Source organism: Amphiura filiformis, chromosome 9, assembly GCF_039555335.1.
Source record: "Amphiura filiformis chromosome 9, Afil_fr2py, whole genome shotgun sequence".
Taxonomy (NCBI): Eukaryota; Metazoa; Echinodermata; class Ophiuroidea; order Amphilepidida; family Amphiuridae; genus Amphiura; species Amphiura filiformis.
In genome coordinates this window covers 18,160,506-18,304,684 of record NC_092636.1, presented here as the reverse complement: position 1 = coordinate 18,304,684, position 144,179 = coordinate 18,160,506, and the positions used below count along the sequence as shown (strand labels likewise).

The 144,179-nt window shown below is 35.9% G+C and overlaps 3 protein-coding genes and 1 non-coding gene across 8 annotated transcripts; 1 reads left to right on the top strand and 3 right to left on the bottom strand.

The window, feature by feature from the left end:
* Nucleotides 1-59,162: 59,162 nt before the first annotated feature.
* On the bottom strand, nt 59,163-85,486 carry LOC140160715 (uncharacterized). The gene is made up of 25 exons (XM_072184010.1): nt 85,285-85,486; nt 82,724-82,786; nt 82,492-82,561; nt 82,047-82,164; nt 79,083-79,184; nt 76,204-76,302; nt 75,886-75,987; nt 75,262-75,360; nt 73,942-74,043; nt 73,504-73,602; nt 72,516-72,641; nt 71,802-71,900; nt 71,242-71,316; nt 70,238-70,357; nt 69,014-69,241; nt 68,135-68,246; nt 66,959-67,128; nt 66,207-66,389; nt 65,468-65,727; nt 64,393-64,961; nt 63,636-63,698; nt 62,291-62,405; nt 61,621-61,769; nt 60,110-60,370; nt 59,163-59,333 (listed from the first exon to the last, which is right to left on the bottom strand). The coding sequence occupies exons 2-25, from the start codon at nt 82,764-82,766 to the stop codon at nt 59,281-59,283; spliced, it is 3,417 nt and encodes a 1,138-aa protein (XP_072040111.1). The 5' UTR covers nt 82,767-82,786; nt 85,285-85,486; the 3' UTR covers nt 59,163-59,280.
* On the bottom strand, nt 63,964-64,036 carry Trnat-cgu (transfer RNA threonine (anticodon CGU)). Its single transcript has one exon. It is a non-coding gene; the product is annotated as a tRNA-Thr (tRNA).
* Nucleotides 85,487-85,768: 282 nt separating the features above from the next.
* LOC140160716 (uncharacterized) lies at nt 85,769-123,189 on the top strand. 2 transcript variants are annotated; one of them, XM_072184011.1, is made up of 24 exons: nt 85,770-86,026; nt 88,220-88,325; nt 89,381-89,482; nt 90,295-90,393; nt 91,516-91,617; nt 93,313-93,411; nt 94,063-94,173; nt 94,974-95,072; nt 102,828-102,947; nt 104,323-104,427; nt 105,807-105,881; nt 106,174-106,293; nt 106,430-106,657; nt 109,031-109,145; nt 110,619-110,779; nt 111,591-111,776; nt 112,218-112,462; nt 115,100-115,271; nt 116,003-116,411; nt 117,440-117,499; nt 117,831-117,945; nt 118,650-118,798; nt 118,897-119,139; nt 119,894-123,189. In XM_072184011.1, the coding sequence occupies exons 1-24, from the start codon at nt 86,016-86,018 to the stop codon at nt 119,992-119,994; spliced, it is 3,333 nt and encodes a 1,110-aa protein (XP_072040112.1). In that variant the 5' UTR covers nt 85,770-86,015; the 3' UTR covers nt 119,995-123,189. The 2 variants fall into 2 exon arrangements, with proteins under 2 accessions (XP_072040113.1, XP_072040112.1); XM_072184012.1 differs by lacking the exons at nt 109,031-109,145; nt 110,619-110,779 and having other exon boundaries at nt 85,769-86,026.
* A 5,138-nt stretch (nt 123,190-128,327) lies between these two features.
* Nucleotides 128,328-140,816, bottom strand: LOC140160714 (uncharacterized). Of its 4 annotated transcripts, none has more exons than XM_072184007.1 (5): nt 140,662-140,816; nt 137,558-137,650; nt 134,923-135,149; nt 132,692-132,924; nt 128,328-130,943 (listed from the first exon to the last, which is right to left on the bottom strand). In XM_072184007.1, exons 2-4 carry the CDS (start codon nt 137,623-137,625, stop codon nt 132,695-132,697), a joined length of 525 nt encoding a protein of 174 aa, XP_072040108.1. In that variant the 5' UTR covers nt 137,626-137,650; nt 140,662-140,816; the 3' UTR covers nt 128,328-130,943; nt 132,692-132,694. The 4 variants fall into 4 exon arrangements, with proteins under 4 accessions (XP_072040108.1, XP_072040106.1, XP_072040107.1 ...); XM_072184005.1 differs by having other exon boundaries at nt 132,703-132,924; XM_072184006.1 differs by having other exon boundaries at nt 132,703-132,921.
* Between the last annotated feature and the right edge of the window lie 3,363 nt (nt 140,817-144,179).

Below are 144,179 nucleotides of genomic sequence, written 5' to 3'. Positions count from 1 at the left end.
TTGAGTTATGTTGTGAAGAGAGCTGAAACAATTTGTAAAACGTACATAACGTTTAAGTTATGTACGTTTTACAAATTGTTTGTAAAACAATTTGTAAAACAATTGTTTGTAAAAAATTTTACTTAAAAGTTTTCAAAGTACATGTACACCATAAAAAGAAACTAGTCAGTTATAATAATCATTGCTGTTCAACAACCTGGTTAGGTTTATTCTGGATTAGACATATACATTTTGTTAATTGTACTTTGCTTTCTTATTTGACACCATGTTCGTGAAAATCGAACAAAAATTGACCAAGATATGCGTCTCAAACTGATCGCATCGTTGTTTTGCACACAAGCACCACTCAATCAATAAAGCACACAATGTAACAGGCACAATTTAATCGTTAAAATTGCAACTTTTTTATAGTAACAAAAGCCTAATTTTTTTATATGATGCAATGGAATGATCATGTAAATAGTTTTAAAATGTAAACAAAGTTAAGGGAAGGGGTATGAACGTTTGGACAGTATTTATTGTGGGACATTAGAGCACATCAGACATATCGAATTGCATTCTGAAAACGAAGAATGTCCTTCTGATATCAAATAATTTTGATTTTTTGAAATTCGCAATGTAATACACATTTTATGGCAAATCATTAAAATTGATATTTTGATATTTAACAGTACTCGAAGTAAACTTTATAAATCTGATGATTTATACTTAAAGTGTATATAGGTGGGATGAAAAGCCGACGATCAATTGAAAATTTTGACCTTTCGTATTGAAGATATGGATTTTTTCCCAAAACACCAACAAAAATAGGTCTTTTGGATATAAAAGGTCAAAATTTTCAATTGATCGTCGGCTTTTTCTCCCAGCTATATACACTTGTATAAAGTGTATATAGCTGGGAGGAAAAGCATATATCATTAGATTTATAAAATTTACTTCGATGACTATTATAAATATTATATCAAAAATTTGACAAATATCAAATTTTAATAATTTGTCATAAAATTTGTATTATATCGTGAATTTCAAAAAATGAATATTATTTGACATGCTTCGTATTCAGAATACAATTCGATACGTCTGAGGTGCTCTCATGTCCCACAAAAATACTGTCGAAACGCCATAAACGCTCATTCTAGATCCCTTAAGTGATCAAGTAAAAATTACTCAGGGTACATCATACTTGTTATTTATTACATGTAATATACGGCAGCATTGATCAACAGGTTTCCATAGGGCACATGTTCGACGATAAACCGAATTGAGCATGGCATATTTCATGTTGAAAATCAAAGCCAAGTACTCATACGTTTAACAAAACAATAATTTAAAAAAGGGCTAGAGCCGGATCTTTAATATAGAATGTGCCAGTAAAACTGTTTATCCGATCATAAAATATTGCTGTATGAATTCAATAAATGAATTGGTACCAGTAGTAAGGAAACAGTGGATTTTATATAAACATCTCAAAAAAAGTAACTAACCCCCTTAAATAATGACCATTATTCAAAAACGGTGATTGTATTACAAATCTGTAAAATGCGTAGGAAGCAGAATTTATTTTTGTATATTTTGACACCTCATTTGCAGCAATTGACTAAATATTCACGTCACAGCGTACATTTAAATCAATGTAACCCAAGATTTGAAAGTTGCAGTAAATTGTATTGATTTTGTATTCAGTGTAATGGAAGGAAATCTGTGTAATGATATCTGAGTGTTTTGTATTTTAAAAATTTGTATGTAAGTGCAACTTTCAAATCTGAACCTCACTACATTAAATTGACCGGTGTTTTATTGTTTTCTGGGCTATCGTATCAAATGAGGTGTCAAAATGCGCAGAAATAAATTCTGCTTCCAACGTATTTAACAGATTTCTAATACAATAGCCCCTTGTTGAATAATGGCAATTATTTAAGGGATGAGATGTTTACATCAAGAAATACAGTTGAAGTGTTTTATTGATCTCTATATGGTCTTATATAAGCAAATAGCTCAGTTGCGAGTGTTCGACTATTATTTTGATTTTGATAGAATCATAATATAAAAGATATTTTCTTGCTACATTTGATATATGAAATAACAATACCGAATGTGACCTATTAAAGATAGATGTATACCAATGCAAGTTGAAGCCATTTCATTTGGCAAAAACAGCATTGTTTGATACCTTCTAGCTCTTTGTTGTGCCTGAGGAAATTGATAATAAAAAGGGCTTTAGTGACTTAATTGAAACATCATATCGATGGTGTATTTCTAATATTTTTTTTAACTCTGCGGCAATGTGACACGGGACGGAAAAATTGGTTTTATGGGTTTTCCTCCCGCATGAAAATAATCATATTTACGCCCGACCGACTTGAGCTAATCGTAGATATATCCTTTGCGATACTTTTTGTGATACAATTTTTACCCCAGCACCTCATCCGCACCGACCATCAAAAACGATCATAGAAGAATAAAGAAATTTTCTTTTATTTTGATGATTTCACCAGGAACAGGAACCTGTTAGTAACTTTTACCCGGCATTTTCAAACCTTTTCCTTTTTTCCAAGGGTCTCGTGGTCCGCACAAAATTCGCATGTGTCGATAAAAAAAATACCCATAATTGTTCTTACATTTTGTCAAGAAAAACAAGCAACTATATATATTGGGGAAGTGATAATAAATCATCATTTTTAGATAGGATGTTACTTTAAATTGGAATGTGTTTCAAATTTTTGAGGCGCGATAAACAAATCAACGTCTTACATTTTTTATTATCTTTTACAAGCAAAATAAATAAATCATGTAGGTTCATCGATTAAAAGTTTAATGGGTAGTTTATTTCAATCCTGATTCGACACTCCATTTTGCCCCGTATTTTCCAATCTGCAGTCTTATGTACGATCACAACAGGGTCTCCGGCTACGTTTTCTCAAAAATATGAACAAAGGTCTGTCCTGAGGGTATGGGTATCAACAAGATAAAAGTGTGACATGTCCCATCGTGAACTGCCCGTAAATTCATTCCCATCGCCAATGGGTTACTCCATTTGAAATCCACACTACCACTGTGGAAGATTTTGGGAATATGTTGGGTGTATGAATTTTAACACATTAAGCAGCTGCATTTGAATTTCATACACCCTTTGAGAAAGATTCAACCCAAATCTTCCACAGCGGGAGGGTGAGTGTCAAATGGAGCTGCCTAATGTGCTAATTCAATTTGAAATCCATACTCCCTCTATGGAACATATTTTTTTTAATCTTCCACAGGGGTAGTGTAGATTTTAAATGGAATAGTCCAATACAATCTTCCAGTGTTTGTTTGAAAAGTCAGCGCTACTTAGATTTTGTCTATTTTTCGTTGACAGCGTACCTGTAGAATTGAAAGCCATGCTGTGCCGCTTCGTGCAATCTACCTTCAAGTAGTCACGACTTACAAACTCTTCGGGTGCCTTCGGGTGCATCCTGAGAGACGTGGGTACAATCACAGACCCTGATATAATATATCACGTGAAGATTTCTGTTGACATAAGTATCGATGACCGTACAGATAGGATTAAAGATAGCAGTCACTGTACTTTGATTACGGTCTGATGAGTGGCCTGTCTGTTTCAAGAGATAATTTTTACAACGGGCTAACGGAAGGGCGGGTGGCATTGCTCTATTAGGTTGTTTTCAAGGGTTTTTAACTTTCATCGACATAATTCGAATCAATTTCAATAATTATACACCTGTAGATATCCTCGAACACGTTGAGTACACGCCTAACATTTCTGGTATTTAATGTATAAATAAATATAATATATAATATCGAAGTGTAAACAAAATGCATGAGAATATATTATTGTTTATAAACTGGGCCAGACATATCGACCATGTATATCGTTTATATGATCTAATATAGACAAGATGCTTGTTTATTAATGGTTGTGTTTCTTATAGTACCAACAAAATAAAGGAAACGTGGATATTCTACATAAACATTACCACAAATTTTACAGACATCCAAATAAGCTGAAGCTGCAACTTGTAGTATGTTATAGCTTCGATATCCATTATATAGACTGTAATAACAAAAAAGTTATACAAATGCAATTTTACTTTTCAGTAATAAAAGGGGTCATGGCAACATTGATATGAGAAATGGAATCAGTTACATCTTGGCTAAAATAAAACTTTACTTGTTTTCTTAACTAGTTCCGGCTCAAACGCTATTCGCTAGTTCATGGTTCCGTCCATATATGCGGGGAGAGCTTCGAACAGGCAGCATGGGAATTGAACATATTACAAAACATTCTGTGTTAGATTACGTAATTTTTCCTTTCATCCTTTCCTTTAGACTTGGGCCACCTTTGACATGTTCGCACATAATGCAGCTTGCAGGCGTAAAATTGGCTTTCGTGGTTATGCAATTGCATTTTTGCTTTTCAGGAAAAAAATAAATGTTATATAGACGCATCCAATGAGCCACGTCATGGTCAGGATTTGGTCGGCTATTACTGGGTCCCGCAACACCAAACTGGTGTTGTGACTGCCCAATTGGGTGGATTAAAGCCGCTTAAAAATCGATGTTATATTTTTTTGTGTTGTAAACTCAAGTGTCATCATTCTTTTGTCTACGTGTAACACGGGTGATAGAATGCAGTTTAAAATACCCTCTAAGGCCGCATCATTTCACATTTTAGGTGAGATTGAGCCGACGGGGACCCAGCTATGGCTGCCATTGAGGTGTAGGAATGCGTAAAATTGAATTCGTCTATTGAACGGAATCAGTAATATCTTGACATAAAAACATTTTATTTGAATTCGTGTGGTAGTTTCTCCTGAATATACCAAATGTATTAGTTCCAAAATGCGCAAACGTTTTATTTCCTTCTTGATTTTGAGAAATGCTGGTCGGCACGTTTTTAATAATTTATCTGAATCAGAACATCTGAATCCAGCGATGATGAGGTCTTCATCAGTGCACGGAATCGCTGCATTTAGATGTTTTTTTGCTGACTTCGAACCTTTGCCATGTTTAAAAACTTTTGTCCGACACGGCGATTATTTCATAGGCCTATTGGTCTAATGGCACGCATCCGACACTTAACGGAAAACCTACTTTGCGTGTCTACATAGCAACCTTATCTTCTACACAACCTTCTGATGGCGAAGATCATGTCTGTTGTAAAGAAATTGCACTTCAAGTTTAAGCATCATTTCTTGACCTTCATGTGTTTGTTTCACCCTGTTCATTCAATATTGTCAATTTAAAGCTGGATTTAAGCCAAATGACATACTTCTGAGGCTTTGGTATTAGTAAAATTAATCCGGACAAGATGTCATTGTTAGTTTCCGTAGCTAAATAGAATGGCTGTTTTTTTGACATTTAATCATCAAATTTGAAAAGGGTGCAATAATCCCCTAGGACGAATAAGCTTACAAGTGTCTTTTGAAATGACAAATATATTTTGTCTTACATATTCTACTATACTATTCTGTCGAAAACAAACACTTTAACATCGATCAAACCATTTTGTACCGAATATCTTTCCTTTCATGTCGCTCTACATGTAAATGGGATAGGATTGTGTCCAGGTAAGTCTAAAAGACAGGACACGTTATCGAATAGCAGAGGCGTAAGTGGTTATAAACCGTTTCCAATGAAACAGCGACACAGTTTAAATAGCAATCTAGTAAAATTATATCAAACTGGTGTTGACTTCAGATATTACTCATTTTAATGGCGCTCTCAGTACCGGATGTATGATATGTACACTTGTGTTAAAAATAGCAGTAATTGTTTCAATCAAGGTAACAAATGAATGTTAATGATAGACAATCTATATATGCAAAGGAACAGTGCTATGCAATCTTGCTAAATCGTTTCCCTTGTCTTATTCAAATAAATTTACTTTGATTATGCTCATTTTGTGGGAGGAGGTGATTGTGAGTTGAGTCTTGCTTTCTGGCTCTCAACACTCGAATCATTCTTCTGTATACTGCGTTCAAGTGTGATTCTTAATGTCAGTTCGTTCTTTGTTATAGTCCTTTTGTTGGTAGATGCCTCATTTAAGACATCACGGTATATCGCGATGTCTTAATTGAGGCATCTACCCTTTTTTTGTGTTGTCACCATTATTGTTGCTGTCTAGCAGCATTATACTGACTAGAGAAGTCGTCTGGGCTCCTTATTTGGCGGAGACGAACGTGGGAAACACCTTCCAAAGTGGTATTGGGTATTACCATATTTACTCTCCTCTTTTGGATGCTCCATAAGTTCTCCAAAGGGTTGAGATCTGGACTGAAGTGGTCTCTTTGAAGGCCAATATAGCTTCTCTATGCCCGTTTGATCCAAGAAAGTGCTGTTTATGTCTGTTTTGTTTGGTTTTGCATTAACGTCTATTAGAAATATATTGATAACTTTAATGTATCGTTTTAGTGCTAACATTACGCGCTCCTATCAAGCTTAAAGATATTGCGTGTGCGCTTTACACATTGTGATTTTGTTACCCTCAGCTAGTTATTAATTTGAAGCATTACTTGTTTCAAGTTTCAACTTGTTTAAAATTATACATGGTATGTCCTGAAAAGTACTAATACTCACAGAAATGAAAAGTGATTATCATATAAAATGGGCTTATCAGAACGCTTGCAACTAAACGTTGTACAGTAAGCAAGAGAATTAAGGTAGCAGTTGTGTTCACCCCGGTATATTCTAAATAAAGACAAATGTGTCAAAATTAAAAAAGCAGCCGATGCCTGTACTTTTTAGCTCTGATTTAAGACCTTATTTGTTGAAATTGGTCGAGAATTAAAGAAACGGTAGTCCAAAACCTGATGAAGATACGAAATTAAAAGTTGCACTTTTGTGTTCTAATCAATGAAAGCACGATGCTAGTTTTTCGTGCTAATCAATGAAAACACAGCGCTAGTTATCTTGTTCGCGTACGCTTTGTGTACAAATCAATTGGGGCATGTAATGTGGCAAACTGCAACTTTTATATTTGCATCTTCCTTGGGTTTTTGGATCGTCGTGTCTTTATTTCTTGGACAATGTCAACGGCCGAGGTCTTAAATTCGAGCCGAAAGATGAAGCTATTGGCTGTTGGTTCCAATTATGACATGTTTGCCTTTGTTTAGGATATACAGGGGGTGAACGCAACTGGTACTTTAATTTTTTGGCTTACTGTATTGTATAAACACAATGCTAATGCGCTCCTAGTGACATAGACAAAATATCTTATTAAAACAATTTGCTCATAAAATATGGGGTGCTTTGTCGACCCACTCAGCATTGCCATTATTAATGGTGATAAGCTACTTGAAGATTGTGGCTAAGAACTCAACTACAACGTCTAAGCGCCTTCTTACTATTTTATGGGTATACCAATGCATTATACCTTCTACGCTCCATTTCCAATCTGATTATCTTTGTGTGGTGTTATCTATCTGTTAAATTAGAGACGTCTATAAATAGCAATCGCGATTGGTATCATAACCTATTTATTTGAAACGTTCTAGGCAGTACAAAAACATGATTAGCTAAGGTTTATCAGGGATTTTGGAATAAATGAGTGCCGAAAGATACGGGTCAATAGTAACACATATGAGACATTGCAGTTACACAAAACAATCATGTTCCCTATATTGTCTCTGTTACTCAAAGTTGATCTGTTAAAATTTTACACCCAACATGCCATATTCTTTTCTTATGTGCCCCAAAAATATTCCATAATAGTTATCAAAAGTTATATAGTTTGTTTTACAAAGTGTGTTATCTGATTATCAAGTGGAGCAGATAGCTTGCTGAAGTGATCTCCCAGCTCAAAGAGACGAGCTTACGGTCAACACAGGAGACCATTTGGAAAACTCTAGCATAGCAGCTAGGATAGTGAAAACATAGTCGCAGGACTTGGACTGAGACCGTGGTAAACCAAGGATTTCCGTTGGGTAGACAGGATCTTGGACATTGCCGTATCTTCGATCAAGAACTGAGACCATCAAAAGAATCTCATCAGAACGTCAGTTAATCAAGATCCCCAGTATTCAATAACTGACCATAGCAAAAAGATTTTTTTAAAGTTATTTTAAATTTAATTATTGTATGATCTTATATTGTAATTTGTTTTACAGCCATACTGCACTAATTAATAAATAGCCATAAGTTGTTTGATATCAGTGTGTTTGCGTATTTGGTGTTAGTGAACTCGGTAGTAGGGTCATTTTAGTGACCATAACACTAGGCAATTATCATCAATGCCATTTATTAGCGTTAATAATTACTCCTTGGGGATCTATATTTTGTATTCTGTAATGAAAAACAGAAAAAAATAGATAAAAAAGATAAATATGCTGTATAAAAACCCACATCATCTATTTATATCTGTTTGGCTCGGGCGTTAAAATTCACAGAACTCAAGTTTCCGACAATGCAGTTCCGTCAGTGATACCCTTGTGCTACTTAACGATATTTTGTAACACGGACTCCGAGGGATCTACTACTAACCTCATTTACTGTTATATTGGGCACCCACGTATAGCTATGGGTCTCCTCTACTTATTGATATCAAAATATGTACAAACCTGCCCAAGAAATGTCTCTATGAAATCATAATATGAGCGCGGGAAATAATGGCTTTGTACAAAAGCATAAGCAAAGTTGATTTTAGGTTAAAAATTCCATGGACATAAAATTTTTCTCCGAATTTTCTCCCAGATAAGAATCATGTATTGGACTGTACGAATCTATGGTGGGCCTCGCCAACCTCCCTGGTAATATTTGATGATTGGTCCTATCCCCGGTTAAAGTGATAGGGTAGTCATCTTATAATCAAAATAAGCGCAAAGGATGGGTCTACAATAAGCTTAAGCCTTTTGGCTCAAAACGCGTTTTTTATGCTGAATGAAAACCCTTAGGTAGTCGGTACACCCCTTCACTGGACGAGAGTTAAATAACAGTGTGTTGGAACAGTTGTTAAGACTATAAGTTGCAAGGCCGTTTTAATTGTCTTTTGCTTGGAACTAAAAGTAGCTATTGATATTAAGTGTCGTCAATTAAAAGTATTGTTATAACATAATACAACCATATTATTATTTCATTACATATTACATTACAAAACACTGCTAAATTTATACTATTACTATCGAGTGGCTCTACGCCGGAACTTATTTTACATGGCTTTATACTTCAATTCATGTCTTTGTAATGTCCACAGATAGACTATAAATACCCCTGTATCTACACCACAACAAACACCAAAAATAAGTGGAATGTTTCCTAATGACGCATTTCTTTCACGCAACAATAGACTCTAAAGAAGTTGAGTGAAATGGTAAGCAAAGGGACACTCAGGCGCGTAGTTCAATTTATGGCTACACGTATGTAATGTTACTATAAAGCAAGGTATTGGCTAGCCATATTCTACTTTTTAGCGAATAGACAAAAAATCAAAACACAGGATTCTTGCTCGGTTAAAATATTCAGCTCATTTTTACCGAAAATGACGTTGCAAATAGCATCTCTAAATTAGGATATTTCAATAAGAAAAACAACATCCTTCACTCACCAAGTGCTTCATTGGTACTTGCATAGCTCCTCTTAGCATCGTCAAGTGAAATTGTGCCAAATACTCTTATTCTGTTTCCGGGTGATTTCAACTGACGTATCCATAGTACAAGTGTTGCACGGCGGTTGGCTTTGCATACAGAAGTTTCTTGATTTAAAACCATCTGTAAGTCTCCAAAAAACTCTCCACTAAACCAATACGTAGGATTATCGTAATTCATATCTTTTCAAATATGTCATTTTCACTCGAAAATCGGATTAAGTTATAAAGTAAAAAGTTTGATCAACATATCTCAAAATCATGACGGAAATCAAAGGTTAAGCCTTTTGGGAATACTGAGTTGTAAATTCAGAATCTCCATACGAATTTAAATATAGTTTTGCATCACATAAAAGCTCATAAAGGTGAAAGATCACGACGTCGTCATTCGTTCCTTGCATAATAATATCTATAAAACAATCAAACAAGTTGAATATTTTTAAATTGTCTAAAACACATAACATTGAAATAAATCAGACATTTTTTGCACGTCTTCGTTTGCATGACAATGACTTTTGTTAGACAACAAAATAAATCAAGCTCAAGCACAAGGTTCAATGTCTCCATAAGTTATCATTACTGATAGAAAGCTATTGCCAAAGGAAATAAACGTGAAAGCTCAGATTAACAATAATAAGCAGGAACTCTTAGGTGATTAAATTACAAGAGGTGTTGCTAAGATTTCCGTAACAGTTGATTTTCCTGCTACAAATACGCCCTCGGGTGGTGTTTCTTGTAGTCATTAACCTGGCAATAAGTTGAGGATACAGATGAAATCCGCATTACGTGTAACTTTTGCCTTCGAATGCGATTGGCCTGGATATATCAGGCGTATGGCTAACACGTTTTCATATCAAAACGTGAATGAATTTCGAAATTTACTCTTCTGGCATGTCAGCAATTATTTCATCATCAGTACATCAATTCTTGGCGACCCTTTAAAAAGTCTAGATAAAAAACGTATAGATTTCTACGTTTTAAAAAAAATCTCTTCTTTGACATCAAATAGTCATGTATAAACACACAAGGTTAAAATTTAGAACTTGTTTCTTTAATGATGATAAGGGGACGGTTTCAAATAGCTACGTTCTATATGACATAATTGACAGATCAGTCTTAGCATTACTTCAGCGTATGTACTAGAAAAGAACCGACATCAGACAAATGGGGAATTTCAAAATCGTAATTTCCAATAGCGTTCTTTGTCTATGTTTGCAAACATTGGTGAGCAGCTGTTTATGTGAACTGTGTTACGTAATTCTGATTGAAAAGAAAGAAGGCTGATTCGAATGCTGATTGAAACTTGAATATTGATTATGTTTTCCCCTTAGAAGCGAGACAAAGTTTAAACACGTTTTCTGTGGCTCATATACATATACTATGTAATTTTAAACATAGGTGACTAACACAGTTATAGTCTGTATACCTTCTTGGAGTCAATAATTTAGATATTGTTTTTCATTGTATCTCTAAATATATTGATGAGAAGTATATAAAACTACATTTTCAGAAAGGAAATGATGCAAGGAATCCAACTAGCATAATAGAATCCTGCAAAATCAAAGGTTTTGAGAAAATCTCAACATTTGATTTTAGTTTACTTTACTGACTCGACGAAGGTAAACGGATTATAAGAAAATACAATAGACTTGAACAAAATATAATCTCAGGTAACACATGCGTGTACCAGTGTCCTCAATAGCCTCTATATAAATTACGGATCGTAGGGGTTTTTTTGCAATTGGAAGATACAATAATTATAATGTATCATAGACTAAATGGTCTAAACGGATCTTCCTTGAAAAACACAGTTTAAAATGGCATACAATTGATGCCTGATGAATTGTATTGGTTGCATTAATATTAAATCACTCACGAGGGCGGCATAATATTGGGATTGTTTATAGAGCTTAATAGTGTCAGTGAATAGTTAATGTAACAAGCAGGATACCACTTCACGCTGAAAGTAAATTAAACACTCAATTATTCACATCATGTACTAAACTCAATCTTGGACGGGGATACACATTTAATATGGATGGCGGAAACCTTCAAAATACGCCTAAGAATACGCCTTACCTTAGACGTCTAAGATGCAATCTTAGACGTCTAAGATGCATTCTTAGGCGTCTAAGATGCAATCTTAGGCGTCTAAGAAATTCGCGGTAGACTTAAATCAACGAATCACAGGACCAGAAATCCCAAACAACCAATCATCTTAGGCGTATTCAATTATTGACCAATGAAATCTTAGACGCCTAAGATTTTACACGCCTAAGAATTCTTACACGTCTAAGATTGATATTTTAGTGATGGACGGTATCACCAATGTGATTTTCTCTGAGGACTTGCAGCAAAATTGATTAATTGGTTTGATTTTATTTTCGTTGGTTTGGTGTGCTGTTTTGGTGTGGCTAGTAGTAGTCAGGTAGTAATGTTGATGAGCATGATGACGGCGACGACGACGACGACGACGATGATGATATCATGATGATGATGATGATGATGATGATGATTATGATGATGATGATGATGATGATGAAAATTAATACACAAACAACAAAGAGGAACAAACATGCCTAGCATATATTTATATACCTCCGTGATTCTATTTTTAACATAGAAAATTTGACCTCTTGTCTTCTTGCACTTTGCAGACTGAAATTATGCATATCTGATCTCTTCAATTATAAAAGACGATTTGGCCTTGGCCTGGGGGCCCGAAGTTGGCGAAAATATGTCACACGCTGTTCGAATTATAAAGACATAGTTGGTTGACCTTATAATGTGTGTGCAGTAATAACTTGACCTCTGAACGTATTGGATATAAACGCATCATACCCTACACCGTCAGGTTAACTTTCTTGTTGAATGGAGGTATCGAGGTCTCTTAACTGTGTATTTTGGCTCAGTCATAGCATACGTGTTAAGAAAAAACATACATGAAAAGTGAGCAGGTTGACACCATAGACACGTGCTCTTTGTTTAAACATTACAAGTAACATGAGTGGCAAACATTAATGTTTCATATTGCTTGCAACCCCCTCCCCCCAATCAATGTTGAAGCCAATACTAGTCCGTTCCTATCTCAGTATCAAAACAACATTGACTGGGTGGGTACGGGGGGGAGGTGAAAATTTCATACTAAATTTAATCCCTCATCACTGCCATCATCATCACCACCACGACTCTAATAATCATCTGACATCATTTGTATTATCCATCATCATCATCATCATCATCATCATCATCATCATCATCATCATCATCATCATACAACAACAACAACAACAACACCATCATCATCATCATCATCATCATCATTATCATCATCATTTACACTATAGCCACACAAATAGAAATCTTACATTAACTGCAAGTCATCAGAAAAACAAAATATTTAAAACAAATTAAAGTTTTATCAGTTTGCAACAACAACATCAACTGCTAGATTATGTTCAAATGAAAAAAAGCCTATTATGTAAAAATACATTGTTCCGCCTGAATTGTCAAAAAGTGGCTGAAAAGAACAAAACAATGGGCCATTGTGCCGAAAGGTGGGAGAACATGTACCCTATCCCCCTCCCACCCCATCACCCCTTTCTCTTTGGGATTGACGCGGGTGGCTAAGGAGAGAAAACGTGTTTATTAAAAACACACCACCCAGCCATTGTTCGAAATATTCTCTAACGCACAGCGTCCGTTGTACGTTTTGATCGAATTTGCGATACCGTCCATCACTAGTCACGGTCAAATGGTCAATCTTAGACGTGTAAGAATTCTTAGGCGTGTAAAATCTTAGGCGTCTAGGATTTCATTGGTCAATAATTGAATACGCCTAAGATGATTGGTTGTTTGGGATTTCTAGTCCTGTAATTTGTTGATTTAAGTCTACCGCGAATTTCTTAGACGCCTAAGATTGCATCTTAGACGCCTAAGAATGCATCTTAGACGTCTAAGATTGCATCTTAGACGTCTAAGGTTAGGCGTATTCTTAGGCGTATTCTTAGGCGTATTTTGAAGCTTTCCGCCATCCATAATTTAATTACCTTTACGAGTTAATGTACCGTAGTACTACGATAAACTACGGTGCGGACAAGTTGGAGTAAATTGTGACTGTCTTTTTCATTCATAAAACTGTTGATATTTGAAGAAATAAGAGCCATAAATTTTAAATATTTCCAACTACACTGTAATCACGGGACCTGTCTATTATAGTAATGTAGAAATACGAGCTTGTGTAAATATTACAGCAATGCATGGCGGGAGATAATCCATCGTCAATCATTCGTGTAGCCGTCTTAACCTTGTCCTTAATGGGCATTTTCTTCCATATATAACCTTATGAGACCTTACGATTGAGTAAAATCCACTGGATTTCTGTATTTTGCTCTCTAGTACGTGCGTAATCTGATCATGTTTGCCAAGTTCAAACACGTCAGGCCACCAAACAACAAGTGTCAGATGCCATATCGTGGACAGGAAGTCACATATTGGGGGTGACTGTGACGAATAGTTTTACCATGTGTATTTTTGCAAGTAAGTGTTTTATGTAATCTCTTTAACATGTTTAAAGGAAACAAAACGGATAATGAATGACTCGAATTCTAAGGTTTTTAAATGTCTCTCAACACTTACGAGGCAGTCCTTATTTTGTATGCATTGTATTACAACTGTATTTGCAACACAACAAAAATCCAAAATAAGTTGAATATTCCCTAAGGACGCGACGCATTTCTTTCATGCTTCATTTGCAACAAGAGCAGTTGAGTGAAATGGTAAGCAAAGGGACACTCAGGCGCGTAGTTCAATTTATGGCTACACGTATGTAATGTAACGCCTCAAAAAAGTTTGAAAACTCTCAAAAACGGCTTTATCAGAAAATTTAGACATCTATCATCAAATTGTTTCATATCAGTGAAAACATTGTTCCTTCTTGTCAACAATGACACCTCATTTGTGACGATAAATTAATCCACGGCTGAGTAACTTTCTTTGAAAAACAGAGAGGTCTCAAAGAAAATGTGCCAAATTGACCATTATCTGCGCTCATATCTTGCTTTGAATGAATGAATGAATGAATGAAAGAATGAATGAATGAATGAATGAATGAATGAATGAATGAATGAATGAATGAATGAATGAATGAATGAATGAATGAATGAATGAATGAATGAATGAATGAATGAATGAATGAATGAATGAATGGTTAAATGCATGAATAAAAGAATGAATGAAAAGTTGCTTGCCGTATCATTTTGAATGAAAAGTGCTAGGATGGGATTAACAGTTCCACAGGTAGATCCAAATGGAGCAACGCAAGTCAATCTCTCTTGCTGGTCACTTCTTCGTATCCGGATAAGGCTCGAGCTATACAACAATCCGAGAAGAGTTTACTGTATTTGGCCATCTATTGAAGAAACCAGTGCGGGAGATTTAATTTGTTTAATCAATTCATGATCATGTATTAAAAATCACTCTTGTGTACAATTCTGTATCGCACACTAACTAAGTAATTGATGGAACCTCCGAACTTGGGGCACCGCTGTTTTGAGTCGGGGACACCCCAGTAATGGCCAAGTCGGATTGGTGCATAGTTTAGCTTGAGGCTGGCATACATCAGAATAAGTTGCGGCAACTGTTGGATTATTTTCCCGCAGTATCATGATCTCCAAGCTAAAAGCCAAGTTTCGTCAGACCGAAGGTGTCAAAGCCATACCCAGAAGTGGCCGCCCAAGAAAAACAACGGCTGCTTCAGGTTGGCAGCACTTAGAAACCGTATACTAAGTGCCAAAACTTTGCAAGTGTGATATTCCGATCCATACTCATGTTTACTGATGCAAATGGCGCAGACAATGGCAGATTTTGCACATTTTGTTTGAGACCTCTTTGTCTTTCAAAGACAGTTACTCAACCAAGTTATGGTCACAAATTTGGTGTCAATTTTGACAGGAAAGAACAGTGTTGTTATTGATATAAAACAATATGGAAATAGATTTCAAATATTTCTGATATATAACCGTTTTGGAAAGTTTCCACATTTTTTGAGGAGTTTATAAAGCCAAGGTATTGGCTAGCCATTCTACTTTTTAGGAAACAGACAAATTCAAAACACGCGATTAATGTTCGGTTAAAAATATTCAGCTCATTTTTACCGAAAATGACGTTGCAAATAGCATCTCTGAATTGGGATATTTCAATAAGAAAACAACATCCTTCACTCACCAACTTCCTGCTTCATTGGTACTTGCATAGCCTCTCTTAGCTTCGTTAAGTGAAATTGTGCCAAGTACTCTCATTCTGTTTCCGGGTGATTTCAATTGACGTATCCATAGTATAAGTGTTGCACGGCGGTTGGCTTTGCATACAGAAGTTTCTTGATTTAAAACCATCTGTATGTCTCCAAGAACCGCTTCAAAATTATAGTACTTAATCGTAATCCATATCTTTTCAAATATGTATTTTTCACTCGAAAATGGGATTTTTCTTAAAGTTATAAAACAAAACGTGCAATCAACATATCTGAAAATCAAGACGGATATCAAAGGTGAAGCCTTTTGGGAATACTTGTAAATTCAGCAGAATCACCATCCGAATTAAAAACATAGGGGTTTGTATCAAATAAAGGTGAAAGATCACGACGTCGTCATTCGTTCTTGTCATAATAATATTCGTTCATAACCAATAATATTCGTCATTCTCTCTTTTCACAGTAAAATTTAAAAAACAATCAAAAAGATTAAATATTTCTAAATTGTCTAAAACACATAACATTGAAATAAATCTGACATTTTTTACACGTCTTCGTTTGCATAACAATGCATTTTTGTCACACGACAAAACAAGTCAAGCTCAAATACAAATACAAGGTTCAATGTCTCCAAAAGTTATCATTACTGATAGAAAGCTATTGCCAAAGGAAATAAACTTGAAAGCTCAGATTAGCAATAATAAGCAGGAACTTTTAGGTGATTAAATTACAAGAGGTGTTGCTAAGATTTCCGTAACAGTTGATTTTCCTGCTACAAAGACGCCCTCGGGTGGTGTTTCTTCTGGTCATTAACCTGGCAATAAGTTGAGGATACAGATGAAATCCGCATTGCGTGTAACTTTTGCCTTCGGATGCGATTGGCCTGGATATATCAGGCGTATGGCTAACACGTTTTCATATCAAAACGTGAATGAATTTCGAAATTTACTCTTCTGGCATGTCAGCAATTATTTCATCATCAGTACATCAATTATAGACGACCCTAAAAAAATCCATAATCATCAATATAAAATACAAACGAATAGATATCTACCTTTTAAAACTTTTACGCTTTTAATACTTTCGCTAAAAATCTCTCCTTTGGCAACAAATAGTCATTTGATACACTTTGTTAAAATTGATAACCTGTTTCTTTAATGATGATAAGGGCACGGTTTGAAATAGTTACGTTCTCCATATCATACTTGGCAGCTCAGTCTAAGCATTACTTCAACATTTGTACAAGAAACAACACCGACATCAGACATCTGAGACAAATCTTACTTGGGGGATTTCTTTTTACAAACTCAAAATAAAATTGTAATTTGCAACATTATATAAATCGTCCTTTGTCTATGTTTGCAAACATTGGTGAGCAGCTGTTTATCTGAACTATAATTACGTAAGTCTGATTGAAAAGTAGAAGGTTTGATTCGAATGCTGATTGAAACTGGAATATTGATTATGTTTTCCCCATAGAAGCCAGACACGTTTTCTGTGGCACATTATATACTACGTAATTTAAAACATAGGTGACTAACAGAGTTATAAGAAAATACAGGAGACATAAACAAAATAAAATCTCATGAAGCACCTGCGTGTACATGTCACCAATAGCCTCTATAATTATGATAGTTGTTTGCTTTTGCTTTAGAATCTACAATATAATGCACAGTGTCATCGCCCCGATATCTTCATTGCAGAAATCGCCATGGTAGGTTGAATCCACCGCCACGCATGGCCATTTTGTATCGACCTGTCTAATAGTTTTGAGTCGCATAATGGGCCGAAGGACATCTGACTAAGGCTACTGACAATAGCCCCGATTAGGTCGGTGACTGACCTCGCTGTGTGTGAGTCGAGCATGGTACGCCATAGGTCATATGCTTTTAGACTACCTCCACGATTGGCCTATACACTGCGCTATATAATTCGGCACATATAAATCAGAATTATTGTCAGTTTTTGACTCAAGACGCAAGCTTCTTTCTCAAGACGCAAGCTAACGACTATCATATCTGTTCAAAATACATATTCAAGTGCAAGGAACCATATCTGGTTTCTTTATACGAAATCATTTACGGGAGATATTCATCATTTTCTACCCCGGTATCCAAAGATTTTCGTCTCATATCAAACTCGTGCATAGTACATTCATGTGTATCGATCCCGGGTATTGATTTTAGTATCTCTGCTGACAAAGTAATTATTAGCCAGGCGATGTCGGTGTGTAATGTATCATAAGGTCTAAACGGATCTTCCTTGAAATACAAAGTTTAAAATGGCATACCTGGTGAATGGTATTGGTTGTATTAATATTAAATCCCTCACGAGGGCGGCATAATATTGGGATAGTTTATAGAACTTAATAGTGTTAGTGAATAGTTAATGTAACAAGCAGGATACCACTTCACGCCGAAAGTAAATTAAACACTCAATTAAATCATGTACTAAACTCAATCTTGGACGGGGATACACATTTAATTACCTTTACGAGTTAATGTACAAGTATGTACTACGATAAATTACGATGTGGGCAAGTTGTAATAAATTTTAAATCTTTATTGAAAAATAATAATATTCATATTTCTACAGACAATTTTAAATATCACGAATAGCCCTGGTCGTTTTTTTTTTCATTTCCAGAAATTTTTTTCATATACAGAAGGTCGATATGTTGTGTTACAGGTGGTGAGCGCCGTGCATTCTCTAAATTCAGTACATTTCCGTTGTCAATCGTGTAATTGAATGGGATTATTTTGAAATTTTAAAACTAACCGAGTATATGGAAAATGCCTTACGGCTGAGCGGTTTTGCCGGCTCTCTCCGACCATCATGCCACTCACCGCCTGTTGTGTAACATAATTTTTGAGGAGCCACCATAATCCGTTGCGACATGAATCTAAATAAATATACCATTTTTTCTCTTCGGTTGAAATAGCTAAATTCATATCATATGATATCGCCAAGTTGCAGGCAAGTGTGTTGTCTCTTTTTCATTCACAAAACTTTTAATATTTTGAAGAAATATAAAGAACCATAAATGTAGCTATTTCCAACTACTCGAATGTAAGTTCATACGTGCTTGTGATAAAAAAAAATCTAAATTTCCCCCATACAACGCCCTCATTCGACCGAAATCGCCAATGGTCAATAAAAGGGCATCCTAGGACTTCTTCTGATAATGATGAAGAAAGTCAGTTTAAACGTTTCGAAATGATCACGGGTGTAATATCACGGGACGAGCTAAATATTACAGCAATACATGGCGGGAGATAAACCATAGAGTCGTGGTCGTCAATCATTCGTGTAGCCGTCTTAACCTTGTCCTTAATGGGCATTTGCTTCCATATATAACCTTAAGAGACCTTACGAGTTAGTAAAAGCCATTTGATTTCTGTATTTTGTTCTCTAGTAAGTGCGTAATCTGATCATGTTTCCCAAGTTCAAATAAGTCAGGCCACTAAACAACAAGTGTCAGATGCCATATCGTGGACAGGAAGACACATAATGTGATTGTGACGAATAGTTTAACCATATTATGTGTGTATTTTTTGCAAGTACGTGTTTTATGTCTGTGAACTCTTACAAGTACTCTTTCTTCATTCGCACGATACCAATTTGGAACTGCCTGACTGTGGAAGCCTAGCCAGTCAGCAGCACTCCCTGCTGTTAGAGCTTTACAGCCCTCTGCAGTTTACCAGGTTCTCTAAGCATTTACAGTTTATTTTTATCCGCACATCATGTACGTATCACACACTGTTGGCACATCTGCACCTGTGTTTGAGCAACACATCTCTCCTTGGATAAGCATTGCTTTATTTAGGAGCATAACGACTGAAGACTGAAGACTATATACTCTCTTGCAAGGAAACAAAAAGGATAAAGAATGACCCGAATTATAAGATTTTTTAAATCTCTCTTGACCCTTCTTACGAGTCAGTCCTAGTTTATTTATAGTCAGCCGTGATAATTATGAATGTATGGAATCTGTGTTGCCCCCCCCCCCCCAGATTTTTAATTTGACATATTAAAACGCTTTCATTTACACTCAAACGGCTTAAGCTAGCTAGTCGTAGATCAATAATTTGGGCTCATTTTGGTGTAACAAACGTTAATCCACCACCTTCTACAGGGGTAATGCCTACCATGAAAGTTGACTAAGGGGGAAACCCACCATAGGTTTCTCCCGGAGGCCTCTACAATAAACTACACAATTTTTAGTATGCTCTGTTGAAATTAAGGGATAATTTATAGAAAGATGTACGTGTAAACTTAGATCGCGAAAACAGCCGGTTATGCTATCTTTGACCCATATATATGAACATGAAATGAACATGCCAGAGACATTTACTGATCCTAATGTATGTGAGCAAGTGGCATCATCGTACTTTCTTATTTGTGAGAGAAGGTAGAAACTAGATCAATTTGAACTACCGTTTGCCCGTGTCTCTCGGCACTCATTTATTCTAGAATCTTTGCTGAAATCGAGACGCTCTAGCTAACCGTGTTTGTGACTGCCCTAGAAAGTTTACGATAAATAGGTTATGATACAAATCGCGATGGCTCTAATTCAACAGAGAGAAAACGTCACACATAAACTGATAAGAAATGCATCATCATCGGCTTCGCAGTACAAGATCAATGTGAGGTCGGATCCTTCCATACAGAATTTGAAAATAAAGTCAATCATGCTATCCCATCCTCCCTGAAGTGCTTCAGCAATTATAGCACAGTCCAATGCTGCTGCCTTGTTGGTCTTCAATGAGGACTTATCTGTAAATGGAAGCTATCGATCTCACTAACACTATCTTGCTACCATAATCAAAGGCCTTCTTGTTATCAATATTAATGAAGGCATGTTGTAATTCGTTCTGATGATCCCTGTACTTTTCTAGAGTACGAAGGTTGAAGATTTGCTACACTGTGGATCTACCCATTCTGAATCCTACCTGTTCTTTGGCTAGCATTTATAGCATACTTTTCCGAAGCACTTTGCTCGGGTGACTTAGCAGGCTTATGGTGTGATAGTTGTTGCACTACTTGATGTTTTCTTTCTATGGAGATGATCACCATTGATCTTATCCATAAGCTTGGCCGTTTACCACTCTTCAGGATGTTGTTGCAGATCAAATGCAGTACATCAACTGTGCTGTCAACTCCGTCGATCAGTAAGTCGGCTGGAAGGTTGTCAATAATTGCTGCTTTTCATCTCTTAAGACTCTTTATAGCATCTTACATGAGGATTGGTAGATGAGGATGGCCACCCTTTCTGCTTGGCTCTGTCTCTACATTATTATTGGAGAGATGGTTGATAATTGAAAAGCGCTTCGTAATACTCACTCTATCGATCAGCTACTGCTTCCTGTTGTGTCAACAGTTTCCCAGACTTGTCTTCTATGATACAAGATTTCGGTTGTTGTTTCCTCGTCAGTTTATTGTTTGCCCCAAATGCTTGCTTGATTTTATTTGCATAGTGGTTGCTCTCAATTACAGTGCACTGTGCACTATCCAAGTTCCCTTATCCTCCTTGAACAGTATTGTTGGTTTTCATATGCTCCTTTTCTCCTTCTCTACGTCTGTCACAAAGGGTTGTGTCCCATGGTTGCTTCGCTTTCCCCAGCTTTCCTAGGACTTAAGTTGCAGTTGCTGCCATCTGTTGCCATCTGTATAATTATCAACGTCATCTAACAGTAGTAGTGTAGCAAATTTGCTATGTTCACATATCGAAATCTGATTTGGATACTCTTCGGTCTTAGCTGGCTCTTCAGTTTCAACTTCATGGTCATCATAAACAAGTCATGATCGCTGCCGACATCAGCTCCTGGGAAGGAACATGGTTTATAACAGACCTCATTAAGTTGGTCTGGGCCATCATGTCCGGTAACCCAAGTATTGTATATTTGCGCTAAAGGCAAGATGATATTGTGCTACGCGCGGAAATAAAACCCGTTTGGGGGCAACCTCATTCAATGATTAAGCTGACCTTATTATGTTTATGGATTCATAAGCAAACTATCTTCCACATAAAATCTCCGGATCTCCATATAAATGCACTTATTGTGTAAGGATTTATTCATAGCAAATGAAGACTAAAAGACATATACCAAACTGGTGTTGACATAAAATATTATGCTGGTTTTATATTTTCTGCCGCTTGCCGCTAAGCGGCGTGACGCTTTTTCATTGTCGCTTGTACTTTTCTTCAAGCGGCAGCGGCATGACTATGAAAGCCAATGTTGTCTCCCAGCAGTCCATGGGTGCAAATTGTGATTTCTTCCTCAGGAGCAAGGTTTTTAGGCTTAAGATTTCCTCAATCATACCATGCAAAAAATGCTTTATTCTGCACTTCAAAAGATGAGAATGTTAACATAGCGTGGATTTTTAGAGCGAATGTATGTTAGCCGCGCGCAAAAAATTGGTATTTTACACTAGTTTGGGGTCAATTTTGGTCGGACAGAGGCTCCTTTCCCCTTTTATTTTCCTAATATCCCCTTTCATTTTTTTTGTCAGAGAAGCACAACTTGTTTAGTGCTTTATGGTTCTTCTTTTTAAATTTCCTGAATATTTTCCAGTCAGTTTTGTCCTCTTCTCAGTGGCATTACTTAATTGATACTTACACTGAATTCCTTCATGACTTTTGTTCCCATAAAATCTTCATTGCTGCCTCTCTATAAATTTCCTCAGATATGATTGCCGCCTCTCTAAATTTTCTCAGATATGAGCCCTGTTTCCACCTGTCTTCATCCAAGTTCTTTTTTTCCTGTTAAATTACATTGAATACCTCTTATGGTGATGAATTGTAAATTTTCTCATATCCCATTTCCATATTCTAACACCAACACCTTCCTCTTTTTTGCTCTTATTTCTTGAACAATAATGTGAATTCCTCCATATGACAACCAGTGTCTTTAAAGATTTCCTCTCTTCCATTCAGTAGCTTCATCCCCTATTATCTTGTACCTCACTCTTCATCTCTTTCTTTCCTCTTTTCCCTCTTCCTCTTCTCTTTTCTTTTCTTCTCTCTCCCTCCTTTTTCCTGTGCTCTTTCTTTTTTCTTCCCATGGCATTATTTCCTCAATTTTGACTCTCATTTCCTAGGAGCGGTGCTCCCCGCTCCCGCACAATTTGCATCCCTGCCCAGCCCCGCCAATTCTCATACGCCAGAGCGGCACCACTCCTGAGTTGACTTGAATTCAACTCCTGCCGTTGGTCACTGCTAGTGTTTCTGGTGCGACTGCACAGTGAAGCAAAATTGTCGTCATAGCGGCAATGGCCGGAAAGTATGAAACCAACATTTATTTGATATCGCTCCCACTCAACTTTAGCACACGATCATTCTATGTTAAAAATAGTCGTAATTGTTTTAACCATGGTAACATATCGATGTTAATGATTGAAATTCTACTTATCGAAATTGACGGTGCTATGCAACCGTACTAAATTGTTTCCTTATCCTAATTCACATTCTTTGATGTATGTGTCCGTTAGTGAATATTAAAATATCAGGAAACAATAGTACTGACGTGTATAGTATCAAGGCGACAGGTGACATGGTTCATGTTATGTGTTATTTAATTTTCCAATAATTCTACTTAATTATTTGTCGTTAATTTGGATATACGAGTGTGATGTGATCAAGCAAAATCAGAAGTCGGAAATATTGATTTTCAGATACAGTCAAACAAAGGAAATAATGTCAACTGTTCATATCTTTAGAACTAAATGTTCAATAATGAGGTTTTCTACATAATGTAGCTTTGCAAATGTTGAAAACCGAGAATTGAATATCCCCGACTTCAGACTATATTGCACACCACATATGATCTTCACCACCAGGAGAGAGGTCGTGTTCGTGATTTTAAATATGAATGTCCATCCCTTCAATATTTTGTCCCAGCCATACCGGACAAAATTTAGACAAGATCCAGAGTAATGATATCTAAGTTATATAAACTACAAGTTGTATCTTCAGCTTATATGACTATCTATTAAAATAACACTACTAAAAGCCATTAATGCGAGAGCCTTAATGCGCTTTACATAGATTCTTAAAAACTATACTTGAGCTACAAAATAGATGCAGAAAAGGTCATACAAACAACACAAAGTAAGTAATGGTGTCTCCAATGGACGAAGTACAAAACCCACCAAGGATCAATGACGGATACACGAGGATACCTAGAATATATAAAAAACAGTAAGATTCGAGCCATGTATACCAACCTGATGTGGGGAACATGGTTGTAATTTTGTTTACTTTTGCCTACCATCCCTCTGGTTTTGTATTTTAATAGTGCAGTGTCACCTCCATGGTTTACATTCTGCATTAGTTTTAATCTAATTTTGTCTTTGTCTTGTTCCTCCCAGAGGTGTATAAATAGGTACCGGCATTCTTAAATGCTGGGAAGGTAAAAGACTCGCTGTGGATGAGGTGTGGCGATCCCCCACAGCAACATTTCACGATGGAGTCTAGCCTAATCATTAATCGAGTAGTTTGTTAGTTGTGACTACTTGAAGGTAGATTGCAAATTTATAAAAAATAGAGAAATCAAAGTAACATTGAGTGCATCGGCAATTAAAATGAATCCATGATGTAGTTCGTAGTGTAACATGTCACAAAGGTACCATATGTACATACCTACCCTAGGGACATCGTTTTGCACACTTTTCATAGAAATATAGTTTGAAGACCATGTTTTTGATCGTATATAGTACCTTTTATATCCAGATTGTAAAGTTGGAGACAAAGACTGAACTAAATATAATCCAAGTCTCATTCATCTATCATGGGTTTTTTTAATGTTTTTTTATTATTATAATTTGTTTTGTTTTGTTTGTTTTTTACTATTTACAGAAAAAATAATACAAAGGTTGAATCGTCTATTTTGATCATCGTTCCATAAAAGAATGATATTTACTTGTTTATCACATGTCAACAGGTGTCGTTGACATGGTCTGAATTAAATATAAATAATAAGATTTAAAGGAGTATTTCGTGATCCTAGCATCCTCTATTTATGTCATTTTTCATTAGATATCCACGAAAAAACCTATTCCCAAAATTTCAGTTGATTCCGATTTTGCGTTCGCGAGTTATGCATGATTATGTGTCTCACACTGCTCCATAGACAATGTGTTGTAATTTCGTTCTGGTGCACCAGAACGAAATTCAAATTTCACGATATCTTTGCTAAACAAATTAATCTGCAAGAAATATTTTCGGTGAAGTGGAGGATGAGGCTTTCAATAGGGTCACACACCTTTAAAGCAAACAAGTAGATATTAGAAATATTAGTTCAAAGACTGTCACGCTTACTTGTGTCTTCAACCTTTCGGTTGCCACAATTTAACTTAGTAAACTAATAACATTTACTGAGCGTGTTTGAGCTTGGAAATTATTTTAAAATTATATATTCTGTTATGACCAACGTATACACCAACCTTACTGATGGCCTAGGGACAGAATACCCTTTACTACCAGGTTCACACAAAGTAAACACAGTACACTGTAGTTACTATTTCAAAACAATAAAACACTAGTAACATTTATTTTGGGGTTAATTACATCATCAGGTGGGGCTTTAACCATGTTAACCTGCTTCACAAGTTATAATACACATACACAATCATATAATGTATAGCATACTAGCATAGAGTAAGAATATTAATATGTTATCATTGGCAGTGCCATCACTGTGGCATGAGATGATCTAGAGTCATTTGTTATCCATATCATGTCTTGATCTGTAGTTGGGAGTTTCCATGAAGACTAGTCTGTACGCTGTAGCCAGTTAATGCATGCTCGCAGTTCGCGTTTTCGTGTACACTACTCAAAGTCATGTCATGACAGAATCAAATAACACAGCACAGCTAGCTTAAGCTTAACAGTTCCTTGGAATGGTTTCATACCAACGTATAACTTTACCTCCACTAGGTTCTTGAATAACTGCTAAGTCTTTCTGGTGAATCCCTTGCATTTACATTGCAAATGTTAGATATAAAAATCTGCAACTATCTCAGCCCATGTGCCATCCGTGTTGCTCAGGTAGGCAGCCATTTTGATCTCCCTGTATTTTCAATCTGTAGGCAATTAAGCCTGTCTCCCAATTACTAGTAGCTGGCAGGGGGTGTCTGATGCTGGATGCTCAATGCCTCAATCAATCCTATGATATACCAGTGGACATCACACCTCCCCTTAAAAGAGAAGTTTACATGTAATGAAAACTTCACACTTTCTTTAGTGTTTTACTTCATAACTGATTACTTAGTATATTATCCTGTAGTTGTTATACCTGAACTTTTTGTCAACAAACACCTTGACTGTATAACACTACACAAACTATAAAATGTTGACATTGGTTCATGACCATGTCACTGCTTTTCTTTTAAAAGCAATTTTTGTTTGATAACAAAACTCAAAGTTTTATACAGCACAATTAATAGAAAAATTTGAATGCCATGAAAACTTAACTTTGAACATGTTCCATACATGTGATCTACTTGAAAAGTACACTGCTTTCCTTTTTAAAAGGAATTCTTGTTTCACACACTGTTTATGGCATTTGGCAATGTTAATTTAATTGTGTGCTCTTGATAGGGCATCTGCCACCACATTGTCCTTTCCTTTGATGTGCTTAATATCCAAACTCTATCCTTGTAAAGTCAGACTCCACCTCACAAGTCTCTGATTCTTATTTTTCATCCTGTGGATGAAGGTGAGGGGGTTATGATCAGTGAATATCAATACTGGATACACTGTTGTACACAAGTACACCTCAAAATGTTGTAAGGCAAGGAGGAGGGCAAGACATTCCTTTTCTATGGTGGAATAGTTCTTCTGATGTTTATTGAACTTCTTAGAGAAGTAACATAAAGGATGGTCTATGCCCTTTTCATCTTCTTGCATGAGCACTGCCCCACAACCAATATCGCTTGCATCCACCGTCAACTTAAACTGCTTGAGAAAATCTGGAGCTGACAAAATTGGCGCATTTATCAAGATGGCTTTGATTTTGGAAAACGCGCTTTGACACTGATCAGTCCAAATAAACTTCTCATCCTTTCTGAGCAAATTGGTCAAAGGGTATGCTATTTCTGAGAAGTTGGCGCAGAACTTCCGGTAATATCCGGCCATGCCAAGAAATCTCATCAATTCTTTCTTGGACATTGGTGTGGGGAACTGCTCAATAACTTCTATCTTGGCTTTAATTGGTTTAACCTGTCCCTGTCCCACTACATGACCTAAGTAAGTCACTGTGGTATGACAAAATTCACTTTTCATTAGGTTCACAGTGAGATTTGCTTTGGACAGTCTCTCAAATAGCTGGTGGAGTTGCTGTATGTGTTCTTCCCAAGTTTGACTGTATACTATGATGTCATCAATATATGCTTCACAGCCATGTAGGTCCGAAACTAGACTGTTGACTAATCTTTGGAATGAGGCTGGGGCATTCTTTAACCCAAAGGGCATTTTCTTGTATTGGTACAGCCCCTCTGGAGTACAAAAGGCTGTGATCTCTTTTGCTCTTTCCGTGAGCGGAACTTGCCAATAGCCCTTTAATAAGTCAAACTTGCTTACAAATTTGGCATTTCCAATCTTATCAATACAGTCATCAATCCTTGGGATTGGATAAGAATCGGTCTTGGAAAAATGATTGACTTTCCGAAAATCTGTCACGAATCGATAAGAACCATCAGGTTTGGGGACCAAAATACAGGGCGAACTCCACTCGCTATTGCTAGGCTCTATAATGTCATTATCTAGCATATACTGTATCTCTTTGTTTAGATACTCTTGTTTGATGGGATTGACTCTATATGGGTGTTGTTTTATAGGCTCAGTGTCACCCACATCTATATCATGGTATGTCAAGTCAGTAGTGTTTGGCACATCCGGAAAAATAGTTTCCCATTCATGGACTAAATCTTTCAATTCACTTTGCTGATTTGGAGGAAGATGTGTCCACTTTGTGTCCAAGTTAGAGAGCACATCAGAATTTTTAAGACTGCATTCAGTGTGTTTATCAGAAAGGCTGTCACTGGGGTCACTCATACATGTATCTTCAGTATGCTTAATTGTGACTTTCTCCTTTTCATCACCATGTGGCATAGGTGCAGTGGCAGTAGCACACACTGGTTGAGAATTTTGCTCTGATCTTTCAAAGTACTCTTTTAGCATGTTGATGTGACACAATTGTTTTGCTTTGCGTCGCCCTGGGGTTTTCACTATATAATTAACTTCCCCAACTTTGGAGTCAATTTCATAGGGTCCAGTATATCTGGCTTGCAAGGGCTGTCCTTGTATGGGAAACAGTGCCAGGACCTTGTCACCTGGTTCAAATACCCTGTTTCTACTACCCTTGTCATACCATGTTTTCATTTTCTCTTGACTTTGTTTGAGATTATCATGGGCAATTTCTGTAGCTCTGAATAACCTTTGTTTGAAGTTTACAACATAGTCCAACAGATTCAAGTCTGTGTGTTCACTCAACCATCTTTCTTTCAGAAGCTTCAAAGGACCGCGCACCGAATGACCAAACACAAGTTCAAAGGGGCTAAACCCAAGGGAGGTTTGCACCGCTTCCCTGGCAGCAAATAACAGGAGATGTACCCCTTCATCCCAGTCCCTTTCAAACTCATAGCAGTAGGTTTTGATCATATTCTTTAGCGTTTGGTGAAAGCGTTCAAGCGCTCCTTGAGATTCGGGGTGGTATGCGCTGGACTTGAATTGCTTGATTCCTAATTGCTGCATCACCTGCTGGAATACACGAGACATAAAGTTAGATCCCTGGTCAGATTGTATTTCTTTGGGTAATCCAACCAAAGTAAAGAACTTGGTAAGGGCTTTCACTATTTGGGGTGCTTTTATATTCCTCAGCGGTATCGCCTCAGGAACCTAGTGGAAGCACACATTATGGTAAGTAAGTATTGGTTCCCAGATTTGGTTTTAGGAAGTGGTCCTACGCAATCAATCAGTACCCTATTAAAAGGTTCTTCAAATGCTGGAATGGGTTTGAGTGGTGCAGAGGGTATTTTCTGGTTTGGCTTGCCCACCATCTGACAAGGGTGACAAGTTTTACAATACTCTGCTACATCTTTCTTCAGTGAAGGCCACCAGAAATGTTGTAAAATTCTGTCGTAAGTTTTCTTGACCCCTAAATGACCTGCCATTGGGGTATCATGAGCAATGCTTATTACATCATTACGATATACTTTGGGAATCACTATTTGATGGACTACCCTCCACTCTTCATCCATTTGAGCATCTGAGGCCTCCATTTCCTCATAAGCACTTCATTTTGCTTATAAAACACACAGGAGATTGCTCTGCTTCCTGCGGGGTCAATGCCCTTTGACCAAGTATGCTAATTTCAGGATCATTTTCCTGTTCAAAAATCAGCTTATTATGACTCAAGGGATCTTGTTTACTGTCCCTAATTTGCACAGGATCTGGGGTCTTTTGTTCCCCTTCAGACTTTGTTAGAAATGTATCTTCCAAATCATAACTCTGGTCATTTACTCTACTTTCCTCTTTTGCTTCTAGAGACGCTTGTTTACTCATTGCTCTGGTAACAGCGCAAGCAGGGTATATATCATTTTCCTGAGTACCCTCATCCTGTAAACAGGGCTTATCGGTCATGATTGGATCGGGAAACACTTTCTCCCCTGCCAAATTATTTCCTAACAGCATGGAAATGCCTTCTACTGGCAATTCCTGTCTTACTCCTATGGTTATAGGACCAGACACCAAGGTTGAGGTTAAATTAATCCTGTGGAGGGGTACACTAAGCACCTCCATCCCAACACCCCTGATCAATGCATGGCCCATTTGACTATCCTCACTAAAGGGTAACGTCCCCTCCAATATCATAGACCGTGCACAGCACGTATCCCGCACAATCTTGATGGCTTGGGGACTATCCTTATCATCCAGTGACACTAGTCCCTCTAACATGAAAGGTTCAAACATTTTACTAACTTCTATTGTGTCCGATTCCTTTTGTATGACCTTTTGATCTTCACTGGGGAGACTCTCATTAATACGCACAGGGCTGCGCACGCTACAGGAGTTGAACTTGGTTTCCCATGCAGTTTCCAACATTGGGACATCAGGTGCCCTTTCTTCTTGCAATGATAGCATGAAGGCCCTGATTTAGGCTTACTTTCATTGTTAGCCCGAACTTGTTTCTTAAAGTCACTGGGAACTTCTGTACTTTTTGTATCACGAACCTCAGTTGACGAAACTTTTTCTCCTTGTGTGCTTCTACCTGATCCCCTGTAAAAATTAGAGTTTGAGTGGGGCTTTCCCAGTCTTGCTTTGTGGGTGAGGGCATATTCATCAGCCATTGTGGCTGCCTCATTCAGAGTTTTCAACTTATTCTCATCTAAATAGGTTTTGATGTCCGAGTGTACACACCTCTTGAATTCTTCAATGAGCAATAACTGTCTTAAATTCTCATAATCTTTGGCAACTTCCTTAGAAAGTAACCATCTGTCAAGCAGAACTTCCTTACTTCTAGCAAATTCTAAGTGTGTTTCTAACTCAGTCTTGCGTGTATTTCTAAATTTCTGCCGATAGGCTTCCGGTACGAGCTCATAAGCATTCAGGATGCTCTGCTTGACTGTGGGGTACTTAGCGTCCGCCGGTAAAGAGGAAAATACTTCCATAGCTTTACCCACCAAAACACTCTGTAGTAATAAACACCATTGATCTGTTGGCCAGGACAAACTATTGGCGATTTTCTCGAAATGCAGGAAATATTTGTCAACTTCGCATTCATTGAATTTTGGTACCAACTTGATATATTTTGTGACATCAAATTTTTGTGGTCTTCTCCCAGCTTTTTCTCTTTGAAAGCTAATTCTTGTTTCAATTTCTCATGCTCAAGTGACATTTTCATTTCTAATTCTTTCACTCTGAATTCTTCTTCCATCTTTAACTTTTCTTCTTCCATCTTTAACTTTGCCATGCTTTCTTGCTCTGCGATTTTCAATTTCTGCATTTCTATTTCCTGTTGCATTTCCAGTTGTTTAAGTTTTACTACATCCACCCCAACCTGAATTTGGACCTCCATTTTCTTATCCAAATATTTTTCATCAAGAAGATCGTCACCAACCAATACATCTATGAGAGCATTTTTAATTACTTGTTTTCTCATTGCCTGTTTAATATCTAACTCAAGATATTTGCCTAATGACACCAACTCAGGTCTACGTAACTTGTCAAACGTTTCCCATGTTACATCCTCAATGAATTCTTCTGGTTTAAACGACATGATGATGATACTGATTAAACCCAAATTTTACAGTGTATTTCTTTCTTTACGTACAGTGTACTGTAATTTTTAATTCAATATCTCAGAACACGAGCCCCTGTTTCTGGTAGGGCTCCAAATTACTTAATTCATTCCCGGACGTGAGCCCCCAATTCTGTTATGACCAACGTATACACCAACCTTACTGATGGCCTAGGGACAGAATACCCTTTACTACCAGGTTCACACAAAGTAAACACAGTACACTGTAGTTACTATTTCAAAACAATAAAACACTAGTAACATTTATTTTGGGGTTAATTACATCATCAGGTGGGGCTTTAACCATGTTAACCTGCTTCACAAGTTATAATACACATACACAATCATATAATGTATAGCATACTAGCATAGAGTAAGAATATTAATATGTTATCATTGGCAGTGCCATCACTGTGGCATGAGATGATCTAGAGTCATTTGTTATCCATATCATGTCTTGATCTGTAGTTGGGAGTTTCCATGAAGACTAGTCTGTACTCTGTAGCCAGTTAATGCATGCTCGCAGTTCGCGTTTTCGTGTACACTACTCAAAGTCATGTCATGACAGAATCAAATAACACAGCACAGCTAGCTTAAGCTTAACAGTTCCTTGGAATGGTTTCATACCAACGTATAACTTTACCTCCACTAGGTTCTTGAATAACTGCTAAGTCTTTCTGGTGAATCCCTTGCATTTACATTGCAAATGTTAGATATAAAAATCTGCAACTATCTCAGCCCATGTGCCATCCGTGTTGCTCAGGTAGGCAGCCATTTTGATCTCCCTGTATTTTCAGTCTGTAGGCAATTAAGCCTGTCTCCCAATTACTAGTAGCTGGCAGGGGGTGTCTGATGCTGGATGCTCAATGCCTCAATCAATCCTATGATATACCAGTGGACATCACAACTATTAGAATCACGAATAGTATATGATTGAACTGAAAATCCTTCAAGGCCCTATGACGTTTAAATAACATTGTGGTGAGACATTTATAAAGGCTTTGGTTTGCTGCATGGTAACAATCGGTTGTTTCAAGTTATGAGTATTAAGGATTGGTTTTTGTTTTGCTCACGTGGTTTCCTATTATCTTGCCTTAGCTCTTGCCTGACGCTATTACCGATACTGCTGTCTGTACCCTTTGTTAGAAACTTAAAACTTGTAGAAAGCAGTTTCGGTTTTCATTTAAGTTTGTTATATAATCGTTTGACCACAGAATATGTTTGTTTGAAGACTGATTTACTTGATCACACCACAAATAGTATTTAGTATTTAATTTTTTGAAAGATAATACCACAAACACCTGTACAGAAAGTAAAGGTGAAAGGTTACGACGTCTTCATTTTTTGCACGTCTTCGTTTCCATGACAATACATTTTTGTTACACAACAAAATGTGTCAAGTTCTTTACAGAAGAAAGGAATACAACACATGGTTCAATGTCCCCATACGTTATCATTGCTTATAAAAGCTATTGCCAATATACAAAGGAAATAGACTTGAAAAGCTCAGATTAGCAATAATAAGCAGAAACTCTAAGGTGATTAAATTACAAGAGGTGTTGCTAAGATTTCCGTAACAGTTGATTTTTTTTCTGCTACACAATACGCCCTCGGGTGGTGTTTCTTCTAAATACTATAGCCTGGCAACTTAAGAATAGATTAAGGATATAAATGAAATCCGCATTACGTGTAACTTTTGCCTTCGGATGCGATTGGCCTGGATATATCAGACGAATGGTTACTTTTGTAGTTGCTGTGATAATTACAGGTCTTTTTAACGGGGCGACTATAATAAGCGATGTACTAGTAATTAAATAATTTCTGATATGCAAGTAGAGTCAATTTCGATATTCAATCATTTTAAACAGAACAAGTTTTAATATAGATGGATAGTTAATTTATCTAGATTTTGTTAGCAATTTTTACTGCATTTTGATGTATTTCTTAAATGTCGTCTTTGACATCAATTAGTCATAACATTTAGAAGCTTTTTTCCAATGATGATCAGTGCACGGCTTGAGAATAGCTACATTCTACACTGCCATGATTGCGAGTTCATTTTTCCCAGTACTCAGCGTTTGTTGGAGTTATTTTAACCAGTATATACTTTTGCTAATTGAAATCGTAATTTGTCAAGAAATTATTGCCATTTTGTCTACGTTTTCAGACATTGGCGAGCATACGATTATGTGAATTATTGATACCCTATAGCCCTTTAAAATGTCTAATTATAAACAAAACATTTATATTATGATGTTTTGGAGGGTATCTCTGAAATGCACACCAGTGCAAAAAATGTGTTGCAATTAATGGTGGGTCACCCTGCCAATAACTTTGTTTAGATTTGCTAGATTTAGATTGGATAACGAAAAGGCAAATATTATTAACCATTTCACCTGTCGCCTTAATGCTAGACATATCGGAAATATTTCCTGATATTTTTAAGGAAACAATTTAGTAAGGTTGCATAGCACTGTTACATAGGAAATACAGATTTTCAATCATTCAGGGATCTGGAATGAGCGTTTTTAGCGTTTCGACAGTATTTTTTGTGGGACATAAGAGCACATCAGACATATCGAATTGCATTCGGAATACGAAGAATGTCTTTCTGATATCAAATAACTTTCATTTTTGAAATTCACGATATAATACAAATTTTATGACGAATAATTAAAATTTGATATTTTTCACATTTTGATATATAACAGTCCTCGAAGTAAATTTTATAAATCTAATGACATATTCTTAAAGTGTATGTAGCTGGGAGGAAAATCCGACGATCAATTGAAAATTTTGACCTTTCATATTGAAGACCTAATTTTTTGGTGTTTTGGGAAAAAAATCCATATCTTCAATACGAAAGGTGAAAATTTTCAATTGATCGTCGGCTTTTCATCCAACCTACATACACTTTAAGTATAAATCATCAGATTTATAAAGTTTACTTCGAGTACTGTTAAATATCAAAATATCAATTTTAATCATTTGTCATTAATGTGTATTACAGTGCGAATTTCAAAAAATCAAAATTATTTGATATCAGAAGGACATTCTTCATATTAAGAATGCAATTCGATATGTCTGATGTGCTCAAATGTCCCACAATAGATACTGTCGAGACGTTAATACCCCACCCCTTAACATCAATACGTTACCATGATTGAAACAATTTGCTGCTGTGTTTTAACACAGCAATACAGCTCATACTCGCATGTTACATTTGACTGAGAGCAGGATAAAATAGAGTAATTTTACTAAGTTGTCAATTATGTCGCTGTTTCATTGTATAACTGCTTATAGCGACTACGATCATGCGCAGAGTTTCGTCAAGCCTTGCCTGAGAACCAATCCTTACAAATATAAAAGGAAGTGCTCAGATAATTCTGTACAAAATAGTTTGCCAATAACTGCTCCATAAATGAGTAAACTTAAAAAGCTTAACCCATGATAATCGTTATGAAACTGATCAAATACGTAAATCCACTGAGTAAACTTAAAAAAGTCAAAAGAAAAACGATTGGCCGGCCATATACATAGACCCTCATGATAATCAAATATGAATCTGATCAAATAATCCGTAGATCTAGCATTACGTTGTCCAAAGCCAGGTATGATCTAAAGGCCTGGTCACACAGTGACGAATAGGGGTGAACGGCAAGCGACGTTAAGCTGCGAATTGCAATTTTGAATTTACCGCCACTCATCGTGGGTTGCCGTTAGTTGTCGCTGACGAATCCGTCAGCGACCGCAGACGGCCGCAATTATTCGTCAGAAAATTTTCAACATGTTGAGAATTTTGTGACGACAAAAAAGTAGTTGTGATTCCGTTCAAATTTCGTTGGAGACCGCAACCCTCATTTCTTTGACGTTTCCATACCGTGGGAGGCCGTCTCTAGTCGTTTTGAAGTCGTCACAATTTCGTTGGTAGTCGTTGTCAACGTCCATTGACGAATAACCAACGGCAGGCGACGTCACATCTCGAACCCTGACGACACGTTGCGGCAAGCAACGAAATTGTAACGATCTTGGTGCGACAGTGACTTGCGAATTTTGTCCGGAGAGTGACGGATATTGTTTGCGAGTATCGTTTGCGAGTACCTGCGGCATTGAAACGGTAGTCTGCGATGGGTTACGATTTTTAAACGATGGTCAACGATTTTAAACTTTTGTGCGATTCATGATATAGATATATGCATTTGTAGGATTGTAAAAATTAATCAAGTCTTTTTTTATGGTCGTTGACAACGACTACCAACGAAATTGTGACGACCTCAAAACGACTAGAGACGGCTTCCCACAGTATGGAAACGTCAAAGAAATGAGGGTTGCGGTCTCCAACGAAATTTGAACGGAATCACAACTACTTTTTTGTCGTCACAAAATTATCAACATGTTGAAAATTTCCCGACGAATAATTTCGGCCGTCTGCGGTCGCTGACGGATTCTCAGCGACAACTAACGGCAACTCACGATGAGTGACGGTAAATTCTAATCAAGTCTTTTTTTGCGATATTTGACGTTTTATTGACGTCAGTTCGATTTCAATAGACTACCCGGCACGATGCAATTTTAAAGTTCATATAAAAAGAAAATAATATCAATAATAATCAAAATATTAATATTTCTGATTATTATTGATATTGATGATAGTATTTTTATCATTATTGATATATTGATATTGATATAATAGTTTGGATTATTATTAATATTGATTTTCATATTTTGGTTCCTATTGATATTTGTATTAATTTTTTTGATTATTTTTGATATGTGTAAATATTTTTTATTATTATTGATATTGATATTAATATCTTTGATTATAATATGCCTAATTGATATTGATATTAATATCTTTGATTATAATAATTGATATTGATGTTAATATATTATTGATATAGATATTAAAAGTTTAGATTATTATTTATATTGATTTTACTATTTTTTATTATTATTATTGATATTTATATTGGTTTTTTTATATTATTATTGATATGTGTAATATTTTTGATTATTATTGATATTGATGGTAATATTTTTGATTATTATTGATAAAGATATTAATAGTTTTGATTATTATTGATATCCCAGCAAACACAAAACGTTTTCGACATCATTCGTAAAAGGTTATAAAAGGTTGTCAGAAAACGTTTAAATGTCGGGTTATATAAAGGGTATGTTAAGAGTATAAAACGTTTTCATAACCTTAAAAACATTTTTGATAATCTACTGCTCAGCAAACAAAAATGTTTTACAGAAAACGTTTAAATGTCGGGTTATATAAAGGGTATAAAACGTTTTAATAACATTCCAAAAACATTCTTGAACACTTGGTACAAAACATTCTAAACAGAATTTTATTTATTAAGTATTGACAAAATATTTGGCAAAAATGTTTGCAAAAATAGTTTACAATAACATTTTTTGAAAACATTAAAAAAATATTGTTGTAGTGTGTTTTAATACAAAACGTTTTAAAACGTTATCATGACCTTTATATAACCCGACATTTTAATGTTATTAAAACGTTTTTACCTAAACCAAAAGCCAAAATATAACTTATTTAAAACGTTTTTAAAACGTTTTTGTGTTTGCTGGGATGTGTAATATTTTTTAATAATATTGATATGTGTAATATTTTTGATTATTATTGATATTGATGTTAATAATCCTGATTATTATTGATATAGATAATAATTTGGATTATTATTGATATTGATTTTACTATTTTTGATTATTGTTGATATTGATGTTAATATATTTGATTATTATTGATATTGATATTTTTTGAGTGGATGATCAGAACGTTGTGAAGAGTGGGAACGCCAAAGGGGACTATACGACCCGCACACACACAGGCTTTGATGTCGGCTGCTGAGTCACGTCATCATCACCGCAATCCACCGTCAGCTGCCGTTCCTTGCCGCAAGCAAATCCGCTGCCAGCCGTCTGACCTCGTTGCTTGTTGTCGGGCTCCGTCGAGACTTCGTCACTCATCGCCCAGACAACGTCCGGATTTGGTCGCTAGTCTCCGTTTCCTGCCGCATCCTCTCGTCCCTTGCCGTCGTGTTGTCGCTAAAGGTCGTTCCCACTCGTCACCGAATCTTGTTTTTGCTCTTTTTGTCGTCGCTTTGCCGTCAACATTTTGTGATTTTCACGTTCGTCACCTTTCGTTGCTTATCGTCCGTCACTGTGTGACCAGGCCTTAAAGTTGTTGTTTTTATTTTTGCACGTACTCGACAACAACACCATGCCTTTAAGGCCTGGTCACACAGTGACGAATAGGGGTGAACGGCAAGCGACGATAAGCTGCGAATTGCAATTTTGAATTTATCGTCACTCATCGTGGGTTGCCGTTAGTTGTCGCTGACGAATCCGTCAGCGACCGCAGACGGCCGCAATTATTCGTCGGGAAATTTTCAACATGTTGAAAATTTTGTGACGAAAAAAAAGTAGTTGTGATTCCGTTCAAATTTCGTTGGAGACCGCAACCCTCATTTCTTTGACGTTTCCATACCGTGGGAAGCCGTCTCTAGTCGTTTTGAGGTCGTCACAATTTCGTTGGTAGTCGTTGTCAACGTCCATTGACGAATAACCAACGGCAGGCGACGTCACATCTCGAACCCTGACGACACGTTGCGGCAAGCAACGAAATTGTAACGATCTTGGTGCGACAGTGACTTGCGAATTTTGTCCGGAGAGTGACGGATATTGTTTGCGAGTATCGTTTGCGAGTACCTGCGGTATTGACACGGTGGTCTGCGATGGGTTACGATTTTTAAACGATGGTCAACGATTTTAGACTTTTTGTGCGATTCATGAGATAGATATATGCATTTGTAGGATTGTAAAAATTAATCAAGTCTTTTTTTATGGTCGTTGACAACGACTACCAACGAAATTGTGACGACCTCAAAACGACTAGAGACGGCTTCCCACGGTATGGAAACGTCAAAGAAATGAGGGTTGCGGTCTCCAACGAAATTTGAACGGAATCACAACTATTTTTTGTCGTCACAAAATTTTCAACATGTTGAAAATTTCCCGACGAATAATTTCGGTTGTCTGCGGTCGCTGACGGATTCTCAGCGACAACTAACGGCAACTCACGATGAGTGACGGTAAATTCTAATCAAGTCTTTTTGTGCGATGTTTGACGTTTTATTGACGTCAGTTCGATTTCAATAGACTACCCGGCACGATACAATTTTAAAGTTCATTATAAAAAGAAAATAATATCAATAATAATCAAAAATATTAATATTTCTTATTATTATTGATATTGATGATAGTATTTTTTATCATTATTGATATATTGATATTGATATAATAGTTTGGATTATTATTAATATTGATTTTCATATTTTGATTCCTATTGATATTTATATTAATTTTTTGATTATTTTGATATGTGTAAATATTTTTATTATTATTGATATTAATATCTTTGATTATAATATGCCTAATTGATATTGATATTAATATCTTTGATTATAATAATTGATATTGATGTTAATATATTATTGATATAGATATTAAAAGTTTAGATTATTATTTATATTGATTTTACTATTTTTTATTATTATTATTGATATTTATATTGTTTTTTTTATATTATTATTGATATGTGTAATATTTTTGATTATTATTGATATTGATGGTAATATTTTTGATTATTATTGATAAAGATATTAATAGTTTTGATTATTATTGATATTGATATTTTTTTGAGTGGATGATCAGAACGTTGTGAAGAGTGGGAACGCCAAAGGGGACTATACGACCCGCACACACACAGGCTTTGATGTCGGCTGCTGAGTCACGTCATCATCACCGCAATCCACCGTCAGTTGCCGTTCCTTGCCGCAAGCAAATCCGCTGCCAGCCGTCTGACCTCGTTGCTTGTTGTCGGGCTCCGTCGAGACTTCGTCACTCATCGCCCAGACAACGTCCGGATTTGGTCGCTAGTCTCCGTTTCCTGCCGCATCCTCTCGTCCCTTGCCGTCGTGTTGTCGCTAAAGGTCGTTCCCACTCGTCACCGAATCTTGTTTTTGCTCTTTTTGTCGTCGCTTTGCCGTCAACATTTTGTGATTTTCACGTTCGTCACCTTTCGTTGCTTATCGTCCGTCACAGTGTGACCGGGCCTTTAGCGCACATATACAAGATAACAATAACGTTTCGTTTCCAATACTAGAAATACCAGACTTGATAGCTTGCACCAACCTGTTGAGGTTTATTATGCACAAGTAGTATGCTTTTTCTTATTTACAATATGCATAATATGCGCAAAACAAAAATTAAATTAAAATTCCACACTATGCATGTCTAGTAAACATTCTGCTGTTTGCTGGTGGCCTCAAGTAGAGTGATTGGCCAAAAAGCATGTGCTTTATTAACTACCTTTCCATAACAGCTTGTCTGGGGATAATAACATGCTTATGTGGTGTGCGCTAGCAGTAAATTTGCAATAAGCTACGTATGGTTTGGTCATAATTCTATTCTAATCGCTGTCAAGAAATATCTCTCTTCAACAGAACAATATAACAAAGTTTCATAGTTGCGTTAAAAAATGTAACAAAGGACACTTGGGCTTTACCCTGGGGTTTATTGCACTCTTATCAAACCTGACCCTAAAATATCAAGAAAACAACCATTTCATCCATCAACATTGTGCATTTGTCTTGGGAGTTAGTGATTACTACACGAACTATATATCAATATCATCCAAATAATTGACCAAAATAACATAACGTAACAACAAGGAACCTGAATCACTAACCTAGGGTATTCAGTTCTTATGTTTTCTACTATCCGAATATATATCATGTGAAATATCAACATCATTCGTGTGTGAAGAAAAATATTCCCCAATCACAGGTGTTAAAGATCCGAAGACCGCAATATATTTCCATAGAGGCTAAAATGCTCAACTAATTAGCAAGTTAATGACCAGACAGAATGACCACTATACAAATGTCTTATGACAATGAGTTATGAAAGTGATATCAAATTTGCTTGTGAGTGAGAGGTTTTTTTCTATAAAAGAAAGATACACGTGTGCATAGAAAAGGATTTTGATTGAAAACTTTTTCCGCATTTAATCCCATGACATTTACTTCGTGTTGGCTTGGACAGTGGCAGATTGAATTTTATCACATGCGGCTATTGATTTAAAGCATCATTCAACATCCGTGAGAAAGTGCTACGATGTAGCACAAAACGTCATTGTTATATGTTTAACATCATTTTCTAAAATAATCAATGGATTTTTTTACATGAAATTTTACAAATGGCATCATTCAACAGTTTCAACATATAGTAATAACATATCAATTGAAAATAATGGGATAATAATAGTAACTGAGAGGAAAGGCAATATACGATATAAACCGGGCCTTTCAGTTCACTTCCAACGCAACGTTATAATAATATAATCAGGAAGGTATTTAGCTGTAAGTGACATTATTAACATAGACACAGAGAGTAATAAAAACGCAATTTGTTCTCAATGCAATGGTGCTATGTCGACTCAACATTGAAAATAAAAGAGTGCTAAGCCATTTGCCAATCAACTTTTACACTATTTGGATGGTTATATCAAAGCATTATAACCCTCTACTATCCGTTTCTTATCTGTTTACCTATGTGTGGCGTTATCTCTCTGTTGAATTGGAGTCATCTAAACATAGCCATCGTGATTTGGTATGTTAACCTATTTATCTTACACTTTCTGGGGCAGTACAAAAACATGGTTAGCTAGAGGATTTCAATTTCAGCAAATTCTCTAGAATAAACGAGTGCCGAAAGACACGGGTAAATAGTAGCACACATTGATCCAATTTCTCTTGTGTGTACATTAATTGCAGTCGCGCAAAACAATTACGGCTGAGGACATTCAAAAACAATTATTCTCTTCGTCTAATGTGTTATCCAATCTGATGTGATAGGTATACACGCTGTTTGAGTTTCACACGTTCCATAAGGGACTTTACAATAACTATGAGCCCTGGGGAGGGTAAAATTGGGGGTAATACAATTTTGGCCAGCCAAAAGGGGAGGAGACAAGCAAAATTTAGCAAGAAGAAAGGGGGCAAGCGATTTTTGGGACACATTTATGGGGCACATTTTAAATAAAACGCTCTAAAAGGCTTAGGAAAACACTAAGGAAACACTTAAATATGCAAATTGTCCTGCTCGCTACGCTCGCAATATATATCTGAACCATTTAAGATTTGCACGTTTTAATCACAAAAGATTTTTGGCAGGCCAAGAGCGGGGAGCAAGCGATCTTGAAAATTTTTACCCCCGGGCACATAGTTATTGCACAACCCCCAACTTCTCATTAAAAAAAGGTATCTTACTTATAAATCATCAAAATTATTTCTGTGAATTTCAAGCATAGAAATTTCTGTCCTGATTAGTAATAACGCAAGGGCTGTATCGTATCTCAAAATGAAAAAACAAACATACAAATAAACAACAGATGACAGCATTGTTAAAAATGTATCTTTTTAACATCGTGAGCTTCACTATTGCAGCCCATTTACTCATTGTTGAGAGGCCACAAAATAAGTTATAATACCCAACCCCTCGTTTGTATGCCTTCATGTGGTCTGTCCGACCTGACTAATGGACTATTTAGCCCATTTAATCTTGCGATGAGATATTTTTCTAAACATGTTTACAATAGATTTCCAGCCATCAGATGATAAAAGACTACTGATTGGTCAGCAAGGTCAGTTTAGTTATGATAAGACTGAGTATATGGGAAAATATACAGGATATAATACAGGCAGTCGATTTACTCAACTTGCGGCAACATATTGGAAATAACTGATTATAACTACATATTAACAAAACCTAGGTCCTCTTTTTGAATAGGTAGGTCAACAACTGGAACCTGATTTGTAGAGCAACTTGGCAACTTGGGAATGTTTCGACTGTAATCCATGCTATTCTTCCGTCCAACGACCCGCCAATTTTTCATATCGCAGACGTCCAGACATTCCTTGGAGTTCTAGCTGTAACATTGAAACGCGTTGTAGCGTAGTCTCTCTTCTCCCTGGTGAGTTCCTTGTCTCCTTGTATTGCACCTTGGTTGAAAACAATGACGTCTTAACTAAACATGCTAAAACCCAAAGCTATATTGAAATATGTGTGTCCTTGATTCTGTGTGTTACATGATGTTAACGCTTGCTGTCAAATACTTTTCAACCAACAAAGTCCTTTGGCAATATCTCGCCAACACCATTTAATACCACATCAGATGAATTCGAATTTACCCATAAACATGATAAATGTATAGTGTTCTATTGGCCATTGTGACGCAATTTTTTGTTTTAAAAATCCAAACCCCTAAAGCAATTTGGCCTCAGTTAGAGTGATTGGCCAAATATCCATTGCCTTTATCAGTTACCTTTACATAACAGCTTGCCTGAGGGCAATAACATGCATTATGCTCTACTAGTGTGCAATAACATTCATTTTGCATTAATCTTAAGATCAACATTCTCCGTATAGTTTTGTCAATTATCCTTTAGAATAATTCCTTTTCAAGGTATGCGATAATTATTTTTAAGGGAGGCGATGTGTCCTTGGTACTAAAACATATTACAAGGATTTGATTGGCATAATACTTGTTTGGGTTTATTTTGTCCCTATTATCCAGGGTTACTTATTCAGTGGATAAAACAAGTAATCCTCTGTTATTCTGTCCATACCTCCAGTATTTTCTGATAATGTAGTCACTCATGTCTTGAATAACAGATTAGGTAACAGTGCCACCCAATTGGCCTATTTCAGGTCCTTGATATTTAATCAATCTGTGACAAGCAACTGCATTCTATTTGTTTTACACTTCTCAACTTGGGCTAAAGACAACTTTTTACTTTGGTCTAACTTCTGAGGGGAAACATAATCATGGCAATCGGCCAAAACGTGTTCCTTAAGACTATTGCTATAAGTCTATGAGCTGTGTTCAATCACCATACGAATCAAAGACCATATCTTTTCAATCAGACATAGGGCCGAAGGCTACCTATGTAACATTATTCACATAACCGTCTGCTAGACAAAGGTCTCTATAAATGCAGACAAAGATGAAAATGAATTACGCATTACGAATTTGCAAATTGACACAATGTGATATTGCGCAAATAAGATTGTTCCGGTGTTGGTAAAAACACTAAATTGCTGTAGGAAATGTAGGACGGAAACAAATAGCAATTACTTTTTGAAATAATCTGAACCCGAAAGGATAGATCATCAACTTAGTTTAAACAATAAAGTGAATGTGGTTGTTGGCTTTTCAAGTTTTAAAAATGAAACATGCGTTTTGATTTCTTCACTCTCAAATGTATTGGTTAGGGGTTCAGGTCTAAATTGACGAGTAGATGTCAAGGGAAACATTGACGAATAGATACGTCAATATAATAGTGAAGATTTCTGAGACATCTAGAAAGATCACAATGCACCTCTTACATTTTTGAAAGCATAAACAAATGTCAAAATTTACTCCTCTAGGATATCAGCAATTTATTTCATCATCAGAACATCACTTCTGGACAATCTATCAAAAGCTTTAATTGTCAAAATAAAATACAAACATATACCAGGTCCAAGACTTCAACTCAAAATCGCGAGGTAGTTCGAGATCGGCATCAATGTGTTGTGCGCATAGGCAAGGCTATTGCGCCCATATTGCCGCTCCCCACCCATGTGGTCGAATCGTTTCGAAAAATTACAAAAATTTTCACTTTTTGTGGCAATTTTTTCACCCCACCCCCTGAAATTCAATTTCACCTCCTTGCCCTTCCTCACGTCATATCTTACACATACGCCTGCTATATGCAGGTCAATCGCATCCGAAGGCAAAACTTAACGTGGATTTTATCTACATCCTTATACATAATCTTTGCATATAAATAATACATGATTCGCATTTAAAGTCAGGTTAGTGACTAGGAAAAAGACCACCCGAGGACGTCTTTTGTAGCAAGAAAATCAACTGTTTTGGAAATCTTGGCAACAATTCTTGTAGTTTTAATCACACAAGATCCTGATTATAAACTCTTCAAAAAAGTTTTTTCAAGCATATCTCGGATTATTTGTGACAAGTTCATATCGTGTTGCATATCAATGGGCAACTAATTTATTCCCCTTTGCAATGACTCCATATTGAAATAACCACCTTTTCACAGCTGAGTACACGTCTTGTGAATGCAATGGGCTCTCAAACAGAATGTGCCAAAATGACCATTATTCTGTGCAGCAAGCTGCAATCCCTTGTCTTCGCATTCTGTGACCTAATACAACCCTCCAAGATGACAACGCTTGTCCACAGAGAGAGGGTAATCAACGACTACCTACAGAATATGGGAGTATAGAGAATGAAATAGCCTGCGGGAATGGTGGGCTGCCATCAGCCAAGACCTCAACCCGATTGAACACTTGTTGGGTCAGCTTGGTCGTGCTGTGCGTGACAGAGTAGACAATGCAACCACATTGAACGATCTGTTGAAAGACTGTTGCCAGGCTTCTGTGGCTGCGTATGGTTTTTCCACCCTCTATTGCGGTAACTATGTTGTATGAGTACAGAATAATGGTCAATTTCACACATTCTGTTTGCGACCCCACCACATTCACAAGACATGTATTCAACCGTGAAACAGGTGATTGTTTCAAGTGGTTCCATTGTAAAGGGGAATAAATTAGCTGTTCATTGATAAGCGATAAAATATGAACATGTCACCTTAATTCAAGGTGACCCTTACATAATAAGTATAACTGCGCGCCTGAGTGTCCTGATTCTGTTTGCTTATCGTTTCAATCAACCTCTTAGTCTTTTTTATTGCAGATGAAGTGGGAGGAAAAGCGTCCCATGGGAACATTACACTTTTTTGGTTGATGTGGTTTGTGTACATACAGATCCATTCTTAATACTCTTTCTAGCTAAAAAATGTGGATATTAAGGGGCATTAAGAGGGCGGAACGTAATTTGGATTCCAGAGGGAGGGTTTCTGTAAGAGACACAGCCATAAAAAAAATCGCGCGCCAATTATAAATTTATTAGCAGTCACAATAATTGCATTATTCGAACCCGGGTTATGAAACACGTGGTAAAACCACAAAACCAACTAACTCTCAACTGTGAGAAATGCGATAATCCTTAATATTGAAAGAAAGAGTAAATCAATACTGTCGATGTATCGAATGTACGATGCTTTTCAAATAGAAATCTCATAGAAACTTACATAATTATATCAATCGATCAATCTATATTTTTGTCAGAACACATTTTTCAGAATGCATTTAGTATATTAGTTACAAAGCTTTCTGCTATCCATAAAAGGAGCTGCACTTTTAATGTCCGAACCTAACTAATTCTGTCGGTCGAACATCCGGGCTATCTCTAGTCTCGGGCCCAAACTGCATGTGGCCCACGGTTTGTTATGAACAACAGAAACCGACTGTGAAGGATGTTGTTGGAGTGACGTTCAATTTCGGAAAAAACGACACTCGACCATGGAATTTAATTTTAAGTTTGTCAGTATATAAACGGTAAATCAAGTAAGTTTCTTCCACTCTGAAGATTTAGAAACGGTTGTTTGATTCCACTGACTATTTGTAATCGAAATTTACATAACACCAATGACAGAAATCATCAACAAAAATCGAATCAGGGACTTGTTTTCACTCGAACATCATCAACCGGAAGTGACGTGACACGGACCGACAGAATATAATGGGTCTTTCACTCCATTGTAGGATTATGTAGTGATCAGGTCCTAAACTGAGAGGCTTAGCAGATAATAGTTCTCAATCAAGTCTATTAATAAGGTCCAGTCAGCCACTTGTTGAATGGCTGGGCATTATCAGCTATCAAAGATATACCTCATGCAAGTGTCATATATCACAGCACATGTTTGATAACATAATTGGTAATGATCAACCTATGTATTCACGTACAAAGAAGTTTAGTATATGCGTATACACAAGCTTTAATGGGGAAAAATATAACATAGTCGCTAGTCGTGAGCTTTTTTGAGATATTGCTTCGGCACCAAAGACTTCAGCTTTTTAAACCCAACACACCTGTATTCAGAGGTAAATTTTGATATTGTTACACTCACTTCAATATCTTCAAAATATCATCCGAGAGGAATACGGCATTTATAACGATCCAATGGGCATTATATATATATGTTGTTTTCAGTAACCGATCGACCAGCAGACATAAATTCAAAAATTAGCATGTTCAGATATCAGTGTTAAAACGCATTGAAAACGCCAAAATGCAGTCACTAATACAGACTGAAACACGATTACTTTTCACATATCATAAACAAAGCAGCCAATAGCTGCATCTGTTAGCTCGGAATAAAGACCTCATTCATTCTAGAAAATTCAAAAACCCAAGGAAGATGCAAATTCAAATGTTGCAGTTACCTCCATTGTATGCCTTCCCAGCAAACACAAAACGTTTTCGACATCATTCGCAAAAGGTTATAAAAGGTTGTCAGAAAACGTTTAAATGTCGGGTTATATAAAGGGTATATGAAGGTTATAAAACGTTTTCATAACATTAAAAATCATTTTTTTATAATCTACTGCTCAGCAAACAAAATTGTTTTACAGAAAACGTTTAAATGTCGGGTTATATAAAGGGTATAAAAACGTTTTAATAACATTCTAAAAACATTTTTGAAAACTTGGTACAAAACATTCTGAACAGAATGTTATTTTGGGGTTGAACAAATATTTTGCTAAAAATGTTTGCCCAAAATATTTGCAATAACGTTTTAAAAACGTTTTCATGACCTTTATATAACCCGACATTTAAATGTTATTGAAAGGTTTTGAAAAAAATATTTTAAGAACATTTCTGTGTTTGCTGTGTGCAAATATTTTAACATAATGTTATTTAAGTGTTGACAAAATATTTGGCAAAAAATGTTTGCAAAAATAGTTTACAATAACATTTTTGAAAACATTTTAAAAATATTGTTGCAGTGTGTTTTCATACAAAACGTTTTAAAACGTTTTCATGACCTTTATATAACCCGACATTTTAATGTTATCAAAACGTTTTTATGTAAACCAAAAGCCAAAATATAACTTATTAAAAACGTTTTTAAAACGTTTTTGTGTTTGCTGGGTTATTGATTTGTCGAACAAGAGAACTAGCGCCGTGCTTGCATTGATTAGCACATACAAACTAGCGCCGTGCTTTCCATTGATAAGGCCATTAAACTTTTGATTTCGTTTATTCCTTGGGTTTTAGATCACCGATCGCAAACAATTTCCACAAAGTGAGGTCTTAAATCAGAATGCACTAGTGTATCAAGATCCGAACTATAAGCAAGGAAGAATCACCTAAAAAAGACATGACAAAATTAATCAAGAAATTCAACAAAATGAGGTCTTAAATCAGAATGCACCAGTGTATCAAGATTCGATCTACAAGCAAGGAAGAATCACCTAAAAGAGACACATGACAAAATTAATCAAGAAATCCTGGAACAAAAGATCAGGCAGGTAGAGAAAGCAGATCAAAATTGCCAGCACAAAGCTGCATGGGATCTGATAAATGAGATCAGTGGAAGGTGAACTGCCAAAAAAGAGTGAGAGACTGTATTCTTGGTTATCCCATTTCCAGCAGCTACTTGGGAATCCACCAGTCATCACCAATGAGGATGAGCCAATAGAGCAGGTGTATCGGGAATTTGACATGCGAACAGATGCTTTTGATCAGGAAGGCAGCAAAGAAGGTCATCAAGGAAAAAGTGCAGGCGATGATGAAATCACACCAGAAGTTTTAAAGAGATGCAATCTTGATGACACCATACTCTATTTCTGTAATGAGGCATTTCTGCATGGTAGGAAACCCGAGCAGTGGTCAATTCTCAATCTCATCCCAATTCCAAAAAGCGGTGATCTCAGAGAGGGAAGCAATTACAGAGGCATCTGTTTATCACCCATAGTGGCAAATACCTACAACAGACTACTACTCAACATAATTCGTCCCTTCCTGGATCCTGTACTACGAATGAACCAAAATGGCTTCCGCCCTGGAAGGTCGACAGTGTCACAAATACTGGCCTTGAGAAGAATTATTGAAGAGATAAACAACAACAATCTGCAAGCAGCACTGGTCTTCATCGATTTTAAAAAGGCATTTGACACCATCCATCGAAGGAAAATTCTAGACATTCTAAGAGCATATGGAGTACCAGAGAAACTCGTTGCGACTATTGGAAACACCTATGAGAACACTGTTGCCCATGTTACCACACCAGATGAAATGACCGACGACTTCATAATTCAGGCTGCAGTACTGTAGTGGGACACACTTGCACTATTTCTGTTTGTAACAGTCCTCGACTATGCTCTCAGGAAAGCACTACATGGGAATGAAGATCGTCTAGGGCTCACACTAAAAACAAGGAAAAGTCGGAGGATAGGCTCGCAAACAACTACAGACCTCGACTTCGCTGACGACATAGCAATATTGGCCAACAGTTTCAGTGATGCCGAAGAGCTACTACATCTTGTTGAGACTGCAGCACTAACAGTCGGTCTCAGCATGAACGCCAAGAAAACCAAGGCAATGGTTTGCAATATGGCTGCATCCCCAATCCGAACACTTGATGGAAGCGAGCTTGAAGTAGTGGACGATTTCAAATACGTTGGGGCTTGGATTGGCAGCAGTGAAAAGGATCTTAACATCAGGAAAGCCCAGGCATGGAGGCCGAGGGCCTGCAACAGCATGAACAAGATATGGAAGAGCAGCCTGCCTAGAAATTTTAAAACCAAGCTTTTCACCAACACAGTCGAATCAGTTCTGATATATGGTGCAGAAACCTGGACAATTACATCAAAGTTTAGGAAGGCGCTTGATGGTTGTTAAACAAGACTACTGAGAAAAGCACTTAATGTTACATGGCAGTCGCACACCACCAATACGGAGCTGTACAGCAATCTCTCCCCAATCTCCGAAAGGCTGAAAACAAAAAGGCTGAGATTTGCTGGACACTGTGCCAGAAGTGAAACAGAGGCAGAGTTTTGCTGTTGCAGCCTACGCATGGTAAAAGATCACGAGGACAACCACAGAAGGACTACATTAAGCAAATCGAGGATACTGGACTAGAGTGACAAGACATTAGGATATGCATGCAGAATAGAGTTGTGTGGAGAGCCATCAGCGGAGTCCGCCCGGGGGAGTCCGACTAGACAAGTCGACATAAGCAAGTAAGCAAGCAAGCAAATCAGAGCTAAAGGGTGCAGGTACTGGCTGCTTATTTTAATTTTGATATATTTGTCTTTGTTTTAGATATAGGAGTGAACATAACTGATACCTTAACGAATGGTAACGTCGGTATGCGGAAAGAATGTGCCCAAAGACTTGTCTTTGGCACGCCGTTCAGTAATTTTACCCCCAGGGCTGATAATAATACTGCACAGCTTCATATCCCAGGTGCAAGGAAGATGCTTTCCCTACTAAGAATGTCCCATCACATAATATTTAAATTATACTCGGTGGTACAGAATCTTATCGGAATATTAGAATAGCAAGACACAGACAAGATAAATATCAGTTCAATCATATTTTATATACCAACGTGATCCTGAAATTAAAATAATGTTCAACCTGCACACACGTTCAGTAAACGTTGAAAGTTTACCGAGTTAAAACGTGGCTTCTAAGATGTTGAATACACAAGTAAGCGTGACGGTCTTTGAACCCACTAAGCATCTCTGAAAAGGATATCAACTTGTTTGCTTTTGAATCAAACACGAATTGGAATAAATTAAGGGGGAAGCTGCACCACTGAGAAAAACCCTCGTGAATTGGTCAGATAGTAATCTCAATTAGGCACAGTACCAATATGTCTGGTCCGAGTACAGAATTGCTAATAAATAATACCTATATATTGATACCAATATTATGAGGGAAGATGTAGCCTTATTCCGACTTGATTTTACCCCTAAGATGTCACCTTCGTTAAAGCGGACGTTTTATAATACAAAAGACAAAGTCTGTAATTTAAAGACACGGTCTGATTAGTTTGACATACCGTTGTTTGAAAATAAATTTATAATGAGCACATGTTATGGAAAAAGCTCTTTTTAATTCGTTGTAAGAAATTGGTTATTGAGGGCGCTAAAACATCAGCTTTCATTCTCTTTTCAGCTTCTCGACCGTCTCCTAATCTCGTTGTTTTTTGTAGTTTTCGGATTGTGATGCTACTGAGAGTTGAATGATTGGTTGACTTAAAACCCCAACCACACAAACACACCCCGCCAACATCCCCACTTGCATACCCACCCCACACTCTTACACATAATGTTAAAAAAGGGCATGGACATAGTTTTGATCCTTTGAAATTTGAGTACTCACATGAAAAATAGGTTTCCAAACTAGCCATAGACTACTTCATGTTGTTTTGTTGACTTACATTTGTGATACGCTACTTACTATATCAAATACAGGGTATTATCTGTGCCAGTTTTCATTCACGTGCTTCTATTTTTATCGGGTTTTCCACTTAAAGTCCATCGTAGTACATCTTGCGGATCGGCTTCCTTAATATAGTTGAAACAGTGAATTATAAACACACTATATACTCGCTAGTGAAGTGCGATAGAATCTGCCAATGAGGCTAATCGTAGATCATGATGCTAGACAATATCGACGCAGATTGGTAATCACGTATTCATCGCGCGATGCGACCATGAAGACGCGACTCATGTATATATTTTTTCAGGCCAGAGCAAAGTGGCGTCAAGAAAAATAACCATAATTGCTTCTCCATCGTGTAAAGAAAAACAAACAAGTAAATTGGGGAAGTGACGGGTAATGGATCATTTCTCAGATATGACGTATTTTACATGGTATCGCTTATCTGCTTATAAAGCACCGTATGCTTACAATTAATTTCAAAACATTTCGGATACATGAGAAGACCAGTACCACTTTCTCTAGTGTGATGCTCACACATGATTTTCAATTTATCACTTATTTGCACCTGCCAGCTAAAGCCGTTAGTATGCTGTTAATTGTGTCAGTTATTTCATTTACGAAACTATAGTACCACATTTATTAGTAGCCTGTCGGCAAACCAATTCGGCAGAAAAGAACAACGAGTTACATAATATATTCTTCTCCATTTTTATATAACCTCCTTGATTTAAAAGGTCTGTGCTACTTTAAATCCTTCCTATTTTTCCTTGACTGTGTATCTACAGAATCGAAAGTCATGCTGTGCCGCTTCGTGCAATCTATATACTTTCAACTAGTCACGACTAACAAACTCTGGCATTCGGATCTAGCAAAATACGTGCCAGTTTATATTAAATGATTATCACTGCTAGTCAGTAAGAGGTCTATAGTTGTAGCAATGTCTCCAAAGTTGCGATCGGAATCTGTTTTGTGTCTACATTATCAAAACACGGTTGACCAAAGATATCAAACGGTAAGTAATACCTATATTTTGAAAGTATTATGAGGGAAAATGTAGTCTGGACAATATTCCGTCTTGATTTACCCCTAAGATGTCACCTTCGTTACAAAAAAAAAAAACCCTGATATTTTATAATACTGTACAAAGGACAAATTCTATAATTTATAGACATGGTCTGATTAGTTTGACATACCGTTATGTTTGAAAAAATAATGAGCACAGTTATGGAAAAGGCTCATTTTAATTCGTTGCAATAAAAACGTGTTTACATCTGGGTTTACAAGTAGATAAACGGAAAAATTGGTTATTGAAGGTTTTAAACCCTCAGCTTGCATTCTCCTTTAAGCTTCTCGATCATATCCCAAATATCATTGTTTTTATAGTTTTCGGATTTTGATGATACTGAAATTAAAGTTTACAACCCGAAACACACAAACATACCCCGCCAACATCTCCACTTGCACACCCACCCTACACTCTTACACATAATGTTTTAAAAAAAAGGCATGGGCATAGTTTTAACCCTTTGAATTTTGAGTTCTCACATGAAAAATAGGTTTCCAAACTAGCCATAGACTACTTCGTGTTGTTTTGTTGATTTACATTTGTGATACGCTACTTCAAATACAGGGTATTATCTGTGCCAGTTTTCATTCTCGTGCTTCTATTTTTATCAGCTTTTCCACTTGAGGTCCATCGTAGTACATCTTGCGGATCGGCTTATTTAGTTGAAACAGTGAATTATAAACATACTATGTACTCGCTAGCGATGTGCGATCAATTCTGCCAATGAGGCTAATCGTATGATGATGCTAGACGATATCGACACAGGTTGGTAATCAAATGTTCGTCGCGCACTATAGCGACCATGAAGACGCAACTCATGTATATATTTTTTCAGGCCAGAGCAAAGTGGCGTCAAGAAAAATAACCATAATTGCTCCTCCATCTTGTAAAGAAAAACAAACAAGTAAATTGGGGAAGTGACGGGTAATGGATCATTTCTCAGATATGACGTATTTTACATGGTATAACGCTTATAAAGCACCGTATGCTTACAATTAATTTCAAAACCTTAGGGTTACATGAGAACACCAGTACCACTTTCTCTAGTGTGATGCTCACACATGATTTTCAATTTATCACTTATTTGCACCTGCCAGCTAAAGCCACTACTATGCTGTTAATTGTGTCAGTTATTTCATTTACGGCAGAAAAGAACAACGAGTTACATAATATATTCTTCTTTATTTTTTATATATAACCTCCTTGATTAAAAATGTCTGTGCTACTTTAAATCCTTCCTATTTTTCCTTGACTGTGTATCTACAGAATCGAAAGTCATGCTGTGCCGCTTCGTGCAATCTATATACTTTCAACTAGTCACGACTAACAAACTCTGGCATTCGGATCTAGCAAAATACGTGTGCACACTGTTTTACGTGACAATATCTGTTGATAGAAGTATCAATGACTACATTGATTCCAAAAAGAGGTTATTTCTTTCAGATAGGGATTAAAGATAGCAGTCATTGTACTTTGATTACAGTGTGATAGAATGTATTTGCCTGTTCCAAGAGATTACCTGACACTATTATTTTACTGTTAATCTATAGGATTGCACACTATTTACCGTCCTGTACCTGTACGACGGGCTCCCAGGGTGGAATAAGGGATGAAAACAGAAAAAACTATGCTCTCAGGTATTTGCTGTGATATTACTGCGGCATATTATTTAGACCAGAATACGAAGCTAACACCTTGCTGAAACTCTTACCTATCACAGATATAATTTGAATAAATTTCAAAGTACTGCCTATATACGACTTAACGTCAAAAGACTATAAGGAATCTTATAAAGGAGAAACCAAACAATCTCTTAGATCCAGGATTAGCTAACTTCGCAGGCTTAGCTCTAACAAAGCTAGCCTCGGCTGTTTTCACTCTTAACCAAGCCATGGGACACACTTTAAGAGAAGACGTCATCAGCATTGACAAGGAGATTTAAAAGAGGGTGCGCGAAGCTAACTTGCATGAGAGAGAGAGAGTCGAATGTCCGTCGCTAAGCAGGATTACGCTTTCCACAGTGGGACTTAACGTTGAAAGGAATTCATCGCCGTCTCTCACGTGACCAATTTAGGGACCGTTCACAAAAACTTGTTAGGGGGGCCTGATGCAAAAAAAATTCATCGCGAAACTTTTCGCCCCCCCCCCCCCCCTTTTTTTGGCATGAAAATTATGGGTCAACCCCATAGAAAAGTATATAAACTCAATTTTCCTAGGAAAATCTGTGGTCATTTTTTCAGGACACCCCTTAGGAGGTCAACATTTTTAAGGGCCCCCTTTTGCATCAGCCCCCCCCTAACAAGTGTTTGTGAACGGTCCCTTGCCTAAATTGGTCACCTGATGGCCAATGGTATTGAACGCAACGTCGTGTTAATGAAAATTGTGCGTTCTATTATTTGATTTAATAACCATTTGATTGGGATATCCTTGCAACGCAAAGCTAACATATTAAAGTTATTGACATCTAATAGGACATTATTGTACATATTTCATAAGTATAGACCTACAGAATAAAGGTCATTTAAATGGGTACTGTATATAAATATATCAAAATGAACCAAAACTACACACAGGATTATTTCAATACTCTACTCTAATGACATGTCAGTATTCAAACGGTTACCTTACTGACACAACTGAAAAATGCACTGGCAAGGAACCGCTTGCTGTATCACATGTCACAGCCTGGACATTAAGACACGCGAATAAGTCGGAATAACACGCGAATAACACGCGGACACGCAAATGAAGGTATTCGTGAGAGAGTATTGGGGTGCACGGTGGCGTACGTCGTATGTGTCCGTGTTCGGGGTGTGTTTATGTTCATTAGGTACGAGTGTTATTTTGGGCAATCCTGAAGTCCATAATTGCTGTTGCAATCGTATTACACACACACACGTCAAATGGGCTGTGACGTGTGGTATTGAAAGCTGTTACAGTGCATTTTACTGTTGTACCAGTTGGGTAACAGCTTGGTTACTGACATGTGTTAAAAGTAGAGTATTGAAGTAATACTGTGTGCAATTTTGGTTCATGGACAGGATTATAAGATATGACCTTGTGATTATCACTTCTATTCAGTAAGAGATCTATAGTTATAGCAATGCTATTCTATGTTATTCTGCTCTACACTATCAAAACACGGTCGACCAAGGATATCGTTTATATGATATCTTTCATACTTTTGTTATAATGCTCTACCTATTATGGTAATGAGCACTTGTTGTAGACAATAGACAAGATTGGTTTTTATGCATATATTTTAATGTCAACAGAATAAATCAAGTCGTTAACACTCTACATGAGTATTTCATTGATATACTTTTAATTGAATAATGACAAGGCAAAAAACATTGCTTATTTCACCTGACATGCCATGAAATAGCTTACATATCAGCAATATTCCCTGATATTTAAATATTTACCATTATCAATGTGTTTTGAAGGTTGACCATTTACCCCAATGTAAGGATTACTTTAAGGGGTACTACACCCTGTCCAATTTTGTGCCTATTTTGCATTTTTCTCAAAATTATAGCACATTGGTGACAAGTAAGATATGTATATTATAGGGGCAAGGACTACAACTACTGTACTGAAAATTCAGCAACTCAAAGCAAGTAGTTATTGATTTATTGATCAAATATTGGTTTTCCCTCATTTTTGACTGTAACTCTACAACTGTTGTCTGTGCTGAAATAAAATTTCCAGTGCAGTAGTTGTAGTACTTGCCCCAATAATATACATATCTTACTTGTCCCCAATGTGCTATAATTTTTGAAAAAAATGCAAAAATGGGCACAAAATTGGGCAGGGGTGTAGTACCCCCTTTATCAAAATAATTCACACATCGGGAGTAAAACGTCAAGTTTCAAAACAAACTGATCATCTGTCCTACTACTAACTGTACACATCTCAAAATAATTGAATTAGAAAAAGGAAACAATTGAAGGTTGTATAGCAGAGTTACTTCGGATGTAGATTTGCAATCATTAACATCGATATTTTACCATAATTAGAACAAAGTCCTATTTTAAACACAAGAGTACTTCTCGTAAAACAGTATACTTCTCGTACTCGCTTGTCAAAGGTTGACCGAGAGCTGGACTAAAATAGTGCCATTATAAAGTCAACACTAGTTTGATAAAACTGTTGCTGCTTTATTTGTATAAGGTTTACAGCCACTTTTGATAAAGAGAACAGATCTTAGCATTTGAAATATCCCATATATAGTAAGTGTTTCAATTGACATGTATTGCACTTAACCCTAAATTCTAAATTGTACCTTTACCTAGCCAAAACCTGCAGATCCTAAGATTTAATTTACAACGAAATCCACTCAGAACAAACGTTAGAAAAATGTCAGGGGTGCATTAATTGTATAATACAAAATTAATTGGGTGTATTAAGGGTAGATGCGGTATTGTTGGTCGAAGCAGCCAAACAAATCGATTTATATTGGCTAAATCAATATATTATTGAAAAATAACACTTTCATGTTTTGCAAAAGTTCATTCTACAAATCATATACTTTGAAAACTTGCTTAATTTATTGTTGTTAATGAGTTATGTACATTTTACAAAAGTGTTGTTGTTTTAGCCCTCTTTACAACATAACTCAAGAACCACAGGACCTATAAAAGCATTTCTGCGATATTTGAATTCTTCTACACGCTCGCAAGGAAATGAGCGATGCAATTTTTGCCGAAGCTCACTACCATTCGCAAGATGCTGTGAACTACCTAATCGCAACACTTTAAAATAGTGTATTACCTTAACAAAAGCTAATGACTCGAAGTCGTCTTTTGTACCAAGACTGTCCATAAGTTGAACTATCATCTCTTTTCATCTTAGGTTTACTCAGACTGACAACGAAATGCAATTTCTTGTATATCTAATATACACATCACATATTATGACACAGAACTTTTTCGCCAAGCTCCTTTTAGTTTTGGAAAGAATAGTACGTCTTTTTTAGAAACACCTCGTACACACTTCCAAAATGTTTCATCAACAACAATTGAAATAAACACACATACAGAAAGATTCAATCAGTATTACAATCACATGCATTTTCATAGAATTCCCTTTCAATCACCTATGCGCAAAAGGAGAGAAAATCACAATGGCAGATATTGGTATTCATATCATTGTAGTTCATAAGATGGCGCTCTAACCCATTTTCAAACATGGATGAAGATAAATGGAAATGCTTGCCCTTCACAGATATTTGTGACCCATCACATCGAAACAGACCACTTCGCGGCTAGCTTCATTGGCAGATAACAATGAAAGGAGATGGGAAAATATAAAGAAAATAAAAAGAATTCTGAGCTTGTTTTGCCTCATAAAACATTTTTACTGTATCTGATTTCATCAAGTAAGGTGTCATTTTCAAGCTAAAAAGCAGCAGTTTATCCTAGTGTTTTTAAATGGAGGTTTGAAAATGGAGGTTTAAAAACCTCCATTTTCATTTCTGCCGCGAGGTGGTCTGTTTCGATGTGACAAATATTATACACAAATGGGTATATGTGGCATTTTTACAGAAACATCACCATAAGCAAATTATGTTTAGAGGTTAGTTTGGGGGTTATGGTCAGGGTTAGGGTTAGGGGTTTGGTTTAGATGTCGTTTGTCCTAAATGCCACATTTACACACAAATGTTTGAATGTTGTATTTTTGTTTTATGTATGTGCTGTGATCAAGTAAAAACAGCCGGAAGTCGGAAATGTTTATTTTGAGATATAGCCAAAGAAAGGAAGTATTTCCTTTTGTTTCCTATTATTTTGGAAACTCTTTAACTGCTCACATCATTTGAACTGGTTGTCCAAATTCAATGTGGTTGTCCGCAAAATTTTATAGAAACTGAAAATTGAATATGCCCCACTTCAGACTGATTTTGCTTGATCACACCACATCTAGGTTGTACAAGTGCAACAAACTTTCCGAACGAGTACAATTAGTTACCTTTTTCATATTAGAAGATAGACAAGCAAACAAGAAAATAATTATTTTAATTCGTTATAAACGTGTATATACACTTTTCACAAAAACGTTTTAATAATATTGTAACATTTTTAATTATTAAAACATTTATATAAAAAACTACAACCACGTATTTACAACTGTGGTCCAAACGTTATACACTTGCAAAATATTTTTTCAACACTTAAGCCCAATAACAATACATGTATAAAAAGTTTTGAAAATGTTTTGGATTGCTATTAAAAGGTTTTATACCATTTATATTTAAAAACCTGTGAATATAAGAACATTTTATCTATCCTCCCATGGTTCTCTTTTCTCAAAATCATTTTTCTTTGGGCCAAAATAATCACATTTTCCAAAAATGATGCTTTCAGAAAAAGTTGCACTTTTCAAAATTCTTTACATAAAATATAGTATAACGTTCTTGACCGATCGTGATCGATTTAATTGTTTGTTTGTTTGTTTTCTTTAATTTTATGTATCCGATAACCCAGTAACCCATGTAATCATCTTTCAGTATAAAACAATGATTCATTGATATGAATTTGAACATAAATGGGGTTTTCCTTGACGTTTTTATTATGCAGTTGTTTCAAAAATGGTAAAATCACTATAGGATGAAAAATAAAGTTTGCAGTGTGATGCTTAGTTCTTTCATTGACAAGAAGAGATGAAATTTACTTGTAAATGGTACAATGAAACATTTACAACCATCTAGAGCGACGGTTCTAAAAGCGTTCAGGAAGAAATGGCCATCGCAGATTGGGTGAATTAAGAAGTTGGATTGTCACAAAGCAGCCAGTCTCTTAACTGCAACCAAACTCTTGTGGCTACATAATGATTATTACACCTTTATCCAAGAAAGCCATCACTTTAGATCAAGATGCAAGACGCCTAACCTTTTGGTAAAATGTATGCGTGCAGAACTCATTTCTCCTCCCTAGTGATTTTATAATTTTGAAACAACTGCTGATTAAAAACTAAACCTCATTCATGTCAAACTTCTATTCAACGAATCGTTGTTTTGTACTGAATGGTGGTTGCATGGGTGACTGAAGGATCACGGTCAGAAAACAAAGGGAAAAACAATTTAATCGATCATAACATTGATATCGATATTAACGTTTGTACATTACATGTATGGGATGCTGCAAAGTGTAACTTTTTCTGAAAGCAGCTTTTTTTAGAAATTTGTTTGTGGAAATGAGACAACTTTGGGAGGGTAGCAAAACGATTAATTCCTCTATTCACAGATTTTGAATTTGTCAAATCAACAAAGTGTATGTAAAGTTATGCAAAGAAATGTTTTGTAATTTTAGGATGGGTGGGTGTTTTTTTAAACCCTGAACAAAGGGGCGAAAACATCATTTAATTTTGTCAAAACATTAAATTAAAATATCATCTAGGCTCTGAAAGTGCAACAGAACACATGCAAATTTATATATTTTCCTCTCTCTCTCTCTATATATATATATCTCTCTCTCTCTCTCTCTCTCTCTATCTCTCTTTCCATTCCCCCACACACACATTGGATTCCCTCCCTCTCTTTCCCTCCCCCTTTCTCTCCTCCTCCTCTCTCTAAAATCATAAGTTGGTATCTCAAATGATGCACAAATATATATTTATAAGTTTCAACTTCTATGTTTCGCAGCCATGTGTACTCGTTTCAGACTCCTGTCGAATTCGGCATTCTGAAAAAAAAAGATATTTAAAAGATTTACTTAAAGCATTTAAATCTTTCTTTAAAAAAACAATTGATAGATTTAATTGTTAAATCGTTTGTTTTTTGTTAACATCTTGAATCTTGAATAATTTATATAAAATTTGTTCGAAACAATGCTATAACCTTTAAACCTGACCACCCCCAAGATTTGATCTGTTTCCTATAACTCAAGAAAGGTATGTCGCAGGTAGGTCAAACTATACTTTTATGAATCCTTAAAATGAGAGGACTAAATTAATTTGACCACTGTGTTGACGTTTGACCTTGAATATGGCCGGAGTGCCAATAATTATTTTGTTAACATCTTGATTGTTTTATAGGACCATAAAAGGAAGCTAAAAAAGTTGGTTTGGTAGAGTCCTGTGGGATGCACATTAAACCCCGGTATATACTGGACTATAGATTTGTTGTTCTTAACAAATCCTTTTCAAAAATAAACCCTGATATGATGACGATTACTTATTTTTGTATATTAAACATGTTTTCTAAATTGGACTAGTGCAACCCCACTTGCGAGAGACTTACTTTTATTTTTTTAAATTAATTTCTTTCACTTTAGTTAGCTGGGAGGTTTATTATTATAGTGAGCAAAAAATTTGCCGAATTTAAGGTCGTTATATGCAGTCAAATTCCTTAATGGCATTAGTATCTTCGTGCATGGTCATTCACCCAGCCAGTCTGGGCATTGTGGAATAACAGCCGGATATCCATGATATGAGGATAAAAAATAAGTTCACAACTTACTCTCAATTTGCTCGGCCAGATCATATCGCTCGCAAACCTTGAGGCCAGCAGCCATGTATTTAATCACATCGATATTCCTTGATTGGCGTCTTCGCCATTTCACCAAGAGGTTAACCATCGCCGTTTCCTGTGTTTGGCCTTCTCTGATGTCAATCTCTTCGATGGTACATCCCAACATAATTGCCAAGCCTTCCCACTGTTTCCTATCCAGTTTGTCAACAAGACCTTTCAGAATGAGATCACTTAAAGCTTTTGCTGATTCTGCAATTTCAAATATGTTAAAAAGATCTGAACTTTTCAACAAGCGTGGCGCACTTATACAGTTATGGAAAAAGTTGTGAGTGCTTTTAATGATTATGCTGCTTAAAAATTTGGATTACACTCCATTATTTTGACAGTGACGTGAGTGTTCAACGAGTAAGCACTATTTTAAAGGGCTATTATTGAAAACTAAAGAGGTCTTAATGTACGTAGCATGGCGTAAAAGAGAATCCTGCATTGATATGTGCAAAGAGGTGATCCCTTTTGGTGCCATAATGTAATAAAACAAGACGTCTTTGTCAGACAAGCATGACAAGCGGGTACTATGTCCCTGAATCGAACCAAGACGAGGTCTTGGATGCCTTTTTCTGTAAAAATATGGTGGTTTTCATTGGAAAAAGTAAGCACGACAAAAAACAACAAGATGTTTTATATATCATGGGTACTTTCTTGCATTTATAGAGCTCCTCATCAAAAACCATAGCAAGCAAACACCAGTCTTTCTCCATGTTGTTTTTTTAAATCTTTTTGAGAGTTATTATTGAGTAATATTAAAAAAGGTCATGGCAAAAATATTCCAAAGTGTTGCCCATTACTGAACCTCAATATTTTTCTACAGTAGCTACCACATACCAAAATGACCAGCATAACCACATAATGAAACCAACTTTTGTGTTCCCAGTGCCGTAAATTTCGGGGATGGAGGACCTATAAGGCGGTCCCATAATGATATTACACCTCTTTCGATATACCAACAAATACAGTACCCCCACCAACATAACACTAGTCTGAATAATATCCTTGAAGGTTGATGTGTATAACCCTTGTTCATGTTGTTCTACGAAAGAGGGGTTTAGCCAGTTTCTATTGTTCTAAACAATGGAACGCGGTTTAACCGATGGTCGAGTTTTGATTTCCATCCCTTAGTCAAGGGAATTAGAACACATTAGGAAACGAATTTGGAGAAAACCTTCTGTTAATAAAATACTATGCAGAGCCACCAGCCTGGGTGGCTCACGCTCCAGTAATTTTAGATGATTGAGCTCAGTAATACATCAAAGAATGTCTTCCAATTCATGAAAACAAATAGATAATCAGCTTATCGGATTAAAAGCTTAGAGGGAAGGTCTTGCTGCTCAGCGAGTGTTTGTAATTATCAGAAGGTTTTCTCCAAATTCATTCTCTAATGAGTATTGTAAGGAACTTGGTGGAGACATGTAACAAATGATCTTGAATTCAATTGTGTATACCTGATTCTCCGTACGCTAAATCCTGCCGTCCTATGTTCACTAGAGCCTTTCTCAGAGTCTTCTGTTTACCAGCATCATTACCTTGCATTTGTCGCCAAGTGAGAAGCAATTGATATCTATACTGATCGGGCGTGTAATCCATCTTGATCCTATGTGCAAATATAAAAGTAAGCGATGAAGTAAGATCTCACCGTCGTTTTATCTTTTCAGTTTCTGTTTCCGTATCCGTATCCGTTTTTGTAAATAAGCGGACCTTTTGTGATTTAAGGGCTTATTTTCAACGTTTTTACAGAAAAAAGTGGACCTTTTTATTCGGATTGGCATTTTGTCATAATAATGTGAAGACGAGAGGGCGCTAGACCATTAAAAACACCGGTGTTAACACCTCCAGCCTTTATTGACACAGGCATCCACTTCTATTGGAATACGCTAATTGGTACTTCAAAGTTAACAATGAAGTCAGATTACAGTAAACTTACTTAATCCCTTGCGTTTTCGTATCTGAACAATAGACTTACGGAAACTGAAAAGATAAAACGACCCTCAGAGTATTTGGAGCAATCTTCAAAAGCAGTGACGAATTAAGTAATTTTTCTCTGTATGATTTTAGAAGTATTAATATTAGATGAAGCCTATATATAATCGGCTTTATCATTAGGTTTTAAGGTACCTATGGATGTTAGCATCTTTGACTTGTAGATAATGTCCTAGAGCTTCCCAGTCACCAATTTGTTCTGCAAGTCTCTGTAAAGAGGCGTCGTCCATTGGAATTTGATAGCCTGGGTCTGAAAGAAGGAGAAAAATATAACTATAACAAAGGGATCACGAAATGTGCAATGGTCAGATTAAGGCAAAGATCACACAAAAATTAATATAAACTGTAGCAACCAAGTTATGGTTTTAAAGATGCAATGAATAAATCACATGTCAATTTAATTGATAAAGGTGTTTTGTTTTTAATTAGGGACCGACATTATATAAATAATTAAAAAATGCTAGAGCAATTTACAGTGTTTGGATGAAAGACATCAACATACTTATTTTTTTACTCGGTTGAAAACATTAAGAGATCTAAAATGAGCGTTTATTGCGTTTCGACAGTATTTTTTTGTGGGACATGAGAGCACCTCAGACCTATCGAATTGCATTCTGAATACGAAGCATGTCTTTCTGATATCAAATAATTTTCATTTTTGAAAATCACAATATAATACAAATTTTATGACGAAATTATTTATATTTTTCAAATTTTTGATATATAACAGTCCTCGAAGTAAATTACATAAATCTAATGACATATTCTTAAAGTGTATGTAGCAGGGAGGAAAAGCCGACGGTCAATTGAAAATTTTGACCTTTCATATTGAACATATGGATTTTTTTCCCAAAAAGACCTAATTTTTTTGGTGTTTTGGGGAAAAAATCCATATCTTCAATACGAAAGGTCAAAATTTTCAATTGATCGTCGGCTTTTCATCCCACCTACATACACTTTAAGTATAAATCATCAGATTTATAAAGTTTACTTCAAGTACTGTTAAATATCAAAAATATCAATTTTAATGATTTGCCATAAAATGTGTATTAAATTGCGAATTTCAAAAATCAAAATTATTTGATATCAGAATGACATTCTTCGTATTCAGAATGCAATTGATATGTCTGATGTGCTCTAATGTCCCAAAATAAATACTGTCCAAACGTTCATACCCCAGCCCTTAAGATATGTGCCCTCTTTAGAGGCAGGCAATGGAAATTCTTAAACATTATCTTAAGCTTAATGTATATTAAACAATAAAAAAATGTTGGTATGAAGTCGAAGAGTAACTTAATTAGAGACTCATGACAACAATTTGACAGACTTTCGAAACGGAATTTTCACATTGAACCTGTTAGACCATTTTGATATTGAGATGACAAAGTTTGAAGTATTCTTAAATAAATTTGAACTAGATAACGCATCAATTTCAATCAGCTCGTAAAGAATTTATTATATTTACCAACAAAACACATACCTATCTCACTTTCCTCGATTTGAAAATTCTTGGTATCAAGGGATTCTACTGTACTAAGTATATCTGTAAGCAAAATTAAAAAGAAAATATTGTTGATAAACTAATTATAATAAATTATGTTAATATGCATATATCATAGAGATATATATCAGAGTTAAAACATTGGAAATTTGGCCTCTGAAACATTATATATTACTATTACTTGTAAAACAAATTCTCTCCTGATGGTAAAGATCAAAATGGATTATTTCACAGGGCATCCATTGGTGAAGAAATATTTTAACAACATGCATAGACAGATAAACAGAGGAAAAACTCCGAACATACCTGCCTGAGTGGGGAATTGAACCCCAGACCTCTCGTTTACGAGGCGAGCGCTCTAACCACTGAGCTACACAGACTGTCCCTGATAAACAAGACTCAAATCTGGTACTTATGAATATTGTCAGTCAGGGTAAACACTACAAACAACACATAATTGTTGTTGTTGTGCGGGGAATTGAACCCAGACCTCTCGCTTACGAGGCGAGCGCTCTAACCACTGAGCTACACATACTTTCCCTGCTAAACAGGACTCAAGTCGTTACTTATGGATATGAGCAGTCAGTGTATAAGCAGTACAAACAACACATGACACACCAGTGTATGAGATAAATTAATGATGCTTACCCGTCAGACTATAATCATACAAACAAAATAAGAGGCTTACGCATCATACTAGCGGTAATGAATCTTGATTAGTTGCGCTTAGACTTGCCTTTATGTCTCATAGCCGTGACATCTTGGATGGACTCTGTAAACATCTGCACAGGATTGGTCAAATCTTTGTGGGCCTTTTGAGCTTGCTGGACCTTTTCCTCACTATAGAAGTAGACGTTATCGACCAAGTCATGATTGCCTTTCAAATTCTGTGGACTTAAATAACACAAATTTACTCGGGTTCCAATGGAGCGCTCTCGAAGCTCAAAATACACCATGTCCTTCATTTCGTTCAGTTGCTTTCTTGCTTTTTCCCGTTGGCCTTCTTTGACACGGACCGCTATATGGATTGCTCGCTTGTCATCAGTGAGTTGGATCATGCCTTCAACATCATCAACTACTTTGACACCATAGTGAGATAAGGTAGGTTCGATATCTTCTTGTTTGTACTGACTCATCGCTCGTACTTGAAGACACGGGAATGTGTCTACTGAGAATATATCAGTTGGATCTCGACATTCGATACGAAGGCCGTGGTAGTTGGTGTAGCAGGGGTCATCTTTCCAGTCGATTTTGTTTACTCTTTCCGGTAATTTCACAGGAATGATGAATGATTTGTCATTTCTCCTATTATAGAATAAATATAGATGTTTTCCGTTTAAGTATCATTTATTGCTTTACAGAAAAAAAGCTTGTACTTTTTTTCTATTAGAAAAAAGAAGCGTAATTAAAAGTATAAGAATAATTATGATGAAATGGTATCATTTTCTCTGTCAACTTGATTGATGCGAGAGGATTTACCAACAGTTAAGATCTCGGTCTTGTCAGTGTTTAACATAAGTTTGCTAGTATTCAAGACGGAACTAATACAGTTTTGAATAGAAGATATGGTAAGCTCAAAGTTCATGAAAGAGTCAGATTGCGAGACTTCCGTGTCGCAACAAGACAAATAATTTGAAATCATTTTCATCAAAATCAGAGCAAATTTAATTTGGTGGCAAAATTTGACTTATGTCTCCCAATTCATTTTTAAAATAAAGTTTGATTAAGTATGTTCTTTATATGGCTTGAGTAGATTTCCTCATGGTACTTTTCCTTGAAAAGATATATTATGTTTTTGTAATTTGACTTACTCGTACGCCAGCTCGAAATACTGAAGAAGATCAAGAACCAGCTGGCATTTCTTTTCTTTTGGTGACACGTGAAAATGTCTTTGCAGGTCTTCCAATACATACACCTGTTTCTTCGTCAATCCCTTGTAATCATTTCTGAATTTTTCTTCAGCAAATATTGGTCCAAATATCGTGGTTGTGAGCCAGTTGGGATTCAAGATGATGCGCTCATCTACGGGGCCATCGCTGTCACCAGTCATTCTTACTTTTGCACAGTGGAGCTTTAAGAAAAGTGACCGAAGAAAGCAATAAATACTGTATCACCAGTTGTCATTAAGATCTAAACATAATCCTCGATTTCATAACATTTATCCCTCCAATTGTATTCAAAGTGGCCATTAAAGTTAGTAACTATTTTGAACTGTTGCGATTCGGTTGTTCACAACATCTTGCGAATGGTAGAGAACTTTGGCAAAAACTGCATTGCTCATTTCATAGCGAGCGTGTAAAAGAATTCAAATATGACAGATATACTTTTGTAGGTCCTGTGATCATGAGTTATGTTGTAAAGAGGGCTGATACAACAACACTTTTGTAAAACGTACATATCTCATTAACAACAATTATCAAAGTTTTCAAAGTATATGATTTTTAGAATGAACTTTTGCAAAACATATATTGATCTAGGTAATGAAAATTGATTTTTTTGGTTGCTTTGACCAACAATACATCGTCTACCCTTAATAGCATCGATCCTTACCTCTCCTGCTCTGTGCAGATAACTAACAGCCAGTCTCACCAGTCGTTCATTGGCACGCACATCAACTTCTTTGTTCACCTTCTCTAGAAATTGCTTGATGTTCATGACGGGTATCTTGGAATTTTGAGCCCATTTGGACATTCGTGTTGCAATCTTGGCGCAAATATTCGGCGTCAACTCTTCCTGTAGACATTAGTATAGTTAAGCCTATGTTATTCACAATTGTGCTCTTATTTAAAATAAATAACCCCACCCCAATTGCAAAACAGTTCGTTGCATATCTTGACATACATTCGTTGATTTGAAAAATTTAAAGACCTGTGAATAAAAGAATCTTTTTGCTACGATACCAAAGTCATTCCTACTCAAAATCTTTTTGTTTCTGTCAAAAATAATCACATTTTCCAAAAAATGATGCTTTCAAACAAAGTTGCACTTTTCAACATCCCATACATGTAATGTACAAAACATTCTCGATATCAATGTTTGGATTTATATAACTGTTTTGTCGTCCTTCACCTTCCTGTCTTTGATCCCTTAGTTACCCATGCAACCATCATTCATTGCAAAATAATGATTTGTTGAAACTGATTTTGACATAAATAAAATGTTTTTATTCGTATTTTATGGTCAATATGAATTTATTTCAAATAAAACATGTGATTCATGCTTGATGACTATTTTTCTAACATTATGTCGTTCAAATGTCACACGTTATTATTGAAATAAAAGACAGTGAAAGGAATGCTTACTCTCATTGGATCGGCTAATTCTTTGATGATAGATTTCAAGTAGGCCAATTCACGTGACCTCGAGAAGCGACCATCTACCAGCACCAGCTCATTTCGGATAACAAGGAATTGTTCGAACTGCTTGATGAATCTTCTCAATAAGTCCTCTGCCGATTCCTTCACTGATTCAGCTAGAAATAGTATTTTTAAATTTTTGCTTTGATTGAAAACTTTTAACTAAAATACATGCTCTGTCCTATTTACCTATACAGTCAGTACTAAACATGGGTTCGAAAATATTCTCAAAAGTCTTGTTTTGTAATTACCGGGGTAATTACATTTTTTTTGGAAGTGTTTGATTTAGGGATTAATCATGTTTCACCGTTGTTCATCACCGATTAACAACGATGCGTCCGCGTCGTCTGAGTGGTTTACTTCGCGAGGGCAGCTTTCCCTTTCAACAACGAAACAAGCTAAAGATGTCTAATTCACATGATTCTTTCATTCAAAATGTCCGTTTGTCATTGCCACTCAACCTTGCAAGAAGATCGCGGTATTTCTCTGTTGATATCAGCAATAAAACTAAAGAATAAAGCAGTAACATTTAGCTGCTACCGCTAACATATGATAGTTCGTGTTTACGCATATGTTCCAGGCATGACGAATTTTACGCGCTCATGCGTAACGCGTACGCGTAACTTTGCGTTCGCGTATACGTTACTGAACTGTGGATTCATCACGGATTAACAACGGTTGGCTCCTGTACAAAGGTATAGGAAGAGTTGTTGAATGTATGTTATATTTTTATGTAAAATGCTTTTAGCAGGTTTGATAAGCGCTAAGACTATATCAAGCAATGTTTTTACTATCGGTACGGGCTCAGATTCATAATTGGAAGGCTGCGGGCTCAAATCCCGGCGGTGTGCCCAAGACAATACTCTTAACCTATATTATCTCTCTCCATCCAGGTGTAAAAATGGGTACTATGATAACATAGTCCTAGGAAGTTAGAGCGGGAGGAGCGGCGAACTTCCCGACAACAAATTAATTCAGGGGAGTCCGGTCCAAATGCTAAGGAAAAAGAAGTGGGTGTTTCGGCACGTGAGCCTCCGGCATGACTTACGTTTAATCTTAGGGTATACAAACAATTTCACGCAGAAATGTTACTGTTTACTATAATATAATTATGCTACGTACCTTCATCCTTGTCTTTAAAGTGATCAATATGTGTTCCAACTATCACGATTGTCGGTTTTTGCTTATGACTAGGGTCATGTCCTGCTTTGATGAAGCACAGCCAGTACATAAGCTATAAAGAACGAAAAATAATAGGTTAAGTTTTACAATATCGAGCTTCGTTATATTCGGTGAGCATATACCGTACCAAATTATAAAGTTGCTGCAATAATAATGTTGTTTCGATCATTACCGTATACGAGCATCATAATTTATCAAGAATGCAGCAGAACATTGCAGCAGCAGAACATTGCTGTTGTTGTTATTGCTGTTAGTGGTGGTGTGTTTTTTTTCTTGGAAATATATTGCAAAATATTATTTAGACTAAGTGAGCAAACGAAGCAATGGGTCTGAAAGTTACTTTGTAACATTACTGCAAATACTCTTTGAATAAGTTCATCAGGACTGGTATAATTAAATTAAATATCAGATTATGTTGTTCAAGTCCAAAGATTTACTCACGTTTTAGACGTTTTAGACTGATGAAATCTTCCGCACGGAAGATGAAACGTCTAACACGTGAGTAAATCTTTGGACTTGAACAACATAATCTGATATTTAATTACTGCAAATAGTTTATGTACGAGTAAATGAATATTATAGCTCGACTGCGTGAATACCTACTACAACATTATTAAAATATCAATCGATGCAGTAATCGCACCTTTTTCTATACAAAAAAAGAGCTTTATTTGTTTTTTGGTCGGGGTTTTAGTGGTTTGAACAATCATTTGATAGATTTTAGTCAAATCAAAATCACACACGGCACCTTTTTTACGAGCCACACTATATTTTATAAGTTATAAGTTCTAGATCAAGCGTTTCAATTCGATGACTTACACGTTTTTGAATTTCTTCAAATGTCTTGCTGATATCAAATACGACGATGAATACTCCACTACTAGATCCCAGCAGCATAGCATGGGTGACGTGGTATTCTATCTGGCCGGCCATATCCCAGACTACAAAGAGTCCTACATCGCGTATTAGTTGAAGCCCAACATTCACGCCTGGTGTAGCTATGTGCGGAGTATGTTGCGGAAGGTTTAACCAAGATGCCACGCGACCCTGATATAATATGTGATAGATAAGGATTAGAACCAGTTTCTTTAATTCTTTGTTTCTGATTCATAAAGTAATTTCATCTTTTCAATATTTTCAATTTAAAACCGTGTCATATTTTCATTGGCAAGTCCTTTTTGCCGTTCAGTTCCTGTCTAAAGGTTATTGATTTCGACATGTAATAATATTTTTGCTTTCAAGTTTCAAATAATGTCACGGGCAGGAATATTTTTGTGTGTTCCGATTAAATAAATAACATTACGGGTCTACGTTCCCAGCAAACACAAAAACGTTTTTAAAAATAAGTTATATTTTGGGTTTGTATAAAAACACACTACAACAATATTTTTAAAATGATTTCGAAATATCATTGTAAACTATTTTTGCAAACATTTTTGGCCAACTATTTTGTCAACACTTAAATAACATTATGTTAAAATATTTGCACCCAGCAAACACAGAAATGTTCTTAAAATGTTTTTTACAAAAGGTTTGAATAACATTTAAATGTCGGGTTATATAAAGGTCGTGAAAACATTTTAAAAATGTTATTGTACATATTTTGGGCAAACATTTTTTGCAAAATATTTTTTCAATCCCAAAATAACATTCTGTTTAGAATGATTTGTACAAAGTTTAAAAAATGTTTTTGGAATGTTATTAAAACGTTTTTATACCCTTTATATAACCCGACATTTAAATGTTTTCTGTAAAACATTTGTGTTTGCTGTGCAGTAAATTACCAACAAATGTTATTTAATGTTATGAAAACGTTTTATACCATTAATGTACCCTTTATATAACCCGACATTTAAACGTTTTCTGACAACCTTTTATAACCTTTTGCGAATGATGTCGAAAACGTTTTGTGTTTGCTGGGTTAGAAGGTTTTGCAGCATGTTTTATCAAATGTTTATGAATGTTATTAAACCGTTATTTATAATCCGACATTTACAAGTGCAGTTTCTCTGTTACACATGTTGTGTTTGCTTGGTTACTTACGTTTGTAAGCGATCTTTTTAACGTAGTTTTTCCAGCGGCAGGGTCACCACATAGAAATAGCTTTACCGCCCTCACTTTACATGTGCCTGTTTCTTCACTCAACTTGTTATAGCGGGCTTTCTGTTGATAGATAAGCGAAACAGGAAATAAAAAATATATTAATTTTATGGGTTTAGTTTCCTTTATAATTATTATTCTGAAATGTATCCATGTTGTGATAGGATGAGATAACAACATTTATTTTCTGAAATATTCCTACAAGAAATATTTTCAATTCAGTTTTTAGTGGATTATTATTTTTAATACATTTATGTCCTTCCTCTTCGAATATTAGATTACGGAAAGAAACTATTAAAATGTGCAAGGGTAAGGAAACGGATATCAATGTTTGCACAGTAGGGGGCCTACTTTTTGTAGTACCTGAGAATTTTCGCACGTTTTTGGACTTTTTTACGTCGTGAATACCACTTTCGTGCACATTTTGCACTGTAACTCAAAATCAATATTGCCAACGTTGCCAACTTAAGGTTATACGATGTATTGTTGGTCGAAGCAGCAGAAAAAAAAGGAGTTCACAGCATCTTGCGAATGGTAGTGAGCTTTAGCAAAAATTGCATTGCTCAATTCATAGCGAGCGTGTAGAAGAATTCAAATATCACAGATATACTTTTGTAGGTCCAGTGGTTCTTGAGTTATGTTGTAAAGAGGGCTGAAACAACAACACTTTTGTAAAACGTACATAACTCATTAACAACAATAAATTAAGCAAGTTTTCAAAGTATATGATTTGTAGAATGAACTTTTGCAAAACACCAAAGTGTTATTTTTCAATAATATATTGATTCAGATAATAAAAATCGATTTTTATTTTGGCTGCTCCGACCTCGTATACCCTTAACAAAAAGGTTTGTTGTGGCAATACTCTTCAGATAAAAGGACAAAGGAAGACAATGACATTTAGGAAAGAATGCTATGAGATCTATTTACTGGAAATGTAAGCTTACGTCGGTAGCTGCTTGCAATTCGTCCATTTTAAATTGCTGCCCTCTTGGTATCAGTTCAAATGGCACCATACCTTGCTGAAAATAGAAATTTGACATTACAAATGAATTAGGGATAAAATCATAATTCGACCGGTGGTTGACAGCCGGTTCTGTTCGGTTCCGTCAGGTTTCTATTGTTCTAAACAATGGAAACCGGTCTTAGGAAACTCTTAGGAATAAAAGTATCAGCCGTACATATATGTAAATTACTGTTTTTATGGCTGGTACCTTTTGGGGAAGCGGACAAATTTCTATAAAATATCCGTGCAGTCAATTCTTATCAAAATATAGTTAGTTGGTCGATGTAAAAATGAATGTGTACTGGTGTTCTTTTCCTATTTCCTCTGCATTTTGATTGTGCCTAAAATAGCATTTCTTGACAGATCAAGACATAATTTTCAAAATTTTCATAATTTTCAAAATTATTGGCATTTATTAGTCTACGGGACATTTATTGGAAAATACATTTGTGTCGTGGAACTATTTTACAGTATACCGTAATATTTAATATTTTTATTTACCTTGTTTTCCCTGAGACAGTCAACGCCTCTTTTCACTAATTTATCACATACTGCAACACGAATTTTACGGGCAGCGATGTGTAGCACCGTGTCTTCATTCTGCGAACACACATATTATATCAATCAACATCGTGAATTCTAGTATTTCTAGTGTCATAAAAATAATATCTTTAACCAAACAATATTAAGACCATGCATGCAATATACATATTAATATTCAATAAAGTAATAAACAAACATAATAACATCAACAGCAATCACACACAGGGTAAATGCTAAATAGTTTAGTTATACCCATTTACCGTAGATTCAATTAATATTACAAGTAACACCAAGAGCCACTATAATTTAACATAGGCAAAAGTAAGGCAAAAACGAAACAAAAAATGTTGTGTTGGAGTAACTCGGCCTACCCTAAAATTGGGCCCGACCCTAGACTTTTCAAAAATAAAATAAAAACCAGCTATGCGGTGTTCGTCTTCAAAAAGGAATACAACTAACACGGAAAATTGTTATCGCAGAACACAGAGGTACAAAATAAAGCACTTTTAAGAGTTGGCAAAAGTCGTATTGTCATTTTGTGATTTATTTGACTGCGAGATTAAGTATAGCATATATTTTCAACATAGTACACGAAGTGGAAAAGAAAAGAAAAACATCAGCATAACACAAAATTAAAAACCACTACAAACAAGGAAATAAAAAAAATCTTACGTGGTTTACTTGCGCCCAGTCGGCTCCTTTATCAAGAAGCATGAAGCATATTTCATCTGATTTTTTGATATCCACATTGTCGACTTCTGTGTGGTGAGCTGCTACGTGTAACGGAGTGTTGCCTTTCTAAATTGCGCAATAAATAAGATGATACCGAATGTATACATAATTATTGTATATAAATATTGCAATTATAATTTAATTTGACAACGGCGCACCATCCTTCAAGAGCATATAGTGCATGAGTATCTTATTTCATGTGTCTGATGCTTTACTGTACCCCTTCACTCTTGTCGTTACTAAGCTGATGTGAACCACTGATTTGCCCATGTGCCTAGGTGCCTATATAAGTTCTTGGCCTGTGTCACTCCTCATGGGCTATTGTTCATTCTTGCATTTTATACAAAAAAATTAACTCGATAAGCTAAATCAAAAAAGGTTTGGAATACTGATATGGACATTAAAGCAATTTAATACTTAAATTATATTGCCGTGAAGATTACGGATTTTACGTGACAGAACACTCGGGATCACAATCACATACGCTATTATTATGAATTATTAAGGGATTCAGGAAGTATATAGAATCAGTTTATTAGCATATCACTTAAAAGGGCATTTCGTGATCCACAGCCTCACCCCCCACTTTTCTTTTAAAAATTTGAGATATTTATACCACTGGATACCGCTGGCTACATAATGTTTATGTACCAAATATTTCTTTCAGATTAATTCGTTTAGCAAAAATATCACCAAATTTGAATTTCGTTCTGGTATACCAGAATGAAATTACAACAGTGGCCTATGTAGCAGTGTAATACACATAATCATGCATAACTCGCAAACACAAAATCGGAATCAACTCAAATTTTGGGAATAAGCTTTTTTCGTGGATACCTACTGAAAAATGTCATAAAAAGAGCATGCTAGGATCACGAAATACTCCTTTAAGATATCAATATCTGAACGGTGTAAAATCTCTACTAACCAGATTTGCGTTTTTGTAATCACATCCTGCATCGAGTAGCAAGCGACAAATCTTGGGGTTGGTTCGGTGTGCGACAATGTGCAATGCAGTCTCGCCTTTCTGATAAAGATCGTTAGAAAATACAAAATGGACTTACAATATGTAGGCCTATATTACTTAAGACTTAAGAGATGGCCCCTAAAGCTCAATAACATAAACTTAAAAACAATCTATATAGTCTAAAAGTAGTATTTAGAAGATACTATATATAAGCAGTCATTCTTGATGTTCCCACACATTGATATGCACCTTTATTCAGCGTGGAAGATCTCTTTCTAATGTTTTATATAGCATATTGTTTTCAGAACTAGATATGGATTTATTTCTTCCAATTGCGTCTGCGAATAGATTGCTTTCCAAATAACATTGAAATCACTACATGATAAAATGAATAGTTACCTTATTGGTCTCCGAGAGAAATGCTTGCCCCTTATCCACTAATGCCCGACATAACTCGAAGCAGGCACGAGTAGCGGCTATATGAAACGCAGTCTCACCGTACTGGTGAAGAATTGGGAAATTAAAAATTGAAAAACCACTATGACAAAAGTTTAACATGTTCAGAAATAGGCTTTGATAGACTGTACTTTAAAGTTACTGCATGCCTTTATGAGAAAGATTGCAATAGCTTTTCTGTCTCCATGTTGTATTTTCCGTCAGCTTAAATGAATTCGTATTGCCTTATTTCAATACTTTATAACTATACCCCTTTATTTTTATATACCAAATTAGACTGATAAGTAGTCTCTTTCTAGAGGTCGTACATTCTCTAAGTATTTCAATAATTTGAAACGTATTGACACAAGTGCGAATGCATCAAACGTTCTACAACAAACCGGGAAACATTATACCACTCCAAATTTTCAAAACTAGAAACAAAACCCCGTGAAATGAAGGGGTGTGTAAATTATTTATAGTGTTGAAACCACACATAATGTATGTTGCTGGTTTGATACCAGTTACATTTAAAGTTCAATGGTAAGATTTATGTAGTTGTTTTACTTCTTTGGGAAAAGTGAGCACAAGAACTATTATAGAAAATGTTAAATTTTAAATCCCAAAACAGTCACTTGTAAATATTGGGTTAGCACACTCTTGTCCACAATCTTTCTAGAGATCATCTAGAAACACTGTTGCTGGATATTTACAGCTCATAACCCAGGTTGCTTATATACAGCATTTAGCGAGTCTAAAGAGTTCTAAAAAGTTGACTTGCGACGTGTCATTGCCTGGCACAATTCCTATTGTTTCTTGACTGACAGTATGCGCGAGCATCATTTTTTTAGGACCTGTGCTTTTAAAACTTGCTTGTGAGGGCATGGTGGCTCAGTGGTTACGGCCTTGGACTCATAATCTGAGAGCTTGCTCGACGTGCGTGGGTTCGATTCCCCCATCACACTACCGTGTTTCGCCCTTGGGCAAGGCGCTTTGCCTCGCTTGCCTCACCTCACCCAGGTGCAATGGGAAGCTGTTAGTGGTAGTCACAGTCGCTGTATTGATGTACCCTGCGCCACTTGTAGGCTGCAAACGTGGTTCCGACATATTCTAATAATGGCGGAATAAATGTAAAGCGCTCTGAGGCTGTTTACGGCATAAAGCGCTATATAAATATCTATATACATCCACAGCGCAATGAGGCTAGTGAACAGTGTAGTGGTTGTACCATATTTATACCAGTCCCTTCTCTTTGTGCAAAAACAAAACAATTCTGTTACTCACGTCATCTTTTACATAATGATCTGCTCCTTTTTGCACCAATAGACGAAACACATCGACACTGTCATTCCTTGCAGCTACCAGTAACGGCGTGTCACCAAGCTATGTAGATAAAAAACAAAGGGTTGAACATATTGTTTTACTTTTTGCCTTTGTGGGTATTTCAATTTCTGACTTCTGGATCTTATTCGCATCAAAATCAACAGTTGTCAAGCCAACTGGATCACACGAACTGTGTCCTGAGCATGAAGCTACTAGCTTCATGTTCTGAACCACTATCAAAATGATCACAATGCAATTTCAATTGTTTGGTGAATTCAGAGACAGAAATCGTTGTTGTCACGTGACGGGAACCAATATGGCTATCCCGGATGGCTATGTCCGCAACTACATGCCTCTCCATATTTTCTATGCATGTAAAGTGGGTGTAAAATATGTTATACCCAATTAGTCAATCAATAGCTATTGCATCCATTTTGGCCGACGTTTTTTACAACTAATGTATAAAGGTGACCAATATGCAAACAATCTAATTAAGTAGCCTATAAATTATAATAACAAAAAAAATTCAAGAGGTCTAGGTTTCGGTCACGGAAAGAAATGAGGAAAGAGACAAACTTCACGTACCTTATTTCTCATACTGAGACACTCTATTGCTTTATCAATAAGCATTTCACACATATCTGGATTCTTACGCTTGCATGCTTGGTGAAGTGCTGAATTGCCACCCTACAGAGACAAAACAGAAGACGTTTCACTTTTTAGTGATGATATAATAATTAGTGCAATAATTCAACAATCGCCTATTTGGCTTCCCCTGCCTATTTTCCTCACATTTTAACTTCCAGATTATTTCATTGTTTCCTGTCCTCTGGCTTGTTTTATTCGTGAAATTGAAATCAATTAAACAAATATGATTATGATAATATGGTATTTATTACATACCTCATTAAAAATCATTACATCAGCCCCGGCATTGAAAAGTGTTCGAGCTACTTCCGTGTGGTTTCTTGTTGCTGCGAAGAGAAGTGCTGTATCATTGTCCTAAAAACACAAAAAAATATACTCAATATAATTATATTAAAAGATTAATTGTTGCTAATGTTATGCTGAGAAAGTTATACAACCAGACGGTAGTTTGGGGATGAATCATGGCCTCGAGAAAAAAAGGCGCAGAGGGCACATACGGTACGATTTGAATAAAATAAAATTCGAGCGTAGCTTATAATACGAATATCTGAATCACAAATACTAAGAAACAATATGAAACACCCTCCTAATATTACAAAAACATTTCTTCGCATAACTTGACATACATTTTGTTGATTTGAAAAATCTAAAACCGGTGAATACAGGCCACATTTTTCTTCCCTCCAAAAGTTTTCCCTTTTCAAAATTGGTAAAAAGTAATCACATTTTCCAAAAATGATGCTTTCAAAAAAGTGGCACTTTTCAACATCCTATACACGTACTGTACAAAAACTTTCTCGACCAATGTTTTGATTGATTTAATTGTTTGTTTGTTTGTTTTCTTTAATTATAAGTGTCCCATAACTCAGTGACCCATCCAATCAGCTTTCAGTATAAAACAATGATTCATTGAATTTGGACACGAATGGGGTTTTCTTTAAAGAATTTATTCAGCAGAAAAGAATCCACCTCAGAACAGCACAAATCAGCCATTACAGACCACATAGCACAAGAAAACCATATCATAGAATGGGACGGGGCGTCTATACTCGACAAGGACTCTAATGCCTTCAGCAGGAGAATTAGGGAAGCAATCTACATTCGCAAAAAGGGGGCCAAAGCAATCAACCGCGACGAAGGTCTCGTATCTCTCGATCACGTGTACGATCCACTGCTCAAAACAAAAATATCTTCACTTCCGGGAAATGTCAACAAGCCGTTTCGCGGGAAAAGCAGTGGACCAATTCACTTGTGATCAAGCCATCAGCCCTGATGGCGAAAGCTAAAGTCGTGAGTACTTATTTAATGGATTTGTCAAGCTAAAAAGTTTGAATTATTCATCAGATGTTTCAAAAATGGGAAAATCACTATAGAGGGAGACATGTTAAGCTCGTAGTGCTTAGTTCCTTTTTGGCAATAAAAGAAATGGAATTTACTTGTCAATGGTACTCTGAAACAGTTTCAACGATATATAGAGCGACGGCTCTCTTGGATGAAGGCGTATAAACAAGTCAAAGAAATAAGAGCCATCAGAGATTGCTTGAATTAAGAGGTAAGCATCCCAGCGTCATTGTGTTTACTGCCAGACCTTATACATACTGCAGTTACTGTCCGTTTTCCTATACACAATACACAGTGCTCTTTCCCATTGACGTGTGACCTCTACAAATAGCCCTACGTTAAAAGTATGGGGATATGACTAGTTAACGTCGCTGTGTGAAAAATAACCGGCCAATATTAAAAGTACTCTTTTAAAGTTCTAGAAAATATAGTTTTTAACATGTCCTAAATTTTAGCTAATTTAGATGTTTGGAAATATTCGTACTTTGGTGTTTTAGTTAATGTTATAGGTAATAGTACATTGCCTAGTTAACGTCGCTGTGTGAAAAATAACCGGCCAATATTAAAAGTACTCTTCTAAAATTCTAGACAATATAGTTTTGTAACATGTCCTAAATTTTTAGCTAATTTAGGTGTTTGGAGAGGGTCGTACTTTTGTGTTTTAGGAAGGACATGTAAACGACAGATAACACCAAAAATATGAAGAAATTATTTCCAAACCGTGTTAAGTCAACAATCATTTTGTTGCTCATTTTCAAGAATGCTGGTTTACAAAAAGCACGCCATTGTCTGATTTCGTGAACAAAGCCACACATACCATTGTTTCCTTTCGTTTCCTTTATAATCGGTTACCCAACTGAAGCTATGAATACCAGCTTTATTGCGATATCGCACATGAAAACAGACACTTGTAGGCTACTTGTGCACAACCAGAGAAGATCCGATTTAATCAGTTGAGCTGTTTCAATGAGTGTTATCTTGGTTTAATAGCTTTTAATGGGGTTAAGTCCTGCAAAGGTCGAGATGAATTCTACTGTAGACATGACTGCATCATGATTAAAATGGCATTTCGTGATCCACAGCCTCATCCCCCCACTTTTCTCAAAAAAAGTTGAGATTTTTATATCACTGGAATACTCTGGCTACATAAAGTTTATGTACAAAATATTTCTTGCAGATTAATTCGTTTAGCAAAGATATCGCGAAATTTGAATTTCGTTCTGGTGCACCAGAACGAAATTACAACGTATTGTCTGTGGAGCAGTGTAATACACATAATCATGCATAAGTCGCAAACGCAAAATCGGAATCAACTGAAATTTTGGGAATAGGCTTTTTTCGTGGATATGTACTGAAAATGTCATAAAAAGAGGATGCTAGGATCACGAAATACTCCTTAAAGTGTGCCTGGACCAGGAGCTAAAATGAGCTCCTGGTCCCAAAGATGGCGCCTGGTCCTATAGTTTGTAGTGTAAAATATTGGATACACCAGGAGCCAAAACTGGGCAACCATGGGGTAAAAAATCACTTTAGATCAAGATGCAAGATGCTTCAGCCTACCCATTACAGGTAAATATTCACAGTTTTCGTCAAATGTATGCACAGAGACCTCAGTTTCCCTTCCTAGTGAATGATGGTTGCATGGGTAACTGAAGGAAAACCAATGAAATCAATCATTGATGTCGAGAACGTTTTGTACAATTTCTGCTCCGACTTGCCGGAAGTCAAATGAAACCTGTGAGGAAATTTGACAATCTTCTTGAAATTTCAAGACATTGATTTATACTACTTACCCGATCCACTTCATCAATTCGTTCTTGGAAACCATTCTTCAGAAGAAATTTGACGACCTCGTTATGACCTTCCCATGAAGCTGCATGAAGAAAGTTCCATTCCTGGTCATAAAATGGACCATGGTTATTTTAGGCAGAAGTAACACACATTCTAAACTAATATACCGTATATGATAGTCAGAGAAGATGCTTTTCTCATCCTCTCTGGATAAGTCTTATAGTATATAGAAATGAAAAATCGATCATTCAGTAAGGTGTTTTGTGGTTTATACAGGGTGAGTCAAAAAAAGTGCAATAGAGAAAAGAATCCATTTTTATTTAAGAACCTTGTTGAACCTTTTAGGTTTTAAAACATTTTATGAATGATATATCCATTAGTGATCTTGTGTGAAAAAACCAAGGAATTAGCATTTACCGTTTTATTTTTATGACACCTTTGATAGCTATACCCAATTTTAATGTTTGTCCAAGAAGCATCTAAAATTTGAATGTCAGCCCACTCTGTGTATGGTAGATTTGGAACAACTGCTATTTTCTTAACCTCATTGGCATTGAAATAAAATGGAGCACCCAAATTGTTATTGTCCTTGGTCTTGTTTAAGGAAAAGAAACATTCTTTGTTGTTATTTTCATTTTACCTTTACTTTACAAATGTTTATTCTCTATCAAAAACATACACATTTGTAAGCGGATTTTTTCAAATGTCGAAATGAAATGCGCGCAAATTGAAGTGGAGTGAATTATAAAATATCCAGTAAGTTGGACTTATTGGGATTAAAAAAACTGGAATTGGAGTCGAGTGAGGTATGAAGGACTTAAAGTAATGTTAGAGAGTTTGTTTGAACAGAAAAAAGAAATTCAAATAACGCAAAAATCAACCTTATTTAAGTTTAAGTCAGTTTCAGAGCTGGTGCCTTTATCGTGCATTGTGTGCTCTCATTCAAAATACATGGTACCTCGTGGACAAATAATGAAATTGGGTATCGTTGCAAAAGGACTCATAAAAAATAAACGGTAGATGTGATTGACTTCATTTTTTCACAACAGGTGACTATTGAGTGTGTCATTTATAGAAACTTTCAATAATTGGAAAGGTCAACGTGGTTCTTACATAAATATCGATTCTTTGCTCTATTGCACTTTTTTTGATTCACCCTGTAATATGCTTCAGGTAATAGCGTATAGGGAAAGCTCTCCGACATGAATGCTAATCGACTGATATGTGCAACCATTGGCCTATACATGTATCTTTCAACTCTATTATGACTCTTATCTTTGCTTTCCTGTCATTCAAATACCCTCTCTTTCTGACGAAAATGCTAAATATCTGTGACATTATACAACAAAAAAGGTGATTTTAACATGTATCGCTATAAATGTGTTCCATAATGTAAAAGGTCGTCCACCAACCAGATGGAAGTACCAAATTCAGAGGGATTTGGGAATGATCCCGCATGAAGCAAAGACACAAGCAACAGACAGAACTGAATGGAGGAGGCTTACTCGGCAGGGGGCAAAGGGACACAAAGTCCTGTGCAGTCAAAAGTTCAATAACGTAATTTTGCACTATAAATGACTTGAAGCTTTCCAAATGTCTGTCATTTTTATGTGTTAAATCTCCATGCAAATAAGCACAAGTTTCAAATTTATGGGCTCTAGCCTCTAGCACACGGTATTTGTCCAGGTACATTTATGAAAATGAAAGTGTCCAATAACAGCAGTCAAGATAAAGGGTTAAAAAATACCCCCACCCCAAAAAAAAAATTACAACACATTTTTTCGCATAACATAACATACATTTTATTGATTTGAAACATTTAAAAACCTGTGAGCAGAGGACACATTTTTGTACCCTCCCAAAGTTTTCCCTTCTCAAAATCATTTTTCATTTGTCAAAAATAGTCACATTTTTCAAAAAATAGTTGAACTTTCAAACGTCATATACATGTAAATGTACAAAAACTTTCTCGATCAATATTTTGATTAATTTAATTGTTTGTTTGCTTTCTTTAATTTTAAGTGTCCTATAAATCAGTCACCCATGCAATCATCTTTCAGTATAAAACAATGATTCAATGACATGAATTTGGATATGAATGAGGTTTTCTTTGAAGTTTTTATTCAGCAAGTGCTTCAAAGATGGTAAAACCACTAAAGGAGGAGAAATAAAGTTTCTTAGCTTGGTAGGCCTACTCTGAAACAGTTGCAACGATCTAGAGTGACGGCTCTCTTGGATAAAGGCGTACAAGTCAAAGAAGAAAAAGCCATCATTGATTGCCTGATGTAAGCATCCCAACAACTTTGGCCACATTGTTTGTTACGCCTTTATCCAAGAAAGCCATCACTTTAAATCAAGATGCAAGATGCTTCAGCCTACCCATTTACAGATAAATGTTCACCCTTTTGGTCAAATTTATGCGTGCAGAACTCATTATCCACCCTGGTGAATTTATTCATTTTGAAACAACTGCTGATTAAAAGCCTCAAGAAAACCTCATTTATGTCAAAATTTATTTCATCTAATCACTGTTTTGTACAAAATGATGGTTGCATGGATAAAACCAATAACTCAATCATAATATTGATAACGAGAAAGTTTTGTACAATAAATGTATTGGATTTTGAAAATTACAACTTTTTCTGAAAGCATTATTTTTTGAAAATGTTATAATTTGGACCACAGAAATTGCTTTTGGAAATGGGACAACTTTGGGAGGGTAGCAAAACGATTCTTCTATTCTATTCACAGCTTTTTGAGTTTGTCAAATCAACCAAATTTATGTCAAGTTATGCAAAGTTATGTTTTACAATTTTAGAGGGGGTATTTCTTTTGAACCATGTATTCCTACTTGACAGTCGTAACAATAACGAAGAACAATAACGGTATTAAACCGAAATTTGATTTTTAAAGAAAAATTTATGAATTGCTTGTTGTTTTTTGACGTTATTAAGAATTCAAATTACCCTTTCAGCGTATCTGGTGTCATAATGTATAGTGTTTGATTCATCAGCAAATATATCCTGAATTTTCTTCAAGTTTCCATCCAAGCAGGAATCAAAAATGTCTTTACATGTGTCACATCTAAACAATGCAAAAATAAATATGAATATAACATTGTTGCTGAAGAAGTTCAGGTATCGGTAAATATTATTTTATGTCAACTTTCATCATGTTTCTGTCCATTGAATATAATTAAAGGAAATGAACTAAGGCAGGAACAACGCCATTCCTTTATTGAAATAAAACTAACTGCATCAAAATTTTTTGACTTTCTGTGAAAATTATGGGAAATCTATATACTTCTAATTCATTGTTATAAACCATTTAGGTTAGATTATAATAACTTAAAATATGGATATAAATTATGCCAAATGCATCATATTATTTGTGAAGACCTGTTTTACTTACTTATGCTCATTTTCACCGCCTTCTTCTTCGACTTCGATAATAGGCTTTCCTTTGTGACTTTTCTTTTTCTCTGTAATTTAATAAGTTACATAAAATAAGAAGTAGATAAACATGTTATAATTCTGCTGGTTTCAGATCACCAGGTCGAGCTCTTCTGCCTCATGATCCTATATTATAGGCAATAATTTCGGTATAGATACACACTGAATTACACAAAATAACACATACTCACTGAGTTTGACTGAAGCTCGTTCTCCTCTGCTTTTCTGAGACATTCCGGTTCCTGTGGAACGTACTGTTTACATAATGACAAAAGTAAAGTGTACTTTTGATAATACGGCCCATACACGATCAATTTTATTGATCGATATTGGTGATCCTAGAGGAAGGAGTGGATACAAAATTTACCATTGTGCACTGTTAATGTTCGTGTGTACAGTGCACACCGTCATCATCCCTATATCTTCGTGTTAAAAATTGCCGTGATAGTACGATGAATCCTCACGTTTTTCAACAACTACGCATGGTGATTTTATTCGAGATAGGCCGTGCAACTCAGGCTAAGCATACAATTTGAGATTTTGATCCCATATGATATTTCTATTGCAAGAAAATTTTATTTGTTGTCAGGTTTTATCTTAAATACACTAACTGGAAATTAAATACACTAATTAGTGAGGACCGGTATTTTGCTGTGGATATGTTTAACTGCAATTTGCGGGTAAAAAATTTGAAATCCTGAGTAAAAATTTTGATCATATTCAACTCTTTGAGAAAAAATTTATATAAAAGAATGCATGTAAAATCCAGCTGCAATACAATGTACATTATTGACACACTATCACTCTCTTTATACACGGCAATAATAGAATATCGATTTCAATCGAATTGAATACGATGCTCAGTTTTGAGTTTGTAGTTGACTACTAAGCGACCTAAGCGATCGATTGCTAGCCAATCAGATAGAACTCCTTTTCTTGCGTTCGGTGAAATACCAGTCGCCCGTCGCTCACCAACGGAGTATTACATTTATATTTATCGAATAGGAAGTCGACACTGTGCAGTGCATAATGGGAGATTTTGTACCCACTGTTGTATCTAGGGTCTATAATATTGATCAATCAAATTGAACGTGTATAGGCCGTAATTATATTTACAAGTCTCAAGGTCAAACATATTGCAGCAATATGAATGTATAAGAGATATCATAACAAGGTGGTCTCTAAAAGAGATCTTAATACTGCAGATGGCGAACAAAAGATATCCTTCTGCATACAAAGGGGTTAAAAATCAACTTGGGAGATTTCTACAGTCATCATTCATGTGGACTGTGCAATCTGTTGGGACATCTTGCTTATGTGCATGTAAAGATGGGCAGGAACAGAATGAGCTGGTACAAAACGAAGTATCTTTTTGTCTTTTAGCTTCTATTGGGTAATTGTGTACTACTGAACCATGCATTTTCCCACCAAAAGTTATTCTGCACCTTTCATGCGGCTGCACTGTCAAAGGCATAGATAATGTCCGTAAGCAGAAGCGTTGTAAACAGCCTGTATCGCTACTCCGGGATCAGATCAAAATAGTTTTTAAAAAAGAAGAAAAAAAGATGACCAACCTGTAAGTGTAGATATCAACAAATATTCGAGTCAAAATGTACCTGACAATAATTATCCCTATTAATCTTTGACGTCTAAAGATATAAACGAAACCACCTTGGAAAAAAAGTAATTTTGTTTGGTTACTAAATCATTTTTGCTCGGCATTTTTGTGGACAATGAAAAGGTGCTAGCACCCACCACGCTAGTACTACACGTCACATATAGTAGTTATATTTAGATAATGGAAATTCCCCCAATATATTTTGTATACAAATTTACTTACTCCAATTTCTAGATCTGCGCACCGTGTGTAAAAAACCCTCCAAAATTGAAGGGTCTGAGGTCTAAAACTAATATTATATATAATAGTATTTAAACCTCCGAAATTGGAGTTTCTTAAGTTATCGTACGCAAAAACTCAATATTCGGTGGTTTTGCGAAGGGTGCAAAAAACCCCAAACTATTATCATTACACCGAACTTAACAAGACTTTTCTACGTGTAATAAAGTTGACGTTGAGATTGCAAATGGCATAAATAACAAGCAATGAATCAATAGATCCACTTCAGTGACTTCATTGAAATTGACATGTGTGAATAATTACAAATTTTTTAGGGAATCCCCGTTTGAAAAACAGTTGTACTTATTTTTAGCAGGGTTTTACCAATGACGTCACCGATTTGTATAGTATTATGTTGATTGTCTCAAGTTTAAATTAGGCCCCTAAATGTGCCTATGTATACATTGTTAGTTCTTAGGAAAGCTGCCTTAAGACTCGTAAATTATCGAGAAATAACTAAGAAATAACAGAAAATGTGCTCCTAATTCTGAATATCATTCCAATTTGTGCCAATCTTGGTGGAAATTACAAGCATACATGTGTCAAAACGTGTTCAGAAAATAAGTATTATAACTTAGTTTTACACTTGTTATGAACGTTATCATTACTGCCCTATCTACCACAACGACTGTCACATTGATTTAATTGTTTCGAGACAACGGAAATAGTGTGCTTAGATTGCATACACTTGTACATGCAAGCCAATTATACCAAACTTACATGAGCTAGATTCAGGCTTCGATCTTGTCATATATATAAATGGACATTTCAAATATTCTACAAGTAAGCCTAAATAACATTTTAAAGGGTGGAATAAAATAATGATAAACAGAAAATGTAATCTATAGTACTTACTTAGTTATTCACTTCAGAAGATCCGCAGGGTAAGACAAAAACTGTTGCGACTGGCGTCAGAATTTTAGACTATCGTGATGCATGACACAAACTTTTGATAGATTTATCTTTAGAAATCCGTATTGAATCGCTGAATAGTTGTCAAACCCTAATAGTCAAAAGGCACATGCAACACGAAATGAAATACCACAAAATTGTCCCGTGTCAAATATAGACATTTATTTCCTTCTAAAATGCCTTTTGTATTGCGTCAAATACCCTGCTCAATGAACCTGCAATTGACGTGGTACCTGTATAGAAGTTTTGCAAACAACAGATTGTTTTGTATTGTATACACCAACCTGGGGATTTTATCAAAATTAACAATACGGTCGAAACTAACTTTAAACAAATATTACCAACAAAATGATTATTTTTTTTATTTTTGTGAGAATCTTGAATGACAATATTTCCGTCATACTTCCGTAATTGTATTATACACAATTGCATTGCTTTAGTAAAGAGATAGGAACACAGTTGACATCGGAACACATTACATTAAAATAACAGGCCATTTTAATAATAATAAAGTGTTCACACAGAAAACTATCGTTGATCAATGACCTGTAAAATTACAAGGAACTATTAAGTACCAACTGCAATAGTAAGAATATACTACAACCTGTGGAATGGATATTAATACCAGTCAAGAAGTTTCTTCCAATGCCTGACAATGCCCTGCCGATTTCAAGATGAGTAACGAGTAAGTCACTTCTTTAAAGTTCTTTATAATCAATAGCCATTGTTATTAACTCTTAATTTCAATGCTGAATAAAGACATTCACTTCTTCATTTATGAATTGTTTTAAGCTTACCATTGTAATGTTTTCGGTTTACTTTTATTTATTATTTCCGTATTTCAAACAATTGTATTTTTAAATGAATTTCATAATATGTACTCTGGTTTGTCATTTACCTCTAATACATGTACACTTTTTGTATCCATGTATTCACTTTATTAAATTATGCGTCATGGTTTTTTTATCTTTGATGTAAAATAAAAACATTCACTTATGGTTCAGAATCAAATAGTTTTAAGCTTACCATTGTAATGTTTTCGGTTTACTTTTAATTATTATTTCCGTATTTCAAACATTTGTATTAATGCATTTCATATTATGTACTTTGCTTTGTGATTTACTCTCTAATACATGGACACTTTTTGTATCAATTTATTACTTTATGAAATTATGCGTTTTTGTATATTTACCTTTGACATAAAATTACGTGTCATGTTATGGACTCCTGTTGACTTGTATTGACACACAACATAGTGAATGACATCTAAATGTTTTTTAAAACAAATCTAATAAGATGAACTTTGTATGTAAAATCTCTCTTTCTGACTTTTTTGGTGTCAAGGTCAAAATCAATTAAATTGTTACTGTACATGAACATACCACATGGATTTAAGCATGGATATCAGATTCTTTACTCGTGATCTGAACCCTGACCTGGTTATCATCATCCAATACATCGGACCAAAAACATAACATATGGCAAGACCCTCCGATTACGGGTGTTACTGAATTTACTCAGAGGGTCCAGGCAATATTCAAATGTGCTTGCTGATAAACCACTTATTCTGCGTTTTTCTTCTTCTTGATATGCATTTGATTTGATTTGTTTGGGTTTTGCCAACCCTGGATAACCCAAGAAAGCCTCTATAGAAGATTTATTTGGTATGAGATCCATTTGAACACTGGGACGGTTTGGAAACAATGGGTTAACACCCTACTCTTTTCGAGACTGGCTGCGAGATACATGTACAGGTATGGCTCTATGTACACGGGACCGACGGCTTAACGTCCATTCCGAAGGACGAGTACTTTCATGATTCGTTTACCCAATTCTAAATAAACCATGTGGCGAGCAGATGTCTGAACTTAATCTACAGACAATTACTTTCAAATATTTTTAAGTCAATAGCCAAGAAAATCTCCACCGCCGTGAATTGAACCCGGAACTTCATGCACTCAAGGGAAGTACCCTAATCATTTGGCCACGCGCTCCCCTTGATGTATATGCTGCGAATTGGTGTGCAGCAAGTTTTCAGCAATTCTTTTTGGCAGCTTCAGTATCCACAATAATTATTTCCTTGTATTTGAAATGATCATTTTACCAGTTTGACCAACAACCTTGGGAAATTATGATCAGGATGAGGAGCCTGATACATCAAGTGACCTTGTCCTGTAAAGTTTCCAGACAATGACCTTTTCCGCTACAAGTTGATTGATTATTATTTATAATGGAATCTGTAACTTATTTGTGCTGCCAACAATGACGGGCCGACACCTGGTTAACAAACAGGAATTTATAGTGCAAGGACATGCAAGACAATGCAGAGAGCCACAAAAGATGTTGCATGCATCGTACATGTACATGTATAACCTTACGTGACAAAATCACGAAATAAGACTTTGACATGTTTGAGGCAAAATAGAGGTGATTGGGATGGCATTGGCATGAAGAGGGAATAAGGGACGCACCGTATTTGACTTCCAAGGGGGCTGGAAGTTGAAATCGGTGCAAGTTATTATTATTTTTTTTGGTGATACTTGGCAAAGCTTTATTTTTATCTAAGTTTGTAATTTTGCTCATGTCTTTGTTTTCTTTAAAAACTTCCAGCATGCCCCCACCCCGGAAATCAAATTGTGCGTCGCTAACAATGAATCAGCCATAAGAAAAACAACACAAAAGTAATCATTATGGTGAAATCTCACCAAGTTTTTAGGTATTGGGAAGTGTGGGGAAAGGGGTAGATGACAACAGCAAAGTAAAAGTTGAAGGCATTGAAAAACAGTCCAAACGTTGTCGGTTGTATGTGGAGCGCTTCTGGATTGCTGTTGTTAGGTCATCCTACCAAGAAAATTACTTTTAAACAATTACCTTTCAGAGATCCGCTTTACAAAGCTTGCGTTCAAGGAAGTCTTGAAAAGGTGAAAGAATTATCCGAAGATGGCTTTACCCAGACAGACATTGATGCAAGATATGAAGACAGTGTAAGTGTGACACTATGGTTTTAACTCCATCCAAAATCTTACATTGATACAACTGATCTTCAGGCTAATATATTTACCTGTCCAACACGTCATTTTTCAGAATTGCCAACCGGGTTTAACAGAATAGAGGAGACTCTAATGATTAATTTAAACCCGGCTAGCACCAAAACTGATGCACGGGACCCTATGTAGCCACAAAGTAACATCTCTACTATCATAAGATTTTCGTCCAGCCTGTTTGCTCAATAATTTTAAACTTATCAATCCAAAATACGTACACGCATTTTAACAATTGGAAGTTGTCGTTTTCGATGATACCATTGAAAATGACGATATTATATGATATCTCTTATTGGCATTTAAGGCCAGTGTAATGGGAGAGAACATTGACCTTTTCGAGCATCATTATTTCTGAATTGTATGTCAAAAGTATATAAAACTATACATTTTTGGAAAGGAAATGAGTCAAGGAATCCCATTGTGACGTCAGATTTGTTCAAAAATCTCGAGTTTTTGAAAAAATCACAAAAATTTACTTTTTTACCCCAATTTTTTTGTGACAACTTAGAAAAAAATCCGTTCGGAGTAAAAAAAATTCAGGTAGCTTTTCATGAAGAAGAGACATGAACTTCGGGAAGGTTTTTTTATTTTTTTGAAATTCGTCTCTTTTTTTGAAATATTGAAAAAAACATGTGAAAAAAGCAATTTTGTCACTCTATTAAGCTAAAAATTGAGCATAATGGTGTATATTTTTGTTTAAAACAAATATTTTGAAAAAATGAGAAAACCTTCCCTAGACTTTGATGTACTCTAAACGATAGTGCAAAAAAATGTCAGCCATAATCAATCTTTTTCATCCAAGTAAACGTTTGTTTTTAATACTTCCATGCAACTAAAAAATCCCTTAAACGTAAAATCCGGGTCGGTCAGGCACGTATGTTTTTTTTTATTATTATTTTTTATGTCGCCTTAAAAATATTTTAGCTTCCGACTTCTTCCTTGAAAGCTTTATGATATTAAACTACAATAGAAACAGGGTTTTTTCCTTCCCACAGAGATCAACCTTACTTCATGTAGCAGCATCGGGGCGTCACTCCGAACTGATTGCTTTCCTCCTGGAACATGGATTTAAAAGTATCATCAACGAAAGCGACAGGGTAAGATTATGAAAAACAATACAAAAAATAATAACAAAACAAAGACCAAACTTGGTCAAAAGTTTTTTCACATGACCATCACGGGATCAAAATGCGTGATTTCTATTTCAAATGCCTCTTCTCCTACAAATTACTTCGGACAGTGACGGTAAATATGCATTTTACATTAGCCAGTGTCTTTGAGGTGTTTGTAGTTTTGAGGTCAAAGGTCCCTAAGGGATCATTTCCGGTCTGAGACATTCAAAATGCTTCATCTCCCACTAATAATATAGGACGATGATGCCACTTGGACACGTTCACAATGCATTAGCAATGGTCAGTGTCCATGGGGTGCTCAATTCTAGTCTCGGTCCTAGCCGATTTGTGCTCCTTCGTAACTAAACAAACCGGTTTATTTAGTGACGGAGGAACACAAACCGGCTGGGACCGAGACAAGTTCATTTCATGTTCATATGGGTCAAAGATTGCATAACAAGGTTGTAGTGGTTTGTGATCACAGCATGCATAGTTTTGTTTTATTTCGGGTTTGAGATACCGTAGCGGGCACACTGAATACCCGGGGCATTTAACTTTAAAAGTGACGGGTATGTTCCTACAGGCTTCGGGAAGTAGGGGCCTAGCGCCTTTAAATGTTGTTTTTAAAAATAAGGGTCATTGGGTAGAAAAAACATTAAAGTAGCCTTTTCAGATGGCCTACATTCAAATAGTTCCTCGTCGTATTTTAATGCATTTGGTGGTATACGAGTATAACCTCTAATCACAAAATAAAGAGAGATCTTTTTTCATTTTTCATACTTTGCATTTATGGTCAGAGTGAATACACAGCTCTGCATGTGGCTGCCATCAAAGGAGACAAGAAAGTTTGTGAAATATTATTTGACGCTGGAGCCGATGTGTCTATAGTAAATCAGGTAAGTGTAATATTATATATGTACTTTAAAAGGGGTTAACTGTACGCGATTCGCCAGAACATCCTAAAATTCAGCAACATTCATTCGTTTGCATTTTTGGAACAAGCACATAATTGTGTTACTGACGTGGACAAATGGAAAACATAAAAGCAATCTGAAAAAGTAATCAACGTCATCGTCTTTCAAAATGTGACATGAAAACGAAGATTGAATTCATCACATGAGGCTCGCGGACATTTTAAAAATGAATTTAGAAGAGCAGCAACGACATCACTTGCATTACATTCCAGATGTTTAAAATCTACATCATATGCAAAATTTGAGGAAATTCGCACGAGTCCGTTTTATTTTAGGGCCATTTGTCTATAACTGGTCTTTACATGTAGCCCTATGGAGAGAGTGCCCGTTGAGGGCGCTATAACCCCCATTTTAGAAACAAACTAAAATTTTCTAAAATTTTCAGAGTATGTAGTATGAACATGTAGAAATATAATCAAGTAGTTGCCCTACCTGCTCTTCTCCGAACAAATAAAAAGTCCTATACCTCAATGATAATGAAACCTAGGAGGGGCCGGCTGTGCAATTCGGAAACCACGGGTAACTTACGCATTTGACGCTGAGGTTAGTTGCAATTTACACTTACTGCTTACAAATCGAGTACTTTACTATTTATATGAAACAAACCATATTTTATGAAATAGACCATAGACATGATATAATCATGAAATTATGATCAAATCTGCCTAAGCTATAGGCCTATTATAACTATTTATCATAATTACACACAATAAGAGTGTATTTACCCAAAATTTATCCAGAATGTTGAGAGATAGGCTATCAGAGTTATTGGAGAAAATCAAACAAGACAATACAAAATTACTTGTTTTTGATATCATTTCAACTGAATCCATTTTCTCAGAAAAGTGCTAAGTTGTCCCGATTTTGAACATCCTTATATAACATTAATTTGTAAGCTATGTACAGTATGTGCAGCTGAATGTTATATCTTACTGTCATATCTCGACCATGCATATTGTCCTCTCCTAATCATATTGCAAATTTGTATGAGGATGAATACATATTTTAGTTATGTTTTTCTTTTGGATTTTTGATTGACATCAGCAAGGGAATACAGCATTTCACGAAGCATGCAAGCAACGTAGCTCAGAGGTATGTAACTTGCTGCTAGAAGCCTGTAAAGAAAGCCTGGATTTGCCAAATAAGGTTTGTTGACCAATTTGTTGTTTGTTTTTAAATACTTTTTTAACATCTCGGGATTTCATTATGTAACTATTCATGCTATTGATTAATATGAACCAGTAGCAGCAGTCAGAGCAAATTGAACTGTATATAGTTATTACACTGAAGCCCGGTCTTAAAGGGAATATCTATTGCCGAACAAGTTTAACTCCATGGAAAAAAATATTACATTATACGTTGACACAAAATTATTGCATTTTTTTTTTATTCCTATATTTCATAAAAAAAAAGACCAATTGTGGTGATAAAATTCAGGCTCGTACGACCCTTATCAGTGTTCGAAGCGAAATGTTGACTTTCAATGCAACAAACTGATGACGTCATTGTATGAACGGAAGTGGTTGTATCGCTGCCCATTTTAAGCATGTTGCTATGAATACACATACGCGAAGCAGAGAAAACTAAAATATTGAGACTCATCATAAGTAAAAAAAATGAGCAATTTGAGCATGAAATGCTATACAGAGGAAGTGCATTAGATGACTTTAATGACGATGAGGAGGAAAATGACGAAGAATATGGATATTACGGGGCCCCAAAAGTGACATGGAATGAAAATAAAATCTCGGGACCCCGATTTACATTCTCGGGCCCGAGTTAATATATGGGGCCACAAATTATTAAGTCGGGCCCCGGGTTACCACATTATCTTAGGCCCCGAATTTCTATATCGGGGCCCCAAGTTACTAAGTCTTGGTACAGAGTTCTCATTTCGGGGTCTCTCTGTCAAAGACCCCACTACATTCACAAGACGTGTACTCAGCCGTGAAAAAGGTGATTCTTTAAAATGTGGTGTCATTGTAAAGGGGAATAAGTAGCTTTCCATTGATATGCAACACGATATGAACATGCCACAAATAATTTGAGATATAGATGCTTGATAAAACTTTCCAAACTTTTGTTGAGGATTTTACTTATAAAAAGGAAGATACTCGACCAAAGATTCTTGTTGCTGATGAGCTTCTCTAAAGTATTATTCAAACGTTGGTGCCATGAAGAGCACTGTAGGATGGCGTAATCATTTGCGTACAAATTCCTTGCACAGACATCAGCAAGTGGACAGAAGAGTATATTCCCTTTTGGGGAAGAATGTGCACTTTGACGTTGTAAACCAAATCCTTTTTCGCTATTGCTGGATCAATATATAGCACATTATTGGCTATGCAAAATAAATGACTGGTTTCTTTGAAGGCACATGGACTTTAATCACATTAAACAGCCCAACACAAAACTTAGATAAAATCTGCCCCGAAATCACGTTTACATTAAGTAAAACAGTAAACAAACATATCTATTAATAGGCCATTTGTTTTCCATTTGATGCACCTTGTGCTTTCTGGGAAAGAAAATAAAAGATTTGACTGATTTTGTTATTGTGATTACATGAAAGGGAATTCCCATTAAATCAGAGCTTCGATGCTTTATACAAGTCACAAGTTTTGATTAGCGGGGTTCAGCAGACTTCACACACACGTGGTACATTTGTCTCAGTTCTTGATTAGAGTCCATATCCAGTTGGGGGGGCTGTCATTTTCTTCGGAAGGGGGTGGGTCATTAATATCCAGTTGGCACGTAAAACAATCTTACCTGTTTGCTAATCTTTCTATTGCAAATTGCAATGCATGTTGTGATTTTTTGTCACATTTCGATTCATTCTAGATTGGCGACACACCATTATTGATAGCAGCCAGACATGACAGTCTTGAAGTGTTTCGTCTCCTTCTCGAGGAAGATGTCGACCGTTACGTCAAAGATGGGGTATTTATATCAATATATCCATGATACTAGTAATAGAAAGCAAGCATTAAAGGAAGTCTCGGGCAATCACTGCATGCCTTATATGTTAAGAATATTACTATCAAGCACGAATCACATGGCTTTATTTTAAACAAACTCAAAATGACCATAAAAATGAATAAAAACAGCCATGTCTCAACACAAGATATTCGAAATTCCCGGGCGACAAAATTGTCTTGCGCAATGGTGGTCCAGTAATACAATGAAATGCTTTATGTGATATTTTTGATTTTTTAACATACCGTAAAACCCCGTCTACAAGCATATATAGTGTTTTTTATGAAAGCTAAATTAATTCGAAGCAAGCGTAAATATACCAATACAATAGATTGGTCTTAAAATAATACTTGTTTGCATATGCTTGGATCCGTAATTTATTTGTTCGATGTCCATAATGGTGCCTGGATTAATGTAGCTTTCATCAGAATCACTCTATATGCTTGTAGACGGGGTTTTACGGTATGTCATGCATTTTTGTTGTTTTTACTGATTGTAAATTTCACATCAATTCAGCTTTCAGATGCTACCGCGTCTTTTAATAATCATAAATAAATAGAGGGAGTACAAGAGGGCACTTTTATCAGATATAATATCGTGCAATAATCTTTTCAGACTGGAGAGAGTGTATTGCATGTTGCATCGCAACGTAGTTGTCCTGAGTTGTGTCAGACACTAATAGCCAAAGATCACGGCAAAGACTTGCTCTCACAGCCCGATATCAAGGTGAGTGAACAGAAATAAGTTTTATTAAAGAAAAATACAAATATACAATATTTTTACGTGCAAGTCATCCAACATGTGAATCCTCACGCGTAATGCATATTTATAAGGTACATGAGATATACGTACTGCATGCATCATTTCTAAACTGGGTCAAAAATGTCTTCCTCAACCTCTTCTTCTGCAAATAGTAGCCCTTTCATATTTTCTATGAGTGTAACTTTTGGTCTCATCTAGCTCTTTTTCCATGCCTTGGAGGCCGACCGGAGAAGTCTGTTCCTATAATTATTACACTTCCATAATGGTGCTTATTTCATTTTTAAGATTTGTTACTGTTTCTGGTGTATCAAATCTTATTTTAGTTCTGAGGTTAACTACACAAAACTGGAAAAGGTATCAACATGCATCTGTAGTATATTTTATAGGTGACATTCCAATGTATGTCCTGCTCAACCCAGTCGCCAACTAAAATGATCATATGAATCTTTACAACTGGTCTTAATATGATCATATCAATAATTTTAATGCAGTGATAGCGCCATCTGTTGTTATAAAGTTTTTATGCCGTATGTAAAACGTTTTGAAGCTATATTTAACACCGCATCAATTACAATGTTTTTTATACCATGGTCTCAAATATAGCTTCAAAACGTTTTATATACGACATAAACTTAATAACAACTGCACTAAAATGATTGATATGATAATTTTAAGACCAGAGACTGGGTCGGTCATGATACAGAAAGCTGATACAGAATATCACAGCTAAATCACAATGTTCCCCAACTTGCTTTCTTTTACAGGATGGAAATACACCATTGCACAAGGCTACTGAACGAAACCACCCGGAAATATGTGCCCTGCTATTGGACAATGACTGCGAAGTCGACGTAAAAAATAAGGTACAACTTATATTACAGACTTGACATTTAGTATGGTATATTTTTTCGCACAATTCCAAGACTGTTCTGGAATGGGTCTGCATAAACCAGAAGGGATAAATATCAATTGGGGTGTATCGGGAGATGGTGTGAAGTAATTGAATATATGAATACAAAACCCACCCAAGTCCATACTTTGGCCAAATTGAGTTAAACATGGGAGATTGTTGCTATACATAGGCCTGGCATATGTATGAAAGAACAACTCAAATTCATCCTCTGTGTCTATTGAGCATGTGAAAAATAGCACGTATGAAAGAATCACCCAAGTCCAGGATTTGAGTCTTGTAACACATTGATTGAAATCCAGTATGTATAAAAGTCCACTTGTAACACATTCATTGCTGGAGAGTCACTTTTGAAACAAAAATGGGTTTATTCAAGGAAAGTGTGTGGTTTATATTACATGGCAGTATGCTTATCAACATTATACATACCTGTGTGCTTTATTTTGTATTATCTTACTAGTGGTAATCTCATTCCAACATTGTTGTCTTTGTATATGATTCAAAAAACCACCTAAGTCCAGCATTTAAAATGAACCCCCACGAAGTCCCTGAAATGCTAATCGCCATACCTAATACAGTTTAACATAGGGCCTGCACTTTGGCTCGTTTTTGCAGGTTTACATGGTCCAATAATCACAAGATGACTGACATGTGGTAACAAAGGAAGCAGTCACTGCAATTTGATTATGTCCCATATGATTGGCCATTCAAGACACCCCTGTGAATATACTATGGCGGCCTTTTCAAAATATAATACCTGTTTGCTTGACTGTATTGACAATACCCGGGAACAATACACACAGTATATGCATTGGACAAACTTTTTACAATAAGCATGATAAGTGATGATGTGACCTCCAGATTTATACATCGTTCGTCTCGCACACTGACAACATTTGATTGAATGGACTGTAGGCTATACTGCGCCGTGATTACGGTGAAGGACACCGGTTCAAATCCTTTGTTTGGAGCCAATCGATAAAAGCATGCAGGGCCTCTATACCCATGTACAGTTTATCCCTACATAACCTATGTCTTGAATACGCTGGCAAAGTTATGTAATAATCGGATTAATACTATATAGCAGTAGGTAAAAACAAGTTTTGAATAATCCGCGCTATAAAGTCCCATTCAGTGATCCCAGCGAAAGTGAAAAAAAACTCAAATTGTTACGTTTATAAATTTTGTTAATGAAAAACAAATGGCAAAAAAACAAAACAGGAAAACGACAGTATTGACGAAGTTGAAGCCCCGTTCAAATACATGTAGCTAATTTATATACTGTCAGTACCGGTATATAAATTACAGACTCACGTAAATGCATTATTTTTTGTCTTAGACACACGGCGCGGCTTTCGGCTGAACCACTGCACTAGCAAGCTATGTTAGCACATCTATGACAATGACGAAAGGTACAAAATCAGCCATAGGCCTTTAGATAGCAGAAGACACAAAAGTGGTGTTTTATGACCTTTGACATTCTTTTGTGGCGAGTGACATGGTCTTTCAATTCACGCCGAGTGTCCTTGACAGGTTTGACTATGCTTCAGTGGTCATGAAAGAATTCAAAAGATAACCTCTGCCCCAATAATCCCAAGCAATTGCCTGAAACTGCTCCTCGGATCATAAGAACTCAGTCCTCAAATGATAGTCATAATAATGTCCAAAATATAAAAATTACTGACTACCATTGAAGACTGAGTTCCGCAGTCTAGTATCCAATTAAATCTGAATTTTGATGATTTTTACGATCGTCGAGATGAAAAAAATCAAGAAATCACTGAATGGGCCTTAAGTTCCCTCCTCTCCTTACCCTGGCAATATAAATCAAAGAAAAATAAAGAAAAAAATAAAGAAAACAAGAAAAGAAAATTAACCAAATTAAGGGATCTGTTTTGAGCGTTTCGATAGTATTTTTTGTGGGACATGAGAGCACATCAGACATATCGAATTGCATTCTGAATACGAAGAATGTCTTTCTGATATCAAATAAATTTCATTGTTTGAAATTCACGATATAATACAAATGTTATGACAAATTATTAGAATTTGATATTTTTCACATTTTTGATAAATAACAGTCCTCGAAGTAAATATCATAAATCTAATGTTATATTCTTAAACAGTCCCTGGCATACAGATACCATACATGTATAGGCCTATGTATAGTAAATTTGTCTGCTTTATCTGTTTTGTGCTGTTTAAGCAAATAGTTAAACATAATTTCCATAAAATGTAAGCTTTTACTGTCAGATATGTCCCTTTTAATTTTGAGCAGAACAAGTGAGGTAAAGCAAAGAAAATTGAAATTTACTACTACTAGCGCCAATGAATGTTATACGATTGTAAAACGGTATACGATCCTCTGGGTGTGTGGGGGTGTGTGCGTATGTGTGTCCTGCACGCGTATTTTTTTTCTGCAACTATAACGGGACGCAATACGATACCGGTATGTTATAAGAATCAAACTTACAAGAAAGATGGCTCTTGTCAAATCCTACAATTCTGTCAGAGAAAATATGCATATTTGCATTAAATTTTTAATTAATTGACATAATTGATTAATTAATAAATATTTTATTTAATGATTTACCATAATTCCAAATATGTCAAACAATATGTCAAATTAAAGCTAATGAAATGCTTTATAAATTGGTCAGAGCGCATTTTGCAGAATGCATTTAATACTTTAGTTACATGATTCCAAACATTCTATTCCAATTTTTTGCTATACACGCATATAGGAGCTGTACTTTTAAAATCCGCGCCTAATCAATAATAATAGTCTTTCACTCCATTGTCAAAGTACTGTGCTCCCTGTAGCATTATGGAGTGACCAGGTCCTAGAGCACACCACTCCACGCCATACATAAATTCTCCCAGTCACATTTCCCCAATATGAAATTTAAAAAAAGTTAAATTTTAATTTTACTTCTTTTAAAGTTTGGCAGAGGCGGGGTTCGAACTCACGGCGCACCACGCCGCTTTGGAGATGCTCTATGAGCCTAGCGCCTTAGACCACTGGGCCACTTGTCTTGATGGAATCTTTTATGAAACGTATTTGAAGATATAATCGCAACTTCAATATAGGCCTATACCACGTGACAAGCAAAAGCAGAAAACGTACCATATTTTGGAATTTTATTTGCCTAAAAACATTAATGTGTATTAATAGCGCTCAATTGTTGTTAATCCGACAATAAATATGATAAATGCGCGTCTATATGGACAATACATTATATCGATTTTGACATGTGCTCGCACGGTGTCAGTACATTTCCATGGTCAGTAAAATACTATAGAGGAACCTACCATTTTTCTTGTATACACGTTCGATGTTTTTATCAATTACATAAAAAATCCATTTTAGACCCCAAATGTTTCTTCAGGAAATAAAAGATTAGATTACCATAAAAACGAAACAGTAATCTTTTGCCGGGTCTAATGTTATTTATACATAGAATTTTCAACGTTTTTTCTATCCTTATTCTTGCTCAATTAAAAAATATTTTGGCGTATATAAAATTGAAATAAAATTCTCTGCCTCATAAACGACCTCAAATGTGCCACAATTGGGTATCACGAATCGTTATATATGATGTGCAGTTAATATTCATATTTTCTTTTATACAGAGGATGCTTCAGTTTTGACAGGAAAAATATTTTCTTGAAAACCCTCTCACTCGGTTATTTCAAAACGGTAACCATGCACGCTTCCCTAGAATGTGCAATAATTTGGCATTAAAATTTTTCTTATTCTAACAGCAAGCGTTTCTAGAATGCAGTATGGCGAAATGTGGTGTAGTCCTAGAGTGTGATGGTTTTGTAGCAGATGACAGTGCTCATTCAAGCCTGTCAAGGTCAGTTAGTAGCCACTTGCTGAATGGATAGCCATGATCAGCTATCAAAGAGATGCCTTGTGCAGCTGCCAATCACAGAAGAGGTTTGATCACATTTTGTTAAAAACCCAAATGTGATATAAGGACAAAGCTGTGCATGTTGGTACTTAATTGTTTGGATTCTTACGTTGAAATTCCCTTGTATTAGTATTTTTATGTGTAGTGTATAGTGGTCATAAATTATATAGCTTTTAAATTTTGGGCATTTTTGCTCTGTTGCACTGTACCATTATAGAATTTGAGCAAATCAATGACCGACACAAGCAGGTATACAGTGTATTATTTTATTTTTATTTCGTATCTCAGGAGCACAGCTCACTTGGTAAGGCATCAGAATTTGGTACACTAGCGCTTCGAGCTTTAAATCGGAAGGTGGTGAGTTCGAGCCTCATCACGGTCACATTAATTTTATAAACCAAATATTGTTCGAACTTTTCATATTTGTTTTTCTTTTATTGTTTCTTTTCTTTGTCTTTTTTTTTTTCTTGTTTTCTTTATTTTTTTCTTTATTTTTCTTTGATCCATATTGCCAGTGTAAGGAGAGGAGGGAACTAACGGCCCATTCAGTGATTTGTTTTCATCCGGACGATCGTAAAAATCATCAAAATTCAGATTTTGTACAAGACTGCGGAACTCAGTCTTCAATGATATAGTCAGTAATAATCTTTTGGTTATTATAATATGACTATCATCATTTGACGACTGAGTTCTTATGATACATCATCCGAAGAGCAGTTTCAGACAATTGCTTGGGATTGTTGGGGCAGAGGTTATCTTTTGAATTCTTTCATGACCACCGAAGCAGAGTTAAACCTGTCAAGGACACTCGGCGTGAATTGAACTGACCATGTCACTCGCCACAAAAGAATGTCAAAGGTCATAAAACATCAACTTGGTGTCTTCTGCTAGTGGTTCAGCCCTAAGCCGTGTAGGCCTATTTAAGACAAAAATAATGCATTTACGTGAATCTGTAATTTATATACTGACAGTATATATAAATTAGCTACATGTATTTGAATGGGGCTTCAACTTCGTCAATACTGCCGTTTTCTTGGGTTTTGTGCCAATTTTTTTCATTAAATTTTTATAAAAGTAACAATTTGATTTTTTTTCACTTTCGCTGGGATCACTGAATGGGGCTTTGCAACGCGATATATTCAAAACTTGTATTCACCTACTGTTATAGCATTAATCCGATTATTACACAACCTCGCCAGCGTATTCAAGACATCCAATGCAAATAATCACCTAGATTATGACGTATCATACCGTAAATATGGCGGAGTACTCAAATTCATTCAACAGAAGCATGATTACAAGCTATTGCAATCTACCGCGACAGCTCGTCTCACACACATAACAAATGCACAAATACGATCAAATAGGTTGACGACAACGTTTGATTGAATGCGCTGCATTGTGCCATGATTACGGTGAAGGACACCGGTTCAATTCCTTTGTATGGAGCCAATCAATAATTTCACGCACATCCTCTATTATTGCCCAATTATTGCCCGGGATGATTGCACACTGTAAAAGAGCTATTGTTATAATGTTTGATGAAATCGTGTTTAACTACCGTATTTGCTTAAGAACGGCACAATACAGATAAAGCAGACAGATTGACTACATGTGGTACATGTATATACATATAGGGAATGTGTGTGAGTCGAGTATTACCTAATTATAATAGGGGCGTATCCAAAAATGAATTCACGCCCCTTTCAAATGTCGAGCCAAAGTGCAGGCCCTATGCCCACTCATTTGCACGTAAAACTTACCATATGGATCAGGTAAATCTAACTGAAGGAATTAAAATGATACACTGTTTTTTTTTCTCAAAATCACTTCCCATGGACTTGGATGGGTTTTGAATTCATGTATTCAATTGTATGACAGAAAATGTGCTTTCCAATAGTTTACACTATGGTGCTAATAATGTAGTGAATTAGCCTAAAATGGCGGATTTAGGGAGACTGAATTTGATTTTTGCGGGGGTTAAAATTTCTGAAATTGAACAACATTATTCTGACACTATCAAATTTATTGAGGCTTGAGGTGGCATTTACTGAACTTCACATGATGCAGTCATGTCTACAGTAGAATTCACCACGACCTTTGCAGGACTTAAACCCCCATTAAAAGCTATTAAACAAAGATAACACTCATTGAAAACAGCTCAAATCTTCATCAGATCTTCTCTGGTTACAATCCACACACACACATGTTTCTGCTTTACCTGTGCAATAAGCTGGTATTATAGTTTCAGTTGGGTGAACGATTATAAAGCAACCGCAAGGTAACAATTACTGTGTGGCCTTTGTTCACGAAATGAGACAATACTGTGGATATTGTTAACCACATTCTTGAAAATGAGAAACATAATGGCTGTGGGCCGTAACACGGTTTGGAAATAATTTCTTCATATTTTTGGTGTTATCTGTCGTTTACATATCCTTCCTAAAACACCAAAGTGCGAATATTTCCAAACACCTAAATTAGCTAAAAATTTAGGACATGTTACAAAACTATATTTTCTAGAATTTCAGAAGAGTACTTTAAATATTGGCCGGTTATTTTTCACACAGTGACGTTAACTAGGCAATGTACTATTACCTATAACATACATTAAAACACCAAAGTGCGAATATTTCCAAACATCTAAATTAGCTAAAAATTTAGGACATGTTACAAAACTATATTTTCTAGAATTTTAGAAGAGTACTTTTAATATTGGCCGGTTATTTTCACACAGCGACGTTAACTAGGCAATTACCCATAGGCCTACTTCTAACATACACTATTTGTAGAGGTTACGCGTCAATGGTAAGAGCACTGTGTATTGTGTATAGGAAACGGATAGTAACTGCAGTATTAATGCCAATAAGTTTTCGTTATAACTGAAATGCACTTGTAATATACCAGTTTTGAAAGTGAGAGGAGCTTTAAAAAATATGGCTCTGAAAAGTAGTCCGCGTTCTGAAAGTTGAATGGCCCCCTGGGGCGAAATGTTATAAACTCACTGTACACAAAGAAACAGCGTGAGTTCATTAGACAATCAAGAATCCGCGCAGCTGTTTTGTACCTTATATTATATTTTTAAGCCACAATAAACAGATAAAGTCCGATATACTCTCAACGGTTCTTTAACGAACCAACAGGATCTATAAAGGTAAAAATGGCTCTGTTAAAGAACTTTTTTTTCTTGTGGGTAAAAAAAAACGTATGGCATAAGGCATATCGTACGAAACGCCACTATGTGATACATTATTTCTACATTCTTTACCATTTCTTACTATTCGCCAATTTCATTATTTAATTACTAATTAATTACTTAATTTTCAGCTTTGGGACTTGGCATAATTGGAGAAGACGATATTTAAAACCTATATACCCAAAGTTGCAAAATGACTAAAAATCACGATACGTCACTATGCCGATAGACCAAAATGGTCGCTTTCCGAGAGTATACCACTCCTATGGAAGCCATAACCTATTCTCTCACAGTTCATGTGTGCAAGATTAACATGATTAAGGTTATTTTGTTCTCCACTGAAAACATTAAAATGCCAGAATGTGGAAGATACATTCAGGGGTATTAATTTTTGTTTGTATTTTCGTGATAATTTCGGTAACATTTGCCATATACATAACGTAAAATAGGTTGCAAACGCATACATTGGTCAAGTGCAGGGACATTAAATAGCAAAAATGGGACGATAACGGGAACACACATTTTTTAAACATCGAAGTATAGTGCAAGGTATATTTAACGCAAATTAAACGTTTTATTGCAATTATTTTTCTAGCACGGAAACACTGCCCTTCACTTAGCAGCGATTACAATAGATGGTGAAAACCCAGACAACGGACCTGAAATATTCAAAAAGCTTCTAGATAAAAACGCCGATTGGAAACTAACGAACAGCGTAAGGAACACTCAATCTATGTCTGCTAAATCTAATTATGATGAAGCTAGATAGCGGTTTGCTCACCCGTTGTAAAATGAAAATGTCATTCACAGTGGTGTAGCGACGGGGACAGAGGGGAGCACGTGCCCTGGGCGCCACCTTGGGGAGGGGCACCGAATTGTCTAATTCAGCATCGATTCTGCGCTCCTCCCTCCAAGCGATGAAAGTCAAAATTTCAGCAGAAATACTCTGAACATTCATAATAAATAAAAATCATTTAGGTAGTATTTGTCAACGGTGGGTACTTGTGTCAAGAATGGGGCGCCATTATGAATCCTTGGCCCCGGATGCCACAACCCTAGTTACGTCACTGGTCATTCCGGTTCAGTAATTATGCAATGGTGAAAACTATTATAGCATGATGTCAAATTTTGACTTTTTGAGTAGGAGAACTTATATAGTGCATGGCGCTAAAGGATGCTTTTTGAGTTAGCATCTATAGTTTTCCTACTAGTGGATTAGTGGAACCAATATAATATAGACCTATATATAAAGCCGCCCTTCCGGGCCTGGTTTTACTAGACTTGCTCAAGTCCTTTCGGACCTGAGGTCTGTGATATGATATCTTGTTCTTTTGTTTCGTTTATATGGCCCTGGTCACTCCATCGCCAAGCCACAGTTCTTAAACATGTTTAAAATAGGCCTACTAGAGTAGGCCTATATATACCAAATTAGTCCAAAGACCCTGATCATGCTGGTTATACTATAATATTTGTCGTGTGCCAATAATCTTTAGCTATCTTTGCTAATTGCCCTAATCTCTTTTTAAGTGCTGAAGATTATTAGGTGTGATATGTTCTCCCTCCCCTCCAGCTGTTTTATATAGTGACAGGCCTTCAAGGAGTTCTTGCTTGCTGAAGGAGAGAGTGACAGTTGACATATTTGGACATATGGTCCTAGTCATAGTGGTTGACCATAGATGACTTGTGGCTATATTATTTTTAATATCATAAAAACCATGAAAACACTAGTATTCCGGATTAACTGTGGCTTTTGTTTATCAGCATAATGACAAAATATCTCAGAGTAGTATCTGTGTAGAAACCACTATCTTAGAAGCACTTACGCCTTGAAATCAAGGCTAGGTTTTACTTTTAAAATTCCCAGCCCGTTGCATCCTGCAGCTTTGTACCCACTGGCTACACCAACGAAGGATATGAAGGAGGCTCGGAAGGAAGATTAGGATAAGATAAGGTTGGTAGAGGTAGAGTTGTGAGTTGCGTTTATACCACAGAAATGGTTTTTAATGTCACGGTGTGATGTCATAAATCCATTCACCGTTTGTAGTTTAAAGATGAAATAGGCCTAATGCGGTAACTTTTTCACTCCACAGAATCTAGATACAAGTTTACACATAGCTGCAAGAAGAGTGAACGTTAAAATATGCGACATGCTGCTAGAAAAGGGGGCTAATAGCTTAGTATTACAGGAAAATAATGTAAGTTTTAGGTGCAAGTGCACAAAGCACATTGCGATTATCTATTATGACACACGTACAGGAAACTCCTTTTAAATCATCGTAAGATCGATCATAAGTTGATTTCCAAAGGGGCAAGGTTTACAAACAAAATACGTTGGAAATTTATATTGCACCATTCATTATTCCTGCAATATAGACCAGTCAATTTCGTGTTTGGGCTAGACAAAATTGATACACCAATGTTTTTGCTTGCTAGCGATTCTAAACAACATATCCAAAAAGGACAAAAAAGGACATAGGGGAAAATGCTAATTCGCATATTTCCAGAATGGACCCTAATGCAGGGCTCAAATTTCAAAATTGACCGAATATGGATACAAAACCACATCTATTTGTATTCCTCTCATTATTAGGATTCAGAAAAAGTATAGTTTGACCAATCTCCGATGTAGAGTTCTTGAATTATAGGCATAAAGGTCAAATGTCAAATTTTGGTCTCCGGAATTGTCCACAGGGGAAAAAATGACCCGCTTTTGATCAAAGTCGTATCAATTTTTCCCACTTGGAACTACATTTAAAACAAAGAATATAGTTTAGTATATCTCATGTGTTTTGCTACCTGGGTAACATCACATAATATGTCAAGGTTAACATGACTTTGTCTTTTTGGACCTGGTAATGAAAAACCTGAGTTATGGCAAACTATTCTTTGGGTAAAATGTTTTTCCAAGCAGAACAATTAGAGACAACTTTGATCATTATTATGTTTTGATGGATCCAAGTTGTGATAATATTGGATCCAAAACATAATAATGATAAAATTGATGCTTTACGCCCAATATTTATTGTCTCGCTATGAGTTGTAAAATATTGACTCGACTACGTCTCGTCCAATATTTTAAAACTCATAGCTCAACCAATACATATAGGAGCAACCGATCAAATTTTATATCAAAATCAGGAGTATTTTTTTTTTTTTTACCCCTGTGGACAATTATGGAGACCAAAATTTACCATTTGACCTCTATGCCCATAACTCAAAAACTGTACATCGGTGATAGGACAAACTATACTGTTTCTGAATTCTAATAATAAAAAGGAATACTATTATCTATACTATTTTATCTATTTTCACCCAATTTAGAAATTTGAGCCATGCATTGGAGGCCATTTTGGAAATATGCAAATAACCATTTTTCCCTGTATTTTTTTTTTTTTTTTTGTTGTCTTTTTGGATAAGTTGTTCAGGAGGGTGTTTAGAGTCACGAGCAAGCAAAATCATTGGTGTTCCAATTTTGTCTAGGTGTGCCCATTATTTTACTTAAATTGACTCGTCTCGTAATATCAAAAGTCATATACTATTGTCAATTAACACATTTCTTGTATTGGCATAATAGGCTATGCATTGTCCTTGGGATCTTGTTCCAACAGCCAGACAGTACAAACTAAACGAGTTAAAGGCAGAAACAGATGTAAGTTATTGTTATTATTATTATTATTATTAGTATTATTATTATTATTATTATCATTATCATTATCATTATCATTATCATTATCATTATCATTATCATTATCATATTATTATTATTATTATTATTCATTATCATTATCATTATTATTATTATTATTATTATTAGTGTTATGCAACTACTTTTTCGGACAAGAGTGTAAAGACTCAATTGAGGAATTAAGCAGCTTACGGAATAAAACTTTATAATCATTCACTAGAAATAAAGCTGTATAATCATTTTTCTCTCACAACAGAGAGCTCGTTTCAATAAACTTGAAAAGGAGTCGGGGACCACTCCTATTAAGCATGTCAAACTATTCCTTTGTGGTGACCAGGCCGTGGGCAAAACCACACTGAAGAGGTCCCTTGTAAAAGTAAGTATGTATGCCTATTCCGCAATAGGCGGAAAAGTTCCACGTGTCATAAAATAATTAAGTATATTTCTAAAATAGCTACGTTATCACTTGAAGTCAATTCAAAGTTGTTCCTTCTTCATGGTATTTAATCCAGGGCCGAATAGCATCTTGGCTCCCGAGACGTCGTATTGCCCGACACATTCCCACTCCTGGTGTTAACGTAACACCTAAACATATACGGGATGTTGGAGACTTCGTCATATGGGACATGGCAGGCCAGATTGAGTACCACGTCACGCACGCCATGTTGCTTGGATCAAGCTGTGGCGTCTTTGTTGTTGTCTTCAACATGAAATGGAATATGGAAACGAAGAGGAAAAAAGTAAGTGGGTACAGATTTGAGAAGTTTGATATTTCTAACAATCTTATTGACATCGAGTTTCAAAAATCATTTTTGAAAGAAGTGGTTGTACTGATCATAAAACAATTGCCCACGAAATTTTAAGTCATGCTAAATCTAATTCTATGTTCACACTATACCTGATTTGACTTAGAAGACGCCTTCGGTAGTGTTCAACGTGGGCTTATCCATCACACTCTGAAGAGATTAAACTTTCCTCCATGTACAGGGGCGGATTTAGGGGAGGGGCGCGCGCCCCCTCTATTTTTTGACTAGCAAAAGGCGCCGGCCTAACTTAAAAATACAAAAAATTAAAGAAATTTAAAAAAAAGGAACAAATTCGGCCATAAACAGCAAACAATGGGCCAAAACCGTTGAGTTTGGGGTAACCGCCTTAACACCATTTTTTCGTCATCGACCAAAAGGCGCCCCCTCTATCAAAAATTCCTGGATCCGCCCCTGACGTAGGGCCTATTCAACTGTACATGTACATTAACAACTTGATCATCTGACTGGAAGAGTTTCCATAAAGAACTGGACTTCGAATTTCAGTTTAAAAAGGGTATTTTCCAGAACGACCTCTCTCCCCGTTGATTTTTATCGCGTGCTTTGATCCGATTGTTCAAGACCTTATCGCCAATTCCAATTTTGGTTACGATCTCAATGGCACCAAATTCATCACCACTGCATTTGCTGATGATTTTTGCCTGATCGCGAGACATAAGAAAACCAACCAACATTTTATTACCCGCATCACCGACCATTGTTCCTCAATTGATCTCACGTTAAAGCCTTTCAAATGCAGATCGTTATCTCTTTCTGCAGGCTCACCCACTTTCGTTTTATTCGACATTGCAGGCATTAAGGTTGGTCTGAACCCTGGAATTATGAAAACTTTCGGGCCTCATAACTGCTAAATTATTAGTCTAAAGAATATATAAGTATACATTTTTAGAATGGAAATGACTTGATGAATTCATCTGTGAGGTCCAATTTGGGCCAAAATGCTCATTTTTGGAGAAAATTCCAAAAAACGGGTTTTTTGGCCCAAATTTTTCGTGCAACGTAACAAAAAAATTGTTTGGCCAAAAAATGTTTTTATTAATTTTTAAAATTAGATAATAAATATAAGTCATCATAATTTAAACAAGAAATGGGATTTTGATATAATGGTTCATTATATCCAGTATGTTTCATTAATATTCGAGACCAATTTTGCAACCCATTTATATGTACACAGGCGGATCTTGGGGTGTTTTTTTGTTTTGTTTTTTGTTTTTGTGTTTCGTTTCTTTTTAAATAACAAATTCTGGTTTTCCAGTGCAAGGGGCCGCCAGGATGATACTAATTTTTAAAATGCTTTTAAAAGGTATTTCTAGTATAATTGCTCTCCATACACCCGGGCCATACACAAATGAACAAACACAATGGAGGGGTCATTTTGCCATGCTTCGGGAGGAATGTCACCGGCCTGGTCAGACGTTGATCTGATCATAACTTGCATGAAATAAAGACTGTTGGTTCAACTTACTGCAGTGGCGTAACTTTGGGCCAGGGTGCCCGGGGGCGAAAGTAGATCGGGTGCCCCTGACCAAGGATGTTCATAGTCCGACGTGTAGGACAGTGGCGTAGCTAGGGGTTGTGGAGCCCAGGGTTAAGGATACATAATGGCACCCCTCCCCAGTTCTGGGAGCGGAGCGCGCGAAAATTTGCACAAATAGGACCAATCACGCATTAATTTTGTTCATAATGAAGTTGAATATCGGTCTTAAGGGTATACGAGGTATTGTTGGTCGAAGCAGCCAAAAAAAATCGATTTTCATTATCTGAATCAATATATTATTGAAAAATAACAATTTGGCGTTTTGAAAAAGTTCATTCTAAAAATCATATACTTTGAAAACTTCTCCAATGTCTTTACTTTTGAAGATTCGTCACTAGCTGTAGTAACGTAGCTAGGGGTTGTGGCGCCCAGAGGGAAGAATACACAATACCAGTGGCGCGGGCGCGCAAAAATGTGCACACAAATTTGGTATAGCCCAATCAAGTTGAATTCTGGTTTTTCAAATGCCTATTTATGTGCAATGCGCGCGAAGCGCGCGAAAATTTTATGTTGAAGGGAGCACCTAAATGAAGAGTATAATTCTATGCATGGTGGGTAAAGGTGTCCACTTCTTTCCTATAACAAAGTATTATCGTGTCGAAAGTCTATCGGGTCTGCTGATGGGTGCATCATTAGCCCGGGGGCGCGGCCCCCAGAGCCCATAGGAGTTACGCCACTGACTTACTGGATTAAACAATTATAGCAGAATTAACTTACTAATAGCATTTCATTTATTTTCGGCATCCATTCAGCTGATGTACTGGCTAAGCTTCATTAAAGCAGGTCACAAAGTGAAAGAGGATCGTTTGAAACCTCCAATTGTGGTTGTCGGTACTCATGCGGACCAACTTGAAGATAGAAAAGAAGGTAATGACATCACCTATTACTTCATTATATCCGTGTACAGTGTGTCCCAATAAAATTTGTCGGATGCTTTTATATCGCCAAAGGCGCATACATGTATCACACACAGTGGCGTAACTAGGGTTGGTAGCGCCCGGGGCAAGAAACAAAATTGGCCCCCCCCCGAGAATATCTTAGACGCGGGCAGTGGCGTAGCTAGGGGCTAAGGATACGTCTACATAATGCCTCCCCCCCCCCCCCCCCCCATCCTTGAAATAATTGCGTGCGGAGCGCGCGAATTTTTGGACAAATTAGGCCTATACACCAATTAAATTTGGTTACTAGAAGTTGAATATCAGTCTAATGTTCTTTCAATTGAAGCGCGCGAAAATTTTGACTTTTATCGCTTGGAGGGGCGCAGAATCGATGCTGAATTGGTCAATTTGGCACCCCTTCCCCCCGTAAGGGTGGCGCCCGGGGGATGTTGCCCCCCTCTGCCCCCCCCCCCCCTAGATACGCCACTGATCACACAGTTTGGAAAGCGATATGTAGCGCAATCTGTGTCCTACATACAAGTACAAATTGTGGACCATTATATTCACACTCAGAAGCTACTGACCACTCTATTGTTATGCACAGTCGTACTGGAAGTCGATACATGTTGAAATCAACACAATTCTAAGGGATGAGATACACCTTTTTGCTTGGAAATTGATGTTCTTGGTCAAATAAAAAAATCCTGGTGTTAAAATTAGGCAGGAACTTGTGTCTTTTAGTGTAAGAATTTTGATTTGTACTGACCTGTACTTGTCCCGTGAGCTTTTTTTGTGGTTGGGGTGGGGTGGGTGCTTGGGGTACCCTTTAGCGTTTCAAACTAATATCGTTCGCTAAAGAAAGATTTTCCTAACTAACTATGGAACTATATTATAGTTTCGTTAGAATTATCGCTTTGATTTCACCATTTTTCACTTGCGACTGCCACAATGTCCAACTCAGTACTTTCTTTCGAATACAACCAGTAATTCAACCAGGGAATTCTGACAAAACTAAGATATATTGGCCCGTATGATGTGCTTTAGAAAGTTAGGAAAACTGTTTCATTAGCGAACTATATTTGTGCCTAAAATCCCAGTTATGTCAAAGGAGCCCGTATGCGCCATTAGGCGAATCTTTACGATATAAATAATACGTCTGGACAAAGTTGGAACAGTTTTGAATTTTGACCCATGTATAAACGTTGATCTTGGATATCTCGAATTTCCCAGTGGTGACAATTTTACACCCTTCAGAATCTCATTTTGTACCACACGCACATAGGAATGCACTTCAATTGGCAAAACCGAACTACCTTGCTCTGACCCTAGGACTACTAGCCATTGTATGCTACCAACAACAACAAAAGTGTAAACATAGGGAATGTATGGCATTGGTTTTTTTCACTGACAATATTGTTTTGAATCAATGTGTTTGCTTTTTGTGTCTATATTTTGACCTTAGAACATGACAAGGCTCAAGACCTGCTGGGCGAAATCATCGAATTGTTCGCAGAGTTCCTAAATATTCATCCGGACATTATGATGATTAATGGACGCGCCCCAAGATCAGCAAGTATTAGGTCATTGAAGGGCGTTATCAAACAACTGGCTAAACCGCTTAGAGTAAGTGGTAGCACAGAGTTTGGAACCGGGGTCTTGGGGGTTTGAACCCCACTCCCCCCGCCACCAGTAATATGAAAGGGGCTCGAATACCCTTCCTGGGGCCTGCAATAGATCAAAACTTTTGCATTTGCATCTTCCTTGGGGTTTTGGATCACCGTGTCTTTATTTCTCAAACGATTTGAACGAATAAGGTCTTAATTCCGAAGTTGCAGCTATTGGCTGCTGGTTCCATGACATATCTGTCCTTGTTTAGGATATACAGGGGTGAATATAACTGGTACCTTAATTCTTTTGCGCACTTTATATAATATACACCTGTAATTAAGGCCAATTTTGTTTGTTAAACTCAACATACAAATCAGACATTTCAGGACTTCCACAAACACCCCCCTTCCCCACTCGGCGCTTCGTGCCTCGATGAGACCTTCTTGTACACGGGACTAAATGTTGATCATATTTATACAATTAATACATACACATGTATTGCATATGCACACATTATGGGCATTTGTGACCCTCCTCTAAATTACGAACGAAATGCATTCTTAAAGACAAATCATCAACACTCTTCGCCCTCCAATACCCTCGAACTTTTCAGCAATTCATCTTGACAGTTTTAAAAAAAAAAACTCAAATTCCTACCAGTTTTAGTTTATCATTATGGCAATATACAGAGTTCCCAAGAAGTAAGTCCCCCTAAAATATTTTGGTATAATATTAAACCAATCGATCATTTCTCTTGTTTTAAAATTCCCAACACAGACTAATTAGTTATGCATCAAGTGAACATTTTGTTGTTTATCAATATTAGGACAAGACTACACCAAATATCTGTTCAGAGGTGTCTAAGAAAATGGTGAGATGGGCCAAAAAGAAATCCAAACTACCGATTATGAACTTTGACGAATTCCTAGCAAAGGTTAACCAAGATGTAGAGCCTTTAGCAGATGAGAGTCTTGTGAGGCTAGTTCTGGGATATTTAAACGAAACAGGAGAGGTAATAGTATGATTATACTAACTGTTCGTGAGGTTTTGATAGCCTCGGTTTTTAATAACTCTAGCTTTGAGTAATTCTCAGCCATCGAGGTTCTTGGTTATATAGTTTATAATGTTATTTTATAGTGTTACTAAGAAGAATACCTGTCCATTATAATACCTACCTACGCTAGCATCATCATATTATCCTCAATATAAATAGTGCTGCTGTGCCAAGTACCCGTGGTATAGTGTTAGCATGCTAGAACGTTAATCTAGTGGACCGGGTTCGATTCCCGACAGCTACTGTTTTGAGGATTTTTCTTCTATGTAAGCTTTATGGTCATTTTAGAGTTTATACCAGTGATTGTAAAGGATAACCATATTGTAATATTATAAGACAGTAAAGACTTACATAAATGTCACCAAAAAGGTACAAACAGACAACCTATTGTCTTTACAGCTTCATCAAGCGAAAGTGCGACAAGCCGGTGAAAATGCCCATAATGACCTGATCATTCTCAACCCAAACTGGCTCACAACAACCATATTTGGACCAATATTTGCCAAGCCGAAGTTCTATAAACATTATTGTGGTATGCAAGAGAAACAAGTGTACACACTCGATGACTTAAAAGCAAATTTTCGCAAGATTGAAAACCCTCGCATTTTGGTTGAGCTCCTGGAATATTTTGAACTGGCTTTCAAGTAAGTTTAAGGTATAATAAAATTAAATAACATAGCATATGAATGGTAAGTTTAACACTTAAACCTTGTCTTTATATTTAGGCACCAGAAACAAATTTTTCGAACTTTGGATGGACCGTCGATACTGCTTCGATGCTTGTTATTAATGAACTATCAACTAATTAATCAGAGTTAAAGCTAAATTTATATTGGTCAATATCACTACAGGCGCAAATTACTATTTTATCAAAATTAACAATGGTAAATTAATTGATTTCATTAATAATAAGGATCGACCAAGCATCGATGGTCGATGGGAAGATCGAACTAATTTGTTTCTATTGCCTTAGGGGTGTATCAGTCCACTAATATTCGAGGGCTTAGAGCCAGAACATGTCCATTTGTTTTCTCAATAACATGTTACTCATTTCGGCAACAAATGGACGGTTAATTATGCCCTCCATTATAAATGTAAGTGACTTTGGGGAATATGCATGGTCACTTAAACAGTTAGTTACAGATGCAGGTGACCATGCATATACCCCAAAGTCACTTACAATTTTTTATGGAGGGCAGAATCAACCGTCCATTTGTTACCGAAATGAGTAACATGTAATTGAGAACACAAATGGAAATAGGTGGTTCTGGCTCTAAGCCCTCAATATTTTCCCAGTGTATGAAAAACATTCAAATAACTAGCTAATATGAAATCAATCACTTGAACTCATATCAGCGAAAAATAATTTGACCTACCACCTTACCCGTCAATGAGAATTATTTAAAAAACCGATGAGAATTGGACAAAACTATGAGAATTGACGTTGCCATATTTGTAGGTTACCGTTTTGAAATGATCTGGTCATATATGCTGTCCAATTTGTATGCCCCTCGTCTTTGTTCATAGTGTTTTTGCCCCTGCTCCTGATCCAACGCGTGGTTTTGTCTGCCTCTTGACCTGTGGATGTTGCCTCGTCCCAGTTGATTACATGATTGCTGGCTGTGACGCACAGTGTCATCGCCCCGATATCTTCATGGCAGAAATCGCCATGGTAGGTTGAATCCACCACCACGCATGGCCATTTTGTATCGACCTGTTTAATAGTTTTGAATCGCATAATGGGCCGAAGGACATCTGACTAAGGCTACTGACAATAGCCCCGATTAGGCCGGTGACTGACCTCGCTGTGTGTGAGTCGAGCATGGTACGCCATAGGTCATATGCTTTTAGACTACCTCCACGATTGGCCTATACACTGCGCTATATAAATTCGGCACATATAAATCAGAATTATTGTCAGTTTTTGACTCAAGACGCAAGCTTCTTTCTCAAGACGCAAGCAAACGACTATCATATCTGTTCAATATATATATTCAAGTGCAAGGAACCATTATCTGGTTTCTTTATACGAAATCATTTACGGGAGATATTCATCATTTTCTATCCCGGTATCCAAAGATTTTCGTCTCATATCAAACTCGTGCATAGCACATTCACGTGTATCGATCCCGGGTATTGATTTTAGTATCTCTGCTGACAAAGTAATTATTAGCCAGGCGATGTCGGTGATCTGGTGAAATATTTGGAACTTATTTTTGTCGGCTTCAGTTTTGTATTCAGACAGTATAGTTTTGAATAGACAGCCTGTTTCTCCAATATGGGTCTTGGTACAGTTCTTACAAGGTATTTCATAAATTTAACCAGCTGTTTGGAGGGGTCACGTTTGTCTTTAGGGTGCACGAGCATATTGTGTAGGGTGCAGTGCGGCTTCATGGCTGTCGAGAAATCGTGTTGTTTAAAAATTCTCGACATTTTCTCGGAAAGGCCCTCGACATAGAGAACGACGACAGAACCCTTTGTTTTGTCTTTGACGTCTTTTGTCTCCCTATTTCGGATTTTCGGATGTTGTTTATTCTGCTCCTTTACCTTGTCGATGGCCCAACTCGGGTATCCACATTGCGTCAGCGCTTCATTGATCTTAATTTCTTCCTCATCTTTGCCGCCTCAATGACAACAACCCTGGACAATAGCATCTTTTCTGTCTAAATGGGTTCTTACAATTAACTCCCAACTTCTGGTGTAAGGGGCGGTGGGACTGGAATTGCAAATATTGATATGGTGTGCGTGGGTTTTCTGTAGAAGGATGCCGACATCACCTCCTTATACGTGAACTTGATACTGCCAGTAGGATCTATTTGGTTGAGGTGATCTGTCAAGATCTTTGCATACAAATTGAACAGAATCTATGACCAGATCATATCAAACCGGCAACCTACAAATGTGGCAATGTCATCACAGTCACCTAGGACTGCCGACATCTAGAAACACAACAATAATTGCAGAGTGAATAAGGTTCCTGATAGGAACTGAAATCTATCTAGTGAGTACTTTCATTTCTATTGGGTCTGTACCAGAACTTGTTTATTTAAAACACTACTACATATTAAAAATCAAGGAACGCACACAAAACATACCTTAAATGTCTCGAATCGGGGATTTCTGGCCAAAAAGCTAAGTAATTCCGGCATTTTGGGCACAAATTTTTCACCAATAGGGCCAAAGTAGGCTAATTTTGTTTTTTGAAAGTCAAACTCTCGTAAATGTTAGAAAACTGTTCTTCTTGTAAATTTCCTAACTGACACTTGTTTATCCAATTTCAGGAGAGATGATGGCAAAGATGACACTTCCTTCATCCTACCCGTGAAGCTACCACCAGACGTAAAGGAGATTGATTGGACAGGACACGATCAGTACTCCAATATATATGGTATCCGAATAGAATGCAAGGATGAAACTGATATGTTCACATCAGATACATTCCCTTGCTTACAGGTACATTAATATCCATATATACGTGATCAACCTGCTAATTCATCGTAAACTAAATCGCCGGACTTGTTTTGTAGCTAATTAATTCTAAATTTGAATACATATCTACGCTGATGAAAGCAAACAGTAATTTTATTACCATTATTGATATGTACCACTTTTTGCGCTCATTATTTTACTCGGTTACCCCGGAGTATAGTATTGGGTTAGTAAAGCCCTACAATTTGATATTTCCCATTTATGAACCTACTTTTGGTATCAAATTTTGGAAGCCATTTTAGGACATCTGCAATACAAACATAGTTTAATTCTATACAGCCTGTCTGAAAGAAAATTGTGCAAGTGGAAAGGGCCATCTTTGGCGAATAAAATATACGATTGTGACATAATGCTTACATCAACGTCATGGGAGTAGTCCTAGCTTCAAATACCGAGATATTGAGATGCTCAGCACTTGTTCAAAGTTCCAAGTCTTTGAATTCTGTGACTGCAATTGTAAGAAATCATGAAATATTGCATATATTTGGCCATAAAACCAAATTGTTATATAACAATAAAATGTTATTTCCCGTTAATTCCAATTAAAGAATTAGGATTATAGCTCTGTCTCAGTTAAAAAGTTAATATTAAGTTAGTGCAATATTGTTGCTTTTTAGAGCTCTTGTATATGTTTATTTTGTTTTTGGTGTTTTGTTTTATATAAACCAAGAACAAGTCCACTGGTTCATTTGCAGGTTCGAGCCATGAATCAATACAAACACAGTAACGTCGAGCCAAAGTTGTCGCATCGTGGTCTGAAAGTGTGCAAAGATGTAGAAGGTATGATACAACTTACTGAAGACAAACGAGCGATACACATTGCTGTTCGAATGACGGAAGAGGAAAAATCTTTGGGGCGACTGCAACTTGATGACATGACTGAAATGGCGTACTATGAGTGCAACGAGCGATCAATCGGTACACAAACTACTCTTCTCTATCTAAGTCCCAATGACTTGAGAAAGGGTAAGGATTTGGATGACGACGTCCACTACTACAGTGAGAAAGATCTGAATGAGTGCATACAGAATAACGGCGATCTGGTTCATCCGGGGAAGATGAAGAAGGAAAGTGTTGCCAGTGTCACAGGATTGCAACAAAAAGGTAGACTACTCTCCTCTATACATAGACTATGCCATAGTCGATTTTTGATAAATAAAAATACGTTATTAATCATAATGAACGCATTCAGTTGAACTCGAAATTATATTGATATTTATTACATCAAAATACTAGTATAAAATGGTTATGAAAAAGTTTATATAATTATATTTGTGACAGTAAAAGTAAAGTATACGTAGGCTTATATTATTGAATGCAACATATCATAATGGCATAACTATAATGGCACTTCAATACTGAACAATTCTAATTTTAGAATCTGCCAGTTTATTACGAGTTAAAAATCGACTATGGACTTTCACTTTTAAGCAGAACTTTACCCAATCATACTTGTTTATCAATCAAATCTAACCACAAGACTAAGCATGGTGGTACAATACGCGCTAGATGCGTACGTTCATCCACCAGCTTTCGCGCCAGCACAAAAGCGCCGCATTCCAAAGATAGATGTGTACCATGTATAGTTAATGGCAATGGTACGTGTCGGGAGAATTTAAACAATAACGAGATCTGGGCGACCAATCACAAGCCAGATTCATTTAAAGATGCATTACATCATGACCAATTTTAGTTAGGTCAGAAATTGGCCTAACTCTCCATAGAGTCCCATGTTAAAAATGTTATCCAGGATCCAAAGTCAGTAGTCCACTTGGGAAGCTAACATACAGAGGGAGTACGGTGACCGAAAAGATGATCAGTTGTGAAAATCTATCAATTGTACACAAATTAAGTTTAAAGCTTAAATGCAATATCCAGAGTATGCACAATCATGACAAATATGGGCAAGTGGACTACGGAGTAGTCTACTCTATACAATGCACACATTATATGCTCTGATTGTGGTGGTGGTATAAATGATGATGATGATGATGATGATGATGATGATGATGATGATGATGATGATGATGATGATGATGATGATGATGATGATGATGATGATGATGATGACAATTTAACAATGGTTGCCAGCATAATCATGATAATTGTACCCATCTATTTTTTCTCAATAGACATATTTGACACTGTTGAACCGCTGAGTCCATCGAAATTCTCGACTGATGATAAATCAGGTAACATCATTAGTCTACTGCGGCTTAGGAGGCATTGATGTGATGTAGGCTTAAACCATAATCATGATAATATATAATAATAATAAAAATATGCACTAATTGAGCTTGTTACAAAAAAAAGGTGTTTCTAATGCGCTTTTAAATTAACCACTTAAATAAGCAAGCTTTTATAAAACCTCCTTAAATTTACAACATAAAGCATAAAAACTAGATGCATTCCCTAACATTTACATTATTAGAGGCATGTAAATGCATTATCGTTTTAATCATAACTAAGAAAGAATTAATATTCGCTTGTTTTTATTTTGTTAATTGGTTTAATTTCTCATAGACTACAAGCTTTTAGTAGACGACAAATCCTTGCGAGACTTGGCTGAGCAGATATCTGACAGCGACAGGGAAGCTCTTGGACACTATCTCGGCATAAAGAATTCAATTATATTTGGGTAAGGATCTGAAGAAAACTATTTTCCATGTTGAAAAGATGTTTGACCAAAAGCAATCCATTTGGCTGCCATACGTTATCTAGAGACTGGGTTAAAACATTTCACATGATTAATTTCAGACATATTTTAACTATCTTTCTCCATATAGGCCCAAATTATAAGAGTTTTTAGTGAAATATTATGGGTAGATAAGGTATTGTTGGTCGAAGCAGCCAAAGAAATCGAGTTTCATTATCTAAATCAATATATTATTGAAAAATAACACTTTGAAGTTTTGCACAAGTTCATTCTACAAATCATATACTTTTAAAACTTGCTTGATTTATTGTTGTTGATGAGTTATATGTTTTACAAAAGTGTTGTTGTTTCAACCAGCCCACTTGACAACCAGCCCACCAGACAACATAACTCAAGAACCACAGGACCTACAAAAGTGTCTCTGTGATATTCGAATTCTTTTACACACTCACAATGAAATGATCAATGCAATTTTTGCCAATGCTCACTACCAGCAAGATGCTGTGAACTACCAAATTGCAACAGTTTAAAATAGTTGCTAACTTTAAGGTTGATTAAGGCAGTTTGACGTTTTCCCAAACAATATAGTCGGAGCACAACTAAAAACGGTAACTCGTCGAACTTATCCTGACCACCTATTTAAGCTGACCAGAATAAAATATTTCGTTATTTATTCTTTTGTTTAGATTTAAGAGCGACTACGTCAATGTAAAAGAGCAAATGTACCAAATGTTGATCCATTGGCGTCAAACGCAGGGTAGAGACGTCAACACAGATGAGCTCAAGGATGCTCTAGTCAGAATCAAACGTAGGGATCTCGCATACGGAGTTTCAGGTTTGTAGAAACAAACTCCATCTCAAATATAAAACACCATCGTGTTCGTCTCTGTCAGTGGCATGGCTTTCAAATTTCTTACTCTCTTTTCTACACAGCTTCAGCAGCGACGTTAACTGACGACAGGCTCGAGTACATTGTGCAGATTCTAGACAAAAGACAATGGCAGTATCTTGCCATAAAACTAAAGTGTCCACCCGAGGAAGTGTATGAAAAAGAACAAACGGCAGAAGTGTTTATCAAATGGAGAAAGCTGCAGCCAAGAGATGTGGATGTCATCAAGTATATGGCAGCTGGGTTAAAAAGTATTGGTAGGAAGAATGTGGCGGACCTAGTGGAAAGTAAGCATATTGGGAAGTCGCAAAGAAACCTAAACCCCTTTTGACTAAATACGCCAATTATATATAGACCGATTTTATCATTATGTAGACTTCTCCGTAGCACACTTGCCCATCGCTTTAGCTATAGTATTTGTATAAACCCCGATTTGTATTATTGTGTGCACAAGTGATAGGTTTTCCATAATCTGATCTTTTCAGCGACCGTACTCCCTCTGTTTGCTAGCTCCCCTAATGATTACTTAGGGTTTAGCAGTAAATCAACCGGTAAATCCCAAATCATAATTGGTAAAACAAAAGTGAGCCCTCTTTCTGCCATGACATACGTATACTGTACTTTTACTGTGACAAATATTATGGACCTTTTTACGACTATTATGTCGAAAACGCATTGCCCCGCCCCTCCCTTACACATGCCAGTTTTGTGAATAAAAACGTAGATTGTATAATCATGTGAAGCGAGCGCAGCTTGCAGAAAATGTTGCGTACTTCCTACCCCCATCTGCCTACCCTTCGATCTGCCAAAATGCTTTCCCCCTCCCTTTTGCCATGCCAAAAAATCTCCCTTATACACTTACCATGCTGGTGTACATAATTATTGCACCACCCTAACACGATGGTTCGCGGGTCGTGTGTACCGACAGTCCATTATTAACCTGACTTTACGTCACTGCAGGCTTCTGTGAGGGGTAATGAAGTCATTGATAGGAAAACATCATAGAGTAAACATCACCAGTAAATATTTTGTTCTCTGCAGAGTTCAGTCCTGTCGCCACATCGACGGATAATGAAGCCACGCCGCACCATCCATCGACATCGTACCAGCCACACGCTGGTCTGCATGATGAAGAACAGTAGGCTATTCTAAATGATCTTGGAGGAGGGCAATGAATAAATCGATCTATGTTCCGATTTGTGTTGTCGAATATCAGTGCCCAGTAGATGCTGATGATGTCCTTCCGGTATTTACTTCGTCAATATTTGCGAGCCTGTCCCTCCGATGTTACATTTTCCATAGACATCATATTGCACAAGTCTGCATAGCCAATGTAGGCTAATAAGATGCATACTGGCCTAGATAGCTTTGATAAACAAAGCAAGAAATGGACGAAAATAGCAAGGAGAAAGGAGAGAAGGCCACTACCAAACAAAATTGTACAATTTTACTCTGAGCTCTTACTTCATGAGAAAGGAAATTGGAATTCCAATCTTGCAAACCTCCAACTTTCAGATTTACGTGAAGAAAATTGTATGACGATACGTTTTTGCGAACGAAACAGAAGCACTTTTTACTATCGCTCTAGATGTCTAAGATTGCATCTTAGACGTCTAAGATTTCATCTTAGGCATGTAAGGTTCGGCGTATTATCTTACGCGTGTTTAAAGGTATCCGCCATCCATAAAAACCTGTTTAATTCGGCACAGAAACAGAGGCACATGTTTAGCCAATCATTGAAAACAAAGTAAACATGTACAAAGTAATGGGAGCATCATTTGATAAAATGAGGGGATGCATAATGTTGCACAGGATTCTGGAAGGGTAAGATATGCTTGTGGTAAAAATGGGACCAATACCAATATTTATTCCTGAATTAGCTTGAATTGTGGAGAGTGGCACCACAGCATACAATGGCATACCAAATATGAAGGGTTATATCAGGTTTTTGAGTGACCGGAATTTGGTGAAAGCTAGCCAAGCAGATTTCTAAACCACCTGGTCTAATTGTCTTATTTGTTTTTTTTAAGTCGGCCGTCGTTTGGGGTGAAAAACTCGAGGAAGTCGTTGAAATTTAAGCAGGATATGACGAAAAATCGAAAACTAGTGTTTACATTGTGTAACAGTCATTATCTTGTTGCTTTCAATTCAAAATAAAAACGACCTTCATAGTATGAAATGACCCTTGCAATCGGCAGACGTAGGCCTACATAACTAGACGACGGGGACCCACTGGAATTGGACAAACTAGCTGGAGGAATGGCGGCAATATGCAAATTGTCAATATTATTTGTGCTAAAAAATTGCATTTTCTTTCCATTACTGTTTATTGTGAAGTATCAATATAGCTGTGGTGTTAGTCAAGCATGCTATACTAGGAAAATATTTTTCCTGAAGATCCCGTATTTACATTGGCTAAATAAGCTGTCTTTTCCGCTCAATAGGGTAAACATGTCGCCATTTCACCATTTTCATTTCCACAGACGACTTGACCTTTTGAGGTCATCTAGGATACTTTCTTACCCTCACTGCCGCTTGACTGCTGAGCTCAATGAGGGATTTAATATGTAATTAAGACATTAATGTAACTTGCTCTGTTGTCTATAAGAACACAACAAAATTGACTGATTCTAGTTAAGTGTACGTTAATGGGACAGGTGGAATTGACACTTTTTCTAGTGGAAACATACAAGGAAACCCTTACTAAGTATATGAAACAAGTATATGCTGAAATACACATTTCATACTTAATTACATATTTTACGCATATTAATTAGCTAATTTGCATAATTAATTAACGTAAATTGGCCAAAATAAAAAAAATGTGGAGCCACTATGCAATGTCCTATGAAGTTCATTGAGGTGTCAAATTAAAGCTCTTTGAAAGATCTAGAGCATGGACCTACTTCTGGTTACATACAGGGTTAGGTAGGGTTACCCCATTGGATTTTCCAACTTGAGGTGAATGCAATTTTGAAAATGTACCAAAATCACAATTTCATGTATTTTGAATTTACATTAATTTAGATCCATGCCCTAGATAATTAAATGAGCTTTATTTTGATACCTCAATGGGCCTCATAGGACATTCTATAGCGGCTCCACATTTTTTCAAAATTCGATATTTGCTGAAAAAATGAAATGCGTAAAAAACGTTATGCAACTGGTTCGTAAACAATGAAAATAATTAGATTCTTGTTGTAATTAGCATGCTTTTTATACAATTTGCATAATTTTTCCAGATTTTTTTTAATGTTATGAAAACTACATACATTAAAGTGTCTAAAAATGACAAAAACTAATTTTTTATGAAATGATGATGTTGGCCTATCTAATTACACCTGTCCCACCTTTTAAGTCAGTGGGTGCACCTAGAGACAAAAATGGAACACCAATGTTTTTGCTTGCTGGTGACTCTCAATACCCTCCTGAACAACATATACAAAAAGGAGAAAAGGGGAAGAAGTAGTAGTTTGCACATATCCAAAATGGCCGCTAATTTCAAAATTGGGCAAATATGGATATAAAAAAACCCATCTTATTGTATTCCTCTCATTATCAGGATTCAGAAGAAGATAGTTTGACCTATCTCCAATGTATATTTGTTGAGTTATATAGGTAAATATGTCAAATGACCAATTTTGGTCGACGTTGTTGTTCACAGTGATAAAAAAATATATAAAACAATGCTCCGATTTTTATCAAATTGTTCCCCATGGAAAACAAAACTTGGCAAAAAAATTGGACAGTATTTATTTTGGGACATTAGAGCACATCAGACATGTCGAATTGCATTCTGAATACGAAGAATGTCCTTCTGATATCAAATAATTTTGATTTTTGAAATTCGCAATGTAATACACATTTTATGGCAAATGATTAAAAATTGATATTTTTGATATTTTTAAATAGTAAACTTTATAAATCTGATGATTTATACTTAAAGTGTATGTAGGCGTGATGAAAAGGCGACGATCAATTGAAAATTTCGACCTTTCGTATTGAAGATATGGATCTTTTCCCCAAAACACCAAAAAAATTAGGTCTTTTTGGAAAAAATTCATATCTTCGATTCAATTGATCGTCGGCTTTTCCTCCCAGCTACATACACGTTAAGAATATATTATTAGATTTTTAAACATTTACTTCGAGGACTGTTATATATCAAAAATGTGAAAAATATCAAATTTTAATAATTTGTCATAAAATTTGTATTATATCGTGAATTTCAAAAAATGAAAATTATTTGATATCAGAAAGACAATTCGATATGTCTGATGTGCTCTCATGTCCCACAAAAATTACTGTCGAAACGCTCAAAACGTTCATTCCAGATCCCTTAAGGGATGGGTTCATTAAAGTAGCGTTCTCCGAAAAGTTTTTCGATAAATTCATTAATTTCTCAAAAAGTAAAAATCTCAGTTTAATAAATAACGGTTAAAATGAAAGCCATTATTGGGGGCCTAATTATCGTATCATTATAATAGGTCTGGCACCAATGCAAGCATTTGTTTCGGTGTCCCAAATTCATAGTAAAATATGCTGACGCTATTTTTTACAAATCGCCTGGAATTGCATATTTAGGTTCCAGCGATTGCTGAAAAAAGTGGGGTATGTTTCTGAAAAGCGTTTCCGCTTGGAATGTAGATGCCTATTGTTGAGCTAAATGTCCGTGATTTTAATTGATAAGCTCTTTCATTGACAATTTGCAACGTCTTTTTCATACCATACGGGTCGCCTGCTTGAATCCCGATATTTAAAAAAATATCGGGATTTTAAACCAAACAACCAGCAAAAAGAGTTCTCTAAACTGTCCTCTTACCGCAGATAACATTAGATCGACTGTGCTATTGGTAGAATTTAAACGAGAACCAAAAGTGTTCGCCGAAGTCATGCAAATATGGACTATCGGAGAATATAGCGATTTTGTAAGAAGTTGCATTTTTTGACAATGTTTTATATGTTCTTGCTATGAAGAACATTAAGAATTTACTTCAAACGTCGTATGTAGTTTACATACCTATTCCGGTTCGGCTATGTATATATTAGAATCCTTGATCGTCGTTATTTGCAATGTCTTTTGCACTTTTCTCCTCCATAAAATGGCGAAAATATTCCTATTACAGAACAACACCTCCAAGTCACTTTAAAATACCACAGCACTATATAACTTGCGTTGACAGTTCTGACAGAATACAAGTCACTATGCATTGAGCGCATTGGAATCCCAATTCTTTCTCACATTGATTGATTTCAAACAATTGATTCGAACCAACGCCCTTGATCCTAATGTACTGTGTTCAGAAGTTTTGAATTGAGTTATCAAATTTGTAACAGCTGGACTCAGTCTTGCGTATAATAAGCGTCACATTGTAATTCACATTAGATAAATGAATGTGAAATGAATAAGAGAGTAATTTATCGGTGAGTTATGTACTGGGACTGTTTTCTATATAACTGTATTATTTCTTGTTGTTTTCTATTATATTTGTTGGTTTAGTTTATCGCTATGCACAGCTCCAAGATATATTATATTAGTATAGTGCGTTTTATTTTTTAATTCATCCTATTATTTTGGCTTCAGATGGACATAAACCATTTTTTACAGTTATTGCTGATATTATTTCTTTTTTTTTGGTAAACCGAAATAATAAACTATAAAACCATTAACTGATAGAATATATTTCCTATAAGGCGCGTGAAAGTCGATTCCGAGTTTATCGTCCCCCGCCCGTGTCACTTTTTGGAAACCAAAATACCCGCATCAAATTTTCAAAATGCCAAAATAATTCATTATTTTCAAAGTATCAGTGTTTTCACCAGTTTTAGCAATTGGAAACATATATTTTTTTTTTTTTAACATATATTCATAACTTGGAAGCATGAAACCAGGCTCTTTTCTAATTTTTCTAGTCCTTACCCATATAAAAAAAAACATGTTTATAAATCACATGTATGAGTTTGGCTTCAAATCAACACGCATTTTAGGTCAATAATGAAATCTGATGAAAAAAAAAAAATGAAAAAAGAAAAAGTCACCTCACCAACCTGAAAAAAAGTAACGATAAACTCGGAATTGACTTTCATGGGCCTAATCTATACTGTCATGTTGGTGCAAATTAGAGCATTTGAGATTGTTCATCAGGTGGTAAAAGTTGTTCCTGAGAGCATCCGAAAGTCCCGCTGCCTTTAAATTTCAAGCCGTAACAGTATCAGAAATGTTGAATGATATCAGGCAGCTGTTAATTGCCTAACCCACCCCTCCCCAAGCCTCGAAATAAGCAGGCACCCAGGAGCCAATGGTCATAACATTTTGGCTCCTGGTCCACACCAAAACCAGGCTCCTCTTTTTTTTTTTCAAATAGAGCCTGTTAGTTAAATCGGTTTTTGTATGTAACATGTACAATTAAAAATTAAATGACTCATAGCTCTTTAAAAATGCCTCCTGGTTCACTAGATAATCACAGGACCAGGAACCGCTTTTTCCAAATGTGTGGTTCCTGGTCCAGATCTGCTTATTTCGATGCTTGCCCCTAATGCCCCTCACATACACACCTCGCTCTGCTTTCACTTTGCAATGGAGCTTATAACTCCCCATTAAGAACTCAGGAAATCATTTTGTATTCTTACATGTCAAAACTAAGCATACGCCTGTCATTATTTTGCTATCGGGGGAGCACTTCAATTATATGAGATCTACTAATGACGCCTACTAATTTCAAAAGACTTTTTGGCAACATTATCAGTGATAAATATAATAAAAGTTGTCAATGAAACAATAAAAGCGTCTAAATCATGATGACGATAGATCCAATGGGAAACAAGTGTGTGTGTGTGGGGGTGGATGACAAACCATGTGCTGGGTGATAGCGAAAGGGGGGTCTTAATTTAAGGGCTATTCATTGATCCCAGAGAAAGTATAAAATGATAAAACAAATTTAAATTCTATATAAAATGCCTAAAAGTGAAGGATAAATCATTAAAATTGTCATTAGATATTTTAAAACGTTTTGGCAAGAACCGAGGAAAGCAGTATAGTATTGATAAAATTATAGCCCCGTTCCATATTTTGTTCATCTTTTAAATCTCCTCTTGGGATTGTTCTTCATTGCCAATGCCATGATTGCTTTTTATAGTCTGGTACAACTGTTATATTATGTTTGACATATTTAATCAGTGGCGTAGATTTCTTTTTGACATGGGGGGGGGGGGGGGTGGAGTTGGAAAAAAATTGAAGTATAGTCAATCGAGCGACAATATATGGCAATTATGGTACAATTGCGCGCTAAGTGCTCGAAAAATTTTGGTATTTTGAAGCTAAACTGATGAAATATGGTGTAAAAGTAGAATAAATGCGCGCGAAGCGCGTGAAAATTTGCACTTTTGGGGCTAAAATGGGCAAATATGAGGTTAATTTGATCAGAAACCCATTATCAGGCATCGACATGGGGGATGACTGTATGGACCATCCCCTGGCAAAATATTGGGGGGCTAAATCCCCCCGGATCTACGCCTATATGCATGATATTTTTGGATTTTAGTATATTTTGATGTTTTTCATAGTGCAATAGTATTTTGGTTAAATTAATATTTTGCGTGCAATAATATGACCGAGTGCTTTTCTGATCTAATACCTTTTTCCCTATAGATGCAATTTTTGATGTCTTTTAAAAGTTTTCTTAAAGTGTTTAATATCTATATGTATGTTCAAATTGTAATTTTACATGTAATTTGGCCGTTTGGCCACGATATGTGTAAAATAAAATACCGATATTAAATAATAATAATAGCTGATTTCTCTACTAAGGCCTAAGTAGAGAAATTACAGATTCATGTAAAATAACTTACTTTGTCTTTAATACAGGGCTTAAGGTTTGCACATCGAAACTAACAAAGATACTGGACACGGTGCTAAAATCTAAATTTTGCTGATTCATGGATTTCTACATTCTCCGGATGAAATCACTGAACAGGCTTTTTACAGCCCTACATACATGTAGGCCTACTACGCATCAGTCATATTCACCATAGACCCTAGAAAATAACGCCACTGAGCTATTTGGAAGTTCCCCCCCGACAAGACAAATTTCAATAAAGTTAGAAGTACTTAAGCCCACTGAAGCATGATTAATAGCTGCTAGTATTGCATAATATTATTACTATAGTCTGGTCAGTACTAAAATCGCAGAGTGATTTAAAAATATTACTATAGTCTGGTCAGTACTAAAAGCGCAGAGTGACTTTATTTATTGCATTTTTAATTAAAAGAACCACTTTTTAGGTAAGTTACACAGCTGAAGTTGTGATAGTATTGAGATACAACAATATCATGGTATAAACAAGAATATGTTCCTTTGGTAAAAATTTCTATAGTCTCTACCCTTAAACGTATTTGACTCGTCTATGTAGGGATATGGGTAAACATTACAAATATGCCAACAATCAGAAATGAAAACATATTGATTGATTTCAACCGATCGTATATATCGTTCGAATGAATTCGACAGACGGCGGAATGTTTGATAATATCATGTTACGCATGCATTATTTTGAATTAGAGAGCAAGGGATCGAGCGCTTCTAGCTCTAGATTGCAGCATATCAATTTTCCAACGGTGTTCAGCGATGATCTATGGTTCAGCGTGAAAGTAAGCAAAAGAGGGCGGCATATAGGGTTAGCTAACGGTGCAGCGCAGTTCGATCGACGATTATCAGCTATCAGCTATTATCACCGTTAGAAACTTAATATGCTGCCCTCTTGAGCTATAGCGTTAATGCGTTGTTCGCTAATTTACCAAAAGCTGAATACTTATTTGGCTATCTGCCGAATTCATAACGATATTATGGCTTAAACAGGAAGCCTCGTTTGGTCAGTTCTTCACAGAAGAACTGACAATACACCTGTTACTTTGATGACAGACAGAACAGAATTTACATGGATAAATTTTAACATTGACTAATTCCCCAAGGAACTTGAACCAAAAGTGGGGCTTTCACTTTAAAGAGTAGGTCTACCTTTTGAGAAGAAAACAAGGCAATGTCATTCAACGTGCCCTTTGTAGCTCATGATTAGTACATACAGCGAGGCATTCACTAGGATCCCCAACATGCTCATCTATCAGGGGAACAGTTCTTAAACCCCAATACATTTGTACATTCATTGAATGACCTTTGAAGATTTGGGTACAAAAACTCATACTCTGCAACTTGAGGTCAAAATTTGCACTATGATTATGCAATTGAGGTTATTGGACTATGCCATTGGGATGAGGCTCTTGTGGTCCATAGTGATTTCGTTGTATAATAGAGAATACTCTAAATCATTTTGACAATTTTTGGTCAGATTGCCGACAATTGTTTTGATTTTGTAGTCACAATAATTATCTTGTAATGATAATTTTGAAAATCTACACAATATTATTTATCAACTATTATTAATATTTAATGACAAATAAAACAATCATTGAATCAAATAATTTCTCAAGTGTTTTCACCTGTTTTTTATTATTATTTTTCATGATCTGTATCAAACTCGTTACGCTGCCAAATAACACAATACGACACGGGACATAACAATACTGTTTAACTTAAATTGATAAATTATCTACCAACGTCAGTCGTTTTCTCTTGAACCGTAAAGATTGGGAACCCATTGATTAACAAAATATGGACAAACTTTTAAAATGCTTAAGACTTGACAATGAATAAGAACGAGTATCCCTTTCGCTTTTGTTTTTAGATATTCCGTCATTTTTCAAATCCCGTCATACACTGTAAGGTGCATGCTGAGAAGTCCCATAATGCACTAGAAAATGCATGCTGGGAAATTCAATCATACTGGGAAGTCCCTTCATGCACTGCAAAAGCGAATGATGAAAAGATTGATGAAGAATCTGTACGAGTAAAAGAAATTCCGTTCCAGTAACGGCTAAGTAGGGTCACAAAACCTAGCTACTTCACGTTTCTTCGAGCAATAACTTACTGTTGTACATAGTGACTTTTACTTTAATGTAAGAATGCCCATTTTGCTGACAATACTTGTAAACATGAAGTTTTTCTGGCACATGCACCTATTTTCTACAAACTACATTTATCATTAGTAGCTGAACTCCTTTTTGATCCTGCGGATTTTAATTATCCCCAATCAGCCTCGTCCTAGAACAACTACGGATAATAATGCTATCATCAACACGTAATGTTTTAAAATTTGTATCCTGGGACAATTAAATTTCCTATAACAGGACAGCAAGTGTGTTTGCTTCTAATTCCAATTAGCACCATTTATAGCAGAGTTACGTTTATTGCACAATATGCCCGGAACACCGGTATTTTACTTAGCTTTGGATTAAAAAAATTCCGGTACTTAATACAAATCTAATCAGCTACACAATAAAAAAAAATAACGCTAATATTTCTTTTATGGTTTCTATTTCTATCATCTCTATATACTATACATCTATTCTACTTTTTTTTTTTTTTTTTGCATCGGCATAATTTTGAATTTTGCTTCAACACCAAAATAATTAGTTAGAAATAATCAGATACAAATCCGTAATCTAATGACAAAATAATGTATTTAATTGTGTGTTGTCGTAACTCATACCTGCACGGTGCAGAACCAGGTTTCATCAACCTGTTTATAATTACGCTGTTCGCATAATTAGATTTTGGATCATTCACGACGACGATAATGTTGGTTTGTTAATGGTAGACAAATCATCGATTATTTCAAACTAATTATTGTTTTCTATTTTAGCTACATTTGTAATCTAAGGCTAATGTTTAAATATAATGATTACATTTACAGCATTCCAAAACATTTGCCTTTTTTCGATTCCAACTGTCTACACGTTTCCCCATCATAACCTAATTCACTGTTCATACGCCCTCATAGTGTAGGGAAATATAGAACAAAAGGTTAAACATGGAAATAATAAGAAAGACATAGGGGCTAGATATTAACTTGAGTATAAGTTTGTTTTCCGTCTACAAATGCAAGAAAAAAAGTTACCTCAAAAATATTTTTTTAACTATTAACATGCAGTGTATATCTGCTTTCAAATATCTATAAATAATCAAAATTTATTCAAATCAGTTCAAATATAAAATATATAAACCAATGCTAGTGTTCTTTAAAAGGTAGCAAAGGCATGTGAATTGCTAAATTTGACGTTTTTCTTCAAGGTTTATCAAGTTAAGAAAAGCTTAACTTTGATTTGCGATATCCAATTGGAAAAATTGTATATCTCTCGACATTAAAAACAATTTTACCAGATTGGAACAAAGCCACGTTTCGAATTGGAAAATGAACATAAAAATATAATTTCATTTCAAATAACACTAACATTGTTGAACATTAAGCGCACTAACTCTAGGCTACTTGTGATTTAGGCATCCGGTGTACGGTTCTTTAGCCGGTTCTCACTGTCTCATACTTGTGTCTTTGTTTTAAATACCATTCAGATCAATCAATCGATCACTTCCGATGGGAAAATAATATCATTCATCAAAAGCCCGGTAACGAAATAATGTAAAAACGCTTTTGGTAGGAGACCAATCCTGGTGATTATCAATCCGTCGGTTTTTATAAAGCGTTTGATTTTGTTGACCGGCCATTTGAAGACTTGACACGCATTTCACATCGTCTCAGCCGTATACTGACTAAGCTGCTTTTTCTTACAGTCAATTTTTAAAAATATATTACATTGCGAATGTACATGAAAATATGGTGATGTAAAAACATCACCTGGAATAAAAGTACATCTTTGTACAAAAATCCAGGTCGGGTAATGATGTGTCAGATCCCCAGGAGTGGTTGACATTGGTGTATAATACGATATGAACCTTGCTTTTGCTTTAATAGGTCTTAAATGGGCCATATGCCATGATTTCATAAACAAACCATTTAAAGCAATCAGTGTTTCATAGACAACGAAGTGCTACAGAATCATCAGGTGTCGACGAAGACAGATCTTGTGTTGAGTTACTGGTTTGGTAAAAGTTTTTGAAAATGAGTTTGATTAAAATGAAGAAGACCTATCCCTGGGTGTACACATCCTACCGGCCTGGTCTTAATGCATATGGTTTGTTTGCTGTTTGGAGAAAAAAAAAGGAGAGGAAAAAATATATGTATTAGCTGTCAAAATATTAAAATGGCAAATCGTCAATTCGCGTGTGTCAAGAGCAGTTACAAAACGCATGCACAATGAGCAAATGACTCCTGGTGTCAGACAGAGAACTACTATTTTGTCATAAAGGAAACAAAGCTCAATCATTTTTGTTTGAAGAGGGTATAGTTAAGATGTTATGTTGTTCAAATCATTTTTCGAAATAGGGGCAGTTGTATGCATTTTCGCTAATACAATCAACTCGGAAGAAATAAGTTCTGTATTTTTATGGTATCAGGAGTAATTTTTTTATACTAGAACAATCAATCCGGAAGAAATAAGTTCTGTATTTTTATCGAATCATAAGTAGTGGTATCGATTAGTTCTTGAAAAACAAGAAATAACCTTAAACCCTAATTCCATTTTAAAGAAATATTTATCAGCACTACATGAATGCAGTTAAGCAAGGTAGATTATGGAAATGTTAGTCGCACTTATTACTGCTACATGTATATAATAGATATCATTATAACAAGGAGAGAGGAAAGAAGACGACGATGAAGATGATGATGATGATGATGATGATGATGATGATGATGATGATGATGATGATGATGATAATGATGATGATGGGTAAAAAAGATGAAAGAGGAGGAGGAGAAGGCGACGAAGAAGAAGAGGAGAAGGAAGAAGAGTTTGGTGATATATTATTAGGCACAACATCTATTTTGGTCCTATAGCGCTATCGGTGCCCGAAGAGGTACCTAAGGCTCTTTTTATCGTACATATAACCCTGAACATCTGTACAGTGCATTCGTTTTATTTTTTAAATGAAAAACAATAACACTATGCAAGTGTTAATTATTATGCTTGATACAATTGATTACATCTCCAGGGAGTGATGTTAAGAGTTATCGGTACCTAACCGGGCACCGATAGTTCTACAGGACCAAATTCGATGTGGTGCCTAAGCAAACCAATTTTATTCGTCTCGTTTTGATACTTTCGAGAGCATAATAATACAGGTATACACGTATTAGCCAGATGGTAAAGTGTAACATACATTACAGACCAGAGATCAAAATTTATGAATTCAAGAAATTCCTTTCATTTCTTTGACCTTAGGCAATCCTAAGCACCATCGTATTACCTACGATACTGTGTTAGATGGAACAGAGCGTAAAGCTGCGCATGCAAGATGTTTCTAGCTATGTTTCTAGTCACTTGACATTACAGACCAGAGATCAAATTTTACGAACTTAAGAAATTCCTTTCATTTCAGTGACCTTAGGCAATCCTAAGCACCATCGTATTACCTACGATACTGTGTTAGATGGAACAGAGCGTAAAGCTGCGCATGCAAGATGTTTCTAGCTATGTTTCTAGTCACTTGACATTACAGACCAGAGATCAAAATTTACGAATTCAAGAAATTCCTTTCATTTCTGTGACCTTAGGCAATCCTAAGCACCATCGTATTACCTACGATACTGTGTTAGATGGAACAGAGCGTAAAGCTGCGCATGCAAGATGTTTCTAGCTATGTTTCTAGTCACTTGACATTACAGACCAGAGATCAAAATTTACGAATTCAAGAAATTCCTTTCATTTCAGTGACCTTAGGCAATCCTAACCACCTTCGCATTACCTACGATACTGTGTTAGATGTAACAGAGCGTGAAGCTGCGCATGCAAGATGTTTCTAGCTATGTTTCTAGTCACTTGACACTAACCTTCTACTGACCTTCAGAGCTTGTTGGTAGTCCTCTTGCTTCCTTAAGTGAGTCTAGTTCACTTCGCATGTCAGTTACTTCTTCCTCCAAATTCTTGACTTTTTTGTATAGTTCTATGCGTGATGTCAATTGATTTTTCTCTTGTGTAAGCTCCTTCGCTCTCTTGTTAAGTTCCTGTTCGATTTCTTGGTCTGTTGGAGGGGGCTTTTGTGGTTCTGGTGCAGGCTCTTCTGCTGTGCATTGGAAAGAAAATTGTTAAAGGAATTAACTCAAAATCAAATCGAATGTGTTAAAGCAGGAATATTGATGTATCACAAACTACTAGGAACATAACTCCAAAACCTATATTTGAAAAGTGTTTTATTTTTTCGGAAGATGTGGTTTAATCCACGGTTACATAAATATTAACTAAAAGGTCAACGGGTTGCTTTCTTAATATCGTTACAACAATTCATAACCGTGCATCTGTTTCGATCTTTACTTTATTTGGTTAAGTTTCTCAAAATTGTTTGTCGTTGTGAATCTGTCAAGACACATCCAGAATGCATTAGAATATAATGTCATCAAATAGGTAGAATCTTGAGAATTAAATTAAATTAAAATTACTAAAGGAATCGTCGTGAATTCACCACACTAACATATAGAACATTTATACTATAAACCGTATATCTTGTTAAGTGCCTTTTGAGATTCAACGCAAGTTGCATTCGCAGATAGCGATCATGGACAACATGATAACGTCTCCCAATATAATTAAATTACAGACTTGACATTTAGTATGGAATATTTTTTCGCAAAATTCCAAGACTGGTCTAGAAGGGGTCTGCATAAACCGCACGGGCTAAATATTAATTGGGGTGTGATGGTGTAAAAGAATTGTTTGATAGAAAATGTGCTTTCCATGAGTTTACATTATTGTGCTCATAATGCAGCAAATTTGCCTAAAAATGGCGGATTTAGGGAGGCTGAATTTGAGTTTTGTGGGGGACACAATTTCGGACTTCATGCAATATTGTTCTGTTATTATCAAATTTAGAGGGGTTTGAGGTGATATTTCATAAACTTCGTCAGCAATTGACATTAAACGCAGCTGAAATACACTTGCAATGTACCCATTTTAGAACAGAGGAGGAGCTTAAAATATGGCTTTAAAGGTGGTACGTACTCAGAAAGTTTGAATGCCCCCCGAGGTCAAATGTTATAGACTTACGGTACAAAACAAATGCGTTGAGTCTTGGTTGTCCAATGAACTCACGCTGTTTCTTTGTGTACAGTAAGTTTGTAACATTTGGCCCAAGGTGGACCATTCAAACTTTCTGAGTGCGTGCCACTTTTCAGAGCCATAGTTTTCAAAGCTCCTCCCACTTTTAACACTGGTAAATTACAAGTGCATTTTAGTTCTGACGAACACTTATTGGTATTTAGGTTCAGTAAATATCACCTCAAACCTCAATAAATTTGATAATATCAGAATAATGTTGCTCAAATTCAGATATTTTACCCCACAAAAATCAAATTCAGTCTCCTTAAATCCGCCATATTAGGATATTTCACTACATTATGAGCGCCATAATGTAAACTCATGGAAAACACATTTTCTTTCAAACAATTATTTTACACCATCTCCCGACACACCCCAATTAATATTTACCCCGTGCGGTTTATGCAGACCCCTTCCAGACCAGTCTTGGAATTTTGCGAAAAAATATTCCATACTAAATGTCAAGTCTGTAAATCGACACTATGCTATAATCGCAACGGTACAGACTGTCTCAAAATGATTGTTACCCCGGCAGTTTCTTGACTGTAGTGATTAGGCTCTTAGAAATATTTTACTCAACTTGAGTAAAAAGGTCAGAACAAATTGAGTAGAAAATTGGTAAAATTGAGTAAATAATATCAAACATTGAGCTCATATTAATAAATAATTCCCTCAATGCTGAAAGCTATTTATCAATATAAGCTCAATGTTGGATATTATTTCCTCAATTTGAGTAATTTTACTCAATTTGTTGAGTTGTGACCTTTTCACTCAAGTTGAGTAAAAATAATTTCAAGAGTGTATGGACAATATACTGTTACATCAAAATGCAACATACGATATCCACCTGGGCCTAATTTATGTGAATGATATAGAAAATGCTGTATTTGGAAGAAGCTTTTCATAAAACTGATGGGACCCCCAACAATCATTTTGATACCGCCTTTATTAAAGCTGTAATTGTGCGCACCTTCTCCTTCTTCGCCATTGCCGTTTTCAGCTGCTGCTGCTCCTCCTGCCGCTGCTCCTGCTGGTGCACCGCCTTTCCTTGACCAAGGCCATTTGCGACCCCTCTTTCCTCCCTTCCCTCCTTTTTCTTCGCCTTCGGCTGCTTCACCTTCTGCGCCTTCCTCACCTTCAGCCTTTGCTTCTTCCCCGCCCTCTTTCTGTTCCGAAGCCTCTGCGGCGTCCTTGGTTCTAAAGTGGCAAGGAATATAAATATTAGATATTTAATAACGATTGATTCTATTTAGAGAATAAAGGTATTGTTTTTAGCCGCTGGAGTGCATCTATCGTCTCATGTAACACGGGCGACATCATTATTTTAAGTAAAACAACGAGGCGAAGCCGAGTTGTTTTACGCCAAAAATAATTATGTCGCGTGTTATATGAGACGATAGATGCACGACAGCAGCTATAAACAATACCTTTATTCTCATTCTTAAACACTTCAATTCAAGTAAATATATTAATCATAAGTATACCCAATTTTAATCAAATTAAATCTTACATTTTACAAGGAATTACCTAGGGCTTACAATCGATCAGTCCAGTTGTAGCTATGCACCTCTGATTGGTTCAAATAGCGCATACGAGTATCGCGTCGACACGCACGCGCTAAAGTGTGTGATATCGTGTCATATCACACGGGTAAGAACCAATAAGATTGCAAGAACATTCTCAAGTGTTTAAGAATATAGCTTCTTAATGTCAGCTGGTTTCTCTTTCCTATTCACATTTCAAATTAACACTTAGAAAAAAAAAAAAAAAGATATGGGTTATATTAATGAAAATCTGGATCGATTAAGTTTGACATCTAAAGTAATCGTCCGGATATCCCTTCATGACTCTGCTTCTATTCGGCGCCTGGGGACCAAACTTTAGATATTTATAGACCGGTTATTACCCCTAACCCTTCCGTCAGGTGGCCCAGCCTGGTCATCAAGCTGTATCTTATTTTTGATTCACTTGTCTGCTAACTTATGGAGCTAAACTGAAGCTTAATGAAGGCTTAATCAAGCTCATCGAAGTGGGTTGTACATTGCAGGCCTCAATTCATATTTGTGAAAATCAGTCGGAACTCGGAAATATTGATTTTGAGATATAGCCAAACAAAGGATATATTTCCTTTTGTTTCCTCTTGTTTTGGAAACTCTTTAATTGCTCATATCTTTGGAACTGATTGCTCAATTTCAATGGGGTTTTCTGCAAAATGCAGCTTTGTAAATGCTTTTTACTATCCTATAGGCAACTGAAAATTTATTATTAAGTTCCGACTGATTTTGCTTGATCGCATCACATTTGACATTATAAACGCGTTTTTGCTGTCATTGTTTATGACAACATTATGTAGCCACCTAAATGCTGGTGATAAATGTTGACGATTAGGATAACAATTAACATATTTTTTATAAAACTCCTAGAATAGGCGGGAAATAAACATAATTAATTTGACAGAAGTTATTTTCTGCAAGTCGCTGTTGTGTTTTTGTTATGGGTAATACGTGACTGGCAGATCAGAATGAGTCAAGACGACAACAATTTGGAAGTCGACTTCACATTTGACATTATCTTATATTTCCTTTGCACGTGGCCCTCGTTTTCTGTTTGTTTATGTTTATGTTCGTTGGCATGTCCTGAAGATAAAAGACATGAACAAATTTGGCAACACCCACATCGGAACTTTCTACGGAAATCGTGTTACAGGAATGGTACAAATGCTGGATATATTCATCAATTTAGCTCCTTCAAAGATGTAATGACATCTTAATATCACGTCTTGAAAACCCCATAAGATTGTACTTAATAACATAAACATTTCGAGTGTACTTTATAATTAATATCAAATTAATTTTAGGCTACAGTCATAGCACCTGAAATTAAATAAAACAGTGTTATCCACGGCAAAATGGATAATCAATAGGGCCATGCTCCCAATGGCGATATATAAAGTTATGTAGACTGCTACTAAATTGTGGTTTCCGGAAAATTATGTTGAACGGAAATATGCAAGTTTTACATTGTAATACCGTCTGAGTATAATACAAGGGTGAATATCATTTTGTATCCATGGGTGTATTTTATAACTGGGGAAAAGTTCCTCGACCTGTTTCAGTGCGTGGCGTTTGTATTGTTTATTTATGTTATTGAAGGTTCTCAGTAGTTGAAATCAACAAATTTGGGAATAAAGCTATTAACTAATACTGGAACTTGAATTTTAGACATGCTACGCTGCGCCTGGTATCACCAGAATTCACGAGGTAGCAGAACGTGCTGATGAAGACTGGTGGTAGTGGACGCAACGTAGCAAGTCTAAAAAGTAACTTCCAGCATTAGATTTATTTTCAAAATGTGTTTGATTCGCTAAAATAAATTTCTTATACCATGTAGGATTAAGTTTCAGCTTAATCCTTAAAAGTATTTTAACTCATCATTTAATGATCAAACCATGCATCTAAATCTTAAATTATAAGCAATTTCAAAAATGTTACTTTACAAATGGACTTACAAATTAATTTAATTAACACGTTGGCTTTACATTTCCTTGTATCTTGTTTACTTCCGTAAAAACTGGTTTTGTACATAAAAATAAATATTACACTTACTCTTCCTTCTTCTCCTCTGTCTTTGTTTCTTCCTTTGTTTCTGCTGCTGCCGCTTCTTCCTTTGTCATTTTGATTCGGGTTATCTAATAGTACCTGTGAACGTTTGTTTTAAAATGATGAAACAAAATCATAATTTGATGGATGATTTACGTATAGGGGCTATTAAGGTATAGTTGGAAGTGTGGTAGGCATTTGTTTAACGGTAGACATGGTAGCAATAAAAATAAACAATTCGTACACTGTAAAAAATAACTGATAACACTTTTTAACACTTCAACGTGTATATTTCCGTACTTAACACTTAAGGGTATAGGAGGTGTTACTAACAATTGACACACTGCGTTTGCAAGGGTATAATGTGTTAACAATTATTAACACTCCGACATTATTGCAGATATAAACATGTTTAAAAGACTAGTGTTGATCTGTGACAGCGTTGGTGTTATTTTTGGCTGTGCTTCTAGATATTTCTGTAAAGTTTTATGGGCGTTCACATCACTGTAAATGGTGCATGACACTGCATATGCCTAATTAGTATTATATCATATCGTTAATTAGCCTTTTCCGAACAATTGATAAAAACTGTTTATGTATGCTATTTATCATGCATGCATTATATAATTAAGCAATACTGTGTTCCAATCTATTCAAGAAATCAACAACAACTCTGTGATGTTGTTTATCAAAACTGTGTTCTATAAACCATTCAATCAAGTCAACATCAATAGCAGTATCGCATGTAACATTAGTCATGACAGTGTACTACTATTTTACGTTTATTAACATGATTAAGTATTATTATATTTATTTAAATTTGTTGACAATGTTTTTTGTTTCTGCTTTGTTATTTGCTTGTTTTTGTTTACCTTGCAGGTATTCTTAAAACAAAATCAGATTCTGAAAGGTCAGCATTGATTTTATGCACATGTACCAATTATTGTAATATGATATGTGATGATGTTTATCATTAGCAGTCAGCCGGGTAATTATTAATGTGTTATAAAATGGTTCATTTTTTGGCAGCAGAACCACTCAAATTATTCTGATTAAACATGATATGAAATGGTTCATTATTGGCAATAGAACCATTCAAATTATTTTGGAAACCGTCCAATCTGTTCTGAATACAAGCTGTATCAAAATGATTGCCACTCATCAGTTTTGAAGTTGTTTAAAAAAACGACTTCTTCCACTTAACAGCATCATTGGATAAGTAGGTACATGTTATGAAATGTACATAGGCCTGTATAAAATATCAATCTATAATATTCGGTCAATTCAAACGAATCCAATGATGCTGTTAAGTGGAAGAAGTCGGCTTTTTAAGCAACTTCAAAACTGATGAGTAGCAATTATTTTGATACAGCTTGTATTCAGAACAGTTTGGACGGTTTTCAAAATAATTTGAATGGTTCTATTGCCAATAATGAACCATTTCATATCATGTTTAATCAGAATAATTTGAATGGTTCTGCTGCCAAAAATGAACCATTTTATATCATGTTAATTCATATTAATAATTACCCGGCTGACTGTTTAATCAGAATAATTTGAATGGTTCTATTTCCAATAATGAACCATTTCATATCATGCTTAAACAGAATAATTCGAATAGTTCTGCTGCCAAAAATGAACCATTCTATATCACATTAATAATTACCCGGCTGACTGCTAATGATAAAAGTATGTCAGAATGAGTCAGCTCTTCCAGTATTAATCAATCCTGAATTCAAGGCCCTGAGACAGACCCAATAACCCTAGTTCCTACACACTGTTAAAACGGTGGGGTGAAACTTGACCCCTATAACTATAACCAACCCTTTTTAGGGTAAAATATCAGATTTTTGTCTTAAAAAATTTTTAATCCAACAAACGGGTTGTTCATATGGCACTCAGGGTTAGGTAAAGTTGTACCCAGCCGTTCTAACAGTTTAGCTTTTTGAAGAGTAATTACATAAGTTTCACAGCACTTGTAAAATATACTAATCATTTAAATAATTTTAACAAAAATAAAAATAACAAAAATAGATACTTCTTATCGTTATATGAAACATGTTGAAATGAAAATAAGTAATTAAAAGAAATAGTATACTATATTTTTTTCTTAATCGATTTTCAACTCCATAAAAATTGTTCTTTGCCAATACGTTTTTCAAATACAATTTTCCAAATTTAATTAATTAGAAATTGCTTTGTTTGTTTGGTTTTTAATTATATTTTTACTATCAAAATGTTCATGATGTTCATGACGCAATATTGTAAAGGTCTAATTTTTATTATTAATAGTATGCGAAAAGGAAAGTCGCAAACCAAAAGGACCACGCCTTGCTTGTTGCGATCCCGGGGATTGGGTATTGCTACTGAGCATGCGTGGTTACAATTAAGCGCCTCTAGCTTGACAATATTTTCTTCCAGTAAATTTAAGGACAATGTTCTTCAATAACGCTGTTTTAACCTAATGTAATAACTAAATTAAGTATTACTATTAAATCTTGACCCATCTGTTGTATCTATAATGACTTGTAACAACAGAGATCTAAAGATTATTCTAAAATTAGTTTTGGAGATCAGGAAATAGCAATAACATAACTATAAACATCCTTGTGTAGCGTATGAATGGACAGTCTGTAGTTCAGAATCAAGAACAAAACAATTGTACTGGACAAACACGTTATCATCTTAAATCAGGTTCAATAATGTAATGAATTATATCCGATTCAAAACAAGGCATCTTTTTACAAAACAAAAAGACAAATTGAACTTTTGTTTAACTTTAATTACTTTTAATTCTATTCGATCCTTTTGTTTCATTTTATTTACGTATTTATTTATGTATTATTGCATTTCATATCAGCGTTTTAATAAACAAGTTTAACAGGGCTCGATTAGAACATTAATGCCAAACATTAAACAACAATTTGAATTAAACAAAGGAAAAGTATTAATTAACAGTTTTTAGAAAAACGCCTTTCAACTGTTTTCTACTTTTTACATTTTGTACAGCGTATTTACACATAAAGTATTAAATAAAACAATTTAGCTATGTGTTAAAATAATAAAAAAATTATTTATTTAAAGAAAATACAAAATAAATGGAAACTTACCTAAAAATTATAAAATATCCGCGCTGAAGTAAAGCGCTGTTTTGAATCCAAGAGTTTGATCCACAAAGAAACACAATATAACAAGAAAGTCCTGTATTCAAAGCAGTTAAGCCTCCCCACGTTATGGGAAATACGCTAAGTGCACTCTGCTTTTATATCAAGGAGGTTCACCACCCTGGAGGAAGTTACCCATTATAAGAAGTTCGCTGTTTCCTATGCAGTGCTTTGAAGTGTACAATGTAAATTGAGTCACTTATTACCCTTTATAGGCCCCAGTTCATTGTATTTAAACTGATGGAACGATTTTGAACTTTTCTTTAATTATTGACAATTTTTTTTTCTTTTTTTTTTTTATTATTTTGTAGAACGTATGTATGTTTGGGTTCCTGATTTGCTTTCTCCCATACAGATCTTTCTTTGATGTTAGAATAGTATTGTGCGCATCATTCATTTCCTTACCTACTTTTTATAGCTTGATATCCTGATTTACCATAAGATTAAGATTATCCCAATAATCGCAGTCTTTCCATGTTATGATACCAGCTAAGCACGGTGTCTGTAATATAATACCATATTTTCATTAATTTAAACTTGATCTGTGTCCTGTTTGTTTGTTGTTGTTTTTGTTGTTGTTTTGTGTGTTTGTTTTTCTGTTGTTTTTTGTTTTATTTGTTTTTGTTTGTTTGTTTATTTTGTTTTTTCTTTGTTTTTTTTCCTTCTAAACAATGAAAAAGCTTTCAATTAGGAATATGTAATTGATATTTGCAAACTTCCAAAAAATTCTGTATTTAAACATGAACAATATAGACATGAATGTATATAAAATCACGATTTTTGATTTAATATTTGGTATATTTGTAGACCTATATAAAGCTGGCGTGGAAAAACCGATACAAAATCTGATCACATATCAAATAATACAATCACAAACCAAAATCTATAGATTATAGTGATTCGGACGCTTAACTTCACTCTTTTACTAAAATGGTTCTTCAGCAGACACTGCTTTCTTATATGTTTTGCAAAGGCCAGCAAGAATCGTCTTACACATATAAAATGTTCTATTAAGGCCAGAGCTATTTTGAGGTTATAGCTATTTTCCCCTTTTTCATGAACTCCTTTGGACAGCCAAGCACTCCTTTTAATAGTGTACAAATGGGTTTTTTTTTCTCCAAACATGATTGTTATATGATGAAAAAAGTTTTAACATTTATTATGTGATTATATCTGTTCTATATTTTATGACTCGGTCGAATACCACACTACCTGTGTATTGCGCGGTGTATTGATAGCACCAATCAGTGGTTTTGTTAGAGCGGATACATTGGGCAGTTAATTAATTAATGAATTAATTCCTCCCAAACACTTGTGCTATGCTATATTCAATGCTGTGGCAATGTCTATCGTTACAGTATTTATTTAATATGTAATTTTATAGTCTCGATAGAGGGGCCAGGCGCGAAACGTGTTTATGTTTTCGTTGTGTCATTCGTCATTATTTAGAACAAATGTTACGTATACAGTAGGCCTACTGATTTCAAACTCATTGCACTTTTCAGCAACGGATATGATGCTATTGATATATCGATGTGTGTACATATCAACATAATTGTAACTATAATCGTATTTGATGTGTGTAAATTGAGGAGACGAGTATAATTCATGTCCACAGATTTCCATCATTTATATTCAGGACCAAAGATACACTAACAATTTTTTAAAGTAACAAAAACATTTGGATTTGATTAACGCTATCCACAAACTGACCAATTTGATCAAAATAACCCATTTTTGGAAACTGCCCATATGCAAAAACAGTGTTTACAAATCGAGAACAGATTGGTGTTTATAGAAAGATAAATGTCTATCATTTAAACACTTTAATGCTTAGATCATGATTAAATGCTAGTCATTTAACTTTCTAAACACTAATCTGTCCTCGATTTCTAAACAATGTTTTTTGCAGCACGTATTCATATTACACATGCACCAGGCATAACATCCACAGACTCGGTTTATACAATATTAAAATGCAAAGTTAGGACGCATGACAGACAAATATGCCTTCGATAAATAATTCTATAAGTTACATAACAGCTTTTAATGAAAGTGATTAACAATGCTATACTTAAGACATTTAAACTAATAATAATATCTACCAAAAAACGTGTTCCTGTGGCTTTTAACCATTTTTTAAAACTAAATTTATTTGGTCCCATTTAGGAAAGTTAGTTTCATTACAGACGTACACATTTATTTTGTGTTTTTTCGCAGTGTTCTAGGAAAATAAAAGACATAAAATTGGATGGTCATTTGGGAAACTTCATGTATACGGAAGGTCAAAATTTTCTTTATGATGGTCGGCTTTTCCTCCCAGCTACATACTTTAAGGGATCCAAAATGAGCGTTTATTGCGTTTCGACAGTATTTTTGTGGGACATGAGAGCACCTCAGACCTATCGAATTGCATTCTGAATACGAAGCATGTCTTTCTGATATCAAATAATTTTCATTTTTGAAAATCACAATATAATACAAATTTTATGACAAATTATAAAAATTTGATATTTGTCAAATTTTTGATATATAACAGTCCTCGAAGTGAATTATATAAATCTAATGATATATTCTTAAAGTGTATGTAGCAGGAGGAAAAGCCGACGGTCAATTGAAAATTTTGACCTTTCATATTGAAGATATGGATTTTTTTCCCAAAAAGACCTATTTTTTTTGGTGTTTTGAGGAAAAAATCCATATCTTCAATACGAAAGGTCAAAATTTTCAATTGATCGTCGGCTTTTCATCCCACCTACATACACTTTAAGTATAAATCATCAGATTTATAAAGTTTACTTCAAGTACTGTTAAATATCAAAAATATCAATTTTTAATGATTTGCCATAAAATGTGTATTAATTTGCGAATTTCAAAAAATCAAAATTATTTGATATCAGAATGACATTCTTCATATTCAGAATGCAATTCGATATGTCTGATGTGCTCTAATGTCCCAAAATAAATACTGTCCAAACGTTTATACCCCAGCCCTTAAGTAACATATCATTAGATTTATAAAGTTTACTTCGAGGACTGTTAGGTCTAAATGTCACATATGAAATTTTTTAACAATTTGTCATAAAATATGTACTAGGCCTACATCGCGAATTTCAAAACATCAAAATCATTTGTTATCAGAAGAGACTTTAACGTATTTTGATTATGATTGTGATCAGTATGATTGTATTTGTGTTTATTTTGAGTCAACTTCTTTTCCACACAGGTTGTAGGTGGTGGGGGGTGATAATGTCAGAGAACAGAGAACCTACACGATCCATATGTGCAGTTTTATATACTTTAAATGGTTATATACCCGATGAAACATTAGGTTCCAGGTCTGCCTGTGGTAAAATCGAAGTTATATGCCATTAAACATGTTAAACTAGGACGTATGTGAACTTTTGAAAACAACTTAGGACTTGTAGGTATTAAACATGTTAAATGATGCGAGGAATCCAACT

Excerpts from the sequence above, each read along its gene's own strand:
- LOC140160715 (XM_072184010.1), bottom strand. The coding sequence starts at position 82,766 with ATGTCTCAGAAAAGCAGAGGAGAACGAGCTTCAGTCAAACTCA. Across the intron at positions 79,185-82,046 it reads ACACCAGATACGCTGAAAGG|GAATGGAACTTTCTTCATGC; the intron begins GTAATTTGAATT and ends TTTTATGACCAG. Across the intron at positions 75,361-75,885 it reads GTCTCAGTATGAGAAATAAG|CTTGGTGACACGCCGTTACT; the intron begins GTACGTGAAGTT and ends TTATCTACATAG.
- LOC140160716 (XM_072184011.1), top strand. Across the intron at positions 89,483-90,294 it reads TCATCAACGAAAGCGACAGG|AGTGAATACACAGCTCTGCA; the intron begins GTAAGATTATGA and ends ATTTATGGTCAG. Across the intron at positions 95,073-102,827 it reads AAGTCGACGTAAAAAATAAG|CACGGAAACACTGCCCTTCA; the intron begins GTACAACTTATA and ends TTATTTTTCTAG.
- LOC140160714 (XM_072184005.1), bottom strand. The coding sequence starts at position 137,625 with ATGACAAAGGAAGAAGCGGCAGCAGCAGAAACAAAGGAAGAAACAAAG. Across the intron at positions 135,150-137,557 it reads ACAGAGGAGAAGAAGGAAGA|AACCAAGGACGCCGCAGAGG; the intron begins GTAAGTGTAATA and ends TTGCCACTTTAG. Across the intron at positions 132,925-134,922 it reads CAATGGCGAAGAAGGAGAAG|CAGAAGAGCCTGCACCAGAA; the intron begins GTGCGCACAATT and ends TCCAATGCACAG.